At 36.0% G+C, this 144,179-nt stretch overlaps 5 protein-coding genes across 5 annotated transcripts in view; 3 read left to right on the forward strand and 2 right to left on the reverse strand.

Moving 5' to 3' along the window:
- Nucleotides 1–17,404: 17,404 nt before the first annotated feature.
- LOC109179656 (probable 28S rRNA (cytosine-C(5))-methyltransferase) lies at nt 17,405–41,470 on the forward strand. Its single transcript, XM_019329149.1, has 13 exons — nt 17,405–17,760; nt 18,643–18,701; nt 19,225–19,275; nt 19,917–20,049; nt 20,463–20,548; nt 30,853–30,951; nt 31,138–31,191; nt 31,295–31,439; nt 31,661–31,722; nt 38,139–38,226; nt 39,318–39,398; nt 39,567–39,728; nt 41,002–41,470. Exons 1-13 carry the CDS (start codon nt 17,490–17,492, stop codon nt 41,199–41,201), a joined length of 1,491 nt encoding a protein of 496 aa, XP_019184694.1. The 5' UTR covers nt 17,405–17,489; the 3' UTR covers nt 41,202–41,470.
- Nucleotides 41,471–47,008: 5,538 nt separating this feature from the next.
- LOC109179601 (uncharacterized mitochondrial protein AtMg00810-like) lies at nt 47,009–48,283 on the forward strand. The gene is made up of 2 exons (XM_019329101.1): nt 47,009–47,556; nt 48,259–48,283. Exons 1-2 carry the CDS (start codon nt 47,009–47,011, stop codon nt 48,281–48,283), a joined length of 573 nt encoding a protein of 190 aa, XP_019184646.1.
- Nucleotides 48,284–50,961: 2,678 nt separating this feature from the next.
- Nucleotides 50,962–51,950, reverse strand: LOC109179626 (NAC domain-containing protein 83-like). The gene is made up of 3 exons (XM_019329116.1): nt 51,743–51,950; nt 51,394–51,653; nt 50,962–51,312 (listed from the first exon to the last, which is right to left on the reverse strand). Exons 1-3 carry the CDS (start codon nt 51,903–51,905, stop codon nt 51,142–51,144), a joined length of 594 nt encoding a protein of 197 aa, XP_019184661.1. The 5' UTR covers nt 51,906–51,950; the 3' UTR covers nt 50,962–51,141.
- Nucleotides 51,951–58,961: 7,011 nt separating this feature from the next.
- LOC109179602 lies at nt 58,962–61,307 on the forward strand. The gene has a single exon (XM_019329102.1). The coding sequence runs from the start codon at nt 58,962–58,964 to the stop codon at nt 61,305–61,307; it is 2,346 nt and encodes a 781-aa protein (XP_019184647.1).
- Nucleotides 61,308–126,479: 65,172 nt separating this feature from the next.
- The window catches only part of LOC109179647 (probable E3 ubiquitin-protein ligase ARI8), a 22,915-nt gene continuing 5,215 nt past the window's right edge, over nt 126,480–144,179 (reverse strand). The window contains exons 5-15 of the mRNA XM_019329138.1: nt 141,738–141,910; nt 141,121–141,225; nt 140,942–141,030; nt 140,427–140,534; nt 138,177–138,267; nt 137,949–138,038; nt 137,237–137,284; nt 128,900–128,971; nt 127,706–127,805; nt 127,497–127,623; nt 126,480–127,106 (exon numbers count right to left, since the gene is read on the reverse strand). Coding sequence (XP_019184683.1) covers nt 126,845–127,106; nt 127,497–127,623; nt 127,706–127,805; nt 128,900–128,971; nt 137,237–137,284; nt 137,949–138,038; nt 138,177–138,267; nt 140,427–140,534; nt 140,942–141,030; nt 141,121–141,225; nt 141,738–141,910 — 1,265 coding nt within the window. The 3' untranslated portion in view covers nt 126,480–126,844. The remainder of the gene's footprint in view (nt 127,107–127,496; nt 127,624–127,705; nt 127,806–128,899; nt 128,972–137,236; nt 137,285–137,948; nt 138,039–138,176; nt 138,268–140,426; nt 140,535–140,941; nt 141,031–141,120; nt 141,226–141,737; nt 141,911–144,179) is intronic.

The raw sequence follows: 144,179 nt of genomic DNA on the forward strand, positions 1-144,179 counted from the left end.
TCTGAGACTCTGGTCCTCTCCCCAACCTCTCTAAAACTAAAACTCTCTCCATCAGAGAATTAGATTAAGTGAATGTTAAAGGTCTGGAGGGAGAAATCAAGTTTCTAACTCAAGCAACCACGAAAAACAATGGAACCAGGTATGTTCCCAGAAAGCTATTTTACTGTATGTGAAAAACATGTGTTCTGAAGATGTTGTATTAAGTAGGAATGACTTACACCATCACCACCAACATAACCACAACCACCATGACTACCTGTAACAATCCAAAAAATTTTCTTCCAAATTAAACCTATTTTAAAAAATCTAGTCAAAATCTTTTTCAAATATTTTATTCCTAGATTGACTTGTCACGAGTACAACTAAATTATTTACTTAAAAATCCTTATATTGAATGATTTAATACAAAAATTTATTTATATAATTAAGTTTTCAAAACGCAATTTGGGGGAAATATTCTTTTACCCAAAAGTCAACTTGAGAGGAACCTGTGAACCTAATAGCCAAGTTTTCTTCCAAAACTTAATTTTAAAATAAATCTATCATATCCTATCCTATATATAATAAAGCTATATGGTCTTGTGAAAATTAAATGGTGATAATCAACATTTAATTTTCACAAGACCATAATAATATTGTTAATTATAATAATAATAATAATTGCAATAATAATAATGATAATAATTTCCACTGACAGTTTCTAATATATATATATATATATATATATATATATATATATATATATATATATATATATATATATATATATATATATATTTATTTATTTATTTATTTATTTATTTATTTATTTATTATATTTATTTATATTTCAATTTCTACTGGCAAATTATTGTGTGAACGATGGTCCACATAATTGTATGGATCATGAATATCAAATACATTTTTAATATATTAAAAATACATTATTTTTATATTGAAATTACCTTACATACATATATAATGTACCCTTAGTATATTTAAAATATACTTTTTATTGCATGCAACCCCAAAGTTCATAAGTTTGAAATTAATATATGGCATAGCTAGGCGGCCTAATATTTAAGATTGTTGATGTGCATATTGAGGACTACGGAGACAAAGATGCGTTATTCGTGGATTCATCGGATACTATCCAACAACACTCTCCAACTTAATTGACGTGAAGTAGGCTTAGTAACATTAAAATTATATTTTCGAATTATTAGTTCTCATCTTTTATTGATTACACACTTAATTCGATAGTATTTGGAAGAAAAAATCAATGTTCGAACTAAGATTGTGATTTTGGTTTTTAAAGGTCAATTGTATGTTGCTACATCTAGAGTTAGAAATCTCAAAGGTCTAAAAATTTTGATCTGTGGTGACTCTAAAATTGTAATTCAATTACTATTGTAGTTTACTAAGTTCTTAAAAATTTGTAATATTAAATACTATGTACTGAATTTTTAATATAGTTTAAGATTTGTAGTAATCACCCCCTTAAATATTATTTTAATTGTAAATATATTTATGTTTCATAATTTTATCACAGGAATTCACACATAATAATTATTAAATAACAAAAATTTTATATATGAATAAACCTCATATAGGGTATATTTTTATAACATATTTTTCGTGCATCGCACGGGACAAATACTAGTTTCTATAATTCCTATATTGTATTATAGTCCAAATTTAACTCAAAATTATAATCCAAGTTTAAAACCCCAAATTTCCTAAAAGGCCCTTAATAGTCATTTCCTTCCTTTGATGCAAGACCTAGAGTTTTGTGCCCTAGGTATAAAAAGTTACTATTCACCTTCTTGCCTCTCAATCCCTCCTCATTTCATTCCATCTATCTCCTGAGAAACTAAGAGAGCAAGAGGCAACACTAAGTGTAAGGATTCTTCATGTCTTCCCTTCATTTTCTAGACTCTCCATCATCTCTCATCCTCTCTATAGCTAAGGTAGACATAGTAGTGAATATTTCTTGTACATGCGAATGATACATTGTATGTATTTCTATGGTTTGCTTTGTTATAGGGGTCTAGGAGGAGGAGGAGGCAACCATCCTTGAGGCTTAGAGAGAGATTCGTGCTTTTGGAGCATCAAGCTTGAGGTATAATCCATGGACATCCAAAATGTATCATTTTTTCTCTATGTGTCTAATAAATGTATGTTTGATGTTGTTGATGGTGTGTGAGCTTTAGAAGTGATTTTCATCTTGTGTTTGATGTGTGAAATGTGTTATAAAATGTTGTATTGTTGGTATTTTGCTATGCTGGTGTGATTTGGAAGTTATATCAGGTCTGGATGTGGGCAAATATGCCCAGAGGCAAAGCAGAGGAGAAAGACGAGGCTATTGCTTCGTCTCTCCCCGAAGGCGTGCAGGACTAGCCGCGAGCCTGGGGAGGCCCGCCGGACAGCCCCGCATGCCCAGTGGCAGGGCCGGGCGGCAGACCTTTGCGGCCTGCCACCCTCCGCCAAGGGTGCGCGGTTGGCGCAGCGGAGCTTGAGTGTCCCGCTGCCCAGCCCGCGCGGCCAAGGGCCATGCAGCAAAATATGTTCTGCCGCAAGTCCGATCATTTGTGTTTTACGGGTCTATGTGGCTAGTGGGACTCGGAGATTGGATCAAAATGCTATTGTATGCTACGTGCTTCGTGTACAGAATTATTTTCCCAACAAAAATATGATTTGTATACCTATTTGAAGTTTGAACCAACCTTGGAATTATTATAAGTGTTGAGCATGATTCTTAGCTTGTATATGGATTTAGTATGTTTTAAATGAGTTGTAAGTATATCCCAAGCATGTATATATTGTTGAAGTACGAGGATAATAGCATGGAGTGATTTGCATCTACATGTTGTATTTTGTATTATTTTTGTTGTTGTTGTTGTTGTTTTTGTTGTTATTGTTGTAATCATGACTATGTGGCTATTTAAACCTAATCTATGAGTTTATGTATAGGAAACCGCAACATTTTTAAATAAACTTTACATCCCGAATATTTATCTCTTATTCCCTATTTTCTTAAAACTAAAATTACTATCTATACTTAGTATACTGTTTAGATGAAACCCGTTTTGAAATATCGTGCCACTTGTGTGCTACCCAAAAAATATCATTTTGCCCTCAACCAATCATTGGCCTTCTACCTAGGGTTTTGGACCCTATATAAACCCCATTATTCCATCTTGATTCCCTGATCTCTTTCTTTGCCTCTCCACACAAATTGTCTGCCAAAGAGAAAGGGAGAAAACAACATCACAGTAAGCTCATTTCCCTCTACAATCCTAGCCTTCATTTCTCTTCTAGTTCCTTTTAATCTTTGAGGTTCTAGGCTAAGGTTGTATGGTTTTTGGGAAGTATAGGTGGTGAAGGAGGCTCAAGCTAGATAGAGAGGAAGAAGAGATCCAAGCTAGAAGAAAGACTACAAGATGTATAACCCCATGGATTCCTCTTTAAAATTGGCTCTGTGAAGCTTTAGTTTTGAGTAGAAATGAGTAAAAACTATGAGTTTTTGATGTGTTCATGCTTAGACGTGATTTAGTATTTGTTTGTGAGTTGTTGAGTTTGTTTTGGACTTGTTTGGATTGGATTTTTGAAGATGAAAAACCTTCTGGTGCACAACACAGTGTGCACCAGATCATATGAATGGCCCTAGCCGCGGCCCATCAGGAGGGCCGCCGGCTAGAGCCGTGCTTGCACAGGACTAGGGCACGGCCCTAGAGGAGGGTCGCTGCCTAGTCCCGGTGAAGTAACGGGGTGTAAGGGGCGGACCATGAGGGGTCCCGCCCCAGGCCCCTGACTTTGACTCTGAGAAGAATCTGTGCAGTGGCCGGGCCCTTGTGGCTCAGCTACGTGTCGTTTCGGACCAAGTGTTACGGGCCCTTGTGGCTCAGCTCTTCGGGACCGTCTCGACGCACGTTTTGGCTTTGATTTCGTTGATTTTGGATTTAAAATGAGTATGTTATGAAGGAAATTGTGAAGAAATACTACACAGAGTATATATTTTGCTATGCACTGTATATGAGAAGTTGATATCTTTGTGATCTGTTTGATGTTTTATTAAGTATAGAAGCATGATCATTTGAGAATGTGATTCACTATTATAGCATGTTTAATTGCGATTATTTGATAAATGAGAATGGAAGCATATTTGTGCCTATTTGCAAATCGAGCATGACATTATATTTTGAATTCTTCATGTTACTTTATACATGACTTATAATCATGTTATAGAGCATTTTGGCATTTCACATGTGTCATATTTCAAAAATGCATAAGGGGCTAACGTGAGCCCAAGAATACTTTCAAAAACCATAAACATGTGGTATATCATTCTTTGATGCATTGAGAAGTAGTAGAGTTGTTTGCATGCATGAGATTGATGCATGAGAGATATATTTATGTATTATCTATATCGATGAGGTTTTGGAAGATACCGTTTGGACTATGTCCTCTTGGGAGATATTTTTGGACATTGCGGTCCCAGTATATGTAACGCGGCGTATTCCCACGTTACGAGGTTGGAAACTGCCCGCCAGGCTTGGAATCCTTGTTAGGGGGTGTGCACACTAATAGTTCGATACCTGATTCCACAGAGTTTGAACCACAAGATTGGTTCCGTAGACGGTAGGAGATATTGGGTCGGATTTATGTCGTTCCCGATGGGGTAATTCACGCTTCGGTGAAACCCTAAGCCGTCTACGAGTATAGAGAAAGAAAGAGAGTCAATAGAGACTCAAGAAAGAAAGTAAATAGAGACTCAAGAAAGAGAGTCAATAAAAACTCAAGAGAAAGAAAAAGAGTCAAGAGATACTAAAAAAAGTAAGAAAGAGACCTCCACAGAAAGTACTCTATTTTATAAAAGAGTGTATGAGTATTTATATATATATATATATATATATATATATATATATATATTGTTGCACGAGATTGCATATGAGTATGAGTATATTATTGCACTAGATCGCATAAGAGTATGATTACATTGTTGCACGAGATTGCATATGAGTATGATTATATTATTGCACTAGATTGCATAAGAGTATGATTATATTGTTGTACGAGATTGCATATGAGTATGAGTATATTATGGCACTAGATTGCATATGAGTATGATTATATTATTGCACTATATTGCATAAATTGCACGAGCTTGCATATGAGTATGAGTATATAGTTGCACGAGATTGCATATGAGTATGAGTATATAGTTGCACGAAATTGCATATGAGTATGTATATAGTATTGCATGAGTTTGCATAAGAAGTATGATTATAGCATTGCATGAGATTGCATATGAGAGTGATGTATAGTATTACACGAGATTGCATGTGAATAGAGTATCGTATGAGATTTTATAATGAGAAGTTTGACTTAAGATTTTCCATCGAGCATGATTATCTTGTTGTATTAGAAGCTCTATTTATCTAGTTATGTGATAAGAATGTGAAAGCATAAGAACACTTGTTACATGGTCTATTAGCATGATCCTATCTATAAGCCTGAATTGCTTGATAAGTTATTTGAGAAGCTTATATGTTGATGGAGCTATGTGAACAGTCTTATACATATATGAGCATGCCATCTGATATTATAGGGTGCAAGCATCTAGAAAGAATGTGATAAATCTAAAGATGATTTGAGACTAGCTTTTTGTTATAAAGGAATCAAATGTTTTCTAAGTAAATGCTAGAATGCTTTACAGGGTTGAGTGTGGTTATACTTAGCTTTGTGCTAACGGGTGTTTTCCTATTTGTCTATGTGTTGCTTGCAAAACCCCTTTCAGGTGGGCCCAACAGTATGAAGAAGTCGAGTTAGAGATATCTAAACTCTAGTTTGATTGATGTTTATGTTATGGATTTAGACTTATCGACTTTATGTTTTGAGGATGATGTAGACTATTTTGGGGTGATGTATTTCCCCCTTATGCTTTTAGTTTTCATGATGGATGTCATGACTTTTACTTTATTTCTAGTTTTACCCTTTAGCTTGTGCAATCACACGGAGTGGTGGTTGTGGCGGTGACACTCCCACTATTTATCTTTTAGTTTTTCCGCTGCTTAGTGACGTTAATGATTGTTTAGAGTTGTAATTAAGAGTTAAAAAAGTAGGGTGTTACAGATGAGATGATTATGATTTATGGGAAGTATGACGACCCCTCCATTACTATTATCTCTATACATATAAAAAATACTACTTTTCTTAAGAGAGAGTATATTATTAATTCCATGCCTAGTGCTAGTTTTACCATGTTGTTCCATTGTCTCATGATTATTGTCGAATTGTTTATGTCACTTGATTTCCAAGGCTATGCATGTTATAATGTTATACTTTCTTTCCCTAAATTTGATTACTCACCTGATTGCATGACATCTAAAACTTTCATTGATCTATTAAATTGAGCTTGATTCATATTGGGTTAGTGAGTAGTAAATGTATATGTTTGAGTATGAATTGCATAAGTGTTTGTATATGAATTACACTTACCACCTTAATGCCTATACTTATATGCATGTGAACCTAGTTGTTTTCTATCTATAATCTTGATTGACTTTACATGTTATAAGTGTAAAAACCATCTATTTTCCAAATCTATATTTATATGTATTTTTACAGGATAGAGTGGCTTATACTTAGTATTCGTGCTAACGTATTATTTTTGTATGTATTTACTTAACCCCTTTCAGGATTGACTGATGATTGTTGAGTGCGCTTAGACGGAGCTAGATATAGTATAGCATTTTATTCTAGTTCCTAGCCCCTTGTCAATCCTCTCTTTCAATTCCTTGATGCTAGACTCGTGTAGCTTTGACTACCTTCCTTATGTTTTGTTAGTGCATTAACACTTCGGCCCGTGAGCCTTATTTCCTAGTTTTGAGTTTGGGCTCCAGATATTTGGGTCTGTGTATCCCTTGCTTATGTATTTTGATGATTATCATTTAGTTAGCTTTCCGGGTAGTTGCTCTGTTGAGAGTGGCTACGGAGTAGCATCCCCTTAATTACTATTCTTGTTGGGTATTTAGAATCTACTTTACCCTTACTCTTATTCCGCATTTCTACCTTTAAATATATGATTTATACTAGGCTCAAGTGTATGAAAATTGGGGGTGTTTGTAATGACCCAAAATTTCATTTTATAAATCCAGTATTAAGAAATTCCAAAAGAGCTTTTTCACTCCATTAAAAATTTTTGTGATCAATCGGTGTTTAAATAAAAAAAAAAAATTGAAATCCATAAGTCACAATATATGCTTTAATAGTTTAACATTCAAATATTCACAGTACATTCAACATTCAAATATTCACAATACACAGTAGTATTATTGTTGTTATTCACAGTACATAGTATTATTGTTGTTATACACAATATTCCACAGATTCACACTACACAGTAATACAGTATATGCTTTAATACAAATTAACATTCAATACAAATCAAGTTAATCAACATTTAAATTGCAGCACAGTATATGCTTTAATACTTTAATACAAACCAACAACTCAACATTCAATATTCAATAATATATTCGAATATATACACAGTATATGCTTTATGCTTAAATGAAAATTTTAAAAGTCTCTTAGACACTTATGGCTTGTTTAGTTGGGCGTAATTTGGCTGTAGTTGAATTGCAATTCAGTGGAAGCCACAATTACACCGTTTGGTTGGAGGGAATTGCAATTCCACGGAATTGCAATTCCCTCCTTTTGCTGAATTGCAATTCATGGGCACCCCCTATGAATTGCAATTCGGTGGTTGTGGGAAAAGGAAAAGGGATGAAATGACAAAAGTACCCTTAATTATTACTACTATTATTATTACACAAGAATATTTTAGTTTTTATATCACTTCTTTCCTTCCCTAGCCAATAACTCTATTCATCCCTACCAAACAATGTAATTTGAATTCTTACTTTATTCCCACTTTATTCTTTTCCCACCAAATTGCAATTCCTTTCCACCCTAATTCCTTACTCCCAACCAAACGCCCTGTTACTTTTGAAGGCTGTGACAAAGACGTATGACTGCCACTGGGATGCTTGGAGTGGCGATCGATGAAGACCAACTACGACGGACTAAGCCTGCTGCCTGCGACTGCAACTGGAAACCGAAAAAGGAGGCGGCTGGAGTAGTGGAGCCTAGTTTCCTTCACTTGGGATCGGCGATGGAGGATTGGAGGCGGCTGAGCGGGCTGGAGCAGTCGACCAGGGAAAGGGCAATGGTCAATGGAAGAGGCTGGACGCTTGGAGTGTGGCCGGCGATGGTGATGGAGGCGGCTACCGACTGGAGCGTGACAGGCGAGGCGGCGATGGATGATTGGAGGGAATATAGGGCGGAGAGACGAGAGTCAAATTATTAGGGATTTAGGGTTGAGTGACTGAAAACTGAGCGACAAGCCTTCTAAATTCTAATATACTAATAAGCTAACGGGACGTTTGGTTAGAGGGAAGGAATTATGTTGGAAAGGAATTGCAATTTCAGATGAATTATGGGAAATAAAGTGAGAATTTAAATTACAGTGTTTGATTTACCAGAATATAAATAGAATAAGTAGTATAAAGTCCAAAATGCTTATTGTTGTTGTGGGCATCAATTTTAAGTTAAAAAAATGAAGAAGTAATTTTGTCTCATGATTATCTTTTTTTCTTCCTAACATCATCTATGGAATTAAAATCCCAAGGGAGATGATCAGATGTGACTACTCACATCACACAAAAACGCTCTCTAGTCCTAAGTCCTTTTTCTCCCCCTAGCTCTTTCCTTTTCATTTTTTGGTAAATTTCCGATAGATCCACCGGTTGTGGACCTTCCTTTCATGGGTTCAACGGCTAGTGAGCTGTTGTTGAACCCCTCTCCCGCGGCAGAAGAAGAGTTCAACGCCACGGGTTTCCCCTCCAATTTTTCAAAAAAATTTCTTCTTTTACTCTTAATTTTAATTTTTTTATGTACTTAGATGGTTTCAACAATATTTTGAACAATTTTATAACCACTCACGTAAATAGTTTGTAAGAAAAAACTAGAGGAACCTTTTGTTTTATTAGTAAATTTTTACAACTCTTAGTTAAAAATTTTATTTTAGATTAAAAATAAATAAATAAATCATTGTAAAGAAAAGTGCGTGTAAGTTTTAGAGTCTTGCTTGATTTTGAGATAGCAAATAGAGCATTTAAAGCTTCCTTCCTTGTGCGGTCATCTTTAGCAGCCACCAACATTTTCAGAAGTTCTTGAGCTCCACCCATCTCAATAATTTTCATCAGTCTTTCATCTGGAAAGCCGAAGAACATACTAGAAATGAGAGTTTAACTAGAGCATCATCAAGTTCACTTCAATTAATGATCCAAAATTGAACATAAACAAATCCATGGTCAGCACATTTCCAAATTTTATTATTAATTACCTAAACGAATAAACTTCATCGTCTTAACATCATAGCTAAGCAAACACAAATATTTATGCTTGCCAATTTTCTAGCTTTGGCAAGCCTACCAATGGTAATAGCCAATGGGAGAAGTCAAACTCCATAGAATTCTTCAAAAATTATAATTTAGAAGTCCATCAGGTTGTAGGTTCAACTGCATACAAAAAGCCTAATGACGGGGTGATTGAGATACACAACAAAAATATTACTATTGTTGAGATTAATAAGAACAAGAAACAATAATAATGGCAAAAAGTATAAAGAAGATAAGATTTACGTGGTATGACAATGTGCCTACGTTCACTCCGGAGTGAAAGTATTCTTTTATTCATAGTGATGGTGATAGTGATGGTGATGGTGATGACTACAACACCTAGGGATACAACCAATGTATTTATAGACATCTAATTCCTATACAATGAGTTTAACCCAAACCTCGCTCCCTAGTATAAGACAAACTTATATTCATAATCCCTATATGAGATAAACTCAACAACTATAATAAGGTTCTCCTATGAAAACAGCCTCATTTTGATCTCTTGTTCATGTATCATGTTCATATACAGTAACCACCTCAGCAAATTCAAAACTCATTCTTTTAGGGAATACAAGATGTAGCCACTTGGCACCATCTAAGGCCATCTTGGTTTGTTATGACTGTTATGCAGATTAGTTTTTCCTTCCATTCCTTTCAGTTGGTGTATCTCTGTATATAAAGCTCCCCTCTTGACTTTTCAGTTGAATAATGAAAAAGTTAGTTACTTGCTCCTCTACTCTCTTTCATACATTTCAGTTCGTTTTCTTCATCCGCAACATGGTATCAGAGCGGGAAGATTAGAAGACCTACTACTCTACATCAATGGCTTCCACATCGATGAATGCATGGCCTCCGATCGGGAATCACAACAGTCCGGCGGACAATCCAACAGGAAATCCGATCGGAAATCCGGCGACTGGAAACACAGCGCCGCCCTCCTCCACACCGGCGACTGGATCGAACACTTCTGAGGTAACATTCGATCCACAAACTCAGTCGAATCCCTATTTCCTGCATATCAATGAAAATCCGGCCTTGGAGCTGGTTTCTGTTCCATTAGACGGTACAAACTACCATCCATGGGCCCGAGCTATGACTATGGCGCTCTCATGTAAGAACAAGGTAGCTTTTGTCGATGGAACTATCACCAAGCCCACTAGAGATAACCTGGAAAGGTATCTCGCCTAGGAGAGATGCAATAATATAGTAGTTTTCTGGATTGTGCGAACTTTGACTCCAACTGTTGGACAAAGTGTCTTGTGGATTGACACTGCTTATGGTATATGGAGTGATTTGAAAAGAAGATTTAGCCAACAAGATTTGTTCAGAATTGCTGAAATCAACTGTGAGATATATCAAACCAAACAGGGAGATAACTCATTAAATGAGTATTTTACCAGACAGAAACTTTTGTGGGATGAATTGACCATCCTCAGACCCTTTATGAACTGTGTTTGTAATGTCAAGTGTGAATGTGGAAAGAAGATTGATGAGATGAATGAACACTTTGAGAATGATAAGTTTTCCATTTTTTTGATTGGGTTTCATGAGAAGTACTCAGGGGCTAGAAACCAAATTATGTTAATGAGGCCCCTACCTAATGTGAATGAGGCATACTCGATGATTGCTCAACAAGAGAGACAGTTCAAAATGGCCAGCACTGGTTTTGGAAGTCAGTTGTACCAAACAGGTGAAAGTAATACAGCAAATGTGATGATGGCCAGAACAGATGGACATTTTCAGTGAGGTTTCAAGAAGAATTCTCCTGCTAATAAGAAACCAGTGTGCACTTATTGTGGTTACACATGTCATACTCATGACAAATGCTTTAAGAAGCATGGTTATCCACCAGGATGGAAACCAAGATCAAGGAACCAGGGCTTTGCTAATCAGACACAAGGTCCATCTGCAACTCAGACCATTTCTAACAATGATAGTGGGATGTCTTTTACTCAGGATGATGTTAAGAAATTCATGGAGTTTATGCAGACAAACAGAGCAGCTAGTGGGAGCTTGAGTTCACCTCTTGATCAGGCTTCACAAGTTAATGCCATCATATCCACTGATTTCCAGAATGAAGGTATGATCCCTTCAACTAACTCAGTAAAAATTGATAAGAGTGAATGGATAGTGGTAGTGGTGCCACACATCATATTGTATGTGATCTAGGACTGTTGAGTAACCATAGGAAGGTCCACAATCTGCATGTTAGCTTACCTAATGGACAACAAGCTGATATTGCCTTTGTTGGTTCAGTCCATCTATATGATGAATTTATGCTGCATAATGTCCTTCATGTTCCTGGTTTTTGCTACAACTTAATCTTAGTGGGTGCTTTTATTAAAGACTCCAGTTATGAAATGAAAATACATTCTGATCAGTGTGTGATACAGGATGTTATCCTTGGCAAGGTGATTGGAAGGGCTGAGCTGATAAATGGGTTGTATCATTTAGTTTTTCCTGCCAAAACTCCATCTGTATGCAATTCTGTTTCAACTTTCAATAAATGTAGTTTGTGGCATGCAAAACTGGGACATGCCTCACATTCCAAAATTCAGTTTCTAAAGGTGTTGGAACCTACAATTCAAATAAATAAAGATTTGATTTGTGACAGCTGTCATTTTGCCAAACAAAAAAGGTTTCCCTTTCAACCTAGTGCCTCTTTATCTGCAAATTGTTTTGACTTGTTGCATATGGATATATGGGGGCCTTATAAAGTTGCTACAACACAGGGTCACCATTATTTCTTAACTATATTGGATGATCACAGCAGGGCAGTTTGGATTTATCTGATGAGAATGAAATCTGAGGTTAGAGACCTAATTAGAGGTTTTTGCAGTATGGTTGAAACTTAATTTGAATCTAAAGTCAAGTGTATCAGGTCAGACAATGGGGTGGAATTCAATATGGTTGAATTCTTCTCTCAGAAGGGAATCATGCACCAAACTTCATGTGTTCATACACCTCAACAAAATAGCAGAGTTGAGAGAAAACATGGCCATCTATTGGCAACTGCAAGAGCCATCAGGTTTCAAGCCAACCTTCCAGAGCAATTTGGGGGTGAATGTGTACTACATGCTGCTTACATAATAAATAGGTTGCCTTCTGCTGCAATCAATAATCAAGTTCCTTATCATGTTCTACTCAAAAAGGCACCACAGTATCAACATTTGAAGGTTTTTGGTTGCTTAGCTTATGCCACAACAGTTGGTCCCAAGACAAAGTTAGATGCAAGGGCCAAGAAGTGCATATTTCTTGGATATGTCAGTGGTACAAAGGGTTTTAAAGTCTATGATCTTATGACTAAGGAACTTTATATAACTAGAGATGTGATATTTTATGAGCACATCTTCCCTTTCCAATAGATTAGAAAGACAGAAAAGGACAATGCTCAACTTATATTACCCACAATGTGGTCTCTTCCTGTTGAGATTTCAGAAAGAATCCAGGAGCAAGATCAAGTAAATGATGAGCAGACACCTCAATGCCCTGAGAATGTAGTTCCAGAATCTGATGAAGAACATATTCATGATCCAGCCAGCAGTAACAGTGATGAGCAGGTTGAACCCTCCTTCCCAGATGAAATTGCTAGTCACTCACCTAATCTGGTTCAGTCCCACCAACAGAATACCAGAAGATCAACCAGACAAAGAAGCACTCCAAATTATCTACATGATTATATCTGTCATAATGCAACTTTAAAAACATCTCCCCACTCCATCTGCAAGGTCATGAACTATAGCAGACTTACAGCACCTTTCCAGTCCTTTGTCTTTAATATTACATGTCAATCTGAGCCCAAGAATTATCAAGAAGCAGCTGGGCATGAATGTTAGAGACAAGCCATGCAGGAGGAAATCAAGGCCTTACAGAAAAATGATACATGGACCTTGGTGAGGCTGCCTCCCTTAAAGAAACCAATTGGTTGCAAATGGGTATATAGGATTAAATACAAAGCTGATGGCAGTATAGAAAGATACAAGGCAAGACTTGTGGCAAAAGGCTATAATCAAACATTTGGCATTGACTACCTAGACACATTCAGTCCAGTGGCCAAAATGACCACTATTAGAACCCTATTGGCTATAGCAGCAGCAAAGGACTGGCATATTCATCAAATGGATGTCAATAATGCCTTCTTGCATGGGGATTTAAAAGAAGAAGTGTATATGCAGCTACCACTTGGTGTTACAGAAACAGAAACTGGACAAGTTTGCAAATTAAATAAGTCCCTCTATGGCTTGAAGCAGGCTAGTAGGCAATGGAATACAAAGTTGAGCATTGCTTTACAGAATATGGGATTCAAGCAGTCCTTGTCTGATAGTTCCTTGTTCACCAGAGGAGATGAGCAATCTTATGTTGCAATGTTGGTCTATGTTGATGACATAGTTGTTGCAAGTCCAGATTTGAGTATCATTCAAGAGGTAAAACTGATGATCAATAAAAGCTTTCAGACTAAGGACTTAGGTCCATTAAAGTACTTTCTTGGTTTGGAAGTGGCTAGACAGAAAAAAGGCATTGTGGTTAACCAAAGAAAGTATGCAAGTGAATTACTTCAAGACACAGGCTTTACAGATTCAAGACCTGCTTATAGTCCCACAGTGCCATCTCAGAAGTTGAGCAAAGATGAAGGAGAGATCATTCAGGACAATACACAGTACAGAAGGATAGTTGGAAAGTTATTATACTTGACAATTACCAAACCTGACATAAGCTTTGCCACACGACAACTATCCCAATTTCTTGACAAGCCTACTCACCTACATCTACAGGCTGCACATAGGGTACTCAGGTACATAAAGGCTGCCCCTGGACAAAGATTGTTTTTCCCTTCATCATCCAATTTACAGCTGAGAGTTTTTTCTGACTCTGATTGGGGGGCTTGCATTGATACAAGGAAGTCTGTCACAGGATTTTGCACCTTCCTTGGGGATGCTTTGATATCTTGGAAATCCAAGAAACAAGCCACTATTTCAAAGTCCTCATCCAAAGCTGAATATAGAGCATTGGCAGCCACAACATGTGAAGTCCAGTGGATATCATACTTGCTAGCAGATTTTGGAGTGAAGCTCACTGAACCTGCAGCAGTGTATTGTGATAGCAAGTCTGCAATTGCCATTGCAGAGAATCCCATTTTCCACGAACGCACCAAGCACATAGAACTGGATTGTCATTTAGTCCGGGAGAAGCTACACACTGGTCTCATTAAACTGTTTCATGTTTCCTCTGAAAACCAACTGGCAGATACTTTTACCAAGATTCACTGTCCAAACTCCTTCAATGCTTACATTTCCAAGCTTGGATTGATGAACTTGTACAATCCAGCTTTGGGTGGGGGGGGGGGGGGGGGGGGTTAGGGAATACAAGATGTAGCCACTTGGCACCATCTAAGGCCATCTTGGTTTGTTATGACTGTTATGTAGATTAGTTTTTCCTTCCATTCCTTTCAGTTGGTGTATCTCTGTATATAAAGCTTCCCTCTTGACTTTTCAATTGAATAATGAAAAAGTTAGTTACTTGCTCCTCTACTCTCTTTCATACATTTCAGTTCGTTTTCTTCATCCGCAACACATTCCTTTTGACAATACCTTAATCTAGATTCTCTAATTACTAGGAATATTCTAGACACATAATTTCAACACCTCTTGAAGCTTGATTCTATCCACCAGTTAGCGATTACCCAATTTGATGGAGATAATAATTAGTAACTAACAAATGTTTAACTTTGAAAATTATCTAAAAACATAATAAGTCTCCATCAAAGTTATACCCCTCATTTATGTCCATGTTTTTAATGCTAAACATTTTGTACATTGTGCTTTTAGAGTTATATTATATAATTTTTTGGACAAAAATATCCTTACCCCGTTATAACTTCCGTTATCTTTTACATTACTTTTACCATACACTTGCATCTACCACATCTTTTCTTATATTCTTTAATTATAACAATATTTGTAAAACATTATTCATTATATATTAAATTAATATAATAAATAAATTTTATTTCACTTAGATTATAATTAGTAAAAATTTGTTAGCTATTTTTAAAAATATAAATATTGGGCATATATTTTTGCGCATCGCGCATAGAAAAGACTAGTTCCTTTATAAGGGTATTAAAAAGTGATTAAAAATTTTGCCTCTGTATAAACCAAATGCTGATTAAAGTTATTTAAGTAGAATGAAACAAGAATCCATATTGTAAAGAATATAGGCCCAAGCACCATGCAATTTCCATATCACCAATTTTGCTCACAGAAAAAGTTTCAAAACACACACAATATTAACCGCAGGATATTCTAGCCCGGTCCAAAGCCCCAAAACACAATCATTATTGTGTTGACCATGGTCCATACAAATTGTGTGAACCATATTTTATATACTATAAATTAATGTACATTCAGTACAAAAATAATGTACACTCAGCACAAAAATAATATATATTGTATTTAGGGGATGTACATTATTTTTGTACTGAGTATACATTATATTATATAATGTACATTCAGTACAAAAATAATGTACTTTTAATATATTAAAAATGTACTTTTTATTATGATCCACATAACACTGTGGACCATGATTCATACAATAATTTGCCCCCAAAACATGGCAAATTTATATATATATATATCCTTAACATATTTTCATATATTCTATTAAATTTAAAAATTAAAATAAATAAATAAAATAACAATATCATATATAATTACATGATTTTTAAGTATTAATTAAAATCTTGAATTTGAGAAACAAAATTATTTTATATGCTAACACAACGTAATACAAATAAAAAAAATATATAATTACAAAAATAATTATATATATATATATATATATATATATATATATATATATATATATATATATATATATATATAAAACTTTTTTTTTAAACATATAAAGGATAACCTTAAACAAACATGGGAATGATTACTAATAATAGTGCTTGAGAATGAATAAGGGAATGAAACCCTTATTTTATTTGGGTATGAGTTTTTTAATTGATGGGGTATTCGAAACCATAGTAGTGTTCTAAAAACCTATCAACCAAACAATAACAATCACTTTTATACCCATTCCTATAGGCAAAACCCACCAACCAAACACACCCTAACATTTTTTAAGGTAATCTAAGAGGGGTGTATTCAATCATGACTTTCATAGAGTTTTAAAGACTTTTATGAACTTTAAAAGTTTGGAGGTATTCAATTCAAACTTTTAGAAAGTCTTTAAAAGTCATGCGGTATTCAATCAAAATTTTTAAAGAGTCTTTAAAAGTCGTGTGGTATTCGATTAAGACTTTTAAAGAGTCTTTAAAAGTCATGTGGTATTCAAAAAGTTATGAACTTTTGTAGACTTTTTAATTTTAAGACTTTTGTAGACTTTTTCTTCTCAAATATAAATAGTTGAAATCCAACCATTAACCCCAATATTTCAAATTTCTTTCTAACAACTTTGAATGTTTTCTCTCTCTATTTAAACTCTATTTTTTCTCCATATTTAAACTCTGTAAACCTATCTAAATTCAATAAAATTATTTTTTTCTTTATTATCCTATATTTTCCTCATACCTAAATTCTACCAATTTTTCTCTCTCTAATAAACTTTAGAATCTTCATCTAAAAATTCGTAATAATATTATTTTTACTTCATTATTGCTTGTTTATATTGGTTTTTAATTTTTTCTATGAATTTTTTTATCCTTAACTTTCTCTAATTCTCCATAAATACAGGAATAAAGCAAATTTTTTATCGTCAAATTTTAGAACGACTCTATAAAAGTTAATCAAAATTTATTAAAATGTATCCTTTTAAAAGTCTTTATAAAACTATACAAAAGTCATGATTGAATACACCTCTAACCATTCCGTGAATTAAACTGCCTTAAAGTTCAATTACTTTTTTTTTTTTTTTTTTTTTGAAAAAAGTTATGATTTGCCGAAGAATTCCAGACCTAAATCATTGTCCCGACTTGCCTCACATTCTAGTGATACTACATTTTACACCCGAACCGGAAGAGCGAACCACGGAATCATGGCGCGCAAAAAGCCGCAAGCCAGAAATGCGCCGGCGGCGATGAAACAGTCGAAGAAGAGTCCGGGGACTGAAACTCTGGCCGGGAAACGGCTAACCAATGCCGAGCGGTCAGCTTATTTCTCGCGGAGAGAAGCCGCTAAGGTGTTGCACACCATACTACAAGGAGACGACCGGCGCCAGGCAGTGGGCTCCATCAAGTCGCTGGTTTACGGCCCCTCTGTCAGGAACAAGAGAGCTACTTATGCTCTTGTGTGCCAGACGCTCAAGTGTATGTTAGCGATGCCACCCCTAGACCTACGCCCTGTTCTTTGAGCGCATGAGGATTTGCTCTGGAATGATATGTGTTAAATATATTTTTGAATAAAAATGAAAATTTTGTTCCTAAGCTCACTCCGGAATGAACTTAAGTGATATTGTTGTTTTCAGAATTTTATGACTTAGTTACCTGATTTTTCTGTTGCAGAATTTTACTTTGTAAATTACCTTGAATTTTAGGACTAGGGTCAATTTCTACTCATGTCTTAGTTTGTATGCGCTATTCCTTGTATTATCATTGTTCATTCAGTTATTACATTTATGGAGTATTTTGCACTAATTATATTGGCAAGTGTCCCAATGTAAGCCTTGCACTCTAATTAAATTAAATAAATATAAACAATGTGAATTTTAATCTCCTTAGAAGAATGCTAAAAAGTCAAAGCATTTAGAAAAGGTAATAATCTTAGTGATTTTAAGTAATTAAAAGGGTAATAATGCCTTGATATGCTGACTTGAGTTATCTATATATTGATAAGTATAGTCTGCATTGATAGGAGATATAATTTCATCGGGAAAAGGTCTTGAGGGTATAAATCACTGGCAGTAGTGAATTCTACTTCTTGGCTATCAGATTTGTAGCAACTGAAATATCCATTTAGAGTTGGGGGTAATGGACTGGAAACTTAAATCATGTTTGACCCCATGGAGGGATGATTTTGTTTGCACCGGAGCTACTTTAACAACTTGGACAAACTTCAATCTGTAAGATAGGCACATGCTGTTCCGATTTGAGTTTAAATGCAGCTATCTTCATTACTAGCCTTACTAATTGCAGAAGGTTTATTTTTCTCTTTATAATTGCTGGTTAATTTCCTTATTTTTGTGGTCGCAGATCTTTCAATAATCAAGGACATCTTAGGGGCATCTAATGTGTTGAACAGCAAATGGAAGGTTAGGCAGCAATTTTATGGTTTTGAATTTGATTTCTAAGGAGTTTCTGTTACCTTTCTCTCCTACCTCCTTGGAAGAGGGAAAAGGAGAATAAAAAAATAGATGGGACTGTGTTCATAGTCTTTTTTGCTTGCATTTTTTGAAGACTTGGAAGATGTTTCTCCTTCAGTAAATTTTTTATCTTGCTTCTTATTTCTCATTTTGCTTGAAATTATATATTGTTTAGAAATGTTCAACGTAGCCAATACATTGCTGCATCAAATTATAATCTAACAAAAAAAGCTTTGTTTACTTGCTCAAGTGTCTGTCAGTGACTACTCAAATGAATTCATTCCATTGTTTAATACCAAGGTCATGATTATCATAAATTCCTTCTGTTACACAATACTGGTGTATTGATAATTGATTACTTAGTTTTTCCAGTTTTTGTTATCTCATGGTTCATGCCTTCATGGTTTCATTCATTTATCTATTAATCAGATGTTCCATTCATTTAGTGACTTCACCCCTATTGATTATGCAGAGACGAGAAGAGTTAATATACATAGTGACATATGACATTCTGTTTGGACAGGTAACTTCTTCATCTATATTTCATATGAGGTACTTGCCTGCTAGTTTTGAAAATTTTGGGTTTACTTTGTTGCCAGCAAAACAGGATTTGCAATATTGACTGTTGAATATTAACTGAAATGGTTTTACTTTCAATGTGATAGTATCACAAATTCACAATTCACAAATCACAGTAGCTGCAGTATCAAAAATTATATTTGCTACAGTTATTTCCTCTATTTGGCAGGTGAAGAATACCAACATTTCAACACATATGAGAAACTAAATATGCAGTTGGGCACTGCCTGTGCGTCAAAGAATCTATAGTGCAAGTAGTCTACATATGAACTAATGTATGCACTCTGAAATACCAAACAATATCACAATAAGTGGTGAAGGATGAGGTTTAGACTTCTAACTTGAAAGAGTTTCATGGTCATCATTTCAAAATAACCTCTTTAGTCAATTGATTTGAATTCAGTAGCCTTAAATAAATGTTTCTTTCAGTCACTTGAGATGTCTGCCCTCTATTTGTTTTCAAAACTGAAATGTGGATTGCTGTCCTCTCCTTAGAGTTTTGTTTCCCAAACCTGCCTGATACATCTGTAAATTTTGGAATCAATCTGCTTCCATATTTTTACATGTCATTTCACTTCTCAATAGGAAGACTCATTAGTTGGTGATGCTGAAAAGTTTCTCCTGCTCAGAAAGGATGCATTGCAGTTGGCTCTTGCTCAGCTCTTAATAAGAAGGGGAGTCAAAAAAGTGAATGAGCTGATAACTCCTTATAAATCTGGTGAGCATTCTGATCTCCAATGCTGGCATAGTATGAATGATTAGTACTTAGTTGAATCTTTGGATGCACATGGGAAGAACTGAGAATTGAATTGAGAAAAGCTTCTCTCACTTGGGAACAACTTTAGTTCCTGATACTATCCACTCATTTTTTATCATAAGAGAATGAATCCATATCTTACTAATTCTCACTCTTAATGCTGTTAATCCTTTGCCTTTTCATCTTAAATTTTAGCCTCGAATACTAGTCGTGTCCTACATATTAAATTGACTTCACTTGGTGTGTACACACACACGCATGTCTGTGGGTGTATGTATAAGTTTTGAATAGAGTGTAGGTATATATCAGCCGATGTAGAGATTGTTATTGACAAATATCATGGGGCGCCGTTGCTTTGTTTTGTTTTGCTGCAGATGCTCAAAAACCTCGTTATGTCCGTGTAAATACCCTGAAAATGGATGTTGAGTCTGCCTTACTTGAGTTGAGGAAACAATATGTGGTATGCTATAGTCTCTATTCTAAATCTAGTACAATTTCATTTGAATATCTTGATACATTTGGGGGGGGGGGGGGGGGGGGGGGTTATTTAGGAAGTTGTTTTGGAGAAGTCTTTATTTTATTACGATTACATAATTTAGTTATTTGGGAACTACTAAATAGTTATTTAACTTATTACTTAGTTTAGTTATTTAGAAACTAGTAAATAGTTTTTTATCTTATTACATTTAGTCTTTGAATTAATTTAGATAATTTAGTTGTTTGGAAACTATCAAATAATTGACCATTCTTAGTAGGAATTCGTTGTATTGCCCTATTATAAAAAGGGACAATTATTTACAATTAATGGGAGGCTGGAGGCCTATATTAAATCCTAGTCTAGGAGACAAGGGAGTGTTAGGATCTCAAGCAAATCCAGCTGTTCCTATTGTGCAATATCTGACTATTTGTTCTCTTCTTGTTTCTAGAACCCATAACATTGGTTCTGTTACTACTTACTAGCGTCATAGGAGTGTCATTTCTAGAGATTTGGAATTCAAAGCTCTCAAAGAATCAGTGAATGAGTTGAAGGCTTGAAGCAATTAATAAAACTATAAAAGAGTGTGCATACAACACTTTGGAGAAGGAAAATGCTATTTTCCCCTCTTGAATTTCCTTTCCAGTCTTTTCCTCTTGATGTGACTTCCATTCATTGGGTGTCCATGAATTGGCTAACACCATCACTGATTAAAAAAAGAAGAAGTTAATAATTAAATATTGAAAAGTCCAATTAGATGATGCCACATTTGGAGAGAGTTTTTAGGGGAAATATAGGAGGGGTATGTAGCATTGCTCTTTGAAGAATTGGATGAAGCAGACAATGAACTAAAGTAGTTGATAACTAAATTGCTCAAAGACTGGCAAAACAACAGAGGGTGGTGTTACTTCACTCAATGCGGATGATTCATCGTAAACAATCATTATTAATCACCCATATTTTGAGATATTGTCAATGGAAGGCAATGTCTCGGCTGATCAACCGCATGTTGGTGATAATTTAACATGGAGGGCTGCTAGTTTTCCAGAAATTGAGGATTTATCCTTTATAGAATGAGAATCTATCTAACGCATGAGAGGTTTATTTCGCCACTCTACAATCCATCTCATTTTGTGATTGTGACATGTAATACTAGTTAATCTTCATCTACAAGATTCCCCTCATCCTTTGACTATGTGGTTCCAAAATAACTTACCCAAAGGATGGCCAGGATTGGCGTCCGTCTCCTCACCATTATTGGCTCATTAGATGATCCTTTGAAACTCAATTGTGGCTCATTATATGATCCTTTTGGTGATGCTATTTGATTGTAGGAAGTGTTAGTTACATAATGCACGAGGTTACGTGCCTTCAAGTTTGTGGACAAGCTTGATGTCCTGGAGGGGAGTAATGATTCATTCTGGGGGCATGGTTATTTAAGAAGTTGTGATTGGAGAAGTCTTGTTTTATTACAATTATTACATAGTTTAATTATTTGAAGCTACTAAATAATTTTTTAGCTTATTACTTAGTTTGGTTATTGGAAATTACTAAGTAGTTATTTAGCTTACTACTCATAGTCTTCGAATTAGTTTAGATAGTTTAGTTATCTTGAAACTACAAAATAATTAAATATTCTTAGTCAGGGATTGTACATTTGTACTGCCCTATGCCCCTATTATAAAAGTGCCAATTATTTATAATTTATGGGAGGAAGAAATTAAATGCGAATCGAATGGACAAGGGTGTTTTGGGATCTCAAGCATATCCAACTGTTCCTATCATGCAATATCCATTCTTTTCTTGTTCTCGGCAATGGAACCAATGTGATTGGTTCTTCGTCACAAACAATAGGATTTTATTTAAATCCTAGTTTTTTTTTTTTTTTTTTTTTTTTTTTTTTTTTTTATGTGTTCGTCTGGTAAATGCCTCAATGGTGCACACCGGGGCATGCACCCATGGGAGGAAGATAATAGAATTGGTTGGGCTAGATTGATGACAGAAATTACCAGTACGATGCACCATTTTGCTGTTTGCTAGTGTTTATTAGGAATGAGAGAGCTTGCTAGTTGCTGAATAGATCTGAGAAGTACATTTATCTTGTAATTTAAACTAGGAAAATATTGATGTCGTAGTTAAATTGCAATATACATCATCTTTTTGAAAATTTTCCATTTGCTAATTGTTACGAAAGTGAAGAGAGAGAGAGTTTCTAATGTGATAGGAATAGAAAATACAAAGCCCTATAAATAGGTACTAGAAAACTACGAATAGGAAACAAGTTTTCATATGTCCTACCTACCTAAAACCCTAAACTGCCTAATATATAGAGATTCTATATATCAAATATATATTCCTTAACACTCCCCCTCAAGTTGGAGCATATATTTTAATAATGCCCAACTTGTTACACAAATGAGTGATAACCCAAAATAACTAAATAACAAATAACTCAAGTCCATTTAGGACACTCCTTTGACCGAACAAGCTTGAGATTGGATGCTCATACTCCCCCTCCAACGAAAGCTTCGAACACCACGAATCCCACGAACAATGGGTGAACACAAAGTGACCGAACAAGCTTGAAATTGGATACTCCCCCTGAAACGAAAGTTTGAACGCCACCAATGCCTACGGACAATTGGGTGAACTCAACGTGGTGGACCGAACAAGCTTGGGATTGGACCCTCCCCTGAACCGGAAGCTTGGACTCCACCAATACCGCAACTCCGGGTGAACACAAAGTGGACCGAACAAGCTTGAACACACAAGGTAAAGAAGACAAACTCCAAACTGGAGGACACAAATTCTTTACTTGCAAAAGGGAGTATCTTGACTAACAAAAGGGAAGTATGCTCCAAACAACGAGCATCAAAAAAGGAGAGACAACACCAAAACAAGACAGAACCAAAACAAGATAGCACCAAAATAGAAAACGAGACAAAACACAAAACGAGACAGTACTAAAACACGAAACGAGACAACACTAAAGCACGAAACGAGACTCCATCCTTCTAGAGGTCAAGAACATAAAGACCCCTAGACGCAAGCCCTTCACTAATAACCCTCTCCGTCACAAGATTCCAAGGCGGCAGCAGCAGCACAACTATACTCAGCCATACCCACAAAAAACTAAGCCCAAACAGTTCAGAAAACACACAAAAAAGGAAGCCCGAAGGGGTACGAAACAACCTGACCGTAGAACAAAAATCACGGAAGCCAAATGGTCCAAACTAAGTCCAGAACTGAGAAGAGGGGACTTAGGCGACCCAGGAACAAGTGACGGAAAAATTTTCCGGTGGCCGGAAAGCCCTCACGCGCCAGCGCGTGGGGCACGTGGTGGAAGATTGCGGCGGCGTGTGAGGCTCACGCGCCGCCCAGAAGGGCGCCGAAAGTTGCAGTCAAGGTCACTGGTCGCCGGCGAACCTTTCTGTGTGGGTGGTGAGGGCAGCGGAGCGAAAAAAAAAAAATCCCTTTATCGTAAAGGCTCTGATACCATGTTACGAAAGTGAAGAGAGAGAGTTTCTAATGTGCTGTCGTATATTATCTCAAACTGTCATAGGAATAGAAAATACAAAGCCCTATAAATAGGTACTAGAAAACTACGAATAGGAAACAAGTTTCCATATGTCCTACCTACCTAAAACCCTAAACTGCCTAATATATAGAGATTCTATATATCAAATATATATTCCTTAACACTAATATTTATGAGGAAGGAATGAGGTTGCCAGGTGTTGAATACTTGAATAGATCTCAGAAGTAAATTGGTTTTGCTTGTAATTTAAACTATGGTTTTACCACATTGTTTCCCCTTCTTTCACTGCTGTGATGGCCAAATCCCTTTATTTTTGGCCACCTTTAGTCCCTTGAGTTTACTGAAGTAACCACTGTTTATCCTTTCTGTAAAGATTTGACAGAAACTTATCTTTTTGGGTCCTTTGCAACTAAAGTCTTCAATGGCAAGTACATCCTTTTGAATGTGTTTATTCAACAAATCTACAGTCTGTTTACTAAATTCACACACACACAAATTTAAGAGCTAGTATATGCTACAAAAACTTGCACCACAGAGAAATGGGCAAGATATGCATAGTTAGGGATGAGAATTTACATCTGCCCATTTTACCTGTGTGGTTTGGGTATTTTTGTGCAACATTGAATGGTGGGTCGAGAGTGGATGCTAAGAATAGCACCTGCAACAGGTATGAGTCGGGGGTGGGCTTTAAGAACACTATCTGCCTATCACCTGACTCGCCCCACTATTAGTAACTAAATTTTGTATTTGTAAAATATTATATTTTGGGAAAATGGTCAAATATGACATGTTAAAGGGTGTTGTTAGTAGGTTGTTAGAGGAAGTCTCCTAACTACCCATTTGAATTTTGAAATAAGTGGTTAGGAGTTCCCCTTTAGCTTGTATATAAGCATAGGCTTCCTGTACTCTGTTCATTTGAGTTTTACGATTGCAATACATATATACACTTCCTTCTTTAGAGTTCAACATGGTATCAGAGCAGTAGATGTGGGTGGTGGGCTTTGGTCGGAACGAGGAGGCGCCGCCGCCGGGAGGATCGGAGCAGTCATCGGAAGGTCCACGCGCCGCCGCACTCCCGGAGCTCCGACGCCACGCGCCGGCGCGTGCGGTGTTCTCCGACCTCGCCTCCGGTCGCCGCCGACGCGGCTGGGATCGTCTCCGTGTGCCCGACACTCCTATATGAATATCTCCGTCCGGTGTTAAGGGGATTTTGAGTGGACTGGTTTCCAGACCTGCGTTGCTGCCAGAGAGTTGAAGCTGTTTTTTCCAGATCTGCTTTGCTGCGTGAGAAGTGAAGCTGGGTTGTGTTTTGTCATCTGCATAGACGTAAAAGCTGCGTTTCCAGGTTGGTCTTTTGTGTGTTTATTATGGCAGAAAATAGGACTATTACAGTGGTGTCAACACAATCTAAATTGGTTGATTTGGTGTTGGCACCTGATGGGTCCAATTTTGGGGAATGGAAGTTCCTAGTTGAAGTGAACTTGAAGGGTATGGGTAAAGCTGGACATTTAGTTGAGACATGTCCGGATGACCCTACCGAAGCCCAAGCGTGGCAGAAAGATGATGACGCATTGTTTTCGCGTATAATAAATTGTATTGATAGGAAGATAATCCTATCTTTACAGCACTGTAAGAGTGCGAAGGAAGTGTGGGAGTTAGTGAATCAGTCGTTTAGCGGGGCAAATAATTTAAGGAAGTTATATCAGTTATCCCAGGATGTTCATCGACCGTCTCAAAAAGGGCGGGACATCAGGGATTACTATTATGACTTCAAGAATGTGAGTGAGGCATTATGTGCTGCTATGCCAATTACTGATAAAGTGGATAAAATGAAGAAACAACGTGATCAATTGCATATTTTTAGTTGGATTTCTGGATTGGATAAGGAGTATGATGTTTTGAAATCACAATTATTGGGGAATAAGGAGTTATACTCGCTCGGCCAAGTTTTTTCTATGGTTCAAAATGCGTCAGTGAATCTTGGTACTGAGAGCACGTTGGAGAAACAAGTCTTTTTCTCACAGGGAGATAGTGGGACTGATAGTCGAGGAGGTCGGTCCAGGGGACGAGGTAGAGGGCGCGGAGGAGGTCGGGGGCAAAGGGCTTGTTATAATTGTGGTGATCCCGGTTATCTGCGTAACCAATGCCCATAACTCTCCGACCATAGGAGGTTTGCTAATTCTGCCTCTAAACCAGAAGGGACGGTTATGATAACTGAGGAAGAGATGGCTTTGTTTAATCAGTTAAAGTTGTTTTCCTCGCAGTCTCCCGCTAGTCCAGGGTCATTGCCGTCTCCGTCAGCTACCTTTGTTCAAACAGGTAATCCTATTGCTTGTGTTTCCTCCTCGTCTCGACAGTGGATCATTGATTTTGGAGCCAGTGACCACATGTCAGGTAATCTAAGTATGTTTTCCGAATATTGTTCCCTTAAATATGGTCCTACCGTTACCTTAGCAGATGGTTCATCTACCTCTGTTTTAGGTAAAGGTAGTGTGAGTGTTAGTTCGTCGTTACCTCTCAATTCTGTGTTATATCTCCCAAAATTCCCGTTCAATTTATTGTCAATTAGTCAAATTACCCGGGACCTAAATTGTTGTGTCATGTTCTTCCCTGGATATTGTCTGTTTCAGGATCTGTTGACGAAGACGATTATTGGTAAAGGGAAGGAGGTCGGTGGGCTGTACGTGTTAGAGCGGCTGTCCAAAGATTCTGGAGGTGTTCCGGTTGGTTTGTTGGGAAATATGTCCCCGTTGCAGTTGCACTCCCGGTATGGTCATCCGCCTTTGTCTGTCTTAAAGAAGTTGTGTCCGGGGTTAGAATCTCTATCTAGCTTGCAATGTGAGTCATGCGAGCTTGCTAAGCATTGTCGGGTGCCATACCCTCCTAGAGTCAATAATAGAGTCGAGTCTTTATTTCAGTTGGTTCACTCAGATATATGGGGGCCATGTCGAGTAGTATCAAAATCTGGGTTTAAATATTTTGTAACTTTTGTAGACGATTTCTCTAGACACACTTGGCTATACCTCATGAAATCTAGAGATGAGTTGTTTGGGATCTTTTGTAATTTCTGTGCGATGGTCAAAACTCAGTTCAATAAAATGATACAGGTGTTGCGGAGTGATAATGGGACTGAGTATTTTTCTCGTTCCTTCTCAAGTTATATGAGTCAGAATGGGATGGTACATCAGTCGTCTTGTGTCAGCACTCCCCAACAGAATGGTGTGGCAGAACGCAAGAACCGCCATCTGTTGGAGGTTGCTAGGGCGTTGTTGTTTCAAATGAAAGTCCCTAGGGTTTACTGGGCAGATGCAGTTCATACAGCGTGTTTCTTAATAAACCGCCTACCTACAAGGGTCCTTGGGGGTCAGAGTCCTTGTCATTTCGTCTATCCATCCAAACCGTTGTTCTGCCTCCCTCCTAAAGTGTTTGGGTGTACGTGTTTTGTCCAGGATGTTCGTCCTCAAAGAGGGAAACTCGACCCTAAGTCATTAAAATGTATTTTCTTGGGATATTCAAGTACTCAAAAAGGGTACCGGTGTTACTCCCCGGATTTGGGGCGATACTTGGTTTCTGCAGATGTCTCATTCTTCGAGAATACTCTATTCAGAGAGGAGTTCTCCAGTTCGTCTGATTGTAGTTCCGAGACAGATGATTTTCTAACATATATTGTTACTATTCCTGACTCCGTAGGAGTGGATTCTAGGCCTCCTGTTACGCAGGTCTATCACAGGCGGCCCAGAGAAGGTGATACGCGTGCAGCCCCACCGGTTCCACCAGTAAATCCTCCCTTACCAGAATCTTCGTCGACAGACCAGGATGTTCCTATCGCTGTTCGGAAAGGTACGCGTCGTTGTGTTCGTCCCGTTCCGTCCTTTATGTCATATACCAATTTATCGGCGTCTTCACGTGCTTTTGTGTCCCAGTTAGAGTCTGTTCCTGTTCCGAAATCTTTGAGTCAGGCAATGTCCCATGATGGTTGGAGGCGTGCGATGGTAGAGGAGGTAGACGCCCTTGAGGAGAACCAGACCTGGGATCTGGTACAACTTCCCCCTGGTAAGGTTGCTATTGGGTGTAAATGGGTGTATGTGGTGAAAATGAACCCGGATGGTTCTGTGGCTAGACTCAAAGCGCGCTTGGTGGCAAAGGGGTACGCCTAGACGTATGGTATAGATTATACCGAGACGTTCTCTCCAGTGGCCAAGTTAACTTTTGTGCGGATATTTATCTCTTTGGCAGCTTCGAGTCATTGGCCCTTGCATCAGCTTGATGTGAAGAACGCTTTCCTACATGACTACTTGCGTGAGGAGGTTTATATGGAGCAACCACCGGGGTTTGTTGCTCAGGGGGAGTCTGGGAAAGTGTGCAAGCTGAAGAGGTCCTTGTATGGGCTGAAGCAGTCTCCGCGTGCGTGGTTTGGGCGGTTTAGCAATGCAGTTGTTGAGTTTGAAATGCAGAGAAGTGCATATGATCATACTGTCTTTTACAAACATACTAACTATGGGTGTGTTTTGTTGATAGTATATGTAGATGATATTGTTATTACAGGCAGTGATGCAAGTGGGATTGAGGCGCTCAAGTCCTTTCTCGGATCTGAGTTCCATACTAAGGATCTGGGAGTGTTGGAGTACTTTCTGGGAATTGAAGTTGCACGCTCTAAGAAAGGCATATTTCTCTCACAGAGGAAATATGTGTTGGACTTGCTCGGGGACACGGGGCTGCTTGGGTCAAAACCGTGTGATACGCCCATGGATCAAGGCGTGAAGTTACTGGCAGGAGAAGGGGAGCCGTTTGAAGATCCGGAGAGGTACAGGAGGTTAGTGGGAAAACTAAATTATCTCACAATTACCCGTCCAGATATTGCATTTCCAGTGAGTGTGGTTAGTCAATTCATGAGTGCACCGACCCAGACTCACTGGGAAGTGGCGGTTCGGATTGTGAAATATTTGAAAGGTGCTCCTGGAAAAGGGATCCTTTATGCTGACCACGGGTATATGCGTGTTGAGGCGTTCTCCGATGCAGACTGGGCTGGTTCACTAGGTGACAGGAAGTCTATGACAGGTTATTGTGTGTTTGTAGGAGGCAATTTGGTCTCGTGGAAGAGTAAGAAGCAGAATATGGTGTCACGCTCGAGTGCTGAATCGGAATACCGAGCTATGGCTCATGTGGCGAGCGAAATAGTCTGGGTGCGTAACATTCTAAAAGAAGTGGGTGTTGAAGTGAAGTTACCGGTAGATTTGTGGTGTGATAACTGTGCTGCCATACACATCGCGAATAATCCGGTCTTTCACGAGCGGACGAAGCATATTGAAGTTGACTGCCATTTTGTACGGGAAAAAGTGGAGCAAGGACTCATATCACTTACACATGTTCGGAGCGGTGATCAACTGGCTGACATATTTACGAAAGGATTGTGTAAAAGTCGGGTTTCATATATATGTAACAAGTTGGGCATGTTTGATATCTATGCTCCAACTTGAGGGGAAGTGTTAGTAGGTTGTTAGAGGAAGTCTCCTAACTACCCATTTGAATTTTGAAATAAGTGGTTAGGAGTTCCCCTTTAGCTTGTATATAAGCATAGGCTTCCTGTACTCTGTTCATTTGAGTTTTACGATTGCAATACATATATACACTTCCTTCTTTAGAGTTCAACAGGTGTAATTGCACTTTTTTAAAGTTTAGGGACCTAATTGACTTTTCAGGTAATGTTTAGGGGCTTATTTGACCCTTTTCCCTTATATTTTTAAAATATTAACTTAAGATTTTAAAATAGTTAACCTTTGTACTTGCATTATAAAATACCAAGTCTCATCTTATATAGAGGAGTTAGGACTGCCAATTTACATCTCCATCCAATGCAGGACAAAGGCACATCTAAAGGCTTTTTTGCATCTTGTGTGACTTGTGAGAAAAAAAACAGTAGAATTTTGAAGCCAAGTCGCTAAGGATTAAGGCACATAATCTGGTGTCCTTTTTTTATCTTATTTTATTTTTAATTTAAATAGAATTCATGTTTTGATATGCTAAAGTAGAATATTTAGCTACTGAATAATATACAACAGACTAGTACATGGTTAATTTTAGTCTGTGATGCAGGAGAATTAGTTGTCCTCTCTTATTCCCATAGCTACTTCTTTACTGTTGACTTAAGAGGCATACATATGTCAATACTGTTTTTTTCTTATTTTTGGGTGGTCGTCTCTACATACAAGATGTATAAATAGAATATTCCATTAAAATACATCCTAATTTAATAGAAGGGACAAAAAACAGTTACTTTTGAAACTGAAATATCTCTGGGTGGTAAAAGATAAATGTAAGGGGTTTGAGTGTTTGACTGACTGGGTTATGAAGGAAGGGGGATCAGTACTTTTAAACCCTTTAAACTAGTTAAATACCAATCTTGCAGTTAAAATACAGAATATACATCATATTTCGAAAAAACTTTTTGAAGCTATTTCATATTGCTGGTTTTGTCCTACAGGGGGTAAACAATGATAGTGTAATGAAATTGGAATTTGATTTTTACTGGACAGACACATGAACTTGTTTGTGGATTATGATGGCATTTTGCCCACCTTTCAATACTGAAACATGAATAGGATATGCTATTTCTCTTTGAACTGAATGCTTCTGTATTGTAGAAGTTAGTGAAATTCTGTAATTATTTTGATTTCATTCCCCAATGCATTGTATTATCAGCTATCAAACTTTATTTCCTCTTAAGTCTCTTTCTCATGCTTACATCAAACAGGTTCAAAAGGATGACATGATCCCTGAATTGTTGGTATGCCCACCTGGTACTGACTTGCATAATCATCCTTTTGTACAAACTGGAAGTATCCTTTTGCAGGTACCAAATCCCATTTCTGTTTCAGTTTTCATAGTTCTGAAGTTTCTTTAGGACAGACAATTATAATGAAAAAGGGTTCATAGTATATTAACTTATAAATAACAAATGATTTTCGTAATGTATTCATGAAAGAGGATACAAGTTTTTTTATGCAGACAGCTGATATTACATGTCTGTCTGTCCTAGGGAAAGGCAAGTTCCATGGTGGCTGCATCACTGGGACCTAAACCAGGATGGGAGGTAATTAGATAAAGAGAAAAGAAAGCTGTGATACATATTGCAGTCACTGTCTCACTTACATTCTAAACCTGATTAACCCACAAGTTTGGTCATTCTTGTGAAGGTCATTGATGCGTGTGCTGCACCTGGTAACAAAACTGTCCACCTTGCTGCTCTTATGAAGGGACAGGGAAAGGTTATTGCTTGTGAACTTGATGAAGAAAGGTTTAAACGTTTAAAAAACACTGTTAAATTGGCTGGGGCAGCTAGTATCCTTTTATATTGTTACATTCTTTACCTTCATAGACTTCCTTTGTTTACTTTTGCGCAAATTACTTTTATCTTGAAATCTCTCTGCCTTGTTGATTAGAGATAACAATTGGCCATACATTTTACTGATGTGCAATTGTATATTTATAGGTCGCTCTTTGTTCTTTGTTACTTCACCCATAACAAATTCATTATGATATGTAAACTTAACTCGCTCTAGATGTGCAAGTTATGCATGAGGACTTCCTTAACTTGAATCCGGAAGATCCATCATATTCAAAGGTAATTCAATTGGCAAGTAATTTTTCTACGTATTATTATTATTATTTTTTTTTTTTTGTGTTTATTACTTTATTAAGTAGAGAGATATAATTAATTATTTCTTTAAACTAACTATTTAGATGGCATGTAAAGTAGCTTGTTAGATGGGGTGGTGGTTTCTATGCATACGTCATGCATTACAACCTATTAAGGACTGGAAAAGCTAAGCCTTTGCAACCAATTACAATTTTAGCCAATTCTCAAATTTGGTCAAAATTGACCTGAACTAGCTTTGTGGTCATCTTATTTTTTATCCTTATATTTCTAAAATCTTCCTTCTCTTTGAAAAAATTTCTTCAATTGCTACCACCTAGACAACCATAGGTTGGGCCATGATGGGTTGCCTTTTGCTGATTCTTTCTATGATGAATGTAATTGGCAATTGTTATATCGTGGACCCCGGTCGTCTTGCAAAATGGACCCTGATACAGGTTCATTTTTAGTATACAGTGGGTTTATTTTTAGTGTACTACAAGTTCATTTTTAATATACTATGGGTTCATTAGGTTCATGAACTTTGTTGCAGGTTCACTTTTAGTGTACCACAAGTTCATTTATAGTAAACTGTAAGTTCAGTTTTTGGACTGGGGTCCACGATATATTTTGCATGTAATTGAGGTATGGTTAGGGATGTTGAATTGCTTGCCTGTGGTTAATCTGTTCCATTAAGTAATCTTTACTTTTCTTCCTACCACTACCACAGTTGTGCTGCCTAACCACTTTGCTGCCTTCCCTACCCAGAGCTTCTGAAGTCTTTTTCAACTGTACTAATAGCAAGCCTGTCAATGAAAATTTCTCTCCACTGATGTCTAAGAATTGATTAGTAGCATCTCTTTCAGAAGAGAAAGGGTTTTCACTGAGCCGCTATTTGAAATGAATCTTGAAATCATCTTGTTATTTAATATCAAAGTTTGCATCTACGGTGGCAGATGAAAGAATAAAATAAGCCTTAAGGTCAGAGCTGTGGTGGCAGCAAAGCATGGTTATGCTCCACACCTGAACAAATTTACTGTTCTGTTTATTATAACAAAATTCCATTAGGTTCTTATTGTTTGGGTTAAGGGGCCCAGAAAACTACTTCTAGTGTTCCAGGGTTAAAAAAAAAGTTATGTCAATGTATAGTGGAGGTGTGAACATTTGTTGAAATCTCAAGTGAAGTGTATATATGTATTGCGATAATGAAACACTCAATGAATGTTGAGAACAGGCAGCCTACGCTTAAATACAAGCTAAAGGGAACTCCTAACCAGTTATTTCAAAATTCAAATGAGTGGTTAGGAGATTTCCTCTAACAACCTACTAACACTCCCCCTCAAGTTGGAGCATAGATATCAAACATGCCCAACTTGTTACATATATATGAAACCCGATTTTTACACAATCCTTTCGTGAATATGTCAGCCAGTTGATCACCGCTCCGAACGTGTGTAAGTGATATGAGTCCTTGCTCCACTTTTTCCCGTATAAAATGGCAGTCCACTTCAATATGCTTCGTCCGCTCGTGAAAGACCGGATTATTCGCGATGTGTATGGCAGCACAGTTATCACACCACAAATCTATCGGTAACTTCACTTCAACACCCACTTCTTTTAGAATGTTACGCACCCAGACTATTTCGCTTGCCACATGAGCCATGGCTCGGTATTCTGATTCAGCACTTGAGCGTGACACCACATTCTGCTTCTTACTCTTCAAGGAGACCAAGTTGCCTCCTACAAACACACAATAACCTGTCATAGACTTCCTGTCGCCTGGTGAACCAGCCCAGTCTGCATCGGAGAAAGTCTCAACACGCATATACCCGTGGTCAGCATAAAGAATCCCTTTTCCAGGAGCACCTTTCAAATATTTCACAATCCGAACCGCCGCTTCCCAGTGAGTTTGGGTCGGTGCACTCATGAATTGACTAACCACACTCACTGGAAATGCAATATCTGGACGGGTAATTGTGAGATAATTTAGTTTTCCCACTAACCTCCTGTACCTCTCCGGATCTTCAAACGGCTCCCCTTCTCCTGCCAATAACTTCACACCTTGATCCATGGGTGTATCACACGGTTTTGACCCAAGCAGCCCCGTGTCCCCGAGCAAGTCCAACTCATATTTCCTCTGTGAGAGGAATATGCCTTTCTTAGAGCGTGCAACTTCAATTCCCAGAAAGTACTTCAACACTCCCAGATCCTTAGTATGGAACTCAGATCCGAGAAAGGACTTGAGCGCCTCAATCCCACTTGCATCACTGCCTGTAATAACAATATCATCTACATATACTATCAACAAAACACACCCATAGTTAGTATGTTTGTAAAAGACAGTATGATCATATGCACTTCTCTGCATTCCAAACTCAACAACTGCATTGCTAAACCGCCCAAACCACGCACGCGGAGACTGCTTCAGCCCATATAAGGACCTCTTCAGCTTGCACACTTTCCCAGACTCCCCCTGATCAACAAACCCCGGTGGTTGCTCCATATAAACCTCCTCACGCAAGTAGCCATGTAGGAAAGCATTCTTCACATCAAGCTGATGCAAGGGCCAATGTCTCGAAGCTGCCAAAGAAATAAATATCCGCACAGAAGTTAACTTGGCCACTGGGGAGAACGTCTCGGTATAATCTATACCATACGTCTGGGCGTACCCCTTTGCCACCAAGCGCGCTTTGAGTCTAGCCATAGACCCATCCGGGTTCATTTTCACCACATACACCCACTTACAGCCAATAGCAACCTTACCAGGGGGAAGTTGTACCAGATCCCAGGTCTGGTTCTCCTCAAGGGCGTCTACCTCCTCTACCATCGCACGCCTCCAACCATCATGGGACATTGCCTGACTCAAAGATTTCGGAACAGGAATAGACTCTAACTGGGACACAAAAGCACGCGAAGACGCCGATAAATTGGTATATGACACAAAAGACGGAATGGGACGAACACAACGACGCGTACCTTTCCGAACAGCGATAGGAACATCCTGGTCTGTCGACGAAGATTCTGGTAAGGGAGGATTTACTGGTGGAACCGGTGGGGCTGCACGCGTATCACCTTCTCTGGGCCGCCTGTGATAAACCTGCGTAACAGGAGGCCTAGACTCTACTCCTACGGAGTCAGGAATAGTAACAATATATGTCAGAAAATCATCTGTCTCGGAACTACAACCAGACGAACCAGGGAACTCTTCACTGAATAGAGTATTCTCGAAGAACGAGACATCTGCAGAAACCAAGTATCGCCCCAAATCCGGGGAGTAACACCGATACCCTTTTTGAGTACTTGAATATCCTAGGAAAATACATTTTAATGACTTAGGATCAAGTTTCCCTCTTTGAGGACGAACATCCTGGATAAAACACGTACACCCAAACACTTTAGGAGGAAGGCAGAACAACGGTTTGGACGGATAGACGAAATGACAAGGACTCTGACCCCCAAGGACCCTTGTAGGTAGGCGGTTTATTAAGAAACACGCTGTATGAACTGCATCTGCCCAGTAAACCCTAGGGACTTTCATTTGAAACAACAACGCCCTAGCAACCTCCAACAGATGGCGGTTCTTGCGTTCTGCCACACCATTCTGTTGGGGAGTGCTGACACAAGACGACTGATGTACCATCCCATTCTGACTCATATAACTCGAGAAGGAACGAGAAAAATACTCAGTCCCATTATCACTCCGCAAAACCTGTATCATTTTATTGAACTGAGTTTTGACCATCGCACAGAAATTACAAAAGATCCCAAACAACTCATCTCTAGACTTCATGAGGTATAGCCAAGTGTGTCTAGAGAAATCATCTACAAAAGTTACAAAATATTTAAACCCAGACTTTGATACTACTCGACATGGCCCCCATATATCTGAGTGAACTAACTGAAATAAAGACTCAACTCTATTATTGACTCTAGGAGGGTATGGCACCCGACAATGCTTAGCAAGCTCGCATGACTTACATTGCAAGCCAGATAGAGATTCTAACCCCGGACACAACTTCTTTAAGACAGACAAAGGCGGATGACCATACCGGGAGTGCAACTGCAACGGGGACATATTTCCCAATAAACCAACCGGAACACCTCCAGAATCTTTGGACAGCCGTTCTAACACGTACAGCCCACCGACCTCCTTCCCTTTACCAATAATCGTCTTCGTCAACAGATCCTGAAACAGACAATATCCAGGGAAGAACATAACACAACAATTTAGGTCCCGGGTAATTTGACTAATTGACAATAAATTGAACGGGAATTTTGGGAGATATAACACAGACGTGAGAGGCAACGACGAACTAGCATTCACACTACCTTTACCTAAAACAGAGGTGGATGAACCATCTGCCAAGGTAACCGTAGGACCATATTTAAGGGAACAATATTCGGAAAACATACTTAGATTACCTGACATGTGGTCACTGGCTCCAGAATCAATGACCCACTGTCGAGACGAGGAGGAAACACAAGCAATAGGATTACCTGTTTGAACAAAGGTAGCTGACGGAGACGGCAATGACCCTGGACCAGCGGGAGGCTGCGAGGATGACAACTTTAACTGATTAAACAAAGCCATCTCTTCTTCAGTTATCATAACCGTCCCTTCTGGTTTAGAAGCAGAATTAGCAAATCTCCTATGGTCGGAGAGTTGTGGGCATTGGTTACGCAGATGACCGGGATCACCACAATTATAGCAAGCCCTTTGCCCCCGACCTCCTCCGCGCCCTCTACCTCGTCCCCTGGACCGACCTCCTCGACTATCAGTCCCACTATCTCCTTGTGAGAAAAACACTTGTTTCTCCAACGTACTATCAGTACCAAGATTCACTGACGCATTTTGAACCATAGAGAAAACTTGGTCGAGCGAGTCTAACTCCTTATTCCCCAATAATTGTGATTTCAAAACATCATACTCTTTATCTAACCCAGAAATCCAACTAAAAATATGCAACTGATCACGTTGTTTTTTTCATTTTATCCACTTTATCAGTAATTGGCATAGCAACACACAACGCCTCACTTACATTCTTGAAGTCATAATAGTAATCCCTGATGTCCCGCCCTTTTTGAGACGGTCGATGAACATCCTGGGATAACTGATATAACTTCCTTAAATTACTCGCCCCGCTAAACCACTGATTCACTAACTCCCACACTTCCTTCGCACTCTTACAGTGCTGTAAAGATAGGATTATCTTCCTATCAATACAATTTATTATACGCGAAAACAAGGCGTCATCATCTTTCTGCCACGCTTGGGCTTCGGTAGGGTCATCCGGACATGTCTCAACTAAATGTCCAGCTTTACCCATACCCTTCAAATTTACTTCAACTAAAAATTTCCATTCCCCAAAATTGGACCCATCCGGTGCCAACACCAAATCAACCAATTTGGATTGGGTTGACACCACAGTAATAGTCCTATTTTCTACCATAATAAACACACAAAACCAACCTGGAGATGTAGACTTCAATTTTATGCCAAAACCCAGTCCACGCAGCACCCTGGCAGCACACCCACACGCAGAACCAGTTCTGGAAACACAGCCCACGCAGAACCCCTCAACACCGGACGGAGGTATTGACACAGACGCGTCGGGCAGACTGAGGCGGAGCTAGCCGCGTCGGCGGCGACCGGAGCGGAGGTCGGGAAACACCGCACGCGCCGGCGCGTGGCGTCGGAGCTCCGAGAGTGCGGCGGCGCGTGGCGGCGCGTGGACCCTCCGATGACTGCTCCGTTCCTCCCGGCGGCGGCGCCTCCTCGTTCCGATCAAAGCCCACCACCCACATCTACCGCTCTGATACCATGTTGAACTCTCAAGTGAAGTGTATATATGTATTGCGATAATGAAACACTCAATGAATGTTGAGAACAGGCAGCCTACGCTTAAATACAAGCTAAAGGGAACTCCTAACCAGTTATTTCAAAATTCAAATGAGTGGTTAGGAGATTTCCTCTAACAACCTACTAACAACATTTAAGCTAAAAGTTTCGGCTAAAATTACAACTGGGTTGCAGAGGTTTTTCTTTTTTTGGTAAATAGATCTTAGGTTAATATTCCAAGGTTTGATTTTTAAATTGATTTAGAATCACAGAAATTTCTATATTTTGAGAAGGAGATTTCTGTAATATGTCAGATTTTTAAAATTAGACCCAGAGCTTAAAAGGTTAAGTGCCTCAAAATTTATCATCTTTATATCAATAGAAAATTAGCGAACTATCAGTATTAATTTGCACTGAAGTACTAGTTTATACCCTTTTTAAGTAAGCTGTCTCTTTCAGATTAATGATCATTCATTTTCTTTTGCCTGTGGTCATATTATGCTTGTATGCTTCTCCCATGATGCTCTTATATACTTCTCTTTTCTTTGAAACTAACTTGTTACAGGTTCGTGCTATACTTTTGGATCCATCTTGCTCTGGTTCTGGGACTGCTTTTGATAGGTTGGACCACCTTCTCCCATCAGCCAATGCAGGTAACAAAGAAAGTGATGAAATACAAAATAAAAATATAGCATGAATATGATCCATCGAGAATTACAAATGTACAAATAGCTCATAAAGTTGCTGCATCAATTTATGAATTTGACCTTAAACTTGATAAAAATTAAATATAGTGTCTATTGTCTGAATAAGAGTATAACATTACTTGAACTGCTCACACTTTTACCACAAAAGTTAACGCTAACAAACTAGGACATGAAATTTGGAGTGTATGAGAGGTGTTGTAAACACTTGTGGCCTTAAAATTTGGTTTCTAGTTTGTAAACCATGCTCCCAACATTTTTGTCGTCATGGAAATACATAATATTAATATCTCAGTTTCATCAACAATTAACATAAATGGATATGGCATGATTTGTATGCCAGATTTCAAAGGAATGATCATGAGTTATGTCTTTTTGGAGATAAGTTGATAGCGGTTTGCATTAGTTGTTGGGCTAGTGCATATATGTTTTTTAAAAGGAAAATGCTTCTTACGTCTCCTAAATTTCCCCTCCCATATTTCCCCTCCTGATGTGGCTCATAATCATTGGGTGCCCATGAATAGGCTAACCAACCACTAATTAGAAAAAGAAATTTAAACCAATCAAATGATACCAAGTCAGGAAGGAAAAAATGGGTAGGGAAAATAAATTAGGGGTGTATAGCATTGCTCTTTTTAAAATTAGCTAACATTTTTTAGCTGTTAGCTATTTGACTCCTTAAAATGACATATAAGGAAATCATTGTTATTAAGGCATCGTCTAGGCAATGCCTAGGCGTCCGGTCGGTGGAGACCGGACGCCTAAAACACTCCCAAGCCCTAGACAAATGCTTTTGCCTTGTTCGACTTCAAAGCTCCAACGATTTGCTTGCCCTCACAAACTCACAAAATAAAATGCAATTGGTGTTGACATGGACTCACAAAAGAAAGTCACTTGTTAAAACATATGGAGTATCTACCAAACACCTATATAACTATATTAGCTTTTTGGTGGTAAATATTTTGATCATATAATTTTCTTATCCTTTGGTGATTTTCTTAAAACTTCTATTTATCCAAATTATTCTTTTCCCCTCAAAGGTGCTCATGATGGTTTTGACATGGATAGACTACAAAAGCTTGCAAATTTCCAAAAGAGAGTTTTGGAACATGCACTGCGTTGTGAGTTTCTAATTTGTTTGTAATAATCTTCATTCCTACTTATTCGTTTATTATCATTGGGGAATGACTTGTATCCTTGCTTTTCTGCAGCATAATTTCTAGAATGATTATGCTAAATTTATTCCCACGATAGGATAGACAAGTGAAGTGTTTTTGTTCTTGTTGCAGTTCCAGCAGTCGAGAGAATTGTTTACAGTACCTGCTCTATTCACCAAATTGAGAATGAAGATGTTATCAATTCTCTCCTACCCTTTGCCACGTCTCATGGATTTCAACTGGAAACAGTTTTTCCCCAATGGCCTCGTCGTGGTTTTCCAGTTATGGTTGGATGTAAGTGTTCTAATCTAATATTATCATGGAACTTGAAAGCAAAAAGGTTTGGTTTTTTTTTTTTTGTTTTTTTGTTTTTTGTTTTGTTTTGTTTTGTTTTGTTTTTTTTTTTTTTAAAAAATTCACATCTATTAGTAGAGATTATTAGAAAATGAATAAGGGTCAAATAGGCCATCGAACCGCACACAATAATGCAATTAGGCCACTGAACTCAAAAAAGCTACAATTGAGTCCATAAACTAACCTATTTCAAGCAAATTTGTCCAATTTGCAAGTTTCCCCCCTTTTTAACGGGTCACCCAATTTAAAATATAATTTTAAAAAAAAATTAATTAAAATAAACTAAAATTATTCTTTTTAAAAAAAACCTTGTCTCCCGCCGGAGACGAAGAACGTAGGCCGGAGACGAGAAAACCTTCTTCGTCTGGCCGGAGACGAAGAAGGTATCTTCGTCTCCGACCATGGTCCGGCCAGAGACGAAGAAGGGATCTTCGTCTCTGGCGGAGACGAAGTTTTTTGTTTTATTTATTTTTTATTTCTTTTTTTTTTTTTATAAATAGTTTATTTTAAATATTTTTTTTTAAAATTATTTTTAAAAAATATTTTAAATTGGGTGACCTGTTAGAAAGGGGAAAAACCTGCAAATTGGACAAATTGTTTGAAATGGGTTAGTTTAGGGACTCAATTGTAGCTTTTTTGAGTTCAATGACCTAATTGCATTATCGTGTGTGGTTTGATGGCCTATTTGACCCTTATTCCATTAGAAAATTACTTGTGTTTTTGCCTAGTTACAGTATGCATTGAAGCAGGTGCTGCAGTTTGGTGCTTTATCTTTCTGTTAATTGTTGTATTTACACTTGGGCAAAAAGTCCCTTTCGCTGCATCTGATAATCAACTTGACCTAATGTGGTGCTCCCTTCTGCAAATATATTCCATGTAGGCAGGGTCTATCTTTAGGGTGAATTTGTTGCACGTTGATACAAACTAATGAGTTACCATATCCCTATAATGCTGCCATATTTAAGTGACTTCAGAGACCGGAGCTGAAAAGGGATAATAATTAGCATCACTTCTTTTTTGCGAAATAGATGCTTAACTCTGTTTCTCTCATGCACAGACTCCAATATATTAATGTTTTTCTCATCTTACAAAATTCTTTATATCAGGATACTCTGCATAACAAACACGGCCTTTTTTGTTTTGTTTTGTTTTTAATTTAATCTACTACGTTGAAAGTGCACTTGCAATCTACTGAAACCTTGTCTATTTTCAGCTGAAAATTTGCTGCGAACTGACCTGGTCACGGACAAAGAAGGCTTCTTCATTGCTTTATTTTCAAGGGAGGGAAAATATCATTCTGTAAAGTCCATGCAGATGGAACGAAATGCTTCTCTTCGGAATAGACCGAGGGCACGGAGACATTTGAATTTGTTCTTCCTCAAAATGTTTAGAACGATGTGGTATGCAACTTAACAGTACTAGTACTAACAGCTAATTGCATGTTGTTGAAGTTATAGCGTTGTATGCAGAGTAATTGTTTCACATTTACTTGTTTAGTACTCTTTTAGTACTTTCAAAAGTAAACTTTCTAGGAATCAAATTTTGTTGGTCAAGCTTTAGTTCTTAGGTGAATTTGTTGCACGATTTTCTTTATTTTTCTACTTCTAACTACTAAACATAGATTGACCACCCTGACTGTTGAAGCATGAGAATTTAATTGCCAGGTATAGCTATTTCATTTATGATGAACATTTAGTTTGCTATGATAGCCAGTTTGAAACAGGTTCTATCCAGATTTGTTTTCACGTTAAAATGTGTTTAGTACTGTTCTTGTTTCCGAGTTCTGATTGAGCTATGATTGTATGTTTTCCAAGGTCTTTGTTGTTATGTCGTGAATTTTTGTATTCAAAATTAAAAATAAAAATAAAAATAAAAATTGTTAATTGAACTGTGTTCTCGATGGTTGTGGAAACAAGGTTACCAAAAAAAAAAAAAAAATTGTAATCTTGCAATCAAATTGATTATTGTTGTCAGCATTGTCACCAACGTATGAATGTGCAAGAATTTTGTTGATCGATTTATCTCATTCACCAATTTTATAAGGGAAAATAACACTTTTTCTTCCGAATTATATATTTATAGCACTTTTTCTCTTGAATTATTTAAGTGACAGTTTTTTCCATTGAAATGTTAAATAGATATATTTACCCTTAAATCTTTCATTTATTTTTCTTCTCTAACAAATATTGACCACGATCCGATTCAAACCGAACAGACACTATAGCAACCAAATGGAAATATTCAGATTACAATTTAGAATTGAAACTCAATATTTAGAGTTTTTTAAAATCGTGAATCGGAACGGCCGGTTCATGTTTCGAACTGAAAAAAAAAAGTACATTTATTTTTGAATTTAGACTATTTTAAAAATAAAAAATAAAATTTTAAAATAAAGTTTGAATCAACAGTTCAAACTGGATGTGGAACCGTGAACCGGCGGTTCAAAGTCAAAACCAAATCGCGGTCATATATACTTGTATGTGAGAATAAGAATAAATGTAAAAAAAAAGAACGTACACTATTTGTAAGTATTATAATTCTAATTTTAAACTAATGCTAGTAGTTGTTCCAATTCGAACCGTCGCTTCACGGTTCAGGATCTAATTTTTTCAATTCATGATTTTAATAAACTGAAATCCAAATATTGTGTTCTGGATCTGAATCATAACCTGAAACTTTCAATTCGATTGCTATAGTGTCCTGTTCAGTTCGAATCGAACCTTGGTCATCCCTACGCATAAGTAATAATTTGTTGGAGAAGAAAGATAAATAACATGTTTACTTTTAAGGATAGAGATGTTAATTTAATATATCATAGGAGAAAACCACCACTTTTAGAATAATTGAAGGGGTTAATATACTTACATGAATAATTCAGAAAAAAAAAATGTTATAAACATATAATTCAGGGAGAAAAAGTACTATTTTAGCATCTTATAAAAATGGATGTACTTTTGATATTGTGGGACCTTTGGAATAATGGATTTCACATTGTGTGGACCTTTTGATATTTTGATATGGTGAGTTATTCTAAAGTGATGTATTTTATTTTATTTTTTTATTTGCATGTTTGATGCGTGTATGCCGTATGGAGGCAATTTATATCATGGATTAGAGTTCACATAGAATTATGAATCATGGATTGAAACGAGATACATAATTTATACTCGTAAGGTGCAAAATTTCATAACATAACAAAAAAATCATAGCCAAGTCATATAATATAGCATTATCGATCCAACTGTTGGATTGAGAAGACGAGATACAAAATTGATACTCGTAAGTTACAGAATTTCGTAACACAAGACACAAAACATCATAACACAAGATACATACATATGTTATATATTTACTTATTTTCCAAATCTGATTTAAATATATAATTTGTGTTCGTAGGCACAAAATTTCATAATACAAGACACAATTACTAATTTTCAGGTACATGATTCATATTCATAAGGTACAAAATTTCATAACGCAAGACACAAAAAGTCATAACACAAAACACAAACACATGACCCAAGATTCATAGTGCAGTGTGAACCCCGATCTATGGCATATCGATTGACGTATGGATGCGTAGGAAATTGACAAAAATAAAATAAAATTGTCTTAAACAGTTTTCAAGTGTAAGACTATTTTGGTTGCTTAATTATTAACGTGAATGTTTTTGAGCAGTTGAGCATAGCTAACAGGGAATCTCAATCTATATTTAGAGTCTGTTTGGCAGAGCTTATACCTTATTTTAAACTACTAATAAACTATAAATTCTTTTTGATAATGTTTTCAAAATAAGCTCGTAGCTTAAAATAAGAGCTTATTTGGTCTAAGATAATAGATCGAATGCTGATGATCAAACACCAACCGGGGATAGAGCTGGACTTGGCTATAACCTAGCTCTCAACCACATGTCCTTCTGACTAAACTATTGGGCCCTTTAACTAGTGGAGAATTAAAGTCTGTATTTGTTCAAGGTCAGACCCTGCAACCCGAGCCCATGAAAGTTGTTGAGAAGGGAAAGGAACCACAACTAACGAGCCAACCGAAAGGAAAGGTTGTACAACGAGTTGTGGAACCTTTGAAAAGTAATTCCTCGCTAGGTAACCCGAGGAGTGTTCAATACACGAATCGGCATAGACCCAGTGGTGATAGGCTGAGCCTTCATCCCACGAATGGTCAATCAAGAAGGAATAACCAACCGAAGGGTAAACCCAACAACATATTGAGGCGAAACCATTCATAGAGACGACGTAATGGTCACTCTAAGAATAAGCTAAGACATTACCCGAATGGTCAATTAAATAACCGGTATGCCAAACCTCAAAGACCATCTAGAAGGTCAATGAGAAGTGCCGGAAGACTTTTTCCTTCCGATGAAGATTGGCTTATGATCCATGAACTTATGCCGAAGCGCAATTCTAGAGGTATCATCGACATAAGCTAGCATTATATTCTAGGGTGTATTACAACTTGCCAAGACCCCAATTTCAAAAACAGTATACACCGAAAAGGCCCCGAACCTTTCAAAGCATCCCCTATGATTATCGTGTCTTTAATGGCTATAGAGGAACGAGGATGGGCGTAACGAGCTCTAGGTTCATGTGGATGCCTAAGTTCATCGTTAACCCAGAAGGACCCAAGAAGGTACGGGTACTTAAGACAAACTAATCTTTGATTTCAAGTGAGCAGGACCATTTGGTATGCAGATGGTGGTTACTCGAGGCATATGACTGGAGATAAATCAAATTTGAGCAACTTCCATGAGGTCAATGGTCCAAAGGTGATTTTTGGTGGCGAATAAAGTGGACAAACCAAAGGTGTTGGTGATATTTAGAGGAATGGACTGACGATTCGTGATGTATCATTCGTAGAAGGACTAAAGTTAAATTTGCGCTCAGTACAAGTTAGTTCTGCGACAAAGATTATAAAGTCAAATTCTCCAAGGATAAATGCAACATAATCAGTGAAAACGATTCTTTCAGCAATGAGGCGAAAGAATATGTACGTGGTAGCACGGCCAAGCCGAATGTGTGACTAGTAGCTAAAGGTAATAATGACTTGAGTTGTGAATGACACAACAAACTTAACCATTTCAACTTCAAGGCCATTAACAAGCTAGCTAGACGAGAATTTGTAGAGGGACTACAAAATATGACTTTTAACATGGATAAGATTTGTGAAACCTGTCAAAAGGGCTAACAAATCAAGTCCTTGTTTAAGTCCAAATCTGTAACACCCCGTGTTACGCTCTTTAAACTCGGATTAATTATTTAATTAATTCCGTTAAAGAATAGCTGGAAAGGATTTAATTTAGTCAGAGTCTGTGATACCCCGGAAAATTCAATCCTTAAATAGAACTAATTATGAAATTAATTCTAAGCCTTCTCATGAATTTCCCCTTCCAATTCTTCAATTAAAAGTCGAAAGACCTAGATTGACCAATTCCTTGGTCAATTGGTTTAGTCAATAAAAAGGACTTTGAGCTTTATAAGTTGTACATGGCCTTTTTGTCTTCCTAGCCTTTTAGTAAGAGCATGCTTGTCTTTTCACACTTGCTTGGCATTCAAGCCTTTCCCTAGCAAGATCACATTTCATTTCCCTCATTTGGCAAGACACTCTAAACTCTTCATCCTCTCACTAGAATAGTAGCTTTCTTCCCAAACTAAGAAAAGACCACCTTCTTCCTTGTAAGGGATCTCTCCAAGATTTCACCTTTCCAACATTAAAGCACTAGGAAGGGTAAGATCTTAGCTTAGTTGGTGTTTTTGAATAGTTTTGCATAGTCTTTATCTAAGTTGTGGTTCTTCTTTGTGTGGTTTTGGTTTTGTTGAGAAGATTTGGGTGAGGAGGAACCTCAAGAAGGAGTCTAGGAGTCTAAGGAAGAGATTTGTGGTCTACAAAGGTAACCCATACTTTACAAAAACTATTTTACACTTGTTAAGATGATTTCTTGACATTCTATGATTGTTCTTGATGTTGTGAGTGATTTGATGCACAATCTTGTGTTTATGCATGTTAGAGCTTGTATCTATGATTCTTTAATGCTATCGCTGTTTGGACGCTAGCACTAACAAGGTTTTTATCTGTCGCCACGTGCGATTCGATGAGACTGTGTTTCCCTTTGTTTCTCTTGTTGCCTCGTTCGCAGGTTGCTAGACCATGTTCCGAACCTTGGGCTACTGCACCGATTGTGACGTACCGAGGTGGTGGTGTCTCGGCCACGGATTTTGATGACGCTCGACAGTCTGATGAGCCCGTCTCGGCTCCTGGCGATGGTGACGATAATGGTCCCGAGCAGTCCGCATCGAGTGAGCGGACTGTCTCGGAGCAGCAGGTTGAGCAGCGCAGCAGGCCGCGCGGACGTCCTTGGCGAGTCACTCCTCCTCCTCGGTCGCATGTTATGAACACTCGTAGCTCGGGTCCGCATCAACATGTCGCCTTAACCACTATTTCTACCATAGTGCCTGAGCTCACCTGTTACACTCAGGCGGTCAAATTTCCTGAGTGGCATGATGCGATGGACGCAGATTTCAATGCCTTGGTCCATAATCATATGTGGCGTCTTGTTCCGTTTCAACCAGGTATGAATGTTGTTGGTTGCAAGTGGGTTTTTAGAACCAAACGGAAGGTCGATGGTTCAATAGAACGTCATAAAGCTAGGTTGGTGGCCAAGGGTTTTAATCAGGTTGCTGGAGAAGACTTTTTTTAGACCTTTAGTCCTGTGGTTAAGTCCACTACGGTACGCATTCTCTTATCTTTAGCCGTATCGCGTGGGTGGACTATTCACCAGTTGGATATTCAGAACGCCTTTTTAAAGGGCGAGCTAGCTGAGACTGTTTATATGCGACAGCCGTGTGGTTATGAGGACAAGTCATTAACTGATCACGTGTGATTGCTTAAAAAAATCTCTATACAGGCTCAAACAGGCTCCTCGTGCTTGTTCACAATATTGCATGATTTTCTTGTCTCTGTGGGCTTCTCGCCTTCAAAGACAGATGTGTCTCTTTTTATCTATTATCGTAACAATATTTGTCTTTATTTCTTGGTGTATGTTGATGACATTTTGATTATAGGTTCTGACTCACACCGTGTTATTGCTCTAGCTTATTGATAAATTAGCACTTGAGTTTAAGGTTCGTGATATGGGTGTGCCTTCTTTCTTTTTGGGTATTGAAATTGTCCCGTTATCTGGCAGTATGCTTTTATCATAAGAATGGTACATGAAGGATATTCTCAAACGTGTTGGCATGGTGGACTGCAAACCAGTAGTCACGCCCGTCTCTTCGGCGAAAATCACTTACGAAGTCGTTGTTTCCTATGCCGATCCTACACAGTACAGGAGTCTTGCAGGTGCTCTTCAGTATCTTACGGTAACTCGCCCTGATTTATCTTATGCTGTTAATCTCTTGTGTCAACACATGCATGCGCCCACTGCTACGGACTGGGCCTCTTTGAAAAGAGTCCTGCGGTATGTCAAGGGCACCCTGAATCTTGGTCTGCGGATTTCTCGGTCTACATCTATGGATATTCACGCCTATTCTGACTCAGATTGGGCTGGCGATCCGAATGATCGCAAGTCTACTAGTGGCTTTGCTGTGCTCTTGGGCAATAATCTTATATCTTGGGTATGTCGGAAGCAACAGACTATGACACGTTCTTCAACTGAAGCAGAAAACAAGGGACTAGCTGATGTATCTGCAGAGGTTACATGGCTTGTTTCCCTGTTAAATGAAATCGGCATCCCTCCTGCGTCTCCTCCTCGACTATGGTGTGATAATTTGGGAGCTACTTACTTATGTGCCAATCCAATGTTTCATGCCCGCACGAAGCACATTGAGATTGACTACCATTTTGTTTGCGATAAAGTAGCTAAAAAAGAGTTAGAAGTGCACTTTATTTCAACCAAGGATCAACTAGCGGATATCTTTACAAAGTCTCTTTCGTCTCTTCATTTTAATTCTCTCCGTGACAAGCTCAATGTTTTGGCTAGCCAACCTTGTGCTTGAGGGGGAGTATTAGGACTATATTATTCGTGTTAAACTAGGACTCTATCTAGTATCTATATATTCGCTCTCTGTACTCTCGACACCATTACTGAATACAACACTTTTACATACACTCTCATGAATATTATAAATTATCAAACTATTACTATATAAATTACATGAATATTATTATAAATTATCAAACTATTACTATATAAAATCTAATAACTATTATCCTTATTAAGCTAATAATCACATGAATATTAGTATAATTACAATTAAACATGGTATAAAAGTATAATTACACAATATTAGTATAATTACCTAATAATTATTATGGTAATTAAGAAATTAATTACACATATATTAGTATAATTGATTAATAATTATTATGTTAATTAAACTAATAATTACACGGATATTAGTGTAATTACAATTAAACATGGATTGTTGGATTTTTATAATAATTACAATTAATTATTCAGGTATGGTGGACGAGGAAAAAACTAAATGTGATATGGTGAAAATGAAGATGTACTTAATGTATAAAAGTATAATTGCACATATCTACAAATCTAATAAGAGCCAATAATGTTAGGCCCTTAACTGGAATAAAAAAAGATGTCGGTAGTAGTTATTTCTTAAAATGAATGGTTCATATTATTTTAATTTCAGTATCTTTTAATGATTTTCCTTATTTACCCCTCTATTATATTCTTTTCTTCCCTTAAATAACCATAAATTCCGTTAGTATAAACTTTCATAACGGAATATTCCGTTAACTATTTATTATTCTTAACATACTAATTAATTTATATAAGAAAGGTCTTAGGTTCGAACATCATCCCAATTATAGTTGGCATAATTGTTAAACATATATTATGAATATGTTAAAATGTATTAAATATATATATATATATATATATATATATATATATATATATATATATATATATATATATATATATATATATATATATATATATATATATATATATATAATATAAAATTTAAACATAAACTTTGGTCAAATAATTACTACGACTAAATACATAGCATTCAAAGTTGAGCACCAAAGATTATAAATCAGGAACTACTTTTAAATCATTTGATTTTCTTGAATTTTTTATTTTTTTATTTTTTAAAAAAACCAAATTTATGTTAAGTTTTTTTTTTTTTTTTTTTAGATGTTTAATTAATCTTCTTTTGATTATTTAGAACAAAACTTAATATTTCAATTATGTTTTTGCATTATTAGAATGATTTAGGTCATTATGGTATTAATTTTTTTTGTATTTTTTTATAATGGTACAATTGTACATTACTTTACAAATATTATACTATTATTTTTATCAGACAAAATTGTTCTTACATCATTGTCAAACCTACGCGGCCTAACTACAAAGTTGTTGATCATAAATACGATTACACGTGAACTCTAAAACGGTAGGATCATTTTCCAAATAATTGACAATGTTAACATCATACTAGCTCCAATTGAACAAGTTTACACATCAAAATTTTATCAATGTATGAAAACTTTTAAAGAAATTTGTAAGTTAATTTTTACTATGTCATTATATTAATATCTATTATAACCATGTATTTTGAATTATTTATTATCATCCTCTATTGACAGCAATTGTAGCAATTGTCATGGACAAACTCTCAAAACAATTTGTCTCAACAAGGAATGGAAATTAAAAAAAAAATTATTGATTTCATTATTGTTGATGAAAAGTATGTACGACACTTTATTACTCTAATTAAATTAAATAAATTAGTAGCTACAACAAAAAATAATACATATGCATTTAATTAATTTAGAATTAGATGTCTATAATGCTTTATTTTAAAAAAATTATTCATTATAAAACAATTTAAAAGAAGAAATTAGTTATATTATCTTTATTTTCTACAATTCAAAGATTCCTTACCTTCAAATTTATTAATTTATTATATTCACTACATTGTTCATTGTTTTCTTTTTACATTATCTTGTAATTAAATATCAAAGTTATAATACAAAACATGTTATATATATTTATTTACCAAGTATTTTATACAAGTATAATAAATATTAATATTTTGTTCAATACTTTCACATGATAACCTACTACACACATCTCACAACACATGAAACATGTAGGGAAAAACTACCACTACTAAATATCAATAGGTGTCTGTAAGATAAAGAGTTCATATTACAACTAAAATCTTAATCATATACACAGCAAAGGCAAATCTAAAGCTTCCTACACCATAATCTCATTGCAGGATGAGTCCCTCTATGCTGCCACCAGTAACCTAATTGCATATGACACACTACCAATAAAAAAATTAAAAAAAAAAAAAAAAAGAGAAGACATGTACTGAAGATGAAAACAATGACAATGCTACCCAAAAGAAAATTTAGAAGAATTATATTAGAGAAATTTAAACCAAAAGTAGTATTTATTTGGACTATCGCTTTAAGACTAAGTATTTAGACTAGCGTTATTACAAAGTTGCAAACATATATTTATTTTAGTGACAATTATAATCAATCTCTCATATATTATCTTGCATTTATATACTTTAAATTACCGATTTAAATAAACAAATTCAACATTTATTTACCTATGCATGAACATCTCCTATATAATATTGCATTGATATACTATGAAATACTTATTTAAAAATAATTATTAGGCATTATCACATTCGCGCAAAGCGCGTAAACAAACTAGTATTAGTATAATTGTAGACAAACGAGTCATATATTATTCAATTAATTGAGTGATATTTGACACTAATCTTATATAATCAATAAATGTACACGATTGATATTAGATTTTTTATAATTTGATTTTTAATTTTATTATCTAAGTATATAATTAAAAAAAATTATCCGTACATCGCATGGGTATTAGGTAATTATTTGCTAGGATTCAAGTAAAGATAACATCGAAAAACATAATCGATCGTCCAACCAATTTCATCAATTGCATTATATATAATATTTGATGTTATAATTTACATAATTATATTATAATAAAATTATATTCTGTGCAACATACGTGCGAAAATACTAGTTGCCTTGATACAAAGTTTTCAAGTGTAAGACTATTTTGGTTACTTAATTATTAACGTTAAAGTTTTTGAGCGGTTAAGCTTAGCTAGCAGGTGATTGTTGTGTTGATTTGTCGGTTGTGATAAACACACAGAATTGAAGGAAGAAAGTTGGAATTGACAGCTAAAAAAGTACATCTCCGAATTAAAGGACTAGAAAGCATGAAATTAGTTGAAAGAAACTAAAGGATCGGACATGCAGCTTCTTGAAAACTTGAGCAGCTGGGATGGTGGCTTCCTGGTAATACTCTCTCGCTCTAAGACTCGGTAACAGAACTGGAGCGAGAGGACGATGAGGAAACCGGAGCCAGATTCAAATCGGCTCTCTCTGCGCCGAAGAAATCACGGAATGCTGGTATTAGACTTGTAGCTCGGCTCCTCTCGCGGCCTCTCTTCTTCAGGAAGATTCGGCACAGCACCAAATTTGCCTGAGATGAAAGGAAGGTTTCATTTGGGGGAAACTAACTAATTTAACGGAGTAGAATTGAAAAGATGGCGTCAAATTAAACCTGGGGCTGAGGGGCATCGCCCAGGCGATAATCATGCATAATCCAATCAGTTTTGGAATCATTGGAAGGCTTCCCTTCATAAAACACTAGAGTTTTTTTCATTCCAACAACGCCGCCTTGCGCCTCACCGGAAACCGTGATTTTCTTGTCCTTACCGGTGGCTTTCCAATACCCAGACAAGGTAGCTCTGCTGCACCGATTCCCGCTCCCATTCTTCACCTCTCTTGTGCTGAAGAAGTACATCTCTCCATCTAAACCACCTGAATACAATAAACACGTACCCAAATTAAATTATTACTATACGTTTTTGTTTACATCAGAAACCAAACATCGAGTGTATATATAGTACCAGGCAAATCCCAAGGATCAACTTTGCAGACATTATCAATCTCAAGGATGACATCAGCGGGCAAAGGCAAGTTAAGAACTTTGGGGTTTAGGTAATGCAGGATCAGTTCTTCGCCAGTGGGACGGAAGCGAAATCCAGGAAGCAACAGACTCAAATTATCCATCTCAGAAATAGGGAGAGAGACTTGAGAAGGAGTAAGAGAAGAGGTGCTGAGTGAATAGTCTCACCCTCAGCTCTCTATTTATAGAGCTTTAACAGCTTTCAAAAAATGCTTCTCACCCTTAAAACAATTCACGCAATTATTTATAAACTCCATCATGTGCCTTACTAAAACACTATCAACTTTTCAAAACGAGTGTGTGCGTTACTAATTGATTATGCTTGTGCCTTACTAAAAAAGTATATATGCGTTACAAAACGAGTGTGTGCGTTACTAATTGACTACGTGTCTTACTAAAAAACTATGTGCTTTTCAAAACGAGTGTGTGCGTTACTAATTGACTATATGCCTTACTAAAAAACTATGTGCTTTTCAAAACAAGTGTGTGCTTGAAAGTTAGGGATGACAATGGGTCGGGTGTGGGTCGGGGAGAGCTACATCCATCACCCAACCCACCTTATATTTTCTCCACCCACCCCCCACCTCCAACCCGCATCGGATGGACTTTTTCAAAACCCACCCCACCTCCACCGGGTGCGGATGCCCACTACGAGTACCTACCAATTATCATCTTATTATTTTTTCAAAAAATAATATTTTAATTACTTACACATAATAAAATAATAAAATTCATTAGTGATAATAAAATATAAAATAATAGAAATATTTAAATATAATAACTAAATTGTTAATTTTTAAAAATAAACTTAGTAGTTTAGATATAAAAATAGTAAAAAGATACACGAAGTTATATAAACTTTTATAGATAACTACATACTAGTACTTATTTTACTATTATACATACATACATATATATATATATATACATACATATATATATATATATATATATATATATATATATATATATATATATATATATATATATATATATATATATATATATATACACACACACACACACATGGTGGGTCGGGTGGGATTCTAGGCGGGTTTTGTACATAGAACCTGAATCCAACCCGACCCACCGCGGATTTATTTTTTAAAGACCCACCCCGACCCACTGTGACAACCCAAAATTTAATTTTATAAATCCAATTTTAAGAAATTTCAAAATAGTCATTTTCACTCCATTAAAAATTTTTGCGATCAATTGGTGTTTGAATAAATTATTTTGAACACATTTTAAATTAATTCAACACCAAAACTTATTCTAAATCCAAAATCCTAAATTTTCGGATACTTCGCATACCAAGTTTTAAATTAAGAAACCAATCTGAGTGAGACCGGGAGAATTCTGAACCAAGTGTTTGTTTAGAAATCATCTTTGAAAAAATCTATTTTGACCCCAAGTTATTCAAAAATAATCTTTCTAGCCTTGGTTCATGATATAAGGTGAACCTTGACTATTCTTACAAGACAAAGCATTTGATGAGATATTTTAAAGCAAGCAATTACATTTTTACCCCTCAACCCTAGCAACAAAAGAACACAATTCTACCCTAACTCTTGTTCATTTTCTTCATCTCCCTTGGCAGCCATTTTCCCCTCTCACGTGAATCTCTCTCTCTCATTTATCCTCCTTCATCTTTGAAGCTTCATTTTCCAAAAACCTAGGTCCAAAACTTCGTAAGATTGCATCTCTTCCTCTCCATTTTCCTTTGATTAGCTTGTCTTTGAGATAGATTATCTAAGCTAGATGTGTTTTTGGGTATTGTGTTGGTGGTTGCTTGAGAAATGGAGATGGTGAAGATGAAGACCTAGCTTGAGGTTGGAGATGGAGGGATTCTTGAAGTTGAATCTTGAGGTATAACCCATGGATTCCCAAATCTAGTATTTTTCCTTAATTTACATGATTAGTTGTTCAAGTGTGTTTATATATGTATTTTAGGTGTTTAGAATGATGAAATGTAAGCTATTTGTTGTTGATATGCTGTGTAATTTTGTGGGGTTTGAGTATCTGATCTGTGTTGTTTAAGCGAAGAGAAGTAGAGAGTAGCAGAAACCAGCCAGGAGAAGTAGAGAGTAGCAGAAACCAGCCAGGAGAAGTAGAGAGTAGCAGAAACCAGCCAGCCCACGGGGCTTAGTAACGGATATTTGTTGCTGATATGCTGTGTAACGGATATTTGTTGCTGATATGCTGTGTAATTTTGTGGGGTTTGAGTATCCGATCTGTGTTGTTTAAGCGAAGAGAAGTAGAGAGTAGCAGAAACCAGCTTAGTAACGGATCTCGTGGACATCTATTACTAAGGGTCGCCATATATAGCACACTACATTTTATGCTATGTTATACTTTGGAAAATTATTTAAAGTGGGATTTGAACCCCTAACATAATGATTATTAATTAGAATCCCTTCCACTTAAGCTACTTCAACATTTTAGAAATTATCTTGGAGTATATATTATATTATTTGTTCTTGAAGGGTTATTTATATATAAAAGTATTTTTTATAAAAATCATAAATATGTTTGAGAAGGGTTTAAACTACCAAAAGCTATGATTTGCCAAGAAAACTCTATTTCTAGAATTATATACTTATGAGCATATATGTTTTGATAAATGTTAAACTAAATTTTGAGAATATGTACATATATAATTATGTATGAGGCATAAATGTATATATTTGATCATGTAGATACTTGAAGCTTATTCTATCTTTTCCCTAAAATTACTTAGCTATTAATATCGTATATTTTGGAAAATACTATGTATCCATAGAAAGATTTTATTAAGAACTTTTGATCTATAAAGTGTATAACCCCATGATCCGTGAGTTCCTCCTGTGTTGTGGCCGGCCCTTGTGACTCAGCTACGTGTCGTTTCGGACCGGGTGTCACGGGCCCTTGGGGCCGTCATGACGCACGTTTTGGTTTTGATTTCGTTGAATTTGGATTAAATTTGAGCATGTTATGATAGAAATTGTATTGAAATTGTTTACAGTAATGTGCAAGTGAGTTGTGTCAGACTTATACTGCCTATTTGATCTTCCTGATGTTATTTGAGTGTTAAATAGAGAAGCTTGATCATTAAGTGATTAAGTTTGTTAGAAAAGCATGATTCAAGTGCGTTTTATGTCTCAAAGAGATTATAGTCTGTAAATTGTGGAAGTATGCAAAGTATGTTGTTTTGCAACCCAAGTATGAATGTGTGATCATTGAGAGTTCACATGATATATAGAATTGAAGCATGTTGTACAGTAAATTGCATTACAAGTAAATCATGTTTTAAAAGTGCATAAGTGGCCAACGTGAGCCTAAGTATTATTTTCCAAAAGTCTCATTTCACGTAGAGCATCTTTATCTTGTCTTTGAGAATGAATTGAGAAGTATGTGCATGTATTTTCATAAGTTAAGTGTTGCATATAAGTTAACTTTTCTTTATCAGTTTTTTAAGGGAGATTAAGGGAGTGTTTGAGTTGGTGGAAATTATTTAAAAAAAAAATACTTACTAATAAAAAATAATTTTAAAATATTTTTTTAACGCCTCATAACATGTGTAAATACAATTTGATAAATATCACAAATTAATTAGTACAATATTATTTCTGTTTATAAATTATAATAATTAAAAACAAATTGAAATATGTGAACCAATGATTTCAAAATGAAATTAATATACAGTTACAAATAAATATAGCATGATTAGATCTACTTTAATTAGTTTTAATTTCCTTAATGAAATGCCTTTTCTTTATCAATTTTTTATGGGAGGCTAAGGAAGTGTTTGGATTAGTGCAAAATATTTTAAAATAAAATGCATACTAATAAAAATAATTTAAAATATTTTTTAACCCTCATAACATGTGTAAATGTTATATTAAAAAAAAAATACACTTTGATAAATATCATAATTTTTGTTTATAATAGTTAAAGAAAAAAAATAAATAATTCAAATATGTGAACCAATTATTTCAAAATAAAATTAATATAGAGTTACAAATAAATATAGCATGATTAGATTTATTTTAATTAGTTTTAATTTTTTTAAGAAATGACTTTTCTTTATCCGTTTTTTATGGGAGGCTAAGGAAGTATTTGGATTGCTGGAAAATATTTCAAAATAAAAACGCATACTAATAAAAAATAATTTAAAATATTTTTTAATCCCTCATAACATGTGTAAATGTTATATTTTTTTTTTAAAATACAATTTGATAAATATCATAATTTTTTTTTTATAATAGTTGAAGAAAAAAATAAATAATTCAAAGATGTGAACCACTGATTTCAAAATGAAATTAATATACAGTTACAAATAAATATAGCATGATTAGATTTACTTTAATTAGTTTCAATTTTCTTAATGATTTTTCATTTTTTTTATTATAGACTAATGGAGTGTTTGGGTTGCTGAAAAATATTTTAAAAATAAAATTACTTACTAATAAAAAATAATTCTAAAATATTTTTTAATCCCTAAACATGAGAAAATTTTATATTTAAAAAATACAATTTGATAAATATCATAAATTAATTATTGCATTATCATTTATGTTTACAACGAGAATAATTAAAGAAAAAAATAAATAAATCAAGTATGTGAACCAATGATCATAAATAAATTAATTATTGCAATATCATTTATGCTTTGACCCGGAGATTTAAAGTTGCTCACCTTTGGTTAATAAGGATGGATGAGTTCCTTCCACTCAACCACAAGCTCCAGGTTCTTAGTGAAATGACTTTAATAAAAGTAAAATCCTCATTTACAACATTTCAGCCCAAATTAACATGAATATTAATTAAGTAGTAAAAAAATAATAAAGCTTAATTGGTAACAAAATTTTATATGAAAATTAACTAATATCTAATGAATTGTTATCACAAATTAAAGTCAATATGTACATAAAAATAGAAAATGGTTACCAAATTCTGAGAATAATCAAATTATTATAATTGTGAAAATAATGGATACAAATTCTGCGTAACAAATGAGAAAATTCGTTAGAAATTTTGCGTAATTTTATAAAGAAATAATAATTTATTAATTTTTATTTACTTTATACTATTAATAAAAGTAAAATTATCATCTTCAACATTCCCGTCCAAATTAATATGAATATTAATTAATTGATAAAAAAAATTTAATAAAGTTTAATTGGTAACAAAATTTTATATGAAAATTGACCAATATCTAATGAATTTTTATCACAAATTAAAGTCAACTTAAAAATAAAAAATGATTATCAAATTCTGAGAATAATTAAACCATTATAATTGTAAGAATAACGGAAACAAATTCTGCGTAATAAATGAGAAAATCCATTTGAAATTTTATGTAATTTTATAAGGAAATAATAATTTATTAATTATTATTGACACCAATCTATATTTATACTATTAATAAAAGTAAAATCTTCAATTAAAATGTCTTTCACCCTTCTGATACGAGATTGTCCTTCAAGTTCTAACGAAAACAACTCATGTTTGATGCTCGCATATGCCACGACTATCAACAAAAGTCAGGGTCAAACACTAACTCACGTTGAGTTATTACTGAAAAAACCAGTCTTTAATCACGGTTAATTGTATGTGACTTTTTCCCGAGTCACCCATCCTGATGGTTTGGTGATTTTAACTCTAGACGAGGATGGATAAAATTGTGTTACTACTACCAATGTTCTCTACAAAGAGATTTTCAATAATGTATAATTCAAGCCATTGATATTATGGTTTATATATATAAAGATGACAAAATTGTTATATATCTACATAGAAAATATATCTTTCGTATAAATAATTTCTTTAACTGAATTGCTAGATAACGAGTTAATTAGCCCAATTAATACAAGTTCTAAACACTGATATATAAAATCTCTAAAGTTGCAGCGCCGAATGCGTATATCTACACGTTATCTATTAATTGGACAATTATTTACTCAAATTCAAGCATTGATAACATCATAAAACATAATCGGTGCAACTCAATTCTTCAATTATATTATATAATATTTGATGTTATAATTTATACAATTGTATATCGATCTAAATATTTATAAAATATTATAACAAATTCATTCCGTGCAACGCACGGGCGCAAATACTATTAAATCAAAATGAGAATTAAAAAATAGTAAAAAATTGAGGGAAAGGGTAAGATTATATACGGAAGGAAAAAAAAAAGTATTTGATTGGATTATAAAAAGGCTAGTGTAGTCCGACTTAAGTGGGACACAACATACAAATCTTTTCAAAATCTACCCATCTAATAAGAGTTAATAATGTTGACTCTTAACTCGAACAAAAAAAAAAAAATAGTGGTGTAATTGTTTCTTAAAATGAATGGTTCATATTATTTTAATTTTAGTATTTTATCCATGATTTTCATTATTTACCCTCTATTATATTATTGTCTTTCCTTAAATAACTGATACGACACTACCACATCCAGAGGACATGGGAAAAGAGGCCATGCATCCAGACCACATGGGAAAAGAGGCCATGCAGGCAAGAACAGATCATAGAAGAATTGGTATTGACAGGCCGAGAAGAATGCGCAAGTTACTGAGTCGCTATGCGGATTATAGGATGGACTAAGCATCATTAGTGATCCTATAAATAAGCTTAGTTTGTTATTTCCTTTTTCTTATTTAAAGCTATGTAATATTCAGTACTAGCAGACAAGAATTACAGTACTCATCTTTCTTCTTAATTTTCCTAGAGCTTTGTTCTTTGCTCGAAAAAGAACTCTCGATACATTCGCAGGCGAACGTATCAATTTGGTGCTCTCGTTGAGAGACAATCAAAACAAAAAAAAAAAAAAAAACAAACAAAAAAACAACAAAAAAAAAACCCACAGCAGCAAGCTACCATCCATGGCCGATTCTCCCGATACACCATTAACCATGCAGAACCTTAAGCAACTGCTAGACGGAGTAATGACCACCCAAGAGGCCTGGCTGCAAAGTTAGTGGAAAGACCAATTCCAAACTTTCATGGCTTCCATGGAAGCAAAATGGCAAACCAATGAGAAGGCTAAGACGATACAACAGTCAGAGATGGCAACCACAACACCCCCCACCAATCAGCAAGCTCTATTCCAAGCTAATCCTGGCCTCACCATAGCTACGGATGAAGGTTAATCTGAAGGAGCACCCATGGTGCAGAAACACAGTAGTATGAGATTAGACATTCCAAAATTTGGAGGAGCAGATCCGCAGCAATGGATTTTCAACATCCAAGAATATTTTGACTTCCAACAAACCCCCGAACCGCAACGCTTGCAAACTACTGGTTTTTGCTTGGAGGGAGACGCGTCTGAATGGTTCCGTTTGATGAAACGGAACCGCCTAATTTTTGGGTGGCATGATTTCTTGGAAAAGGTTGAACAACGGTTTGGCACTACACACTTTGAGGATCCCTTGGCGGAGTTGGCTAAGCTTACACAAGTCGGGACCGTAGCTGACTTCCAAGCAGCATTTGAGAAATTGCTTAATCGGGTGACCGGAGTAAACGAGACTCAGCTATTTTCCTATGTCATAGGTGGGTTGAAATCCCACATACGCCGTGAATTGCTTATGGTCAGGCCCCGAACGATTTTGGCAGCCTTTGAGATGGCCAAAGCTCATGAAGCTCGTTATAATGAGCTTATGCTAGAGTGTCGTACTGCATACAACGAAAAACCACGTCCTCTGGTGATACATGAAGACAATAGGTGGCAGCCTAGAAGTTCAAATTTTTCACAGCTTTCGATACGGTCGAGTCCTAATTTACAGCCCAATATCTTACCTTCAGGGAAAACTAATGCCAGAGGATTATTGCCAGCACCAATGGCGCATCCCACCCAAGCACTGCCCATACTGAGATACACCTCCGCTGAAATACGTGAAAAGCGTGACAAGGGCCTGTGTTTTCGTTGTGACGAGAAATACACCCCGGGTCACCGTTGCAAGGGGCGGTTCCTCGTGCTTATTGGCGATGAGGATGACGAGCCGTTAGAAGATGAACCTATGGTAGTCAATCAATATCATACTGACGAGGAAGTAATATCTGGTGATGTCTCTGTGCTTAATACAATGACAGGACCTGGCAGCCCCCGGTCCCTACGACTCATCGGCAACATAAAAGGATCCTCATGCATGGTGCTGATTGATAGCAGAAGCACCCACAATTTTATAACTTCGGCTATCGCAGAGAGATTACACCTGCCCACCAAAGCTATCAAGCCATTCCAGGTCTATATTGAGAACGGCGATACATTGGGGTGCCAGCATGTTTGTTCGGCTGTGGAGGTTTGCATGCAGGGGGTTACTTTTGCTATGGATTTACATGTGTTAATAATCGTTGGCCCGGACGTAGTCTTAGGCGTCCAGTGGCTCCAGAGCTTAGGCAGTGTTACACATGATTATTCTAAAATGACTATGGAGTTCCAGATGGGCTCAACAAATGTCAAACTTAAAGGTGACTCTGGCCTACATAATCAACCTATTTCCTTCAACCAGTTACAGGCAATGGTGACCAATGGTGCCATACAGACACTTCATGAGATTCACCACATCAATACTACCGACGTTGCAGAGCCTACTCAAATGCAACCCACTCCTCCAACCTTACCAGAACCTTTTCGGGACTTACTACTCGAATTTTCACTAATTTTTGAGCAACCTAAATCCTTACCTCCTCATAGAGTCTTTGATCACAATATTCATTTATTACCTAATTCTAAACCCGTAAATGTGCGCCCATACCATTACCCTTATTTTCAAAAATCTGAAATTGAGAAGTTAGTTCGGGAAATGTTGGAGCAGGGAATCGTACGTCCAAGCCGGAGTCCTTTTTCTTCACCTATTTTGTTAGTCCAAAAAGAAGATGGCACTTACCGATTTTGTGTGGATTACCGAACACTAAACGCCATTACATTCCGGGAAAAATTTCCGATCTCGACTGCTGATGAGTTATTTGATGAATTGGGAGGTGCAACCATTTTTTCTAAGTTGGATTTGCGAGCAGGATATCGTCAAATCCGTGTTGCAGATGAGGATATCTTTAAAACTGCTTTTCGGACCCATGAAGGGCATTACGAATTTTTGGTTATGTCATTCGGGCTAACAAATGCGCCCTCCACCTTTCAAGCTGCCATGAATACGATCTTAAGGCCATTTTTGCAAAGATATGTGATCGTTTTCTTTGACGACATATTGATCTACAGCTCCTCTATGGAGGAGCATTTAAAGCATGTGCGCGAGGTATTGCTCATCCTACAAACTAATCACTTCTATTTGAAATTCAATAAATGTGATTTTGGACGTCTCTCCATTGAATATCTTGGGCATATCGTCCATAATGGGCAGCTTGAAATGGATCCCAAAAAAATTGATGCGGTTCTCACTTGGCCTCTATCCATGAACACTAAGCAATTACGAGGCTTCCTGGGATTGGCGGGATACTACCGTCGATTTATTAAAGGATTTGCAGAAATAGCAGCACCTCTTACTGATTTTTAAAAAACAACGCTCCTAAATGGGGGGCCCGAGACTGATCGTGCTTTACATAGGCTGAAGGAAGCATTGGCTTCAGCCCATGTTCTTCGCTTACCGAATTTTTCGGAACCCTTTGAGGTTGAAGTTGATGCGTCAGGCACTGGGGTAGGAGCAGTTCTCATGCAACAGGGCCACCCAATTTCTTATTTCAGCAAGAAAATGGAAGGCAAATGGAGAACGACTTCCACATATTTGAAGGAATTACAGGCGCTAACGACTGCCGTCCAGAAATGGAGTCATTACTTGCTAGGGAGTTCCTTTACTATTAAAACAGATCATTTCAGCCTCAAAGAGCTTCTTTCCTAGACGATCCACACTCCAGAGCAGCAAAAATTTATTCACAAGCTAATGGGTTATGATTTTTCGTATTGAATATAAGCCAGGCAAGGCGAACGTTGCAGCAGATGCGTTATCACAACGGCATGAGGTCGCATGTACTATATTGGCGACGAGTTGGCCTGTGCCAGAGTTCTTGAATATTCTATGTCGTGAAAACTTGGAGTTGCAAGATTTACAGGTCCTTCACCAGTGCATGGAGGCAAATAAATTGCCAGTGGAATTCTCACGGCGGAACGGTATATTACTCTACCGGCAACGCTATTATATCAGCACATCCTCCTCTTTAAAAATAATGTTGCTTAGAGAGTTCCATGAGACTAAGATGGCGGGGCATTCTGGTGTGAAACAGACGTTAGTGCGGTTGTCCGCATTATTCTTTTGGCAAAACATGCGACGCGACGCTGAAAATTTTGTTGCCTCTTGTTCCACGTGTCAACAAACCAAATTTTTGACTAGCACTCCCGCAGGGTTACTACAGCCGCTTCCTATTCCTGATGCTGCTTGGGATAAGCTCACTATGGATTTTATTGTTGGACTACCACCCTCGCAAGGTTATACTGTTATTATGGTGGTGGTTGACCGGCTAACGAAGTATGCCCATTTTGGGGTTTTACCTTCCCATTTTACAGCCAGGAAAGCTGCACATTTGTTTGTTGATTTTTTCGTTGTCAAACACCATGGCTTCCCGACCTCAATTATTTCAGATCGTGATCCAGTTTTCACTAGTGCATTTTGGAAGTCTCTATTTGAATTTAGTGGCACGGGTCTCCGGCATAGTACTGCGTATCATCCTCAAACATATGGCCAAACAGAGGTAGTGAATCGGGGCATCGAATAGTATCTCCGTGCGTTTGTGAGTGATAGGCCGACAACATGGGTTTCGTTGATGAGTTGGTCTGAATTCTGTTAACACCAGCTACAACCAAAGCATTATAATGTGTCCATTTCAGGCCCTATATGGTCGACTGCCACCAGTTATTCCACATTATGTTCCAAATGCTACTACTATATGTGTTTTGGATGACCTTTTGAAGGATCGTAATGTGCTCCTATCACAGGATTCACAGCTCAAAGAAAATTTATCTGCCGCTCAACATTGAATGGTGCAAATGGCTAATCGTAAACGACGTGATGTCAAATACGACGTTGGAGCTAATGTTTGGGTGAAACTCCAACCTTTTCGTCAAGTCTCGGTGGTGCGCCATCCGTTTCGCAAACTAAGCGCACGATACTTTGGGCCATTTGAAATTGTGGAACGTGTTGGCCCTGTCGCATATCGTCTACAACTTCCGGCCACGTCCAAAATTCACCCCGTCTTTCATGTTTTCCTGCTCAAACCGTACCGGGGCGATGCAAGTGAATCACCACAACCTACTCTTCCATTGGATTTCATGGGGCATTTGTCGTCTGCTCCAATGACCGTTCTGGCCACTCGTTCTATTTTGCATGAAGGGTTGTTAGAGCGGCAGGCTCTTGTTCATTGGGTTGATTTACCACCAGAGGATGCTATTTGGGTTCCTGTGGATACACTTGCTGAATTTTTTCCGAGCCTTCACCTTGAGGACAAGGTGTTTTCTGAAACGGGGGGTACTGATATGACACTACCACATCCAGAGGACATGGGAAAAGAGGCCATGCATCCAGACCACATGGGAAAAGAGGCCATGCAAGCAAGAACAGATCATAGAGGAATTGGTATTGACAGGCCGAGAAGAATGCGCAAGTTACCGAGTCGCTATGCGGATTATAGGATGGACTAAGCATCACTAGTGATCCTAAAAATAAGCTTAGTTTGTTATTTCCTTTTTCTTATTTAAAGCTATGTATTATTCAGTACTAGCAGACAAGAATTACAGTACTCATCTTTCTTCTTAATCTTCCTGGAGCTTTGTTCTTTGCTCGAAAAAGAAGTCTCGATACATTCGCAGGAGAACGTATCAATAACCCTAGATTTCGATAGTATAAACTTTAGTAACGGAATATTCCGTTAACTATTTATTATTCTTAACTTACTCATTAGTTTCTATAAGAAATGTCTTAGGTCCGAACTCCATCCCAATCAAAATTGGCATAATTGTTAAACATATACTACGAATTTGTTAAAATATACAGAGTATTAAAAAAATAAATACAATATAAAATTTAACATAAACTTTGGTCGAATAATTAGCCCGATTAAATACAAAGCATTCAAAGTTGAGCGTCAATGATTAAAAATCATGAATTTTGAAAATCATTTTCTTGCATTTAAAAAAAAAATTAGGTTAAGGTTTTTTTTTTCTTTTAATTAATACTATTTTGATTATTTAGAACAAAACCCAATATTTCAATTATGTTTTGACATTATTGGAATGATTTAGTCCATTATGATATTAATATTTTTTGTATGTATTTTTATAACGGTACAATTGTAAACTACATTACAAATATTATACTATTATTTTTTTTATCGGACAAAATTGTCTTACATCATTGTCAGGTCTGCGCAACCTAATTACAAAGTTGCTGATCAGATATACAATTACACCTGGACTCTAATACGATAAGACCATTTTCTAAAGAATTGACAATGTTTCATCACACTGGCTCAAATTGAACAAGTTTAGACATCATTCTCAGAATTAAATCAATGTATGGAAACTTCTAAAGAAATTTGTAAGTTAATTTTTACTATATCATTATAACAATATCTATTGTAAACATATATTTCAAATTATTTATAATCATCCTCTATTGACAATTGTCATTGAGAAACTCCCAAAATAATTTGTCTCAACAACGGGAAATTAAAAAAATCAATGACTTCAATGTTGTGGATGAAAAGTATGTACGCCACTTTAATTTAATACTCTTATTAAATTAAATAAATTAGTAGCTACAACAAAAAATAGTACATATGCATTTAATTAATTTAGAATTAGATGTCTATAATGTTTTTATTCAAAAAATAATAAATTTTATTCATTATAAAAAATTAAAAAGAGGGTATAATTTTATTAGTTATGTTATCTTTATTTTCTACCATTCAAATATTCCTTACCCTCAAATTCATTAATTAATTATATTCACTACATTGTCCATTGTCTTCTTTTATATTATATTGCAATTAAATATCAAAGAATATGTTACGTAGTACTTATATATTTATTTACCAAGTATTTTATAGAAATATAATAAATATTAATATTTTGTTCAAAACTTTCACAGGATAATCTATGATACACATCTCGCAACACATGAAACATGTAGGGGAAAAACTATCACTATTAAATATCAATATGCGCTTGTAAGATAAAGAGTTCATAGTACAACTAAGATCTCAGTCATATACACAACAATACCAATTTAAAACTTCCTACATCGTAATCTCATTGCATGATGATGCCCTCTATGCTATGTTGAAATTTTTAGCATAAAATGACATTTTGAGTGATTATTTTGTGGTACAAATATATGTGGGGTCCACTTCCGGTTTGGGTCGGGTCGAAGTGGATTCGGGTTCTTCGTAGAATTTAATATAATGTACGCTCAAAATGGATAATAGGTGAATGAGAAATTGATTCTCAAAGTGGACCTATTTGAGAAAAGTCAAAATTCTTAAGCTAGTTGCTAATTAAAATTAGCAAAATGGTTTTAAGCTTTCGTTGCGTTACAAAACGAGTGTGTGTGTTACTAATTGTCTATGTGTCTTACTAAAAACTATATATGCGTTTTAAAACGAGTGTGTGTGTTACTAATTGACCATGTGCTTTTCAAAACGAGTGTGTGTGTTACTAATTGACTATGTGCTTTACAAAACGAGTGTGTGTGTTACTAATTGACTATGTGTTTTTCAAAACGAGTGTGTGCGTTACTAATTGTCTATGTGCCTAACTAAAAACTATATATGCGTTTTGAAACGAGTGTGTGCGTTACTAATTGACTATATGCCGTACTAAAACACTATGTGTTTTTCAAAACGAGTGTGTGCATTACTAATTGTCTATGTGCCTTACTAAAAACTATATATGGGTTTTAAAATGAGTGTGCGTTACTAATTGACTACGTGACTTACTAAAAAACTATGTGCTTTTCAAAATGAGTATGTGCATTACTAATTGACTATATGCCTTACTAAAAAACTGTGTGCATTACTAATTAATTTGAAATTTTGAATTTCTAACAAAAATTTGTGAAAAACGATGAACAACATTAAATGCTCAATCGTAAGATAAAAATTTCTAGAAGACAAAATTTTAAGACCATGTACTAGGTGCATTACTCAAATAAGTTAAAAGGTTTGATTTTCTTAATCAAGCTTTCTAAATTATATTAAACTTTCAACAACATTGAAGACTCAATTATAGGATAAATATTTCTAGACTAGAAAATTAAACTCCTATGTGTATTACTAAATGACTATGGTGGCTACTAATTAAATTAATTGATGAAAAAGTAATATTTCATTAAGTAATCCATTAATTATTATTGAAAATTTTAATAACTAATACGTTTTGTATTTGTACTTGTATAAAATCTAGTTAAAATTAAAATATTGTATCGAATCTTTATTTATTTTTAAAATGGGCCTATAAAAAACGGAAAAAAATGTTAAGGAACTGTTAGGTGGCATGGAGAGCACTCTCATACGAACGGTCGCCCGGAGAAAACTGAGAACCATCCAGCGCGCGTCGCGTGTCCTTTGATGCATGTAAATGTGTTATATGTGCAAGTAGTTGATGCACCTTTGCAGGTAAAAAGTGCTGGTAAAATTACTTACAAGTGCACTTACTTTCACCTACAATTGCATGTAATTTTGTCTTGTTAAAATTCATTGATCTGAGTTCGTTCTATTTCGCATCGCTTTTGTTCTTGTGGAGGAGTTCAGTGCGTAGTTAGTACCCGTGAAAACTACCCACAAACATTAATGCACCTAGGTGCACCTAGTTATAACGTCAGGTGCACTTAGATCTGTACACGTGACGCGCGCTGGATGATTCTCAGTTCTCTCTTGAGCGAGCAGTTCGCATCTGAACGTGATCCTAGGCAGCATATGTATGCTTTGCATATATACATCAGAACAACTTATAACTTTAACACCAAGGACCTTATATTCTAATGGTACCACGTTGCTTCCTTATGTGGGAGATGATAGGTTCAAGCCTGCATTTGATGTAATAGCGTATTCCCTTCCTATAAATAAAAAATAAAATAAAAAAAATAAAAACTTATAACTTTAACGGTAGTGTAATAATCATCCAAAAAGAAATGAAAATCCCAAGGAAAATATATTTACTTCAATCTACGAAAGGCGTGTCCTATGTACTCCGTATTAGCCAACAACTCATTGATTGGGTCTCCAATTTGGCAATGGGAGAATGCGACACCTCCAACTTGCTTAGCTCATCACATATCAATACTTTACTTCTAAATTTATCATACAAATTATTAGTTATTTTTACCACATTACATTAGCATGATATATTTAGCATGCATAGGAAATCGATGACCTTTGGATATTAAATTAATGAAACGTTCAAACTTTTTACTATAAAGGAAAGGGAATACCCAACCTTAAACCTTCCACATAAGAGAGCAATCGAATATCAATGAACCACAAGTCACTTGGTTGAAACGTTCAAACTTGCTAAAATAACTTTGGATACGAAATTGGCTACCTTTTATGCGTGTCTCTCTTATTATTTAATATATTAAATTTGAGTTAAATTAATGTTTATACTTTCTAAAATAAGCTAAGTTTGCATTCGAAATTGATGAGCTTTAGTTTTATGCTTATCTCTAGTATTTAAAATTAAAATTAAGTTAAAGTTAATACTTTCTAATACAAATTAAAATTATCTATCTCAGAAATAGGGAGAGATAAACATAAGAATGAGTAAGAGAAGAGGTGCTGAGTCAATAGTCTCAGCCTCTCTATTTATAGAGCTTTAACAGCTTACAAAAAATGCTTCTCACCCTTAAAAAAATTCACACAATTACTTATAAACTCCCTCATGTGAAAATTTTTGTTTTGTTAGTTGCATGTTTTTTTTTTTTTAATTATTTTTTATATCAATTCACTGTAAAATGTCACATCAAGGAGTGAGTTTGTGTTAGTGGTAAATGTAGATGGTGTAACAACACTTCAAAAATTATATAAAAATAGATAACTTAATTTATTAATTAAAAATATTATTAAATTAAACTATATTAATAGAAACTACATATATTTGTATTTTACATAATGAGGGTAGAACTAACAATAGAAAAAAATATATGGTTACAATAGATATTGTTATAATGATATAGTAAAAATTAACTTACAAATTTCTTTAGAAGCTTTGATAAAATTATGATGTGCAAAGTTGTTCAATTAGAGCCAGTGAGATATCAACATTGTCAATTCTTTGAAAAATGGTCCTACCGTTTTAGAATTCAAGTGTGTAATTGTATTTATGATCAACAACTTTGTAGTTAGGTCGCACGGGTCAGACAATGATGTAAGAACAATTTTGTTTCGATAAAAAAATAATAGTATAATATTTGTAAAGTAATGTACAATTGTATAATTATAAAAATACATACAAAAAATATTAATATCATAATGACCTAAATCATTCCAATAATGTAAAAGCATAATTGAAATATTATGTTTTGTTCTAAATAATCAAAAGAAGATTAATTAAATGAAAAAAAAAATTAACCTAAATTTGTTTTTTTTTTTAAAGCAAGAAATCAAATAATTTTTGAAGTTCCTGATTTATAATCTTTGATGTCAAGTTTGAATGCTATGTATTTAGTCGGGCTAAGTATTTAACCAAAGTTTATGTTTTGTTCTAAATAATCAAAAGAAGATTAATTAAATGAAAAAAAAAATTAACCTAAATTTGTTTTTTTTTTTAAAAAAAAAAAACAAGAAAATCAAATGATTTTTAAAGTTCCTGATTTGTAATCTTTGATGCTCAACTTTGAGTGCTATGTATTTAGTCGGGCTAAGTATTTAACCAAAAGTTTATTATATATATATATATATATATATATATATATATATATATATATATATATATATATATATATATATATATATATATATATATATATATATATATATATATATATATATATATATATATATATATATATATATATATATATAAATACATTTTGACATATTCGTAGTATATGTTTAACAATTAGGCCAACTCTAATTGCGATGAGGTTCGAACCTAAGATTTTTCTTATATAAATTAATAAGTAAGTTAAGAATGATAAACAGTTAACGGAATATTCCGTTACTAAAGTTTATACTAACGGAATTTAGGGTTATTTAAGGGAAGAAAATGATATAATAGAGGGTAAATAAGAAAAATCATTAAAAAAAAACTAAAATTAAAATAATATGAACCACATAAGGCAAATAACACATAAGGCAAATAACACTTTGGTAATTTCAACTCTAAGTAACAAGCATCAACAAGATAAACAACTTAGAGTGTGCAGCGGAATAGGTAGCGGTAAAGTGTTATGCTTAATAGTACGGTGCTCAAAGAGAGATTCTAAACATGCAACACGTTAGAAACACTTGATATGGTTCAAGGATGATGTACGCAAAGTTTGACTTGCATGCAAACGTGGGAACTATCAAACCCAGACAGATAAAGATATGCGATAAATCGTAATCGGGTTTGTTCACAGTTAGAGTAAGCATGCATAAAATATATGAGCAGTAAGTAAATCGAGAGAGAGATTTATAGTGGTTCAGAGGTGGTGTAATCCTCCTAGTCCACTCTTCTCCTTTCACTTCAAGGAGGAAATTCACTATTCTTCGATCACCTAGATACAATCACTACAAGAAAAATGCACATAGACAACACTAGAAAGACAACAGTTTTTAAGAAAAGTGTTGTCTTTTGTATAAAAGACAACAGTTTGGTCCAAAACCGTTGTCTTTGATGCAACACTTTTGTCAAAGACAACGGTTTTTACTTAACCGTTGTTATAAGTGTGTTGTCTTTGTGCATTTTGTGAAAAGACAACACCACAACGACAACGGTTTTTTAAAACCGTTGTCTATGTGCGTTTTTTTAAAAAAAAAGACAACGGTTTTTTTAACCGTTGTCGTTGGTGTGTTGTCTTTAAGAGCATTAGAATACACAACACTAGAAAGACAACGGTTGTTTAAAACCGTTGTCTTTGTGCGCTCTTTTTTTTTTTTTTTAAAGACAACGGTTTTATTTAACCGTTGTCGTTGGTGTGTTGTCTTTAAGCGCACTAGAATACACAACACTACAATGACAACGGTTTTATATAACCGTTGTCGTTGCGCGTTCTTTATTTGTTTAAGACAATGGTTTTATTTAACCATTGTCTTTGGTATGTTGTCTTTAAGCGTATTTGAATACACAACACTACAAAGACAACGATTATAAAAACCGTTGTCTTTGCGCATCATTATTTAACAGTTGTATAAAACAAAAACAAGGATGTTAATAACAAGAGTTGAACCTTTGACCTCAAACTTAATAAATAAAGTCTAACCAACTAAGCAACATAAACTCTTGTGTTTGAATGTGCAACATTTCGTATATAAATTGGGTTGCTTCTGTGTTGTTTGTGAAAACCAAGAAAACAATTTTAGAAAATAGTTGAAAGATCACCTAGGAAGAATAGAACTTAAGACCTCTAAGATAATAAACTAAGCTAAACCCACTAAGCCAAACCAACACTTATGTATTCAAGTAAACTAGTATACTTGATATAACCAATTTGCTTATGTGTTGTCTTTGAAAACCAAGATAATCATTGTATAAAATAGGTTAAGGATGTCACCACAAAGAATAGAACCTAAGACCTTTAACATAACAAACAAAGCTAAATCCACCAAGCCACACCAACTCTTGTATACTAAATTGTTACACCTTATCTTTTAACTATTATACCCTGAGTGTTAACAAGAATAAAAATGTAATTAAAATTTTTTGTCCAAATATATTGCATAAAAATTTAACAAAGAAAGAATACAATTCAAAAGTTAATTTAATAATTCTATTTTCGTTCATATTTAAATATAAAATTATTCACCAAAATTTCAAAGTCAATTTATTAAAGTTTTATTTTCAATTATATTACAATTAAGACCAATCTATGAATTCAAAAAAAATAAAAATAAAAATATCAAGTATAAAAAACAATAGATTATATCTATAATATTTTTTTTAAAAAAATTGGGCACCCAAAATTGAGACACGTGGAGAATGAATATGAAAGAGTAGTTGATCGATGCCGTACAGTTAGCTATCGCAAATTATGTCGTACAGTGATCAAAGTCCACTAACGGTACCGTTACCGTGTCCACACTACATTGTGGACACGGGTCCATAGCATAACGATTGGTTAGCTATATCCCATTTCTTTTGCCATGATCTCTTTGTAATATAATTGGGCCGCGAGTTGTCGGTAATAAACCTCGGGGTACTAAAAGGCAAATTATGCTGTGCAACCATGTGCACCATGCATGGTACACACTCTTCTATGTTCATAATAGCTGAATTATATATTCATAAATTTTGAATTGAAATTCATATTCATAATGATTGAACTCTGATCTATATTCACAATTACAGAACTTTATGTTCATAATTTGCGTTGTTCATATTCCCAATTATGAATCTATACAATTGTATTTAAATTAGAAATATACTGTATAGAAATTATGAATCTACATTAAAGAAATCTATGAATCTCGTGTTATGTACCTATATACCCGGTATTATTTTAATCGCAAATTATGCCTCGGATCCGTGTCCACAATGTATTGTGGACACGAATCCAAAACGTACGACGTCGTTTTCAGGGAACTTTGATTTTGTCTCGCCGTTAACAGCGTTATTCGTTTGTGGGATTATGAATGTACAATTATGACTTTATGAATGTACAGTTATGGAATTATATATGAATGTACAAATATGGAATTATGAATGTACAGTTATGGAATTATGAACACAGAGCTCTGACATTATGAACTTACAATTATGAACATATAGTGATAAAATTATGAACATAGAGCTATAAAATTGTGAATATATAGAGCTTCGAAAATTATGACTTTACAGTTATTGAATTATGAATGTACAGTTACGGATTATGTATGCTCCTATAATAAGCGGTCTGAATTTTATTTTTTATTTTTTTTAAAAAAGTGAAAGATAACGGTGCCACTAACGGCACCGTTACGGTGTCCACACTGTTGGCTGGACACAGGTCCAGGACATAACAATTGTATTTTAATTGACCAGATCTAACGACCAGGATAATAAAACTAATATTTTCTTACCAAATTTTCCTCTAAAACAAAATTTCCCTCTAAGACAAAATTGGTAACCAAAATTTTCTCTTCCCTCTAAGACATCATTGGCAAGTTTGTGGACGAAATTCAATTTCATTGACTAAGACAAAATTCTGCTTTTAGACATCACCGAACCAACTCCGCTGACCCGCCATTGTCGTCGATCAGTGAGCTTCAATTCCCTCTCCGCGGACCGCCACTCTCGTTAGTTTAGGTTCCTCTCCACAGTCAGAGTGCTCTCCGCCGACCGCTACTAGCCATCTCCGCAGTCAGAGTGGTCGCCGCCCACCGCCGTTCTCCTCAGACGCCGCCGCCGCATCCGACCTCCAACGCCGTCGCCTCGTCCAACCTCTGCCGCCATCGCCGCCTCCATCCTCTGTCGCCGTCGGTCCAACCGCCGCCACCGTGGTTAGCTTTCAAATTCATCCAAAAACTTTAAGGTTAGCTTTCAAATTATCCAAAAATTAATAAGTTGTCAAATTCATCCAAAAATTATCTGATTGTATCAATGTGTGTGTTTATGCTAAACAATTTTGGATTTAAGCTAGGGTTAGGGAATTAGCGTTTGAATTTCTGCAAATTTTCTATGAAGAACAGATATGTAAAACAATTTGTTGGTTGTTGTAAGTAATGGGGGTGGCAACCTATATACATGTATGTGCAAGATTGTACGTAATTTTTTATTATTTATTTTTGTCTAAGGGAATTTAAGCATTACATATCTCCATGAATGCTGTGATTATTTCCAGTGACTTGAATAATTTAAACAGAGATACAGAGAGAAAAAAAATTTCCCTTTTTAGTATACTTTCTTTTATGCATTTTAGTTTTCTTGAGCTCTTAGTTAGGAATTTCACACATTGAACTCTGAAGTCTGAACTGAGCTGTTCTTTGTACTTAAAATTTCTTGAATTTTGTGGGTATATATTACTGAGAAGTGAGAATTTATTAAATGATTTCTTCTGATATATAAGCTATTATTGTATGAACAAGAGGTAAGGTATTCAGAGCTGCAAAAGTCAAAACCCTAGAGGAAATCTTAAATTACTTTGACTGTTTAAACTTTGGACTGTAAAAAATGTGGAATGTTGTAGAGAAAGAGAGAATCTTTTTTCATTGGTATTCTTCTATGCTCTTTTCAAAGCATTGGGTGTCTTTCTCATAAGTTCTTCTTTCTATGTTGAAACCGACTAATTGGCCACCAAGTTTCTCTCAAGATGTGGTACAGCTCATGTGCCTTCTTTTCTAATTATTGGTATATAAAATGCAGTCACAACATTGTTTAATAGGGGTGAGTGGACTCATGGAATCTGGGGCATGCACTTGCAGGGTAGTTCTGTCTTTTTCATAAAGTTAGAGGTTTACATTCTAACACATAAAGTAATTTAAGCTTAATTAATCTTATATATGCAGCACTAACAGCCATAATTTAGAGTAATAATGCTAAGTACAGTACTTGTCAATTGTTGCATTCATAGTTCCTTCATCTTCTTTTTTTTTTTTTTTTTAGAACCTCATAGTTTGGATAAATTAATGCTTTAGGAATGAGCAATTTGTTTAAAGAAAATTATGCATCACACAGGCCTTGATTATCTTTTCGATTCACATTATTTTTTGTGATCATGTTTCAATCTTGTATACATACACGTACCACCAAAAACTGTACTTTCACCTTCCAACCTTCCTAACTACCTCTTTCTTAGGATCCTTTACGTAGAATGCCATCCAAGCCAACTACACATATATATGTATATGTCTTTCCATTATTTTTGCCACATTATATTAATGATTTTGTAGTTGTAGTGTTTATATTATTTGTCTTGTTACTTGAATATTTTTAAGCAAATGGAAAATAGATGGTTTAATGGTCAACTAGGGATGCAACCTGACAATCAGCAGCATGACAATGAGGTATGTGTACACACTTCTCTTGGTTTGTCAAACTTTTTTTTATTTATTTGGCATTTTATTTTGAGAGATAACACTGTATTTCTGTTTGTTTTTCTGTACTTAACAAAATATTAGATAAATACGGAGTATAAAATTATTGTTTGTATGTTTTTTGGTGCTGGTGAAACTGTCTGCACTCTAAAATGTGTCATGCTTGAACTCAACAGATATATTATGGTTAGGCAACCTCATATATTAAACCTTTGCAGTGATCTGTGTATGTTTACGTTGCCTATACAGAGATCTGTTCTAGTTTTTGACTTTACATTGCATTACTCTTTGGCCTGATCTGTTTTTGAGTATTTCTTATTTTCATTTTCTGTTGAGTGTTTTTAGTACATGAAAACACTGCATACTCCCTCCCAACCTGACTTTGTTTCTGCAAGAATAAACTGTTTGCACTGAATTCTATCAATTCTGGAAGGCTAACCATGCAATGTTTCATCAGTGCGGACTGAAAAATATGAAATTCAGTTTTCTGCTAACCATTGTATCTATAATTGTTTCCCCCTCTTTCCTGACTTCTAATTGTTGGTCTAAAATTGAAATAAGGTTCCAACTTGGGATTTTGGAGTGAGATGCAGAAATTCCATTACCCAGTATAATTCCTACTAAATTGCACACAAAACTTGTGTGCATTGGTCCTTTTTTTTTTTTTTTTTTTTTTTGTGGTCTCATTTTGGTATATCAGTGGGCATGAGATTTGACCTGAGCCAAATGTCTAGAAAAGGAAGTTTCGCCAACAATGTTAAAACTCAAAGCTCTGTATTTGGATGCTATTGTTAACAACCTAATAGTTGAGCAAACTTTTACCAGAGGATAATATTTGTTTACAACTTAGCATTAGTTTCAAATTTCAAAATGCCATTTGTGCATGATTTTCTTGATTTCTTGTCCACTTTGCATCTAACTCTTATGGATGAGGAGAACCATATTTGGTAATGCTTTTGTCTCTTTCTTAATTCTTTACAATCTGTTTGTTTCAAGGCATCATCGAGCCAATAAAGTCCGGGATACGAGATGCAAAATTAGGGCTTGGAAAGCAAGATGAAGATGATTATTTTACATAAGAAGAAAACATCCAGCGAAAAAAGCTTGATATTGAGTTTGAGGAGACTGAAGAACTTGCAAAGAAACGGGAGGTATGGATTTACATCTTTAAGGGTAACTATGTTGCATGGTAGAAAATCCGAGTTTGATACTTTACTTTTTCTGATACATACATCTAATAACAGAAGGGAGCACATAGTATTTTCTATAATGTATTGGTCACTTGGTATTTCTCATGAGTGCTCAATTTTCTCTCCACCAACAGCTACAAGAACAATTTTGAACATTTGGAACTCCTTAAGCTTTTGGCAGATTGTTTTGAAGGCAACTGATTTTGGCCTCTCTGTGTTCATTGAGCAAGGTAAATTGCTCTCAATGATTATTGTTTGTTATTTCTTATAATAATATTTTGCATGTTTTTTAAGTATCTGTTAATTTTGTTGTTGTTGTCATGGTCTTGTCAAAAATCATATATTTATTTTACAAATTTATTATATCTATACTAATTTATTTACTCACTATTTACATGTAGTTCCAACAAGTTGATTATGACAAAGCGGTTATTGATCTGGTGCGTTCAGAATGGGCTGATATTCTATCAAGTTATATAGAGTAGGTATGATTTGACGTTGTGATCATTTAGACTTGGTGTGTGGATCGGAATTGTTTTTTGTAGTATTATGACTTGGATGATGATTTGATTAGAATTGGTCATGTTCAGTATTTTGACTTGTTATTATGAACCTTGCTTAGCTTGTGCAATGTAACTGCACTTGGCCATGGTGAATGGATAAATGCTTCTATATTTTTTATATGATTAAAATTTAAGCAGGTTAAAAACGAGTTGAGACAACGGTTAAACGTTGTCTATTTTACAATAGACAACAGTTTGAAACTGTTGTCTTTTCTACAAAAGACAACAGTTTATGGGTGCGACTTTTAACAACAGCGATTTCAACAACACACAATAGACAACATTTTATAACTGTTGTCTTTTAAAGAAAAAGACAACAGTTAAAAACCGTTGTCTATGTGCATCACTTTTAACAACACCAGTTTCAACAACATTGAATTAACAACGGGTCAAAAACCGTTGTCTTTGAAGGAAAAGACAACGGTTTAAAATCGTTGTCTATGTTCGTGACTTTTAACAACACCGGTTTCAACAACACTTAATAGACAACGGTTAAAAAACCGTTGTCGTTTCTAGAAAAGACAACGGTTATTAACCGTTGTCTATGTGCGTGACATACAACAACACCGGTTTCAACAACACTTAATAGACAACGGTTAAAAAACCGTTGTCGTTTCTAGAAAAGACAACGGTTATTAACCGTTGTCTATGTGCGTGACATACAACAACACCGGCTTCAACAACACTTAATAGACAACGGTTAAAAAACCGTTGTTGTTTCTAGAAAAGACAACGGTTATTAACCGTTGTCTATGTGCGTGACTTACAACAACACCGGCTTCAACAACACTTAATAGATAATGGTTAAAAAACTGTTGTTGTTTCTAGAAAAGACAACGGTTAAAAAACCGTTGTTTATGCGCGGGACTTACAACAACACCGGCTTCAACAACAGAAATTATACCCCTACGACAACGGTTATTAACCGTTGTCTATGTGCATTTTTCTTGTTGTGAATAGTGAATAAGTGTCCACCGACACTTCTCCGAGTGCTTCGCACAAAGCTACACTCCTCCAAGGTTTTTCGCAAGCTCCTCTTGTTACTTCGCCTTCCCGAGTACTTCGCACCAAGATGTACTCCTATACCATGAGAACTACGCACAAAGCTACGTCCTCACAGGGTTTTCACAAGCTCCTCTTGTTACTGTGCCCTTTACAACGAGTGCTAGGCACAAAGCTACACTCAACCAGGGTTTTTCACTCTCTCTAGTTACTCCGCCCTCTTTCTACACTCAGTAGAGAAATCTACAAAGAGATAAAATTTTTCTCTCACTCAGACTTGAATTCTTTCGTATATAGCTCAATATATCACTTGATGATTGATTGGATTTTCTTCGTATTCAGCTGTTGTTCAAGTGCTTATTCAAGTGTATCTTTTCTTTTTGTATTTATTCAAGTCTGCTTGGGCAATTTATAGCCAATGAAAGCTATTTGCCCGTTGATCAACTCTCGATCTCGATCGTCCATTTTGAATTGTAGTTGATCAAAAGATATTGTCAACTTGATCTGAAAATATTAGGTAGATGTCACTTCTCCTTTTGTCAGATGATTTGAATAATTTGCCCGTTGCCGTGTCTTGAATTTTGTAGCCTCCAAAATTTGAAAAGTTCGGCGCGGCAAGCTTGATATTTCTTGTCCTTCATAAATGCTCTGACATGTCAAGTTCATCAAATAATTTATCTGCTGATTCTTGCTTGAGTATAAAACAATTTCTCCACGAATCAGCCTTCTTCGAGCGTCTCCGGTTCCACCGTAAAAACTTGATGTTCAGATGAAAATATATCAGATATTTTCTCCTTCATGATCCTTGTAAAATAATATACTGGAACCTCTGTAAAAACTTCATAGTTGTTCATGGTGAGATGCTCTGTTTCGATTTTAAGCTTGGTCCACCATACTTGGTGTGTTTCTCCATCTGGTGCATGGCTCTTGAGAGACTTGTGCATTCATTTTGGTTAGTCTCCGCTAGTTTCCAATACACTTTAGCTAGTCTCCCAAGTCTCCAATACACTTTAGCTAGTCTCCCATACGGTGGAGGTTAGTCTCCCCATACGGTGGAGCTAGTCTCCCAAGCAAGGTAAAAATATTTCACTTGAGATTCAAACTTAGGATCATTTGACATAGCTCACATGCATTTCATCCAACTCCTCTAGCATGGTTCTTGGTGATTTATCCGCATCATAATTGTGTTAAACTATAATCCCGCTTAACTTCTTCAAATAAATTATGATTTTCCAGACTTGTACATGGGTTGCATGATATGGGTGCACCATACTCCGTAGACTTAAACTGACTCAAATAGAATAAAAAATGAGGACTACTTGATTTTTCAAAAATACATTCGGCTCATCAAAATTTACAATATATTCCTAACAATTTCCCCCTTTTTTATGATGTCGACACTTATACCCAAGTCATTTTGGCTTGGTCAATTTTAAAAAATAATTTCTTTTTAATTGCTTTTATTTCCACTAGCCAATTGACGGGTTTAACAAAAATTGTGACTTAGAGATTTTAAAATTTGGACATCCTAAACGTATATATGAGACTTTGATCGTGGGGTGTTCATTTTTCTTTTTAGCTTGAATTTTTCTTCCCCCTAAATTTTATATCCTCATTTTTATACGTGTTACATTAATTCTAAGTCCAAATTAAAATCTTATGACATACTAAATAAATAAAATAGCTAAGACACACTAGTTTGGTATGAAATGTTGTCATGCATTTTCAACCCATTTTAGCTTAGCATAGATATAATATCAAGGGATAATGTGCTAGCTAAAATAAATTATACACCAAAAAATTTGAATTTGTCAAACGAATTTTTTTACCTTTCTTTCAACTTGGCATTGATGTATTCTCTTAATTTCTTGAAATCCTTCTCGAGGCCCTTGTGTTGATAAGGTGCGGTTACTTGTCCGGTGACATAGTTGCCATAAGCTTCTCTTATATTGTTTCCTTTCAACACTCCAGCTTCGTGCCAAAAGATGCACTCATCAAATGTTCAGCCATCGCTCATTTGCTCACTTCGGTGTCCGAACTCCGTTTGAAGCTCTTGCAATTTTTGTATCCTTGTGGCAATTGGCTTCGGCATAGGTGCAATCAGCGTAGGTGGCAACACACCATGAGAGGTTGAACTCGAGCTAGGACATGTTCCTCTAAGATAGTCTATCATGCTCCCTCGGCGTTGTCCACTTTGACCTCTTGGTATTGATGTCGGTCGAACAAGTTCAACTAATGGTCATCTTGGAGCTCTCGGCTGTGCATATGCATAAGCTTGCGGTACAAAATGACGTGCTAATCCTTCCCCCTTTTCGGCAGCATTCATGAACTTTTGAAAACTTTCGGTGGAAGAATTTTGCTTGTCACGAACTCCTTCAAGTAGATCCAAGTTGATGCGTGATTGTTGTAGAAGACCATTCACTTGTTGCTCCAAAAGTTTGAGCCTTGAAGTTGTTTCGGACCCAAATCTTCCCATTTCATTAAACAACTTCAGCACATCATTCTTTAATTCGTTCTTTGCGTATCAATCTCATTCTTCAATAGGCCTTGCCTATTAAACAATTGTAGAGCACGGTCCACCATCTCCTTGTGATAGCCATCAAGTTTGTTATCCATTGCATCCATCTTAGTGTTCAATCCTCCCGTAGACTCTTGAAGAATTACCTTGACATCCCCAACAATTTCTTCCCTTAAGATTTGAACATTGAACAATGTTTCACTTTGTATTGGTGGTGTTGGATTCGGCAATGGATGAGCAAAATCATCTTGAGGAGTAGTGATCATTGTCTCGGCAAGATTGGGTTCGGCTTCCTCATTATTGTAACAAAGCAACAATGTAGAACGGTTTCTCGGGTGGTCTTGATCATAGATCTCACAAGTAGGTGGCAAGATAGGCAAGTTCCTTGCCTCATCCAAATTCAAAGAAATCTGTTGACTCGGTGCACTCTCATCATCATGAATAGACCCCGTAACCTCCGTTGCGGGATGTGGAAAACAAGACTCATAACTTAAATTCTCATCCCCAACAGTGGCAGGATACGGATCAATCTCCGGGAGCCCTACATCATCAATCCGTGCCAAAGATCCCTCTCCGGGTCCCCTTCGGCTATCCTCCAAAGATACAATGGCTGCTCGGCGAATTTCATTAGGATCAAATTCACCTATTGGCACTTCGGATGCGGCTTCAACCATGACACTTTTCTCGGTCCTCTTCTTCTTTGTAAGTTTAGTAAAAAAACATGAATTGATTACCGAAAGACGAGTAGCTCGGGCAAGGTCACGTGTGCCTAGCCAACTCAAGACTAGTTCCTCTCTTTCCAAGGTTTGTGGCCCAATTGTCTCGACCAACTTATTGTGATCTCCTAGCTTCCAAGCTCTCCAATCAAGTGCACGCTTATATTCCTCCAAAAGTACACTATCCGCCCCAATTGTTGGTATGTTTTCAACACTCCCAACTTCAACTTAGTCACTCACAACAACATCAACTTCCATTCTCTTTCCTCCTTCAACTAACCCGTGACTTTCTAGGACAAGTGGGTTTGGGTTTGGGAAGGGTAAGGGTCTTGTTATTGGGTGGCTTGATTGTTCTTCATTGGATCGAACGGCATGGGTGTTTGATCCTTCATTGCTTGGCTCTCGAATAAACTGTCTAAGGTCTTGGAAAGGGTTTGGTAATTTCCTATTTCGGGTTGGTTTTGGTAGGCTTGTGGATAAGGTGGGATTTTTTGGTTCGGTTGTGTTTGGTGGCCGAAAGAGGTAACTATGGTTTGTGATGTGTTTGGCTTTGGAAAGGGTAACATTCTTAGTCCTCAAAATTTCACCAATTGCAAACCCGTAACCGATTTCCTGTTGAAACCATCCATCTACCAAAGGCTTTGCTTTCTTCAGGGACTCACATAATCTCCCAAACATAAATGCACCCCAATCAACACAAACATTGTTCAAGATAATATCCATAATCAACAATTTATCCCCCGACAACTTGTCACGGCAATGATACCGGGACTCTACACATTTGTGTACAATATCCAACAAGAGTCCGTAGTCCTTCTTCAAATCTCTTTTGTTTCCGTTTATTCTAGGAGTTAGCGGTGCGTTTTCATCGCGTATCTCGGCCCAAATGGCATTAACATCATACACATGATTTTCTACCCTTAAGTTTGTTTCAACAAGATTGAAAATTCTCTGAAAATCATCGATTTTTATTTCTACATCAACTCCTTTGATCGTAGAAACAATTGAACCATTTTCAACTCTAGCATGCATGTATAATTTGGTCACCTCATCTTTATAAAATCCAACATATCTAAAGGTGCAAAAATTTAACAACCCACAAGATTCAAGAGAGTTGATAATTTTTACCCCTAAAGCTTTGTCCTCCACTTGTTTGTTGAAGTCGGTGACGTCAAGAATCATTCCACTAAGCACACGGCTAGACTTCCTTGTTCCTCCGGTAGTGATTGTCTCCATCTCCACTTGATCAACCTCCATTGAGTTGGGTTTGATTTTTGGAATTTTGGTGAATTATTTTGGGCTATTTCGGCGGTGATGTCCGAAAAAGGGTGATGGGAATGGGTATTTGGATTTAGAGGATATTTGGGTGAGATTTTGGGTTAAGGTGATGGATTTTTGTGTGTAGAAGAGTTTTATGTAGAAGGTTTAGGATGAGTATCTAAGCATTGGAGGATTTGTGGCTTCTTCTTGTTCGAAAATTCCGGCCGGCGAGAGGAAGAAGGAGAAGAATTTTATCTTCTTTGGGTCTCCACTTCTACCCATTAGGATTGAGGAGAAATATGTGCGAAATTACTCCTTTGCCCTCTAGTGGGTAGAGAGAGAGTATTGATCTCCTTGAGGATAAATTCGACCTTCCACATGATTTAAATTTGCCAGCTTAGATTTATATACTCCATTTGTGAGTACATGGCGCCAAAAATTGTGCTTCAAATAACTACCAACCTGGAGCAAATCAGATAAAAAAACTCAAAAATAATCTGTTAGATCAATAAATATATTCCAGATAAATACTATAATCTCAATTTCATATTTCAATAAAGCTGATATTTTACTAAAAAGAAACCTGATAAAAATAAATTGAACAGACAGATACCTAATATCTGAAAAGTGCTTCAAGTACCCAAAACATTAAAAACCTTTGACTTTCTAAATATGGGCTTTACCTTTTTGACATTTGATTCTCCAAAAATAAGGCTAGCTTGCATCAGAAAGTAACACAATATATGTAAACCCACCTAATCATGCAAAATTTCTAAATTCCCCCTAAATATATGCCTTTTCTACCAAACTAACCCAGCATAGATTTGTTCCCCCTAAAATGCATACTCAGCTCTAAATTGAACAAAGTAAACACATTTAGCAAACAAATTATTTAGAACAATTATACTAAAACGTGGCAAATAAATAGACATACGTATCATATAAATAAATTACAAACACAGGTACGCAAATTTCGTAAGATAAAATTATAACATATTTAGGCACATATAAATTTTACGAATACATGTACACAACTAAACACATATTTTACGTACATACAAAAATAAAATTAAAAGCACATAGGTCACATATATAACATGCACAGTGCGAACATATTAAAATAAATTAAGAGTTTAGAAATTGCTTAGCTCATTTCGATCATTCCCATTTCGTGCCTTAGAGTAGCAAAACGAGATTCACACAATGGCTTTGTGAGAATATCGGCAATTTGATTCTCCGTGGGAACATGATCGATTTTTAAATCTTTCTTTTCGACGTGGTCTCGGATAAAATGGTGTCGAACATCAATATGCTTGGTTCGCGAATGAAGCACCGGATTTTGGGTTATGGCGATTGCACTAGTATTATCGCATAAAATGCTAACATTTTCGCACTTAATCCCATAGTCCAATAATTGTTGCTTCATCCACAAGATTTGTGCACAACAACTCCCAACTGCAATATATTCGGCTTCGGCAGTGCTCGTAGCTATGGAGTTTTGCTTTTTGCTGAACCAAGAGACCAATTTTCCCCCTAAGAACTGGCATGTCCCTGAGGTACTTTTTTGGTCTATTTTACATCCTACAAAATCTGCATCTGAATAACCAGTTAGAGTAAAATCTCCTTCTTTGGGATACCATAATCCCACATTGATTGTTCCTTTGAGATATCGAATTATCTTCTTGGTTGCAATCAGATGACTTTCTTTGGGCTTTGATTGGAATCTTGCACATACGCCAACCGAGTAGGAAATGTCCGGTCTGCTTGCGGTTAAGTATAGTAACGATCCAATCATCCCTCGATACATCGTTTGATCGACGTCTTTTCCTTCATCATCTTTATCCAAATTTTGAGATGTACTCATAGGAATTTTGACTGAGGATTTTCCATCTATGCCAAATTTCTTGATAAGATCTCTTGTGTACTTGGCTTGGTTTATGAAAATTCATTCTTCAAGTTGCTTGACTTGCAGTCCCAAAAAGTAATTTAATTCTCCCATCATACTCATCTCAAACCTGTTCTGCATGAGCTTAGAAAATTTCTCACATAAAGATTTATCAGTACTTCCAAAGATAATATCATCAACATAAATTTGTACTAATAAAATGAGATTATTTTCTTGAATTCTAAAGAGGGTTTTATCGACTAGACCTTTGGTGAATCCACAACTAATTAAGAACATTGACAAGGTGTCGTACCAAGCTCGCGGAGCTTGTTTTAACCCATACAATACCTTCTTTAATTTGTAGACTTGATCACCAACGTCTTTTACCTCAAAACCGGGTGGTTGTTCGACGTAAACTTCTTCTTCAAGTAAGCCATTAAGAAATGCGCTCTTTACGTCCATTTGATATACGATGAAATTCTTGTGCGCTGCGTCTGCTAGGAATATCCGGATTGCTTCGAGTCGTGCGACAGGGGCGAATGTCTCATCAAAATCAATGCCTTCTTCTTGTGAATACCCCTTCGCAACTAATCTTGCTTTATTCCTAACAATGACGCCGTCTTTGTTTGCTTTGTTCCTAAAGACCCATTTAGTGCCAATTACATTTTGGTGCGTTGGTCTTGGAATAAGTTTCCATACGTCGTTGCGCTTGAATTGATCTAATTCCTCTTGCATGGCATCTATCCAACTTGGATCGGCTAAAGCTTCATCAATTTCTTTTGGCTCCAGTTGTGATAGAAAGCATGGGAACATTGCATCTTGTTGTAGGTTCCTAGTAGATGATCGCGTTTTCACTCCGTCCCTCGGATCTCCAATGACTAAGTCATGTGTGTGGCTTCTTAGACATTTTCGATTCGGTTGAAAGCTCATTGGATTCTCAGAGTTTCCTTCTTGTTGCAAAGTCACTTGGTGTGAATCCATTTGTTGCGAATTGTTGACGGGTACATCTTCTTGTTCATCTACTGGAATTTCTTTTTCTTGAATTCTAGGTGTAATTTCGGTTATAGGTGTACGTGATATTTCGGGTATCACATTGGATATTGCCTCAATTTGGTGAACACCCATATCACTTGATTCTTCTACTTCCTGCACCACATTATCTCCGAAATTGTCATTAGAAATAATTAAATCACGATTACCTTCACTATCTTTGTTATTTATGTCGTGATTTTCATCGAACACAACGTGAATCGATTCTTCTACCACCATGGTTGATTTGTTGAATATTCTATACGCCTTGCTGGTGGATGAATATCCCAAGAATATTCATTCGTTCGCTCGCTCGTCAAAAGTCTTTAATTGAGACTTTCCATTAACAAGTACAAAACATTTACAACCAAATGTATGAAAATAGGTGAGATTGGGTTTTCTCCCTTTCCATAATTCATATGGTGTTTTGTTATGAGACTTGTGGATTAGACTGCGATTTTGAGTATAGCACGCCGTATTGATTGCTTCGGCCCAAAATCTTTTTGGTAGACCGGCGGCTGATATCATGACTCGTGCGGCTTCCTTGAGTGTTCGATTTCTTCTTTCAGCTACACCATTTTGTTGCGGCGTTCGTGCGGCAGATAATTGATGTAAGCTTCCTTGTGAATTGCAATAAGATTGAATCACTCTGTTCACGAACTCTGTTCCTCGATCGGTTCGTATTGTTGCAATCTTCATGTCTTTTTCGACTTGCAGTAGCTTCAATAGCTCTGGCAACTTTGATAAGACTTCATCCTTTTTCTTGATGAATATTGTCCATGTGTACCTGGAAAAATCATCAACAACAACCAAAGTATATTTCTTACCACTTATACTTACTGGGTCTACTGGACCAAATAAATCCATGTGCAGTAGACTTAAGGGTCTTGATGTTGACTCTTGAGCTTTGGCTTTGAATGATGCTTTGATTTGTTTTCCTTTCTGGCATGCGTCACATATTTGATCTTTCTTGAACACAATATTGGGTAGTCCTTCGACTAACTTCTTTTTGGCAAGCTTGTTGATGGTTTTGAAATTCAAATGATTTAGCCTTCTGTGCCATTCCCAACTAGCTTCATTCGAATTATTTGCCATCAAGCATACAGAATCTTTTGTTGTGCTCCAATCTACAACATACATGTTTTTCTTTCTTGATCCGGCGAGTACGACGACTTCATTCGTGGATTCGTCTTTGACTTGACATTTGCCTTTGTAAAATTCTACAAGATATCCTTTGTCGCAAAATTGACTTGTACTAAACAAGTTAAATTTTAATCCTTCGACATAAGATACGTCATCAATTCGTAGACCATATTTCACAATTGCGCCGGTTCCTTTTGTCATTCCATATCGATCGTTTCCACCAAAAACTACTTTTGGTCCTTCGACACTTTTGAACTCAACTAGACTAGCTTTATTGCCGGTCATATGTCGAGAGCAACCGCTATCGAAATACCAAACTTCCTCTTCGTCGGTTTCACGCGCCATATAGCATTCCTCATGTTCGGATGTCTTGCTTACTAAACATAGTAGCACCGTATCTTCTTGTGATGAATCACTCTCGTCGCTAGATGATTCTTCGGATTCACTTGCTTCTAGCGGATCGCTTATTAGTGCCTTCCGTTTGCCCTTTTTGAATTTCTTCTCTTTGGATTTGTATTCCACCTGTGGAGAAGTATTCGAATTTTTGTCCGCCTTGGGGTGTGGACATTCGGCCATAAAATGTCCAGGCTTTCTACAATTGTAACACACATTTGTGTTATCTTCGACTGGTTCCCTTCTTGATCTTCTATTCTCTCGAAAAGAATTTCCTTGTGGTGATCCTTTGTTCTTTCGCATGAACTTCTTTAATTTCCTAACAAATAAGGAAAATTGTTCGTCAGATAAAAAATCATTATTACGACTGACCTTGATGAGGAAGGTTGTTCGGCCATCAGTGCGGATGTTCGTTCATCACGTTCTTCTTCGACTCGTGTCTTCATTTCGAACTCATATGCCTTAAGATCACTAAAGAGTTTATCCGTAGATAATGTCCTTAGATCTCTATGATCGCGCATTGCGGTCACCTTCATATCCCAATTTGTAGGTAGTCCGCGTAACACTTTGAGCGATATTTCCTTCTGGGTAATGGTCTTTCCCAGATCCGTGATTTCTCCAAGGATTTTGATCAATCGAGCTTCCATGTCGGTGATGCTTTCGTTCGGTAGCATTTTGAAATCTTCGAACCTCTTCATGGCAATGGTTAGTTTGTTGTCTTTTTCTTGCTCATCGCCTTCACCGATACCGATAAGTGTATCCCATATTTCTTTTGCTGTGGTGCACTTTCGAATCTTTGGGAATATGGTGTCATCTACGGCCTTGAACAAAATATCTTTGGCAATGTTGTCCAAATTATTTCGTCCTCTATCTTCACTTGTCCACTCCATTTTTGGCTTTGGAATATATTTTGGAGCATCTGGATTTAGTGCGGCGGAAGTGTTAACCTCCATGATTTGGATAGGACCGTTTGTGATGACTTTCCACATTTCATCATTTAGAGCAGATAAGTGCACCTGCATTCGAATTTTTCAATCATCAAATTTGTTAAGTGAGAAAAGCAGATTTTGAGCGAAAACCATATCTCTCTTCATCTTGAAGATTTTGAGATCTATCTAGCAGTCAAAATTGACTCAAATTGACAACCGCTCTGATACCACTTGTTGGTCCCGAAAGGGTGGCGAGAAGTCTAGAGGGGGGCGGGGGTGAATAGACTTCACTAACTTTTCAAACTTTCTTCGAAAACACATAAGGCAAATAACACTTTGGTAATTTCAACTCTAAGTAACAAGCATCAACAAGATAAACAACTTAGAGTGTGCAGCGGAATAGGTAGCGGTAAAGTGTTATGCTTAATAGTGTGGTGCTCAAAGAGAGATTCTAAACATGCAACACGTTAGAAACACTTGATATGGTTCAAGGATGATGTACGTAAAGTTTGACTTGCATGCAAACGTGGGAACTATCAAACCCAGACAGATAAAGATATGCGATAAATCGTAATCGGGTTTGTTCACAGTTAGAATAAGCATGCATAAAATATATGAGCAGTAAGTAAATAGAGAGAGAGATTTATAGTGGTTCAGAGGTGGTGTAATCCTCCTAGTCCACTCTTCTCCTTTCACTTCAAGGAGGAAATTCACTATTCTTCGATCACCCAGATACAATAGTGAATAAGTATCCACCGACACTTCTCCGAGTGCTTCGCACAAAGCTACACTCCTCCAAGGTTTTTCGCAAGCTCCTCTTGTTACTTCGCCTTCCTGAGTACTTCGCACCAAGCTGTACTCCTACACCATGAGAACTACGCACAAAGCTACGTCCTCACAGGGTTTTCACAAGCTCCTCTTGTTACTGTGCCCTTTACAACGAGTGCTAGGCACAAAGCTACACTCAACCAGGGTTTTTCACTCTCTCTAGTTACTCCGCCCTCTTTCTACACTCAGTAGAGAAATCTACAAAGAGATAAAATTTTTCTCTCACTCAGACTTGAATTCTTTCGTATATAGCTCAATATATCACTTGATGATTGATTGGATTTTCTTCGTATTCAGCTGTTGTTCAAGTGCTTATTCAAGTGTATCTTTTCTTTTTGTATTTATTCAAGTCTACTTGGGCAATTTATAGCCAATGAAAGCTATTTGCCCGTTGATCAACTATCGATCTCGATCGTCCATTTTGAATTGTAGTTGATCAAAAGATATTGTCAACTTGATCTGAAAATATTAGGTAGATGTCACTTCTCCTTTTGTCAGATGATTTGAATAATTTGCCCGTTGCCGTGTCTTGAATTTTGTAGCCTCCAAAATTTGAAAAGTTCGGCGCGGCAAGCTTGATATTTCTTGTCCTTCATAAATGCTCTGACATGTCAAGTTGATCAAATAATTTATCTACTGATTCTTGCTTGAGTATAAAACAATTTCTCCGCGAATCAGCCTTCTTCGAGCGACTCCGGTTCCACCGTAAAAACTTGATGTTCAGATGAAAATATATCAGATATTTTCTCCTTCATGATCCTTGTAAAATAATATACTGGAACCTCTGTAAAGACTTCATAGTTGTTCATGGTGAGATGCTCTGTTTCGATTTTAAGCTTGGTCCACCATACTTGGTGTGTTTCTCCATCTGGTGCATGGCTCTTGTGAGACTTGTGCATTCATTTTGGATAGTCTCCAATACACTTTAGCTAGTCTCCCAAGTCTCCCATACGACATTAGCTAGTCTCCCATACGGTGGAGGTTAGTCTCCCATACGGTGGAGCTAGTCTCCCAAGCAAGGTAAAAATGCTTCACTTGAGATTCAAACTTAGGATCATTTGACATAACTCACATGCATTTCTTCTAACTCCTCTAGCATGGTTCTTAGTGACTTATCCGCATCATAATTGTGTTAAACTATAATCCCGCTTAACTTCTTCAAATAAATTATGATCTTCTAGACTTGTACATGGGTTTCATGATATGGGTGCACCATACTCCGTAGACTTAAACTGACTCAAATAGAATAAAAAAATGGGGACTACTTGATTTTTCAAAAATACATTCGGCTCATCAAAATTTACAATATATTCCTAACACAAACTAAAGAGCATTAATATTCCAAAACAAGCAATTACCATACATTTATCATTTGCAAAAATAATATACAATATTAATTAAGATAATAAAAATATGGCAACTTAAACTAAATAATTACCATGTACCATAATTAATATGTAATATTAACTAAAAGAGTTAATACCTTCAATGGTCCTCTGAGTATTAGCGATTTACTAGTTGTGGTCATCTGAGTTTTAAATGACCTCCAATGGTCCTCCATATTTTAAAAAATAGCCACCCGTGCTCCTTTTAGGACGTCTTTGGTCATTTTAAACTTGAGATTCTTTAAGAATTAGGACCACGGGTGGTTATTTTTTAAAACATAGAGGACCATTGGAGGTCATTTAAAACTCGGATGACCACAGGTGGTAAATTGCTAATACTCGGAGTACCATTGGAGGTATTAACTGTTAACTAAAACAAATAAATATGGTAAAAATAATAAAGGTAAATTGCTCTTTAATAAGGAATGTACAAATCGACTTCCTCAAGGCATCGCCGGTGAGCAAGGTTGCAAAACTCGGCCGCCTAGCTGCCTAGGCGCTAGGCGGCCCCGAGCCTTGGAGTTTTGGCCAAAACTCGGCCGGCCGCCTAGGCGGCCTGGGCGGCCGCTAGGCGGCCTGGGCGGCTGCTAGGCGGCCTGGGCGGCCAAACTCGGCCAACTCGGCCGAGTCAGTCAACTCGGCCAACTCGGTCGAGTCGACCGATTTTGACCGTTTTTGGCCGATTTTGACCGATTTTGTTCGATTTTGACCGATGTCGTTTTTCATTAATTATTGATTTTAATATTATTATGACATTATGACTTATAAATTATCATTATTTCATTTATTTAGATGTGTTATTTGAGTGAACGTTGAAAACAACCTCATTAAAATTGTCGAACTACAAATCTGTTACTATTTTTTTAAATTTTTTTGGTGGCCGCCAAGCGCCGCCTAGAATCCGCCTAGGCGCCGCCTAGACCGCCTAGGCGCTAGGCGCTGCCCGGCCGCCCGACTAGCGCCTAGCGCCTACTGCAACCATGCCGGTGAGACTACCAGCCGTCCGTCTACGCACCATCGTCACCAGAAAACCAGCACAACTGCCGACAACCTTACGGAGAGGAGAACGCGAAGAAGGAGAGAGAGAAGACGCGGAGCCTGAAGAAGGAGAGGGAGCAGTGACGGTTCGTCGGAAAGCCCATCCGGTCTCCACCATCTCATCTCGCTGCAACGCCACTTCGCCGCCGTCGATCTCCACCCGCAACATCTCGCCGTCGTCTAAAACCAGACCTAGCGCTGCCCAAAGCTTGAGCGGCAGCAACTGGCGCCGGCGTCGCCTGAAGTAGAAGACGAAGCAGAACGTCGCGGCAACCCAACTTCACCCCGCCGTTTTCTCACCGCGACGCCGCCCAGGCCTGCTACTGGAAAATCGCCAACGCCATCACCGCACCGCTCACCGTCGTCAACAGAAAACCAGCTACCTCAGCAACGAAAAACCAAAACCCAGCTCCGAGGTGCGCTCAGACTCCTTTTGTCGTCGCTCGGAAGGCATAGACGAAACCTTAGCCTCCCACGCAGCGCCCAATGGCGTTGGTTGCAACCACCGTCGCCTCCCCTCGTCGTCAACAGCGGAGACCATAACAGGCACCCAACTGTCGCCGGCAGGAAAAAAATGATAATTTTGAGATTAAAAAAAACGAAATTAAATTGCTTAATGCCAAAAAAAAAAAAAAAAAACAACAATAATAATAATAATAATAATTTTCAGCAGTCCACAAATCATATACAAAATAAAAAATTAATATTGATTTTAGGCAAAACAATCAACCAGGCAGAGATTATAGAGGCTCTTGATACCAAATGTGAGATCTGAATATGATCTAACTATATAGAGTATAATCTATGTGAAACTTAACTCGTAATCGCGGAAGCGGAAGCACGGTAGATCTCCCGCCATAGTTGATATCATGTTGTATTGCCTCATGAGCGGTAGATTTGCAGAATAGGGTTAGCCGTTTTGTCTCATACTTGACTTAGAACCCTAGATGGTGTACTGGTATTTTCTTAGCAGTATGAGTACCTTAACTTATGTGCTATATAATGAATGTGTCATGTATCCCATCAATACAGGCTTTATATAGGCACTAGTTCTTTTACGCGCTTTGCGCGAATGGAATAATGCCCAATGAATATTTTTAAATAAGTATTTCAAAGCATATCAATGCAATATTATATTGGAGATGTTCATGCATAGGTAAATAAATATTAAATTTGTTTATTTAAATTGGTAATTTAAAGTATATAAATACAAGATAATATATGAGAGGTTGATTATATTGTCACTAAAATAAATGTTTGCAACTTTGTAATAACGCTAGTCTAAATACTAAGTCTCAAAATGATAGTCTAAATAAATACTACTTTTGGTTTAAATTTCTCTAATTCCTCTTAATTCTCTTTTGGGTAGCATTGTCATCACTGTCTTCATCTTCAATACATGTCCTCTTTTTATTTTTATTTTATTTTATTTTTTATTGGTAGTGTGTCATGTGCAATTGGGTTACTGGTGGTAGCATAGATGGATTCGTCGTGCAATGAGATTATGATGTAGGAAGCTTTAGATTTGCCTTGTTGTGTATATAATGAGCTCTTAGTTGCACTATTAACTCTTTATCGTACAAGCACCTATTGATATTTGATAGTGGTAGTTTTTCCCCTACATGTTTCATGCGTTGTGAGATGTGTGTCGTATGTTATAATGTGAAAGTATTGAACAAAATATTAATATTTATTATATTTATATAAAATACTTGGTAAATAAATATATATAACATATTTTGTATTATAACGTTGATATTTAATTACAAGATAATGTAAAAAGAAGACAATGGACAATATAGTGAATATAATAAATTAATAAATTTGAAGGTAATGAATCTTTGAATTATAGAAAATAAAGATAATATAACTAATGAAATTATATCTCTTTTTAAAATTTTTTATAACGAATAGTTTTTCAAATAAAGGCATTATAGACATCTAATTCAATTTCTTTGTTTGAAGTATCTGTTCATATACTTTCTCAACCTACTGAAACACAAAGAACCAATAACACCTCCACTGAGGCTTGAACTCACAACCTTCTAAATGGAAGTCTAACCCGGATACTATACCATTAGACCACATAGTCTTGGTAATTCTAAATTAATTAAATGCATATGTATTATTTTTTGTTGTAGCTACTGATTTATTTTTAATTTAATAAGTGTAATAAATTGACATACATACTTTTCATCAACAATAATGAAATCATTGATTTTTTTAAAAAAAAAAAATTTACATTCGTTGTTGAGACAAATTGTTTTGAGAGTTTGTCAATGACAATTGTTACAATTACTGTCAATAGAGGATGATAATAAATAATTCAAAATATATACTTACAATAGATATTGTTATAATGATATAGTAAAAATTAACTTACAAATTTCGTTTCAAGTTTTCATGCATTGATAAAATTTTTATGTGTAAACTTGTTCAATTGGAGCCAGTGGAATGTCAATATTGTCAATTCTTTGAAAAACGGTCCTACCATTTTAGAGTTCATGTGTAATTGTATTTATGATAACAACTTTGTAGTTAGGTCACGCGGGTCTGACAATGATGTAAGAACAATTTTAATTTGTTTGATAAAAAAAATAATAGTATAATATTTGTAAAGTAATGTACAATTGTACCATTATAAAAATACATACAAAAAATATCAATACCATAACGACCTAAATCATACCAATAATGCAAAAATATAATTGAAATATTAAGTTTAGTTCTAATCTAAATAATCAAAAGAAGATTAATTAAAGGAAAAAAAAAAAACTTAACCTAAAAATCAAATGCGTAAAAATCAAATGATTTTTAAAGTTCTTGATTTATAATATTTTATGCTTAACTTTGAATGTTATGTATTTAGCCGGACTAATTATTTGGCCAAAGTTTATGTTAAATTTTATATTATATATATATTTTTGATATATATTAACATATTCGTAGTATATGTTTAACAATTATTCCAACTCTAACTGTGATGGGGTTCGAACCTAAGACCTTTCTTATAGAAATTAATGAGTAGGTTAAAAATATTAAATAGTTAACAGAATATTCCGTTACTAAAGTTTGTACTAACGAAATTTACGTTATTTAAGTGAAGAAAATAATATAATAGAGGGTAATTAAGGAAAATCATTAAAAAAATACTAAAATCAAAATAATATGAACCATTCATTTTAAGAAACAATAGTACCGACATTTTTTTTTGTTCCAGTTAAGGGCGTAACATTATTGGCTCTTATTAGAATTGTAGATGTAGATTGTAGATATTGGTAGAATACAGACTTAACCTAATGTCCACTTCAAACAATTACTTAATAAGCCTAGTCCACTTGCACCACATAATTAAGGCCCGTATGCAAAATTCTTACATATTCTGCTATGCTGAAAGTGAAATGGCAATTTCTAATTAGGTTTAGAGAAAACATGATTTCATTCTGCCAAACAGGGTGCAGCCATACAAAATTATAAACAATATTAAGAAAACATGCTTGCTTAATAACACATATAGCATCATTATGCTGGTTCATGATCGAATTGTTGGTGATAATGAACCAAAATCGATTTAATATCTCTTAAAATAATATTTATATATATACACACGAAATATATATAAAATATTATTGGATATATATATCCGAAATATATATATACACACAAATATATATAAAACGGATCCAAAGGTTATATATACGTATATATCTACGAGAAAGATATAACAATATATATCAACCAAAAGGAACTTATAATCCTCAGATTATAACTCCAAGTCAACAAGAAAGAACGGATTTTTGCTCAGAGCATAATCCAAAAACAAGAAAGAAGGAGAAGGAAGAAAGAAATGTTCAAGTTAGGCAAGCTGCCTTTCTTTCCTTAAAACCTTATTTGCCACCTCCCAAAAGTGCTAGGAGCGTTGTGACCTAGGTTTCCCAGGATAAAACGTACAACGGTTCGACGTTTGAGCACCCAAACTAGCGAACCCGGCAAACAAGAGCACGGGCAAAACACAGCTACAAGAATGGAGTAGGAGCAGAGATTTTGGAGCTGGGAAAGCAATATTTTCTGTGTTGTGTGTGTTGTTCTCGTTTTCACATTGTGCCAAAAAGGTTGCTCCCACAACATGTTTATATAGGAGATTGGTACTAAATAGCGTCATCATGACACATTAACCAACATAAATTCAATTTAAAAATTGAATTATAACGTTTGAAACGGTCGTACTTATTATCGAAATAATATCAACTGTCACGAACTTAATATCCGATTAATTCGTACCGACCATAACGACCTGGTTCAAAATATCTGAGTGACCGAGAAGTTCGTACAAACCCGAAAGTTTAACGAATTGGGACCGAAAACCACACCCGAATGGTCCGCAAGCAGCAAAACGGTGCAGCACGAATCAATGCATAAAGCATTGACTCGTGCTCACCAAATCCATTGCACGAAAGGAGCTCACACGAAAGGAGCTCAAAAGCTTAATTCACGAATTAAGCTTTCAATGTTTAAGTTACATTTGCAACTTTCGTCCATGCAATGCCACTTCAAAAGCTAATTGGAACTTTCGTCCATTTTCATTCAATGCTTAATTACATTTGTAACTTTCGTGCAGTGCATATTAGAATGCTAATTTTAATTAGCATCTAAACTTAAGTTGACTTCTCTCAAATAGGTTAACTTTGAGAATCAATTTCTCATTCACCTATTACCCATTTTGAGCATACATTATATCAAATTCTTCGTCTCACTACGAAGAACCCGAATCCACATTAACCCGACCCAAATCGGAAGTGGATTCCACATATATTTGTACCACAAAATAATAACTCAAAATGCCATTTTAATGCTATTTTTCCAACACGAATTAACATGTATTGTTTCAAACTTGACAATATATATGTTGTATTTTGGTGCAGTAGTCGTGCAAATGAGGCATTACAAGAGCTTTTCAAGAAATGGTTGTCAGAACAACTCCCTGGTATGATATTTTCTTTAGGTTATCATCCTATAGATAGTGCATGTGGAGACAATGTTTCACCATCATCATCAAGTGGTGATATTCCAAACACTTCACAAAATGACAGTCAAGAAACCGAAAGTACGTAATAGGGATGGTGATTGACATGATGATAAGGATGAGGATGGACATGATGAATTGGAAGCACCATATACAATAATTTAGTATGTTGCTAATCTGCTGCAGCACATAGTATTTTGTGATTATGCATGTACAAAGCTAATCTCCCGCGAATTGAGGACACAGCACCATGCATCGACCACAGTTCTGTTCACACTTGTGACCTCTCTTAACGTCTGGAATTGTGCTCACTTTACCGTTCGCTGAGGGTGTTAGAACAGCACTTGTAACACCCCCTAATTTTCCAAGCAATTTAAAGCCTTAAATATGCAGATATCTAATCAAACATCAAACACAGCGGAAGACTGAAAGAGGAATATATAAACTGGAAGTAAAAGGGGTTCTATGCCACGCTCATCTAGAGATGAACGCACAGGCTAACATCTGCATAATTCAACATCTAAAACCATACATGTTCAACATACTAAGTCTAAACTGGGCTCACAGGCCACAAAACATGAGAAAGGAGCTACACTAGCTGGCACAAAACCGCGCTCTCGTCTAAACATCACCTGAAAGAAACACATAAAAGATGGGACGACGCCCGGTCAGCGAATAATGCTGGTAACCCACCAATACATGTGAAATATCATACATAGATAAGATATACGTTGTAAAGTCATTTGCGAAACGGAATACATATATATAAGTTCAAAACCAAGAGCAAAGGTCAACACAAGACTCAAAGCACTCACAACAAGATAAGGGAACACATCCCAAGACCACAAAGGACAACAACAACTCACAAGGGCGGCTCAAGGTATAATCTATCATCACACAATAGATTAACACCCGACATACACAACTCAAAAGAATAAGGACACAACCAATGGCAACACATGCCAAGGCAACACATGCCTTTGTGACTACACATGTCACAAGAAGAGAACTCACAACAACGGCTACACAAGCCCTCGTGACATCACCCATCACGATTTGATATGCCTTCCTTATGCCCAGTTCCAACCTTATGGCTACCCCCAACCTTATGTCTAGTTCCAACCTTTATCTCTAGGACCCCTTACACCAAGTCCAACCTTTTACCTCCGAGGACCATCGTCCCCATCCGCCAACGACCGCCAACAAAACCACCAATTTCATAGTACATGAGGGTAACGATCACACATGGCAACACATGCCCTGGATAACACATGTTATCCCAGAAATAAATACGTGAATCTTACACAAAGGACACAAACTCCATAATCACGTCATGGCCACCACGAGGACCACTGCAATACCTTGGTGACTAGTGTCCCATACCTCTAATCGTGCAATCCAGGTAAAGCCACACACACATCACGCCTCAACAGGAATCAATCAACGGATCACAACGAAGATATGAAACCATACTCAATCAAGGAATGGATCACAGTCCAACCACAACGATGAATAACACAAGTTATCATCAACCAATAAGAAGGTACAAACAACACACATGCTAGCATTTAAACACCGAACTAGCATGCTTATCAAACGGGTAAACCAAACTTAGTTCCGAAGAACACACAAGACTCATCACGGTTCAACGAAACACAATGTTGAACACTTAGCACGATTCAAGACACCAAAACCTACATGGAATCCTACCATATAGTTCTAGACATACGAAACATCAAGAAGGCACTCAAATAGTTCCACAAAAGAACATCGGGAAGTCAAAAGACCAAATACCGAGTCAAAAGAATCACGGGGAACAAATCCCCGCCAAGCCACATCATGTTCCCCGCGGGTAGACCCAAGGGTAGGCCCCTACCCGCGGTTCCGCCCGCAGGTACAATACCCACCGACCATTTGTTCCCCGCGGGTGGGCGGCTAGGCCACTGCCCTCCATTCTGCCCGCGGGTACACACGTGTGCCCAAAATAATCCCTTCGGGGATTTTCAACTCCAAGCTCAAATTCAAGTCCAAAACATGCCAAATCTCACCAAATACAACAAAATGACTTGAATCAAAGGAATACCCAAGCAATGGCATACATGAACCCTAAACACAAGCTCTAGATATGCATTTTCACAAGACAATGCATAAACACTCACATTTCATAGCAAAATCACATGTAGAATCCAAGAAATCATCATATAGGTAAGCAAAATAGATTTTGTAGAGCATGGGTTACCTCTTGTAGACAAAAACCTTCCCTTAACACTTCACCAAGCTTCTAATCAGGCTCACCTTCCAAACCCACTTCAAGAACACACCAAAAGATCATAAAGATTCTATCTTTAAGAAAAGACACCTAAGAAAACACTAAAAACACAAGATGAACATAGATCTTACCCTCCTAGATGCCCAAATGTATGAAAGGTAGAATCTTGGAGACAACTCTTGAAGATTTGACAAAGCTTCAACTTGGCTTGGAAGAAAAGCTATCTACCCTTTTAGAGAGAAGATAGAGCTAATGTTTGGAAAGTGTAAGGAGAGAAATGTGGATTGTCTACTAGGTTAACTTACATTACTAACACAAGGTGAAAAGTCATGAATTCCCTTACTAACATAAAGGGGTGTAAGGGAACAAGGGAACTCCTTACAAAGCTTAAGGTACAATCTTGACTTTGGGGTTGACTAGTCAATTACTAGTCCCCGACTACTGAATTTTCAGGATTTTTAGGAATTAAAATACCATAATTGAATTTGGATTACGTGGTGTCACAACACTTCATTCCTAGAGATAAGAAACCATATCGTGCAAATGTTTATTTCTGGAATGATCCATAAGGTCACAGGGTAGATATTACACAACAAGCGAGTATCTACGCTTACCGGTCTCCCTGATGGCATGTAAACACTCACAACCACACAACATACACATGCGACAGTGAGGTCGCCGGGTAGCCATAAGTGGTGCTGAAAAAATGCCCGCAGAGCGGTCCCGTTGAATGAGTGGTTCATTCCCTTTGAGCCAAGGAACATCCACCCTCCGTGGCACAGTGCATGGTGCAATAACTGGTTCCTGTAACCAGTTTACCAATGAGCATATTAAATTACTGTAACATGGCCATACACAAGAGTTTACCTGAGGAAGCAGGGCGTGTCGTCCGGAGCGTTGCCCTGCTTGTCCGCCTATTTCATGTTTGCAAACTCCTGAGTTAACCCTAGGCTAAAACTTGGCACATCAGACACGCCTAAAGTCTCATTTTGGGCTACCTCAGCTTGGTCACGCAGCTGCAATAGTAGGCGGGATAAGCATTTGAAACTCCACTAACATTGCAATACACAAAGAAGTTACCTGAAGAGACAATGTTGTGGTATCCCTTTGGTTTGGCTGGTTGTCCGCGGACCATCAGGCATGCCAACATCCCCCGAGGCGGCTATCACAGCCTGGTCCACCTCCCTAATAAAGTCTGCATCGTGCCACAGGGGTTCATCATCGCGAGTGGGCGGCGGGACTGGCGGCTGCTGTGATGGCTTCACTGCCTTAGGTTGGTTTAGAATACACCTTTCTAGTAGTTGAGCCGACTCCACCACCCTCTGGAAATTACAGTCTTCTCTAGCTGTCTGGGAGTGCTGGGAAACCAAGTTAACAACTCGTGTCATGAGCGACAGCAAGTCCCCGGTGATTACTGCAAACTCATGGCTAAACACCTGCACCGCACCACACCCAAATCAGTGTTTGAAAACATAGCAAAGTAGGAGATTTTTCTCGTTGTGGCACTTTTTTATTGTGTGGGTACCATAATGCACAAGTGCATTAAGAATTACATTAAAAGCTGAAATCAAAGCTGAACTAAAACAACGAGACTTCACCCAACCGTGTGACAAAATAGAATTCTTAACACACAGTAGCACAGGTAGTTCAAAAAGCACTTAGATTTGCAAGCGAGAAAGCACACCCGAACTGTGTTTTAATGAGTTGTGCATTCTTGGGATACCTGTGATTAAAGCTTTCCAGTGCAACCAATTAGTAATGTAAACGAAGAGAACTCTTTTATAACCACACACCAGATACTGTTTTGTGTTTTCAGCCTTGATTAATTATACAACACCACAACCAGGTTAACTATCACTGGTTTAATCACCACTAAATATGTTAGAATTCAATGTTTTAAGGCTGGTCTGCCCTTCTGTTCCTGCGTACTAATAGTTTTCGGGAGTTCCAAGTGTGATTGGAATCCCCTGTACTACAAGTGCTCTGGAATTCATACAAACCTGCTTTTTTAGGGAGTCATGACTCTCTAGGCTGATGCAATCAAAAACCAACAGAGTACACACATTCAAAAGATCACAGTATGCAATTAATTCCAAGAATATAATGCATTCATAGTGCTACCATCAGTAGGTACACAACTAAAACTCAGTTTTTTTATTATGTTTTAAGGTTGGTTTAATTACAAAAAACAACACCAAAGGCCATTTAAAATGAACACAAATTGCAATTGCTAAACAAGGTGCAGGTTTTAGTACTGCAGGTAGCAGAAACTGTAAATAAACCCAGCCTTAAATCACTAAAAAGAGATAGGTTTTGCGGAGGGTCCACCAGCCTACACACCACTAACACATACCGTGTTTTGACATGTTTCATGACTAGGAGGCTCGTGTACCGCGCATTCGCTTGGTATCTGTGCACCGAGCTCGCTGCGACCGACTGCTCAGCAACTTGACCCTGCCAACAATAAGGATGTAAGAGGATAACCAAGGTGCCTACTTAATTAGGCCAGTTGCACTATTATAATATCTATACTTCTCATTTGTACCGTATTTGATATGGAATATATGCATCATTGGCTTATTGTCAGTAAAATATTTTCATTCCATTTATTATGGTGTAGTTGTTAAAATCTAATTATAATAATAAACAGGGAACCTACTTAATTAGGCCAGTTGCACTATTATTTTCCATAGTTTGTATTAACACCGTATTAAATTTAAGACCGTATTATACCTGACAAATTACCGTGTGTTCTCTCATTGGTTTGGTCGAATGCACAACGTGCCGCGGGGGAGAGCTGGGATGGCAGCGTGGCCCTCCTTCACCCGTCGAGGGCAAAGCCTGCAGAATGTATGCGCGTAGAGGAGCATCGACCCGCCTCATACCAAAGGCCCCCAAATCAACCTCAGCCCGCTCCCGAGCCTTTATGTACTCCGTGGTCCATCCATCGATCAAGGGGGTCGTCCTTGGAACCTCCCGGGCGCCGACCTGAACCCTGTCCAAATATAATAGCTGGTACAGAGACATATGCAGCTTCATTAGCAATAAAAAACCAGTAGAAACAGACATCAACATACCCACTACCATACTTACAGCCAAGAACAGCAAAGGACCGTTGAATTTGCAGGATTTACCCTCAGACCAAGCCCGATGAGTACTGCCTAACAAACGAACGAGGTACCCGCACCAGTCAAGGTCCTTAATCGTGTCCACATTACTCAACATGTGGACAATTCTTTGGTTTGCATACCCATTCGGAGTGCTTGCCACTAGGGTGGTCACCACAACAACACTAAAGTGGATTTTGAACCATGGACCCCCGTCGCTCAATTCCTCCAGCCGCGCACTTAAAGCCTTAATCGTGACTCTCCCCCTCTGTTGCTTCATCTCATGCCTCCAAGCTCGCAGCTCTGGCTAACCGCCTGAGTATCCCGTTCAGAAACAGGTATCGGACCACTAGGCAGGCCAAAAACCGACCCAACATCCGCGTTGGTGACTGCAATGTAGCGACCATTACCCAGGTGTAGCCTCATTTGATCTGGATCAAAATTGCTGACCAACCAATGACCCAGCCGCAGCGGTACCTCCATAATCTTAAACCCTAGGAGCGCCCCAAGCCCAATGCTCGTAACATCTTGCCTCTGCCTCGGCGTTAGAGCCCCCACGATGTTAGCCAGGACCTTCGGCATCCCCAGCGTGTTTATTTGAGGGAACTGGAGGCCTGTAGGGGGGCGTTGCACACGCACCCCCTCCCGCACCACTAGGTCATTCAATACCGAGGGCGGGGTGTGGAAATCGTCATCGGACGACCCTTCGTCACCACTCGGAATAAGCGATTGGTGACCATGATTACCTGCACACAACAATTACAACCCATGAACAATACAGGAGTTAGACCACAAATAACAATACAAACACACACATGCCACCGGAAAACACCACCACACAAGTAGGGGACCAAACTAGCCTAAGCACAACAACGAATGCCCCCAAGAGCAGAACAATAGCTAAACCCCAAACAATGATACAAACAACCACAAATAACAAATTGACTAGCATTGCAACAAAATGGCTACGACTCTGACCATAGGTAAACCCCTAACCAATCCTGATTTTGCAAAAAAAAAACCATAGTACCCCCGGTTTTAGAGAGTAATACCAAACAGAAAACCGCTCAAGCTAGAATCGAAGACACTACACTAGGAGTTTAGCTCATGATACTGGCAAATATGCAACTGAAAATCACCCGGAACCCCTCCCCCCCCCACCCACCCACCACACAGAACTAACTTTTACGCTCCCACCGTGACGCCGCCCTACGCCGTGCAACCATCCTAGACGCTACTCCCTGACGCAGACCGGTCGAAAGCGATCCTACCACCGGAGCCATGAGACCGGCGATGCGACCGCCGCTTGAAGCCACGGGAAGAAGGCGGTGTGGACGGCGATAATTGATGTCCAGCCCGGCCACGCTGCGATTTGTATCCACCATTCGATCTCGCCAAGAGCAGACGCAATTCCAATTCGCTCGACAGATGATGCTTGGCAGAGACAAACCCTTAGTCCGGAACAAACTATTCCAACTGGAGTGGCACGAGACTCCTAAGGTACCTACACCCCCAGGCAAAGATATGGTGCTACACATGCATACCGAAAGCCCTGCACCCCCACTTACGACCCTCCATCCGCATAAGATGTACGGCAGACACCAATGCACAAGATCACATTATAAGCAAAATACACACCCAAACAACACCCTATATATATATATATATATATATATATATATATATATATATATATATATATATATATATATATATATATATACACACACACACACACACACACACACACACACACACACACACACACACACACACACACATATATATATATATATATATATATATATATATATATATATATACCAAGTATTGTATACAAATATAATAAATATTACGAGTAATATTTTGTTCAATACTTTCACATGTAACCAATGACACACATCTCACATTATAACTACCACTACCAAATATCAACAGGTGATTGTAAGATAAAGAGTTCATATTACAACTAAGATCCCACTCATATACACAACAAGACAAATCTATAGCTTCCTACACCATAATTTTATTGCATGATGAATCCCTCTATGCTACCACCAGTAACCCAATTCCACATGACACACTACTAACTAATAAAAAATAAAATAAAATAAAATAAAATAAAAAGATGACATGTACTGAAGATGAAGACAATGGCAATGCTACCCAAAAAAGAATTAAGAAGAATTAGAGAAATTTAAACCAAAAGTAATATTTATTTAGACTATCGCTTTTAGACTAAGTATTTAGACTAGCGTTATTATATAGTTGCAAACATTTATTTTAGTGACAATTATAATCAATATCTAATATATTATCTTGCATTTATATACTTTAAATTACCAATTTAAATAAACAAATTAAACATTTATTTACCTATACATGAACATTTCATATATAATATTGCATTAATATACTTTGAAATACTTATTTAAAAATAATATATCATGGGGCATTATTCCATTCGCGCAAAGCGCGTAAAAAAAAAATAGTCTTTTTATACATACTACAGTGTCATTTCAGTAAAACTAAAGTATCATTTCAATTCAACTACAGTTGTATTTGACAATATACACTCAATATGTGAGACATGTTATTCAGATTAATTTTATACATACTACAGTTTCATTTTAACCCAACTGAAGTATCATTTCAATTCAATTACATTTTCATTTGATAATATAAACACATATGCGAGAAAAATTTATTTCGTTTCATTTTAGATACACTGTAATTTCATTTTGTTATGAATATACAACAAAATCGGAATTTGTTAAAATTTAACAGCGGCTGTTTCTTTACCTAAAGAAACGGCATTGTTTTTGGATAATTGATCCATGGTATAACAACCGGACTTGAATTCTTTGGGCTAGTTTAAACTTTCTACAATTGTTATGCCATGGAACCGTGTTCACCATCGATGGTGAACACGGTTCCATACGACGCCGTTTCTTCCAATATGGAGTAACGGTGCCCGTAAGTGGCACCGTTATCTCCCACCAATCACATTTTTTTTTAAATTAAATGCGCGACTATTACTCTCCATTTTACCACTCCCGGTTTCACTTCCTCTTCACGCAACCTTCTTCCACCATTCTCTCTGTTCTCTGCTCTCTGCATTTTCGCATTCGCCATTTCCACCATTTCGATCATTCTCGCAGTCTCTCTTCAACACTCGTTCTCTCTACTCTCGTACGCCATTTCCCCCATTCTCGCATTCCTCTTCACACACATTAAACAACGCTTCGCTTCCTCCATCATTATCAAAAGAGACGAAAGCATTCTCTCCATCGCTCATTCTCAAAGTTACTTCACTTATCTTACAGGTATTATGTACCTGACGTGTTCATAATCTAGGGTTTTTGTATTCTGTATACATTTTGAAATTTATAAATAGGGTTTTGAATGTAGTGTTATGAACTTATGAATGTATATCTGTAACATTATGTATGTGTAGTTTAACCATTATGAATATGGAACTCTGCAATTGATTTTTAGTTTGTGAATATATGGTTTTAAGATTATGTATGTATAGTTATAGCTTTATGGAATTGATTCTTAGATTGTTTTTACTGCTGTTTATTCACTATCTATGCAGTTTTGAATGTCCATAATGTCACAACTGTTATTGATACTCTGTTTCTCTTTTGAACTTTCTGATATGAGATTATGAATTTTCTGATATGACATTATGAATTTTCTCATATGAGATTATGAATTTTTTGTTGTGAGGTTATGAATTTACAGTTATGAGATTATGACTTTTCTGTTATGCAATTATGAATTTTATGTATGAGATTATGAATTTTATGTTATGAGATTATGAATTATGTGTAACTGTTATTGATGGACAATATATTCTTTTCTGTAGAGCATGGCTGGATTTATTCGGCATTCCTCATCCCCTCTCTACTGAAATAAAGAATATATTTCCATCAAACTCATTTCAGCTTTATACTATATTATATGTTGTATATAAGTTAATTGCTTTCTAATGTTTTTAATATCAGTAATGGACTCTGTTCCCCGAAAAAGAACACGGGGGCAAACAACACGGGCAATCTTGAGTTCACAAGCTGCCGAGGCATCACAACCCCCCGCTGAACAGCACAACATTGTAGTGCAATCTACAGATCCTTCACAACCGCCCCGTGAGGAACAGAACCCTGCAGTCGAAGTTAAATCAAAAACCAAAAGACAAAGAACAACACGAGCCACATTGGATTCACAATCTACTGAACCATCCCAACAACAACTTGAGGAGCTACTTTGTAATGAAGTAATAAGAGAGAAGAGATCAAAGAAACTAAATGATAGGAGAAAAGGCAAAGCAGCCAATATCCCGGATCAAATACAAGAGGAGGATGAAGATGAACAAGAAGGTAATGATGAGGAGCAGAGTGGTACTCCCTACTTCAACACAAGAATGGGGCCAAAGATCATGTTTAAACTTGTACAGAAACTAACGCCAGAACAAAAAAAAAAAAAAAAAAAAAAAAAAAAAAAACCGTCAGTGATATTGGTTTTGGATCCCTATTGAATCTTCAGCTGTGTACAAACGAGTCATAGTTAGTGCAGTATCTGATTAAAAACTTTGAGCTTTACAAAACACATTTCATATTGGAGAATTATAAGCTCACTGTTGAAGAAGAGGACATAGAGTACACTCTAGGCATTCCACGGGGACAAAAGGTGGTCGTTGAGGGCCCAAAGTATGACGAACGAGGAACACCTGAGTACAGAGCTCTGTTAAAAAGTTGGAAGACAAGGTGGAATATTACAAATGGTTCCCCAATCACAACCAAAATGGGGGATGTGATTGTTAACAGAGGAGATTATGGTGATGAATTTAAAAGGGACTTCATGGTCTTGACTGTTTCATGCATGATGCGAGGGTTTCAGACACGCAGCTGCAACCATAGAATACTCAACTCCTTGGTTAATGTTCATGAAATAAAGGAATACAACTGGTGTAGCTACACCTACAAATCTCTTATCAAGTCCATTGAGAAGTATAAGAAAAAAAATAATAGCTTTTTTACTGGACCGATGACATTCATACTGGTAAATTCTAGTTATACATCAAATGTCTTTATTGAATTCATTGTCTTTGTGTGATTATCTGACCTTCAATACAATGTTATAATATTACGCATATATAATTATGAAATTGTGAATATAGGGTTATTGAGATTATGAGATTATGAATTTTCTGTTAACAGATTATGAATTTTCTATTATGAGATTATGAATTTTCATTTATGATATTATGAATATAGGGTTCATAGGGATTTATGAATTTTTTACTATGATATTATGAATTTTCATTTATGATATTATGAATATACGGTTCATATGGATTTATGAATTTTCTACTATGATATTATGAATTTTCTGTTATGTAATTATGAATTTTGTGTTATGAGATTATGAATTTACAGTTATAAAATTATGATTATAACTATTTTTTTTCTTTTTTTTTTGAAAATTGTAGCTATTCTACTTTGATCGGGTCCAATTCAAAGGGATGAGAGTTGAGAGAACATACCCAAGCATAATCGCATGGACAAGAAAGCTTGTAAAACAAAGAGTTTCTGCAGAGAGAAGGTCAGGTGGATTTGGGAAAGGGAAAGTTATACTGCGTATTGCGAAGCCTACTGCTGATCATGCCACTCACGCTACTGCTTCTACTTCAAACCAACCTACTACTCCTGTTGCTCATCAGACAGTCCCATCAGTCTCTGTGCCGCCATCCAGTGTTGACAGAGTTACGCAAGTGCTACGGCGGCTTACTGCTGATGTCTTGAAATTTGGAGAGGCGATGGCTGAAGTTGGCAAACAAAGTGCACCTGTGGAGGTTATGAAGACAACCTTTTTAGGCATTTATACCATGATTACCGTGGCTAGTACGATGGACAGACCATCAACCCCAACCTCCTCTCAACTCGATGACATCTTCTTTGGCCAGGAGTCTTTCACAGAGGCAGTTGATGCTTTGGTTGAAGCATTTCAAAAGACCAACAAGCAAATGGAGATGAAACCTCCATCATTTGATCTGGGAATTTCTTATCCCCCAACACCATTGGGTGAACAACCACAAGAGCAGTGCACATTGGATGAACAACAATTAGATGCCCTCGTTCACACCATTGTGGAAAATGCTCCTGCTGCTTCGACCTTTGAAAGCCAAGAAAGAACTCCATTGATTAGGGTTCCATTCCCCAAAGATGTCCCTGGTGCTGCTGATGCGGCTAGACCTGCTACTGACTTTGATGATGTTGATAGGTAAACTAATGCAGTTATGAAATTATGAATTTTATGTTATGATATTATGAAGTTTCTGTTATGATATTATGACTTTTCTATTAAGATATTATGAATTTAAAGTTATGAGATTATGAATTTACATTTAGCGGATTATGAATTTTCTGTTATGAATTTAGATATATGAAACTATGAATTTTGTGTTATGACATTATGAATTTACAGTTATGCAATTATGAATTTTCTGATATGAGATTATGCAATTATGATATTGTTAACTAACTTCATGCATTTTGTGTAAACACACAGCATTTCAGGATAGCGAATCCGATGTTGAAGATGTCACGATCCGAAGGAGGCCAATCAGAAAATTCAAAAACATTCTACTGAACTTGAGGTCACCTTTCTGGACAAAAAATGCACTATTTGTTCATAATGCTACTGTCAAAGAGAAGACCGTATCAAACTATGCCTTCATGGATGCTTCTCCAAATCATCCAATAGAGTATGTTTGAATCTAAATATTTAAATAAACTTTTTATTACCATGAATATTTAACATTTATAAACATGTATTAATTTGTTTATTTATTTATCTAACTTTTTTGGTGTTGTAGTGAAACACTATTTAGCTTTGATGAATTCTCTATGACACGGGGAGATTTCCACACACTGAGCAGTGGTGAAATTTTTAGCACCTTCATTGACATATGGGCGTTAAGGCTTACATTCTTCAACACACAGCGTGCATTGGGGCAGCCAAAATGCATCTATTTTAGCACATTAGTACATGTAAGTTGGAACCAAAAAATTTTAAAATCTAAAACTATGAATGTATGACTCTATAATTCTGAATATATAATTTAATCATTCTCATTACATATTGGACAACTTATCATTAATACGTATTTTTTCCCCTTAGCTACAACTTGACCCAACTGATCAATGGATGAAAGATCTTCCACTTCAAAAGCGGAAGGAAAATTTCAATGAGAGGTTACAATATGAAATTGCCAAGTTTGAGATTCTTGACATTAGTGATGCTGATTTGGTAATTTATAATTACCCACGTTCAACTTTTATTTATTAACAACACTTTTTTTTCTCTATTCTAACTTCTTCTTCTTCTGACATTAGATATTTTTCCTCGTGCTTCAACACGGACACTACTTTGTTGTCTGCATTAACAACATTGCAAAAAAAGTTGATATCATAGACAACAAATCCCTGCCTACTGGTGTTACAGAAATTGACAAATATCAAGATTGCCCCAGTCTACTGATAACTTAACAATAAACTTGAACTTCTAATCATTTGTTATACATTTGCTATAAACCATTATGACACCAGTTTGATTTTTGTCCAGATGACTGCTTTAAAGGAATACTTGACTGCAGAGAAATCACCCCTATTACGTAAGATACAAAAGCTTCATGTAGAACTATTGGCCATTCACTGGAAGGAGCTTGACAATGTCATTGACTATGGCATATATGTCATGCGACACCTGGAAACGTACAAGGGGAATATGCAAGATAGGAACAGTGGGTTCAAGAGAAACACTCGTGTAAATGTAAGAGTATAAGATATATTAGTATCAACTTACATTTACTTTTTTGTTTTTTAACATCCCATTAAACTGATTATTTAATGTTTTTTTTTTTGAAGGCTGACTTCATTTGGGAATTGAGAGCTAAATATGCATCAAACATCATCATATGGGGTATGAACACTGTAAAAACTCAGGTTATGAAGGCAGCAAAGGAGCTCTCAAAGAATAAATGAATCTATACTGTTTTTGGGGTTTGAAAATGTTGTGAACATGAAGCAGTAAATTTGTGAATACTTCATTTTGAAATTGTGACTGTTGGTACCCTAATTTCATAATCTCTCATTTTGTAATGTGAACAAATATTTTGCACCTGTGAATATAAAATCTATTACTGTTAATTCAGGTTTCAGATATTATGAATATATGGTTCATATGGATTTCTGGATTTTCTACTATCATATTATGAATTTTCTGTTATGTAATTATGAAATTTCTGTTGGCACAAGTGTCAAATATGCCCATCTACTATTGCGAAGTGCTCAATTTCCACCTCGAACTAAATTAAGTGTCAAATAGGTCCATCTACGAGTTAAATTTGTTTAATTGGCTTTTTTTACAGGTTAATAACACGTTACCTATTTAATTATTAAAATAAAATAAAATAATACAGCCATCGGATGTCCTCTGGACCTCATATTACACAGCCGTGGCTGTCCGGCTGTCCTCGCTGGACAGTCACGGCTGTCTTTGAAATGGCAGCCACCGGCTGTCCGGCGAGGACAGCCGGTGGCTGTTTTCTTTTTTTTTCTTTTCTTTTTTTCTGTTTTAATAATTTTTAAATTATTTTGAAATTATTTTTTTAATAATTGAATTAGTAACCTGCAAAAAAAATCAATTACCTGCAAAAAAAAAACTAATTGAACAAATTTAGTAGGTAAGTGTGATTAATTAGCCTTTAATTTAGTTCATTGTGGGAATTGAGCACTTGACAATAGTACATGGGCCTATTTGAAACTTCTCCCAATTTCTGTTATGTAATTATGAATTTTGTGTTATGAGATTATGAATTTACAGTTATACAATTCTGAATTTTCTGTATGACATTATGAATTTAAAGTTATATAATTATGAATATGCAGGGTATAAGCATTCAAAGTTATGTAATTATAGAAATCTGTTATTTTAATTTAAATCTATTATAATTATAGAGTCCATAAATTATGAAAATATAATCATGAATGTGCAAATGCGGATTTATGAATTTTCTGTTATGTAATTATGAACTTTCTGGTATGAGATTATGAATTTATAGTTATGGATTTTTTGGCCATACTTGTAACCTCTATATCCATAATTACATAAGTATAAATTCATAATCTCATAACAGAAAATTCATAATTATATAATTGTCAATTCATAATCTAATAGCATGAAATTCATAATTACATAAATGTAAATTCATAATCACATAAAAGAAAATTCATAATTTAACAAATGTAAATTGATAATCTGAATATAGAATGCAAAACTTGCAGATGTATACATCAAACATATTGCAAATATATAGTTCAAATCTGAATATTTTGCATAGTGTTCATCACATCACTGCTTAACATATATCAAGTTCTATTAACTCAATCTCAATCTATATCTACATTGTGATCTAAATTCTTATTAAAATGAACAAACTGTGAACCCCCAGAACTTGGATGTACGAGATATCCATCCCGAGCAATCTTTGATATATTTTCCAAAACCAATGATTGGATAGCACCCTTTGTAATTGAAGCAAGCTTGTTTGCAGCACTCTTTCTCCCCCTTGCTGCACTGTACTTCTTCTCAATAACACTACTACTCCTTTTATTTCTCACACCTTTACTCCTCTGGCTTGAAGGATCTTGTACAATACCACTTGAAGAAGACACAGCACCCTCCTCGATATCCACATCCCCAATCTCAGCTTCAACATTTTTCCTTGCATTCTCAACAGCTTCATCACAAAATTGTCTATCAACACTATTATCTTGACTAGAAACAATCAATCTTTGAAATTTCCTACTAATCTCGACAACCCAAATTGAAAGAGGGACACCAAAATTATAAAATACATATGCAATGTCCACATTTCTACCATCAACAACCTTTTTAGTCTATCTTTTTAGAATATATTTATCGGGGAATACTAGAAACACAGTGCACATGAAGTATACGTAAACAGTGGCAGCAAAGTATTCCCAATTTTGAAAACAACTTGCAACTACAGCATATATCCAAATTGATTGGCTTAAAAATTACTTCATGCCTTATAATGTCTATATCTAGTCGCCACACATGATACTTGCACTTACATCCATCATTCATAACAATTTCTTGATAACAAGAGCTACCTTTCATAAATTGTTCCTCAAACAAAAAGTATATCTCAATAGTATATACCTCTCTAGCATGTGAAAGAAGTTTCACATGATCCATAATCATGGAAGGTACTCCTTGAGAACACCGAAAATCTTCACCATTTTCCTTACTTCTCCATTCAGAAACAACACTAACAAAGGATGAATAAAAATCACATAAACCAGCAGTCTTAGATAACCTTCTAGAAATTGAATGATTTGTAGTTTCACTCCTTTGAGAAGATAAAATGCCCCCGGAAAAATAATCCTTGTTAAATGCTGGACACCACTTCTCTCCCTACAATCATAAAGCTTCTCTAGCCAAGTATTCTTATGACACTTATATTCTGTCACCATCCTGAAAGTTACAAGACACGTTTACTAAGCTTATATGAAACAGAACAACAATATCAAAAAAAAAAACATAATACTATATATTCATAATTTATATGTTGTAGATCCATAATATATAAACTGCATATTCACAATTCTTATCCTCGGCAATACAGAATAAATGAGTAAAAGTACAAACAGCATACTGTACATTCATAATATATACATAGAATATCCATAATATCTATGCTGCAGATTCATAACTTCTAACTGTATATTCATAATTCTTACCCCCTCTTGAATACACTATATAAATGACTAAAATACCAAAATATGATACTGTACCCAATGAACAAAGTAAATAATAACATACCTTGTCCAATAAAATTCAAACTCAGCTTCAGTCTCGGTGTATTTCAACACACAATTGAACATATCCAAAAAATCCTTATGATTCCTTAATGCCTTGATATGCTTCTTCGAATTCTCACCAATATGCCATATACAAAGACGGTGGCGTGATGTAGGAAATACCATAGAAATGGCAGCAGCCATAGCTGAACATTGATCCGTCATGATAGTCTGTGGACACTTGCCACCCATGGATCTTAAAAACGCTCTAAACAACCACGCAAATGATTATATTCTCTCGTTCATCAAGAACCCACATCCAAACATTACATTCATGCAATGATGGTTCATCCCTACAAAAGGACCACAAATCATATCATATTTGTTAGTGTGATATGTTGTATCTTGCACTAATAAATCCCCAAACAACTCATAATCCCGTCTCATTTGACCATCCCTCCAAAAAAAACTACACAGTCTTGCATCCAAATCAATTTCAAAATTAAAAAAAAAAAAAAAAAAAAAAAAAAAAAAAAAATCAGCCTCATTAGACTGCCTCCTCCTAAATATTTCAATCAAAGAATTGGAATCAGTTCCATCCAAACACTACAAACTCTCATAAGTCATCGAATTGTAAGCATCACGGTTGGTAAAGTCAACCAATGGAGAACCCTCTGACTGATGTTTCAAAAACCCCATACCATCCGCCAATGCAACGCCACTCTTCTTCATATCTTTTAAATATTCAAGATGATTATTTCCCACCCTTCTATGCGAACGGAGTAGATGACTCTTGCCAAAAGAACATAACTCATGATTGTGCTCTTTCACAGGTTTTGTAACTGTCCACATCCTATCCCCCCCCCCCCCCCCTCCCCCCATGTCAAACTGAACAAGTGCACCACAACCAGTCCTTATATCAATTTTTGAATAAACCTTGACACCACTATTTGGTTTCTCCTTATACCCAGCCTTAGCACAGAAGAACATCTTCATCTGAATTGACTTAGTAGATGCCTTGTAACGTTGTTGACATTTCCTCACACTAAAACCAACTCTGTATGCATATCCATTATATAACTCAAAAGCTTCATCACTATTACTTACTACAACACCAACCAAATCTTTATCAACTGCAATTGCAAAAAAAAATATAACCACAACTATACCAACTACTAACTTTTGACCAGCAATATCTACAGAACAAGTCTGATCTGCACATTATGAATGTGCAGTTCAACTATAATGAATATAATATACTACAAAATTGAAATGAGTTTGATGAAAATATATTCTTTATTTAAGTAGAGGGGGGGATGGGGAATGCTGAATAAATCCATCCATACTCTACATAAAAAGAATATATTGTCCATCAATAACAGTTACACATAATTCATAATCTCATAAAATTCATAATCTCATACATAAAATTCATAATTGCATAACACAAACAGAGTATTAATAACAATTGCGACACTAATGACATTCAAATTGCAATAGATACTGAATAAACACCAGTAAAAACAAACTAAAAATAAAGTACATTGCAAATAATCACCATGAATCAATACCTACAACTACCAGAAACCACATTCACATTAAAAGCTAAGAAAAATACCTGGATTTGAAGACGAGCCATCAATGTCAATGTTTACATCTGCTTGATCAGTGCTTAGTGAATCACCAACAAAATCTTCATTCACTGAATATATGCAAACAGAGTAACATACCAGTTAATATGTTATGAACATAGAACTATCAAATTATGAACATCCATACCACATGCATGAACAGAGTATCAAATTCATAATTGCATAACAGAAAATTCATAATCTCATATTGTAAAATTCATAACAAAAACATAATATTAATAACAATTGCGACATTATGAACATTCAAACTGCATAGGTACTGAACAAACACCAGTAAAAACAAACTAAAAATAAAAAACATTGCAAATAATCACCATGAATCACAAAAATCCTACAAACACACATTTAATAGATTATAACGCTCACACCACAATCTCGCAATAACAAACACAAATATACATTCAAATTCAAATTCAATATGCTAAAATCTCATAAATCAAATGAAATCAAACGCAGAAAATCAAACGCAAACATCACAGAAATCAAATGCAACAAACCTGGAATCGCAGAAATCGAATCACCAATTAAATCTTCTCCGCGAACCGCTGTCTCCTGCATCTACGAGTTCAAATCAAGCAATCGCGAATGGAAGAAGAAAATTGTGAATAGCGAATGGAATCAAAGAAGTGAATAGCGAATTGAAACTGCCAAAAACGATAATGGAAATTTCCTTCAAAATTGCGACTAACGCCGTTAATAGCACAGTGAATTTTTTTTTTTTTTTTAAGTTACGCCTGTAAAACGACGTCGTTTTGAAACGTGTTCATCAAGCATGGTGAACACGTTTCCACGGCATAATTTACGAACTTTCTAAAGTTAAATACTTAGTCAAAAAAATCGCACAACTATGTGCCTTACTAGATGACTATCTGCTTGCCAAATATTGTCAACTACATTCAACACTCAATCGTAGGATAAATATTTCTAGATGACAAAATTAGATGACTATGTGCATTACTAAATTATTATTTGTGCACTACTAAATAATAGAATCTTACCAAAAATTGTCAACAAGATTTAAGAACTAATTGTAGGAAAAAAGATTTTTAGATGATGAAATTTAATGACTATGTGCGTTACAAAATGACTACGTGCGTTACTAATTATGTTAAAATTCAATATTTCTTCTAAAAGCTTGTTGAAAATGGAGAACAAAATTAAATGTTGAATTGTTATATGTTTATATTTTCTAATACAAGCTTGTTAAAAATTGTCAACATTATTCAATTCAAGACTCAATCATAGAATGAAATTTTTTAACTGAGGAAATTAAATGACCATGTGTGTTACAAAATTAAGTCAAAATTTTAGACTTTCTAATACAAGTGCGTTAAAAAATTTCTACAACATTCAAGACTCAATTGTTAATTCTAATTGTCCAAATTTAATGACCATGCGTATTACTAATTAAGTTAAAGTTCATACTTTGTAATACAAGCTTGTGTAAAATTGTCAATTGATCAATAGTTGAATAAATATTTCTAGATAAGAAAAATCACTTTGTGTGTTACTAAATGACTATGTGCGTTACTAATTAAGTTAATTGATTAAAAATTAATATTTCATTAAGTAATTCATTAATTATTATACTTTTTAATAAATAATATGTTTTGCATTTGTATTTGTAAGTATATAAAAAATAGTTCATGCCAAACACTTTGTGCTTAGATGACATGTAATGATTCTTTCATATGGGAGGTTATGAGATCGAGCCCCAATGGAGACGGTATTGACTCTTTGTGCTTCAACAAGTTGAGAAGGTATTGACTTAATTAGAATTAGATAGTCCGAGGCTTAGTCTCTCTTTCTCTACCAAAAAATAATAATAATAATAATAGTTCAAATTAAATTATAGCATTGAATGTTTATTTGTTTTTAGAATGGGCATAGAAAAATATAAAATGGAAAAAGAATGTTATGGAATGGTTAGGCAGTATCTATGTGCTATGTACCTAGATTAGAAACAACTTATAACTTTAACGGTAGTGTTGTAGTTAAGGGTGGGCACTTCGGTTCGGTTTATCCGAACCGAACTAGTAATAGAAAATCGAATGGTTCGGGATTTTAAAAATTGAATGGTTCGGGATTTTATAACCCGAATGGTTTAGTACCGAACTGAACCGAAACCGAACGGTTTGACAAAAATTGAACCGAACCGAATGCTATATAATTTTTTTAATAAATAATAATAATAATAATAATAATAATAATAATAATAATAATAATAATAATAATAATAATAAGAATAATAATAATAATAATATTCCAACTGAATATTTTTATTTGATGTTTCATATTTGTACTTTTTAAACATTGGATTTGAAGTTTGAACTACGTGATTCATGTTTGTAATGTTTGAACTTTGAACTTTGGATTCTAATTTCTAAGTATGTGATGTTTTGGTAATTAGATTGCTATTAGTATGTGATGTTAGTATTTACTATTTAGTCCTATATTTAAACTTTGAATTATTATTTTGTTATATAACGTTTATATTTTAGATGTGGATTATGTAAATAGATATTACTTGGTAGTATATTTGAAAAATTATGAAATGTTGAAATTTGATGATCGTAATTCTCGTAAAGTCTTAAATCGAACCGAAACTCGAACCGAATTAAATCTGAACCGAAACCAAACCGATTGAAACCGAATCGAAGCCGAACCGAACTATAATGTTAAACCGAATGGTTCAACTTTTCTAAAATCGAAAAATCGAAACCGAAACCGAAACTGAGAAAAACCGAACCAAAGACCGAAGTGCCCAGCCCTAGTTGTAGTTATCCAAAAAGAAACGAAAATCTCACGAAAATAATATTTACCTCATCTACGAAAGTCGTGTCCTATGTATTAGCCAACAACTAGGATTTCCAATTTGGCAATGGGATAATGCAACACCCAGTGGCGGAGCCACTTGAGAGAAGGAGGGGGCCTTGGCCCCCCTCACCAATTCTTTTGTTTTTTTAATAGTTCTATAGTATTTTTTTTTTGGCCCCCTCCCCAAATATTTGCTATTTTGCCCCCCTCAAAGTAAATTTCTAAAATAAGCTTTATACTATTTGCCTTTTGACTTTCAATCTCAATTCTCAAACCATTTAAACTAGACTGCAGTAGAACAGAGCTCACGGCACAGTTCGAATTTCCGCAATTCGCACTTTAACCTTTGCATTAATCGTGTGTTCTTTTTACAACTTCAAGCTCCAAATCTACATGTATTTTCCATTTCTTGAATGCATTTACAGTTTTTAAAGCATTTGAATTTTTGTAATTCTGTACAACACTCAAACTTGATACAAATAAAGAATTAAATATAGAATTGTTAGAAAAGATAGTAATTGTTAGAATTCTGAACCCAAATAGCTATTTGGGGATGTTATTTGTCAATAAGACAACACTACATTTTACTTGCACACAAAAGATGATAAAAGTTTATTCAGTTTGCATCACAAGGCTTGCTGTGGACAGTGGATTATATTGCTAATTATGCAACTGGACAGTAGATTGCTAATTTGCTATCTAGTTAACTTTTTAATTTGCAAATAAAATACATTACAATTGTTCTTATTATAATAATAAATTATCATTTTGCTACAAGAATCTTTAAATTTCTACTACTTTAATCTTTGTCTATTTATTTATTTTGTTCGTTTTAGTTAATTGAATTGATATATCAAAAAATTAACAGGAAGATTGAGTTGAAATGAAAAAGACACAAAGGATTGATTTTTCTTTAAAAGAAAGAATTATGAAGATTTAAAATTTCAAATAAATCCATTTGCAAGTTGTGAAACTGTCAACATAATTGTGCCGATTTTGATGCTCAATATATTGCAAGAAGAGGAAGAGCTATGCATCAGCAAGATGAATTAACAATTGGATATCATTACAAAGTTGATATTTTTAATGCGATGGTTGATTCTCAGTTGCAAAAGTTGAACAATAAGTTTGAGGATAAAACAATGGAGTTAATTATTCTCAGTTCATTATTAGATCCAAAAGGGATCTAACAAATTGTGATTGGCCCCCCGCACCAACAAATCCTGCCTCCGCCCCTGGCAACACCTTTAACTTGCTTAGCTCATCACACATCAATACATTACTTCTAATTTTAGTATACAATTCATTAGTTATTTTTAGCATATTATATTTGCACAATATATTTAGCTTGCATGTAAAATCGATCACCTTTTATGTTTATATTTTATATATTTAATATTAAATTAATGTAATGATTAGAATTTCTAAAACAAGCTTCTATATGAAACTAGTATTTATCCCATGCGATGCACGAAAAATATGTTATAAAAATATACACTATATGAGGTTTATTCATATATAAAATTTTTGTTATTTAATAATTATTATGTGTGAATTCCTATGATAAAATTATGAACATAAATATATTTACAATTAAAATAATATTTAAGGTGGGTGATTACTACAAATCTTATACTATATTAAAAATTTAGTACATAGTATTTAATATTATAAATTTTTAAGAACTTAGTAAACTACAATAGTAATTGAATTACAATTTTAGAGTCACCACGGATCAAAATGTTTAGACCTTTGAGATTTCTAACTCTAGATGTAGCAACATACAATTGACCTTTAAAGACTAAAATCACAATCTTAGTTAGAACATTGATTTTTTTCTTCCAAATACTATCGAATTAAGTGTGTAATCAATAAAAGATGAGAACTAATAATTCGAGAATATAATCTTAATGTTACTAAGCATACTTCACGTCAATTAAGTTGGAGAGTGTTGTTGGATAGTATCCGATGAATCCACGAATAACGCATCTTTGTCTCCGTAGTCCTCAATATGCACATCAACAATCTTAAATATTAGGCCACATAGCTATGCTATACATTAATTTCAAACTTATGGACTTTGGGGTTGCATGCATGCTTCTTAAAGCCATATGGATTTAAGATGTGAAAATTAAATGTTGCATTTAATTTTCACATCTTAAAGTAATTTTCACATCTTAAAGTCCATTTAGTTTTCACAAGACTTTCACATCTTAAAGTCATATGGTCTTGTGAAAATTAAATGCAACATTCAATTTTCACAAGACCATATAGCTTTATTATATATAGGATAGGATAGGATTGGTGAAAATTTTATGCTTATCTCTATTATTATTTAACTAGTTTTTTACACGCATTGCGCGATTGGAATAATGTCCAATGTTTTTTTTTTAAATAAGTACTTTAAAGTATACCAAGACAAGATTATATTGAAATTGTTCATGCATAGATAATTGAATGTTGAATTTGTGTATTTAAATAGGTAATTCTAAGTTTACAAATACAAGATAATAAAGTCAAGATTGATTGTAATTAAATAAAATAATTGTATAGGTATGGTCTAACCAAATACGGGACATAAAGGATAGCAAATAAAAATTAGGGCATAAAATATTAAATATATACTAATATTGAAGAGCCAACTGCTGATTGCCAAACAAGGACATTGCGAGTTAGTTTCTCACTTCAATTTGTTGTGTGATTTGAATACTCTTTTTGTCAATAAATCCCCCATGGCTTAATTATATATTTTTATTTTTTTATTTTTAAAACTATTATTATTATTATTATTATTATTATTATTATTATTATTATTATTATTATTATTATTATTATTATTATTATTATTATTATTATTATTATTATTATTATTATTATTATTATTATTATAGGTCATTTTACATGTTAATCTAAATAGCAAATTTTTTCAAATATCTTTTTACCAACCCTTGATATAATTCGCTGGTCAAATCCGTTAATATAATCCACTAACGCTAACCGCTAACTGCTGATTGTCAAACAAGGACATTGCGAGGTAGTTCTCACTTCAATTTGTTATGTGATTTAAATAATCTCTTTGTCAACAGATCTCTCAAGTAGTTAATATGATTGACTTTATTAATTATATTTTTAAAATTTTTTCATGGTATTAATAAAATACTTGGTAAATAAATATATACATTATTTTGTATTATAACTTTGATATTTAATTAAAAAATAATGCACAAAAAAGATAGACAATGTAGTGAATATAATCAATTGATGAATTTGAATGTAAAGAATTTTTACATTGGAGAAATATGAAGACAATATAACTAATAAAATTATTTCTCTTAATTAATTTATTGATAATAAATAATTTTTTTTTTAATAAAGACATTGTAGGGACAATGTAGCGAATATAATTAATTGATGAATTTGAATGTAAAGATTTTTTATATTGGAGAAAAATAAAGACAATATAACTAATGAAATTATTTCTCTTATTTAATTTATTGATAATGTATAATTTTTTTTTTGAATAAAGACATTGTAGACACATAATTCTAAATTAAAGAAATGCATATGTGTTATTTTTTGTTGTAGCTACTAAATTATTATTTAATTTAATTTAATAAGCGTAAAATAGAGTATTAATTATGCTAACTTTGATTGTGATGGGGTTCAAACCTAAGACCTTTCTTATTAAAATCAATGACTAAGTTAACGGTGAACTAACATAAATTAACGGGAAAGATAATATTTAACGGAAAAGTTAACGGATATTCATATTCATTAAGGATAAATTAGGAAATCTTAAGAAAAAATTAAAATCTGATCAATCTGAGTCATTCATTTGATTAAAAAATTTGACCGTCATTTTTCTACTCATTATAGGCCTAACTCTTTTGGGCTCTTATTAGTATAGTAGATAGTAGATATTAAATTGTATTGAATTTTAAACTTTCAAAAAAAAAAAAAAAAATTGCATTCAAAATTGATGATCGAGGTTTTAGTTTTTTTGGTTGTCCAGGGTATCCCTCCCGTCGATAGCCAAAAGACTAATTCCTCGTCCTTACGGTCAACGCACTAAACAGTAAGGGACTGGCCAAATGGTTTGCTCCATTCACATGGGTAGGGATCAAACCCCCAACCTCATGATCGAGCTTTTATGCTATCTCTTGTGTATTGCATTATAAATTAAGTTAAAGTTAAGAGGGATGGATGTCAATTGGGTCAACCCTATTGGACGGTTCAGACTTATTGATTTTTTGGTCGAGTTAAATTTTTTTGACTCTAATCTTAAGACCTTATACTCTTGGGGCTTATAAGGCGGACTCAACTAATATTTGTGATATTTTAAAATTAACATTCTAAACTTTCAATTTTAACAAGACTAAACATTTTACATTCATAAATATAAATGAAAAAAATTACATCTTTGGTGCCTAAGTTGCATCTTTGGGAACCTTTCTATTATGAACTTGTTTGAAGGTTAATATGTGCCCTTTCTAATATTCATATTTGCTAAAAATATTCTCTTTTTCTAATATTCATATTTACTTATCAAGTGTTTTTTTTTCTCCTTTCATATTTATGTATTAAGTGATTAGGATTTTCACACTTTTAATGACCTCATTTTTGCTATATCTTGAGACAATTAAGTTGTATTTCCTAGTTTTGTCATTCTTGAGTTTTAGTTTCCAGTGGGTATATGACAAATTAAATAAACTTAATTGATAAGGGTAAGAAAACATATGGGAACTTATTTTTATTGTTACTTGATTGTTTTGTAGCATTGATGTATAAATATAAAAATTGACAAAGAATGGATGTCAAAAGATAGATTATCTTATGAATATGAGGTTGAAGTAGAATCTTTTTTGCAATTTGCAATAAAAAAAAAAATGCAATTGATCCCAATGCAATATCATGACCATGTGTAATATATGGCGACCTAAGGAGGCAACCTCTTCAATATAAGGGCACACTTGTACCGTAATGGCATGGATGGTACATATGTGTCATGGATATGGCATGGGGAAAATGCCACATTAAAAAACTTACTCAATAGATGATAATGATCGAGTTAGGGAAGAGGAGCATAAGTTTTTTTATGAAGACCCTATAGATATGGTAAATGCTGCTTATGATGAATACGCTAAGAATCCCAACAAATTCAGTAAATTACTTGAAGATGCAGAGAAACCGTTATACCCTCGAAATAATATGTTCAAAAAACTATCAGCGCTAGTGAAGTAATATAACTTGAAGGCGAAATACAGTTGGAGTAACACAAGTTTTACCGACCTTCTAAATTTGTTTGCAAAAATGCTTCAAACTGGCTATAAATTGCCTTCTTCTTTATATGAGCCAAAGAGAAGTTTGGTTGCATTAGGAATGGACTATGAGAAAATACATGCATGTCTTAATGACTGTATCTTATATACAAAGGAGAATATAAATTGTACTAATTGACCTACTTGTTGGACTTCAAGGTGGAAGATGGGCAAGAATTCTAAGATATCGGTAGGAGTTCTTGCAAAGGTGTTATGGTACTTTCCACCTACAACAAGATTTCAAAGAATGTTTCGAAACAAGGATATATCTAAGGAGTTAACTTGGCATGTTGATAACAAAGTTTTTTATGGTTACTTGCATCATCCAACTGATGCACCTTGTTGGAGAACAATAGATCATATGTGGCCAGATTTTGCTTCTGAGTCAAGAAATCTTATTGGCCATATCTGCAAATAGGATAAATCCCCATAGTGTAATGAGTTATACATATAGTTGTTGGCCAGTTGTTATGATTACATACAATCTTCCTCCTTAGATGTATATGAAGCGAAAATTCATGATGCTCACTTTGTTGATTTCTGGTCCTAAACAACCCGAGAATGACATTATTGATGTTTATTTGACACCTTTAATTGATGAATTGAAAGTTTTGTGGGAAGAAGGTATACAAGCATACAATGCATACCGACAATAAAGGTTCGTCTTAAAGTTGTTTTACTATGGATGATCAATGATTTCCCAGCATATGGGAACTTATCAGGTTGCACTGCCAAAGAATATCATGCATGTCCTATTTGTGGTGAGAATATATATGCCAAGAAGTTGAAGCATAGCAGAAAAATTTCCTTCACAAGACATAGAAGATTTTTATGTAAAACCCATCCTTATCGAAGACCAAAGAAGGCATTTGATGGGAAGCAAGAATTCAACTTAACACCAAAACCATTGAGTGGCCATGATGTTCTCAAAAGAGTCGAGGGGATCAATTGTCATTGGGGAAAAAATAGTGGCAAGCTAACAACTAATAGAAAAAAATAGTCAATCATATTGGAAAACGAAATCAATTTCCTTTGAGCTTGAGTATTCGAAACATTTGCATGTTCGACATGTTCTTGGCATCATGCACATTGAGAAAAATGTGTGTGAAAGTATTATTGGCGCATTACTTGACATCCCAGGAAAACCAAAGACGGGGTAGCTGCATGATTAGACCTTGTGGAAATTAATGTGAGAATGGAGTTGGCACCAAAGCAAGGGGAAAAAAATCTTTTTTGCCACCGAGTTGCTATACACTTAGCAAAGATGAGAAAAAGAAAGTTTGTAACTCTTTGTTACATATGAAAGTCCCAACAGACTATTCATCTAACATGAGAAACCTTGTCAATGAGAAGGAGTTGAAACTTGTTGGTCTTAAATCTCACGATTGTCACACTTTCATGCAACAGTTGCTTCTAGTTACCATTCGAGGTGTGTTGCCAAAACATGTAAGGTATGCTATCACTTGGTTGTGTTTCTTGTTGCCCAAACATGTAAGGTATGCTATCACTCGGTTGTGTTTCTTCTTTAATGTCTTATGTAGCAAAGTGATAGATGCCTCAAACTTAGATGCGCTATAAGATGAGATTGTGACAATGTTGTCTTTGCTTGAGAAGTACTTTCCTCCTTCATTTTTTTATATCATGATTCTTTTAACTATTCACCTTGTGATGGAGGTCAAATTGTGTGGATCGGTGTAGTATAGATGGATGTACCCATTTGAAAGATATATGAAAATCATGAAAGGTTATGTGTGAATCGCAATCGACCTGAAGGTTGTATAGCCAAGTGTTATATTTCTGAAGAAGCTGTGGAATTTTGCTTAGAGTATTTGTCTAATGTTCAAACAATTGAGATCCCATCAAGATATCATGAAGTGGAGCGTACTCGGCCTTTATCAGTGATGAGTGCCAAATAAGCCTTATTTTGTGGGGTGTTTTAGTGGTCTTTATTGCCTTCATTGAGCCTTTTTGGGTTGAATTGTGTGCTTAATTGCTTTATTTTCATATAAGTTGCTTTTGAGGACTAACGGTGGAACACTTGTAAGGCATTTGAGTGGTTTTAGGGCATTTGGAAGCAACAAAACAGCAAAGTGAAGAAAATCATGAAGTTTGAGAGTTGTACGAGTGGTTGTATGGTCGTACACGCCCTCATACACAAGGAGGCCGACAGCTGCATGCCTGAATCACGATCGTGGTAGCGGCCGAGTTAAATGAAGACGGATACGAGCACGCGTACGCACATACAGGGCTCGTACCAACATCCAGATCACTAGTTATAAATTGTTTTTGGCGGGATTGTTTAGGCATACATTCCATATGAGACTTTCCATTATTTGAGATTTACTTTCTCTCACTTCTAGACCAAGTTCTAAACTCTCTCCATTGAGAGAGGATATATTTCTAGGGTTCAAGAGGAATTGACAATTCTTCTTCAATCTTTGATCTTCTTCTTGCTTGATTGGGAAAATCGTGTGGATTGATTGTGAATTACTCTTGAGCTAAGTATAATACCTACATTTTCTCTCTTTAATTTCATCATCCATCTCCATTGCTTTGCTCAATTGTTGTTGCCTTTCAATCTAGACCATGTTTGGCTAGGATCATCTTGTGAATTTGATTATATTCTCTTGTGATTGTGTATGAATTGATCAAGGTAGTTGACTATGTGTAGATGTCTTATTGAAAGTGCAATTTGTATTGACTCTTGTATGATGAGTGTGCACATCATGCAAGAGGCTTAGAGATGAGTATGCTTACAAGAGATTGAGGCATATTCTAGTCTCCTTCCACTTGCAATTCTCGCCTTAGATCCAAGAAGGCAAAGTCCGGAATGAGGTTTAGACAAAGTGTTTGACAAAATGACTCATAAGTGTATCATTGTCACTTGGGTACTCTACTACACCATGATAGTACATGAAGACCGAGAATGGCCATGGCAATGGTAGTTACCTCATAGAAACATTGTTGTTCTCCTTCTATTGACAACAATGTTTCTCCTTCTTCCTATTAAGGGAGGGGCAATATATGTCACGTTTTGAAAATTGAAGGGTAACATTTACACCACTAATAATTTAGGGGATGACGCTATAACAATTGGATATCATGAATTGAAATCCCACTAACTTATTACCAAAGACTAAAAACTAAATCATCAAATAAAAAGTGTCATGTCAAGAGGAAGATTAAGATGTGTGTGTGTGTGTGTATGTGTGTGTGTGTGTGTGTGTGTGTGTATGTGTGTCTGTGTGAAACTTTAATGATGTAAGAACAATTTTGTCCAATAAAAAAATAATAATACAATATTTATAAAGTAATGTACAATTGTATCATTATAGAAATACAAAAAAATTATATATATATATATATATATATATATATATATATATATATATATATATATATATATATATATATATATATATATATATATATATATATATTAATAGCATAACGACCTAAATCAATCCAATAATGCAAAGCATAATTAAAATATTGAGTCTTGTTCAAAATAATCAAACAAGATTAATTAAGCGGAAAAAAAAAGGAAAAATAAACTTAACATAGATTTGTTTTTTTAAAAAAATGCAAGAAAATGATTTTCAAGATTCTTTATTTATAATAGAAATAATTTCACTTTTGGTCCCACGACTTTTGATGTTCTATCACTTTTGGTGCACAACTTTAAATTTTTTTAATTTTGGTGCCTAACTTTGTTATTTTTATCAGTTTTGGTCCTTCCAGCCAGACGGTAAAATATTTCTGGATTTTATATTTTAGGGGCAAAATCGTCATCCCATGGAAAGATCTTCAATATTTAAACAAAAGAAAAACCATATTAAGAGGAAAAAAAGAGTTTGCCAATGGTCGAAACTATAAATCACATAGATCTGTCTGGTTTCTGCCCGTCTTCCACATTATTCTCATCATCAAACACATATAGATATGATTTTACAGGATGATTTTGTTTAGATATTGAAGATGTTGCCTTGGGATGATGATTTTACGCCTAACAATATAAAATCCAGCAACATTTCGCTGTCAAATTCGCCAAAAGGACCAAAACTGATAAAAATAACAAAGTTAGGCACCAAAATTAAAAAAATTTAAAGTTGTGCACCAAAAGTGATAGAACATCAAAAGTCGTGGGACCAAAAGTGAAATTAATTCTTTATAATATTTGATGCTCAACTTTGAACGCTATGTATATAGTGTAGCTAATTAATTGACCAAAGTTCATGTTTAATTTTATATTGTATTTTTTTAATACAATCTAACATATATTCATAATTTATGTTCAACAAGTATGTCAACTCTGATTAGGATGTGGTTCGAACCTAAAACCTTCCTTAATGAAATTAATGAGTAGGTCAAGAATAATAAACAGTTAATGGAATATTACGTTACTAAAGTTTACACTAACGGAATGGTGGGGTATTTAGGAAAAATAATTATATAATAGAGGGTAAAGAAGGAAAATTAATAAAAATACTAAAATCAAAATTATATAAATCATTCATTTCAACAAACAATTAGACCAACATTTTTTATTTTCAGTTATAGGCCTAACTTTATTGGCTCTTATTAGATGTGTGTGTGTGTGTGTGTGTGTGTGTGTGTGTGTGTGTGTGTGTGTGTACAAATGTACAATTGTATATTACTTTACAAATATTGTACTATTATTTTTTATTAGAATATATATATATATATATATATATGTTCCTGTGCGGTTGCTGCCTCAGGTGCGGTTGTGCGGTTAAATCTGAGCCATTGATCTTGCCTAAATCAACGTCCAAGATTAACGGTGATTAAAAAAACGTGCGGTGACAATTTGCTATTTTTGCATATAGGTCAAATTTAAAGTGCGTAATTTTCCTTCTTAAGGTGCATAATTTTCCTTATTAAGGTGTTTAGTTTTCCTTCTTAAGGTGTGTGAGTTTTATGCTTAAGGTGAGTGATTTTTGTACTGTGTGGCTTAAGGTGCGCCAGTTGTTGAAACTTAAGGTGCGTCGGGCTAAAACTTTAGGTGCGTGATTTTCCTTCTTAAGGTGCGTGATTTGTATGTTTAATGTGCGTCAATTGTTGAAACTTAAAGTGCACCACTTTAAAACTTTAGGTATGTAATTTGTATTTTTAAGGTGCTTTGTTTATGTACTTAAGGTGCGTGATTTTTGTACTTAAAGTGTGCAATTTTAAAATTTTAGGTGCAATTCTAAAACTTGGTCCAAATAACAGTTTCATATAATGCACCTAAGTACAAGTAAAATGTATTACAAGTCCAGGTAAAATGTATTACAAGTGCAAATAAAATATACACTGATCATCAGGGCACTTAACGTTATCATTAGTTGCACTTAACATTAGCATTAAGTGCACAAATGTGACTTAATCATTAGGTGCACAAATAGCGTCGAAGGCTAACAAGGTAAATTACTTGCACTTGTAAGTGATTTTACTTTCACTTTTTTCTTGCAAATTTGAACCCAATTATTTACACTTTTAATACATTTTACTTGCACTGAAAAACACATTGTAAAATCCAAGGGTTCTTTCTTTGGCCTAGCTGAGTCAAACAGGCTAAAAGCAATCAGTTCTTCACTGATTTCAAGTAGCTGGCTTTTCCGGTTGAGAAATGTAATAAGCACATGTTATGCACATTTTACTCTCAAGAGATCATTTACCACATTTGCATTTCCTTACTCGAGTTATACAGCAGTCAAACAGTGCTCCACTGAACAACCAAAAATAAAATAAAATAAAAAACTATTTACAGTAAATCATGGATATCATGATGCCCCTCCAACACAAACCACATCAGCCAGATCCATTTCTGTATTTCCACTAGAGCAAATTGGATGTGCAGATCCAGAATCTTCACCTGCTAATCTTTCTTTTGGAGACCATATCTTCAAGTATTTCTTGTTTCATCCAGCCATATACACTTTATGGTCGCCGATGGTGGCACATTTGACAAGTAGATGCAGACCATGGGCTCAAGTAAGTACACTGATCACATGCCCAACCACCTGAATCATCCGAGTTTTGGCTTGACCCAGACCCCTTTCCCCGAGCACCACCTTTCACCTTGCTGCTCCCAGCTGCATTTCTTGAGCTCACCACCTTGCTACAAGCTCCATGAGAATCCACGTCTGATAGGCCATTTTCCAATGCTCTAACCAAATTCTCAAAGTAGTTGCGAGTTACGCTGTTTTAATCAAAACAATCATCAGTGTTTACTAAGTAAAAAGACTTCTTAGATTGTAGCGAGCAAATGGTAGGTTAAGGCTCGTGCTTGTTTTCAGGTTGAGTGATTTTCAACACTGGGCAAGCAAATAAAGAAGAGCTCAACATTACAACTCCATAAGGGGACACCCAAACATCAGAGAAATAAAGATAGAAATATGTTTCTCCAAGATCAAAAAAACATTATTTCCTCTATGCATGAAAATTCAAATGGCTTAGCAGTAAATGGATATTACATATAATATCAGTCCCAAAAATAAATAAATAAATCAAGTACTTATACAAGAAATAAATATTTATATGACAAGAACACATTCAACCATTTAAGGTTTTGAATATCTATTTCAGTTACCTGGTCAGACCAGCAAGTTTAGTGCGGAAATCATTAAAATCATTGGAAGGGCCTTCGGCATTGAGATAGCTCTGCAATTCCTTTTCAGCACATTGATGAAGCCTCTCAAGACCGGCCTCAGCCTCACCTGCACAAAATAGCACATGTGACATGCAGGACCTGTGAAAAGGAAAAGAGGGAAAGCTTTTACTTGGACTAAACATATATACCTTGCAAGTACTCAAAGAACTGCCTTTTTGCAAGCTCATTCTCAGGAAGATAGAATCCATATGCATAAGTCCACTTCAGCACTCTCCTACATTCTACTATCTGCAAAAAATGCAGAAGGATCAACTCTCTCCACATAACAAGAGCAAATCATCAGAACCATCTATTTTTCTGAGATGGTAGATCTGATTCGAATAGAAACTATAGGTATCCGAAAACCCACAAGTGAAATGATTCAGGTGTGAAAAGTTTTCAGTACTTATTTGGTGAGTTGGTCCCAGATTATAGTCAACACAACACATGATATTGTACACTATGCTTTCACATCTAGTGCTTTATGAGCTAATGGTGCACATTTTACATCTTAAGACTAGCAACACTGTTTCCAAAGATCCAAAAAGTATCTAACTTCAATGGCTAGCTTTCTATTTCCTCCCTCATATGGCACAGATGCAACAGGTCACACATTAAATATAGATACATTAGCTATCATACTAAGAACCTACATGGGGTACCATAACATGCATAATTTCATTTTAACTTTCACGAAATGTCTGAAAAGAAAGAGACAAGCCAATGCAGTCTTGGTGTTAAAAAATAAAAAATAATAATAAATAAATAAATAAAACAGTATGACTCACTACAAAACATTTAAATCTTATGAGAAGGTTAACAATACTTAGATGTATAATATATTAGAGCATCCCCAGTCAGTTTACCAACATCTCCAAAAGTAATTGGAGAAAGACTTCTAGAGTCTCATTTGCCAAAATACATAAATAAATAAATCAAGAGTTGAGAGCAGACACATGATCAAGAAACATGTTGCAATGCATCCTTTCTGTTCAGATCTGACAACACAAGTACTGTCCCTCAAACAATTGTCTGTAGCTTTTAATGACTAAGTGCGTCTAGCCATTGCACATCAATCATGCATTTATAGCACTTACCAACCTGCATTTCACATGATAAATTCCCCTCTGACTAGTACAAGGATAAACAATTTACCAACCTGCATTTCACATGATAAATTCCCCTCTGACTAGTACAAGGATAAACAATATTTTGAAGATATCTTCTTCAAATTATGTGATCTGAATTTTCTTTGAATGATAATAATAGAAACTAACTTTGCTAACTAATAAGATCTTGAACATGTAACATGAACTAAGTTGTCAATTGAAGGCATAGCTTACCTGTTGCCAGGCTTCAATAATAAACTTCAATTGTGATTCAGGTTGGCATTGAGTTTCACTAAGCTTTTCCAGCTGCGGAGAGAACAAAACATTTATAGGTAAAGAGCAAGAGCTTGCCACAAAATATATATATATATATATATATATATATATATATATATATATATATATATATATATATATATTACACGCAGAAATTTATTTGCATTGCTAATGTAAGAAATCAATTTAATTTGCATAATATAACTATAATTTGCATTGCGTGTAATTTCTTAATATAGTGCATAATATAACTATAATTTGCATTGCTAAGCATAAATTAATATATTGCGTGTAATTTTTTAAATTGAAATTATAGTTATATTATGCGTGTAATATGTATGTATTTTTGTGAAAGTTTTTCAGTGTATAAACTTCGATCAAGGAAAACTTCATTTTAAGAAATTACACCCATATAGTATTTTTCCTGATTCAAAAATACAGCAAACAACCGCAAAAGAAAGAAAAAACGCAAAATAAAGAAGCTATAGTTGAGGGTCAAATGCTTTTTTTTTTTTAGGGTCAAATGCTTAGTAGGATAATAATAATAAAAAAAAAAATACACATGGCATCCCAATCAGCACAAACTTGTTGTTAACCTACTAAAAGTGTTAATTGCTCTTTTTTTTTTCAGGTTCATGGATGAATTTGGAGCTTATTGGAGTTCGGTGGCTTAATTGCTATCCCCCAAATAGTTCAATGGCATATTTGTACGTTTTCCCAAAAATAAAAAAATAAAAAAAATTCTCTTGGTCTGCTGTTATCACCGCCCACCTAGGAAGATGTGCGTGTGCCTATGTCCAGGGACTGTGTCTAGAAAATTCAACGCCGATTTGGCCAGCACGAGGATCACGCACACCGTCATCCACCGCCCTTCTCCCAACGCCGGCGCGTGACGGTTTTCCGAAGACTAGAAAATTTCTCAATCGCTTCCACCTCCATTGAGTCTGACTTCCCAGGGGAACCCACTCAGGTAACAGAAATTCTCCATGTTCCTACTTTTTCAGAGGCTGTATCTCACACTATACCTAAAAAAACTATACCGATTCCTGAAAGAACTACACCAAATCCAACCATTCAAGAGGAAGGACATGTTTCACCATTTATGTACACATACAAACGACGCAGTCGTCAAAATTCCCAAAAGGATGGACGTCCGATTGATTCATGTCCTACATCAATGCTTCCCATTGACACGGCCCAAACCACAACAGAAACAGACTCTCCCATTGCCAGTCGAATAGGTAAAAGATCCACTCGAAATCATTATCCTATCTATAATTTCCTCCCACAAAAAAATTTGTCTCCATCGTATTGTGCTTTCATTACTAGTGTCTCTACTGTTTCTGTTCCAAAGAATGTCAAGGAGGCATTAACTCATCCAAGATGGAAGCAAGCAATAATTGATGAAATGGAAGCACTTGATTCTTCTGGAACTTGGGAGTTAGTATCTTTACCTCCTGGAAAAACTGTGGTTGGTTGTAAATAGGTGTATAATGTGAAGGTTGGTCCAGATGGACAAGTTGATAGAAAAGCTCGACTTATTGCTAAAGGATACACACAGGTATTTGGCATTGACTACACACACTTTTTCACCTGTAGCCAAAATCACCTCTATCCGCTTCTTCTCAATGGCAGTCAATCGCCACTGGCCATTATATCAGTTGGATATCAAAAACGCTTTCTTATATGGTGATTTGAAGGAGGAAGTATATATGGAGCAGGCCTCTCGCTTTGTGGCTAAGATGGGAGCAAATCTCGTTTGTCATCTCAAACGCTCTCTCTATGGGTTGAAGCAATCTCCACATGCCTGGTATGGGAGATTCAGTGATGTGGTCAAACAGTTTGGCATGATTCAAAGCAAGGCCGGCCATTCTATTTTCTATAAACATCTTCTTGGAAAAAGCATATATCTTGTGGTTTATGTTGACGACATTGTCATCACAGGAGATGCTACAGAAGGAATAAAACAGCTCAAGAATTATTTGTTTCAACACTTTGAGACAAAAGACCTTGGGAAATTAAAGTATTTTCTTGAAGAAACAAGTATGACAAAAACTACAAGCCAGTTTACACACCCATGGATCCAAATGTCAAACTTCTTCCAAGACAAGGGAGCCTCTATCCAATCAAAGTAGATACCGAAGATTAGTTGACAAACTACTATACTTGACGATCACCTGTCCAGATATCTCATTTGCTGAAAGTGTAGTTAGCCAATTTCTACAAGAGCCATGTCAAAGTCACTGGGATGCAGACATTAGATTCTTAAGATATTTGAAAAGATCTCCACGTACAGGATTACTTTATAAGGATCATGGACATACAAAAGTTGTTGGATATACAGATGCAGATTGGGCTGGATGCCCTTGGGATAGAAGATCAACATCAAGATATTGTGTAGGGGACCTATTTACAAAGGCCCTAAATGAGACTCGAGTTAGTTATTTGTGTAACAAGTTGGGCATGATTAACATCAATGTTCCAACTTTGAGGGGGAGTTATATTAGGTAGCATGGATTGGGGATCACTTAATTATAGAGATTTATAGGGATTTGAGTAGGTGATCATGAGGAAATAATTTATTTTGTTTCCTTCTTAGAGGTCTTCTAGATGTATATATAGGGCACTGTGTTCTCCTTTCTAATTATCATTCAAAAACCTTTTCTTCACTTTCGTACAATGTGTAAATTCTTATTGCTTAGGAAAGTGCTCTTGTCAGTTCTGTCTGATGACTCTGATCATTAGTATTTTACTCGATCACAATTTTATCCTCAAAAAGTTTGATATCACAGCTTCGAATGTGACTATACACATACCCTCATATGAAAATAATACAAATTAATAAAAAAGGGAAATAGAGGTAAGCAGTCTCCAGGCTGAAGTGGAAAAAGGAACCTAGAGAAAGATGCGCCATTGATTCTCTTCTAAAGGAACTTATTGGCATGACAACTAAGGATATTTTTCAATATACCATGTAAAGAGAACAAGGTGGAAAATTGAAAGTTAAAATCCCAAGAGAAAGAGTGTTTCCATCAAATGTGAAAGTGTGAAGGGTTTCATCTATTTCCTCACATAGAACTGTACAGATTACAATAATTTATATTGGAAAACTAGCTATAACCTAATAGGCCCACTGTAACGGGCCTAGGGTTTCAACACTCCCCCTCAAGCTGGAGAGTATAGATCATAAGCTCCAAACTTGTTACAAATATATTCAACTCTAGGAGCTCTAAGGGATTTCGTCAAGATATCAGCTAACTGATCTGCAGAATTGACGAAGCTAGTTTTAATACACCCTGACACAATCTTCTCTCTAATGACGTGGCAGTCAACCTCAATGTGTTTAGTCCTTTCATGATAAACAGAATTTGACGCGATGTGTAGAGCTGCTTGATTGTCACATATCAACGTCATTTGAGCAACATTGCCACATTGCAATTTTTGTAGTAGGTGTTTAAGCCACATAAGCTCACATGTGGCAAGCGTCATGGCTCGATATTCTGCTTCAGCACTGGACCTAGCAACCACAACCTGCTTCTTACTTTTCCAAGATATGAGATTACCTCCAATGAGAATACAATAACCTGAAGTAGAGTGTCTGTCAAACGGGCAACCAGCCCAATCTGCATCACAATACCCAACAACTTGTGAATGTCCTCTATCTTCATATAATAAGCCTTGTCCTGGTGCTCTCTTGATATATACCTTAGAACACGAACAGCAGCATCCCAATGAGAATCACAAGGTGTCTCAAGAAACTGACTCAACACACTAACTGCGAAGGAGATATCCGGTCGTGTGATCGTGAAATAATTCAGTTTTCCAATTAATCTCCTATATCGCTCTCGGTCAGGCAACGGCTCCCCCTGTCCTGGTAGGAGTTTAACATTCGGATCCATTGGATTATCAACTAGTCTACTGTCCAGCATGCCAATTTCTTCTAAGATATCCAAGGCATACTTCCTTTGAGAAATAACAACACCACTGCTAGATTGAGCCACTTCAATTCCAAGAAAGTATTTCAGCTTACCCAAATCCTTAGTCTGGAACCGACTAAAGAGATACTCCTTCAACTGAAATATGCCCTCTTGATCACTCCCTGTAATAACAATGTCATCCACATATACTACAAGGTATATGCATTTCTCATTAGAATGACAATAGAAAACAGAATGATCAACCGCACTTCTTGTCATACCAAACTCACACACCACAGAACTAAACCTTCCAAACCAAGCTCGTGGAGATTGCTTTAAATCGTATAAAGAACGGCGAAGTTTACATACCAGACCAGACTCCCCCTGAGCAACAAACCCAGGTGGTTGCTCCATATAAACCTCCTCGTGAAGATCACCATGAAGAAAAGCATTCTTGATATCCAGCTGGTGTAGGTCCCAATGATGAATGGCTGCCAAAGACAAAAGTAACCAAACTGAAGCAATTTTAGCAACCGGGGAAAAAGTATCAGTATAATCCAAACCAAAAATCTGAGTATAGCCTTTCGCCACCAGTCGAGCCTTAAGACGGTCAATTGCGCCATCAGGGCCCACTTTCACCGTATAAATCCATCTACAACCAACCACAGTTTTACCAGGAAGAAGAGGAACCAACTCCCACGTGCCACTAGACTGGAGGGCCTCCATCTCTGTTAATATGGCTTGACGCCAACCTGGATCCGAGAGAGCCTCACGAGTGGATTTGGGTATAGACACAGAAGATAGGTGAGAAAGAAATGCAAAGTAAGGGGACGAGACACGGTGATAACTCAGAAAGGTATATATAGGATGGGGGTTACGAGTAGAACGTGTACTTTTTCGAACAGCAATAGGTGCCTCAGTGAGATCAGTGTTAGATTGCAGTGGAAGTGGTGGAACCGCAGCCGGAGGATCGGACAGCACTGGCAAGTCACTAGGGACCTCAGGAACTGCAGGGCGAGGACGCCGGTGATAGACCTGAAGAGGAGGATTGTCAGTTGAGCTGGAGGAACAGTGGACTGGACAAGAGGAAGAGGACCAAGATAAAGTATGGGAAGCACATCCGAAACAGGGGTCGTGTCCCTTGAGGTGGGCTGGAAAAAGGTGTGGATTCAATAAAGGTGACATCTGCAGACACAAAGTGACGCTAGAGTGCTGGAAAATAACACCTATAACCCTTTTGGACACGGGAATAACCCAAAAAGACACACTTGACTGCTTTAGGATCTAATTTGGATCAACCTGGAGTCATGTCATGAACAAAACAAACACACCCAAAAACACGAGGATGAATAGGGAAAGGATCAACAGGACACACAATGGAATATGGGGTGTCATTGTTAAGAGCAGAAGATGGCATGCGATTGATCAGGTAACAAGCAGTAAGAATAGCATCAGCCCAGAATTGGGAATGAACATGGGAGTGTAACAACATAGTACGGGCAATTTCTACAATTTTACTAGATGTCTATTCTTACGCTCAGCCACCTCATTCTGCTGAGGTGTGTAAACACATGACCTTTGATGCAATATACCACGAGATGTCATATATGACTGAAAAGGATGAGAGAGATATTCTTTAGCATTATCACTACGTAAAACACGAATGAGTTTGTCAAATTGAGTTTGTATTTCAGCACAAAAAGTTTGAAAAATCTGAAACAATTCAGAACGATCTTTCATAAGGAAAACCCAAGTGCACCTTGAATAATCATCAATAAAGGTTACGAAATAATGAAAACCCAAAATAGAGTTGACACGACAAGGACCCCATATATCTGAATGAACTAAATCAAAGAGGGACGCAGCCCGATTATTGACTCTTCTCGGAAAAGACTTACGTGATTGCTTTCCAAGATGACACGACTCACAATCAAAAGACTCAATAGACAGACCCGGGATCATCCGTTTTAGTTTAGAGAGACTAGGATGACCCAAACGACTATGAATAAGTAAAGGAGACTCTGTAGAGGCAGAAGCAGCAACATCACCACCCCGCATGTAATAGAGGCCCTGTGACTCATTGTCAGTGCCAATCACCCTCCCCATACTGCAATCCTGCACAACAACCGAATCAGCACAAAAGGTTATGGAACAATTGAGAGTACGGGTAACTTTACTCACAGCGATAAGGTTGAAGGGACTGTTAGGGACATATAAAACAGACTCCAAAGAAAAAGACGATATAGGGGAAGCCTGACCAACACCAATTGCTGGTATTTGATGACCATTAGCTAAGGTGACCATAGGTAAAGTCTTAAATTTAGACACATTATGCAAAAGAGAAAGGTTACCGGAAATGTGATCTGAAGCACCTGAGTCCAATATCCAAGAGTTTGGAGTATTGGTGTGTGAAAGATAAACCAAAGATGAAATACCAGCATTAGGTGTGGAAGATTCAAGGCGGGATGCTGCTTTAAGCTGGAGATACTCTTCATATTCCCTAGAGGTCATCTCAATTGGAGTAGAGGTTGGTTCATGAGTCTGACTCTCGGATGCAGTGGCCTGGACCAGATTAGCAAAACGGGGAGGTCGACCATGTAACTTCCAACAACGATCTTTGGTATGACCATCTTTGTGGCAGTATTCACACCGAGGACGTCTGCCACGACGAACACCACCACCACTAGATGGTCCAGAAGGTCCTCTATCCACAGCCCGAGTAGCTAGAACTGATGATTCTCCAATAGGTTCAATCGAGGGAGCTGAGGCAACACGAAGCAATCTGGCAGCGGTGTCAGTGAAAGTAGGCACATTAGGACTAGACAGAATCTGATCACGAATTTGAACCTGATCAGGCCGAAGGGCAGCCAAGGTCAACACCATAAAGAACTTATCACACTGCTTCGCATGATTTTCTAACGTCTCCTGATACGGAAGTAAATTATTATACTCCTGTTGTAGAGCTTCAATCCGACCCAAGAAATCCTGTGTACTTATATCAGCAGTGGAACGGAAGTTAAGCATATTAGATATAAGGGAATATAGCCTTTGGATATCATTAGTATACAACGACTTAGCTTTATTCCACACATCATAACAAGTTTCATAAGACTTGTAAATAAGATATAGTTTAGGGTCAATGGATTGCCACAACATATTGCACAATAACGCATCTGACTTTTCCCAATCTGATTTCTTCGATTCTTCAATTTCCCCAACCTTTTTGGTTAGATGATCAGACATCCCCTGACCTTTGAACCAGAGTTTCACAGACGCGGCCCACGAAGTGTAGTTTTCACTCCCAACCAATTTGTCCATAGTAATGGTGGGATAAGAGGTAAAGAAAGCCATAAAGATTACCCACAAAAAAAAATAACACACTGTTTCTCTTTGACCGGCGGTGACTGGCGGCGGCGGCGGCGACGGGCGGCGGCAAGGGAAACGGTCAACACTCCCGGAAGCGCCTCGTCGAGACGAATCCAACGGCGGTGTCGGTGTCGCGATCGGAGGCCGGAGGAGAGAGATCTGGCCGAAAAAGTGAGCGGCAGTCCAGCGATGTCGGCGGCGCGTGCGGCGGAGATCGGCGACCAGATTCCTGGCTGTAGGCTCGCGACGACGGTCCGGTAACCCCTGTGGTGTTAGTTTGGAAGAAAAACCACCAGGTGGACGTCGGAACAGTAGACAGTTGCAGCGGCAGTGTGGCTCCGGTGGCGGCAGCAGTGACGACGGCGGTGGGAGGGAAGAAAGGGATTATTTAGGGTTTAGGCTCTGATACCATGTGAAAGTGTAAAGGGTTTCATCTATTTCCTCACATAGAACTGTACAGATTACAATAATTTATATTGGAAAACTAGCTATAACCTAATGGGCCCACTGTAACGGGCCTAGGGTTTCAACAGAAATGCCATTGAACATTTTAGAGAAAAAATAGCAGAGATTAATAAAAAAGACAGGGAGCAGTCGTATCAATAAATCTAACCATTACTATGCTTGTTGTTCAATAATAGCACGAATATCACAAATGAATGGGATAAAGAACAAATAATGGAGAATGGAATAAAAGAGTCCAGAAATTATAAAGTAAAACATATTAATACTGTTACCAGTCAAAGACACTCTAATTCATTATTCAAGTCTGTTCAGTTTTTGTAGCCTATAAATAACTCTTTTATGATTTCTGGGATAACTTGGAATGATTACTGATTAAAACCCCAATTTTCTGCATATTTCTCCTCTCCTCTCTATCCATTTCTTCCCTGTCACTTTGCTTCTTCTCTCCCCTTTTCTCTTTCCTTTCTCACTTTTTTCCCTCCTCTCCCTTCCTGAGATCCCAATCCACCCCCACTCATGAATTAAGCAAAATGCAATATATACTTACATGTACATTTTGCATTTGAAGTAAATCTGCCATAGCCTTTTGCCTAGACTGCAATCAAAAGAAATGGGCATATTAAGCATTGAAAGAGAACAAAGTGGAAAATTTGACTGCACTGATATTACTACATGGAAATAATTTTATACTTTCATAATTCAACACAGTTAGCCAGTCAAGAAAAGATAAGTGACAAGAACTACTGGCAAACACAAAGGATTCAAATTGTATATTGTATATAAAAATATATAGCAATCACTGAAACGGAAGAGAAAGCCAAAAAAAAAAAACATGAGTTTTCTCAATGAATAGAAATGCAATAATGCAACATAACACAAGAAGCTTCGCCATCACAAGGAAATATATGGCCAACTAACTATATGTAGCCTCCTACCAATAAATTTGGGAAACAAGAGTAACTCCTGAAAGTGGAAAATTCAGATTCCACCAAATTTACCTCAGCACTAAGACTAGTCTCCAAGATTGAGACTTTGTAGATAAGTTGTATTTAATTAGGTTTTGGCAGACAATATAAAAAAAGGTCCACTTGAGAAAATACAAGTTAACAGTCTCGTTAACTCGTTAAGACACGGCGCATCCAATTTGCACCTAAATGGGTATATCAAGATGGAAGTAATATTGACGAAAATTAAAAAAAAAATGAAAATAAAAATAAAAAAATAAAAAAACACAATAATGAACAATTACTCATACATACCGATTGGTTCGTAGCCCACCGTTCATAATAATGAGTGTATCGTTCCAGGGAATTTTTGGCCATCTCTCTCCTCCTTTCAGATTCATCATACTATAATCAATAATAGGCAAAACAAAAGTTGGTAAGTAAATTAAGCATCATCAACTAACTCAATATCAATGCATTAAACGACCCAGAAAACAAACATATGAGACATCCAGAAGTGACCAAACATAATTTTGGACATACCACTCCCTCTTGCTTTGCTGCTTCATAACCATTGCATGCATAAAAACCACCTGTCCTTTCACCATGGTCTGACCATGCACCAAGGCATAGCCTACAAGGGATTAAATCACACCGCTTAAGGGACAATAACAATTAAATTAGTTACAATAGAATTAATTATATCCTACATGCTCAAGCTTCTGAGATGGTGCATAAACTACTCTGTATTTGACATTAAAGCATATGGCCCACCAATGCATGAACACACAACTAAGGGAGAACAAGCATTGTCGAAATGCCCAAAGTTGCAACATAAGCAGTACAAGTTTATAACTCATAAGGCAATTAAAATAAAAAAATATATAATAATAAAAAAAAACCTATCTGCACACAGTTTAAATTGATATTTACAGAGTGCATAATTCACTGAATGAAAAGGTATGTACAAGGAACTATACATATACATACAAGAGGATGAGTACTTGGGCTTCCCTTCATCCTAGCTTAAGTGATTACTAGACTTGATCCTAGCTATTCAGTTGATTAACTGAATGGTAGGGAGGCAACCTAGGACACTAGACATTAAAAAAATAAATGCAAGGTAGTAGATGGGTATTTATACAAATTGGGTCAGAGCTAAGTGAACCCAACAGGGTAAATTGCGCATAGAGATGAGATGTTTATACCAACGAAATGTAGATATTATCTAAGATTCTAAGAAGGAATATATAAATAAATAAATAAGTATATATATATATAGGGGATGTTTCACGTGCGAAGCTTCTCCCAGGTAAAAAATGGGGTGAGATCTGAGCCGTTGATCTAATCTAGATCAACGGCTCAAACTGAAGGAAAATTTAACCCAAAAAAATGTGCTTTCTGGCAACATGGATGCAAATGATCAAGTGCCTCAAACTGACGCACCTTAAGCTTCGAACTTATGCACCTTAAGCTTTAAACATACGCACCTTAAGAGTTAAACTGATGCACCTTAAACTAGAAAGTGACGCACCTTAAGCTTTAAACATACGCACCTTAAGCTATAAACTTACGCACCTTAAGCTAAACTTACGCACCTTAAGCTTTAAACTTAAGCACCTTAAGCTTTAAACTTAGGCACCTAAAGCCACTGTTGCAAAAATCGGCGCCTGGGCGCTCTAGACGCCTAGCGATTTTTTCAACAGTGCCTAAAGCTATAAACTTACGCACCTTAAGCTTTAAACATACGCACCTTAAGAGTTAAACTGATGCACCTTAAACTAGAAAGTGACACACCTTAAGCTTTATTTAAACATACGCACCTTAAGCAATAAACTTACGCACCTTAAGTTTTAGACTTAAGCATCTTAAACTTCAAACTTAGGCACCTAACGCTATAAACTTACGCACCTTAAGTTTTAGACTTAAGCATCTTAAACTTTAAACTTACGCAGCTTAAGCTATAAACTTACACACCTTAAGCTTTGAACTTACGCACCTTAAGCTTTAAACTTACGCACCTTAAGTTGTGACCTTGTGCAAAATAACCATAATGCCATCGCGTTTTTTTTTTAATTTTTCTTCATTCTGGGTTGTTGATTTTGGCAAGATCAAAGGCTGTGATTAATCCGAACGTTTCACCTAGGAGAAGCTTCGCACTGGATCCCTTGTCTATATATGTATATATTAGTTCTGGCAATCATTATTAAGTGCATCAGTGAGGGGATTTCTAAAACTTCAGGATGGAATAATGAATTGAGTGCACAGTGGATAAAGACATTAACAGTCGGTTTTGTTAAAAGAAAGGGAAAAAAAGATTCTTTAAAAACTGATGCTTTCAAGGTATTACGCTTGTAAATTGACTACAAGGAAAGTCTGTTGTGTTGATTGGGTTGTTGCGGTGTCATGGACTATTCCAGAGGTATCTTGATCATCTGGAACCTGAGGGTAATGAACTTCAGAAAGAATTTAGCCTGACAATACTCTGTTTCCAGTCTAGTTAAAAATATCAACAGTAATTTCAAGTGAGCTTCTCGCGTTCTCAGGATTATATGGTCCAAAGGTTCACGGCAACAGAAGTTATTTACAGGAAGACTTAACAGCAGTTAAGCATTGGGAAGTTTGATAGTGCATGGAATGAACTGAAATTGGTCCAATATCTAGAAATATGATCAAAACACTTGCACTTCAAATTCCATTACGTAGTTGAAGGCATTTATATCTGACAGAAAATGTAGACTTCTGGGGCAGAAACTATTCTTATTCTACTAAAGATTAAGGTGAAATCCTTACCAACAAAATTCAAATTTACAAGGTGGTGTACATGTCATATGCATACAACCTTGGTACTTCTCAATTGGTCGCTTGCACTTGGGACAGGGCTTTGAATTAGCCAAAATCCTGAGATCAAGAGGAGAAACAGTATAAGCCATCAAAAGACTAAAAATATGCTTTGGAGTTTGAATTTTTTGGGCAAGGACTTCCAAAGTTTCAGAGTATTTTTAGTGTGTATATTATGTACTCACAACTTGTGAATTGCAAGTTAAAAGTCATTAAGGTACATAAATCTATACAGGGCAGATCACACATTATAAGACATTAAGACCCAATAACTTCTCAATTTTTCAGACATTGCACTTTCTTCTTTCCGAGTATCTCCCCATAATGTTAAAAACTATAAAACCCCAAATTTCCAATTATCAATCCAAAACCATGTTATAGCCTGTAACAACCAGCACCATTTGTGAAAATATATTTGCTAGCATTTAAATAATCACAGTTAAAAGTTCAGCAATTGACTGCTATACCAATTCATGTTTTCAGATTCAGCACTGTTTTTCAAAATCCACTTGGCAACAGTCTCACAGTCTACAGGCCGATGAGCTTCCTCTGTACACTGCCAGATCAGCTCAGAGTAATAAGCTCAACAATTCCAATAATGAAACAAAGCTGAGAAAACTCGGAAATCAAGAAAAAAACCACTCACATTCCAACAAAAGCTATAGGTGCAGCTGCATATAACATCATAGCTTCCACTCCCAAGAACATACTCAATAGCGGAGTCACAACCTGGGGCAGGACACCATTTTGTCTGGCATAAAGAATAATAAAACAAGGTAACAATATGGTAAGTAGTAGGTAGCGACATCTGATGAATGAAAACCCACAGCTCAAAGATTATATGCCAAGGGAAACCTACAGTTCTAGACCACCCACATTAGTAAGCACCAATTTGCTGGGGATTTCATTTTTGTTGCCTGGTCACAGCCCCAAAAAAGAATAGCATACACACATACTGCACAATAGTAACATAAACACAGTAGGAGAGAAAAGTATGGCATTTCTTATATGTAAAATAGAAAGAAGCCCTTTATAATGTAAATTGAAAATTTGAAATGATTCTATTGCATGTGACACAAATAATACTGTAATTTCAAGTCACTCAATATGAGTCTACTCTTATAATTTATTTGATATAATCATGTCAATTTTTTAAGTAACAATGTAGGACAAAAACATGGAAAGGAATAATTTGTACTGAAAAGATAAATTGCACAATAATATTTCAATTTAAATACTATGATCAATTCCAGTTCAACCTGCCTTTCTGTTATCTTCTATATAAGATCTAAGAAGGTAATGGTAATACTTCTCCCTATCTTCATTAGATGCCAGCATATCAATCATATCTTGACAAACAGCGGCACCACATGATGGATCAGGACACCTCAGCATCAAGCACCCAGGGCCATCATTGATGGATGTGCTAATATAAGCTAGAAAAGTAAAGAAATTAAAGGAGATAATTTTTACTTTTTTAGCATCAAAATGTCAAGAAACAAGAGTAGGCTAAGAAATCATCTTTCAATTTACATTATCATAATCCATCATAATATATGTAATAGTTTTGACAAGCTTAGAGTTGAAATTGCAATAGAGAATCTATTGGAAACAGTTATATTTTTGTTCCATAAGAATACATATAAATAAAATTAAATCAATGCTCAAGATATTTATATTTGCTTTTAAAATATGCATTTGAAAAATGATATTAACTTAAGAAAGGAAGTGCAATAAGATGAGGATTTTTATGGTCCAAATTCATATCCAGACTAAAATATTTAATATTGTATAATACGCTTTAAACATATATCATTTTATTTATGTTTACTGTGAAAAGAATATATCATTAAACCAATTGTATCAATCAATCTGCCTTAAAACAGTCATCAAAAAGCCAAATGGGAATCAACAAGATAACATATATGAAATATGGATAAAGTAGATACAAAACATAAGAGAATAAATTCTCACCAATTAAGGATTAACATTAATTTTTCTTTTACATGTTACATGGGCTGTACAAGTTTTCATTGTTATTACAAAAAAATAAAACTTCAATCACTTTTACGAATCAAAGGTAGGCACAGAACCTTTTACGGATCAGATGACGCACCTGTGTCAAAAGGACCTGACAAGGTTATGGGAAGTTATAACCCCTAAAAGTTCACTTATCATTTTCGGTGTGGTATTACAGTGAGGAGAAGGGTGATTTTCATCATCTATATGGGATAAATTGGCTCCCATTAATTATCAGTGCTTCCCATTTTTTTTTGAATATTTAACAAACTGCCTTGGCTCAAGAAAATTTTGTTAAGCAGGGTAGCAATTAGCAAATATTGCAACATAACCTATTACTAGAGGAGATTCAGTCTCACCCAAAGGGGTAGCTCAAGTGGCAAAGGAGCTTCATTGTAAGGACGATCCTAGGGATAACCCGGGTTCGATTCCCACAAGTGACAATTCCCCTTGGGCCAGCTCCCATGCCTCCCGGAGCTCCCGGAGCGAACGGGGATTATTCGGGTGGACCCGGACGGTAAGACGAACGGAGAAAGACCCGAAACACCTCATGGTTTACACCATTTAAACAAAAAAGGAGATTCAGTCTTAAAGGGAATAGTGATTTCGGTGCCTCTATTTGGCAACTATTCACAACACAAACTTATTAAAAGAGATTTAGTCTTAAAGGCAGTAGTGATTTGGGAGTTTGGGTGCCTCTATTTGGCAACTATTCATATTTCATTAAGCTTTAAAATTAGAGTTAATTACCGATTTGGTCCCTCGACTATGAGAATTTTACCACTTTGGTCCTCGACATTCAAAATTGACCAATTGCATCTTCAACTATGCTATATTGCTATTTCTTACCGAGTTGGTCCTCAGTCGAAACTGCCGTTTGTGAGACGTTAAAATAGAGGATAAAAATGTAGTTTCATTGTTTAAGCCTTCTCTAGTGTGTATTTCCTTCTCATTTCGACGCTTACGGAGGTGGAGGCTACGACGGTGGCGGGTACGAAGGTGGAGGCGGTGGCTACGGTGGCGGAGGTTATGGTGGAGGTGGCGGCTGCGGGGCCGTGGTGGAGACTGTTTCAAATGTGGCGAGGAGGGGCACTTTGCTAGGGAGTGCTAACAGAGCGGAGGCGAAGGTGGTGGTGGTGGCCGCAACGGAGGCGGAGGCAGAAAAGGTTGCTTCAGCTGTGGGGAGGATGGGCACTTTGCTCGCTAAACTATTTACCCAACAACCAACCCAGAGGGAAAAATGTAGACTAAGTGGCGAGCTTCCAGTATAGCATGACATGTCTTCCCAACATTTCTCGTGGCCAAAAACCCTCGTCTCTTCCAATTCGATCTCCGGCAACATGCCGTCCGACGAATGGCGTCCTGATATAGCATCACTGAGCCTCCGTGCCTCACCGGAAAATAAATCTCATTTAGACCGTGATTTTCAAGAATGCCGCTCTAGTACTCCGGATTTTCATTAAACGGACTGAATTTCATCTTCAATCGGAGGGCGCAATCAGTTTTTGGAGGTTTTCCGTGAGATCTAATGATCGGGGTATTTTGAAGTGACTGTTCCAGATCGGGTTCTCGGAGCTGGAAATGACGGCGATACACGCCACCCTGGCCCCGGCGAGGCAAATCGTGACGTACGGATCGCTGGTGATTTTTTGTTTGTGGTGACGTCGATTCCGTCGCCGGCTAGCA

The sequence above is a fragment of the Ipomoea nil genome, unplaced genomic scaffold (genome assembly GCF_001879475.1).
Source record: "Ipomoea nil cultivar Tokyo-kokei standard unplaced genomic scaffold, Asagao_1.1 scaffold0937, whole genome shotgun sequence".
Lineage (NCBI taxonomy): Eukaryota > Viridiplantae > Streptophyta > Magnoliopsida > Solanales > Convolvulaceae > Ipomoea > Ipomoea nil.

Coding starts and splice junctions, on each gene's coding strand:
- LOC109179601 (XM_019329101.1), top strand. CDS start 47,009: ATGAAGGATATTCTCAAACGTGTTGGCATGGTGGACTGCAAACCAGTA. Junction 47,557..48,258: donor GCGTCTCCTCCTCGACTATG/GTGTGATAATTT, acceptor TTAATTATTCAG/GTATGGTGGACGAGGAAAAA.
- LOC109179626 (XM_019329116.1), bottom strand. CDS start 51,905: ATGGATAATTTGAGTCTGTTGCTTCCTGGATTTCGCTTCCGTCCCACT. Junction 51,654..51,742: donor TGATCCTTGGGATTTGCCTG/GTACTATATATA, acceptor TATTGTATTCAG/GTGGTTTAGATGGAGAGATG. Junction 51,313..51,393: donor GCGATGCCCCTCAGCCCCAG/GTTTAATTTGAC, acceptor CTTTCATCTCAG/GCAAATTTGGTGCTGTGCCG.
- LOC109179602 (XM_019329102.1), top strand. CDS start 58,962: ATGGTGCAGAAACACAGTAGTATGAGATTAGACATTCCAAAATTTGGA.
- LOC109179656 (XM_019329149.1), top strand. CDS start 17,490: ATGGCGCGCAAAAAGCCGCAAGCCAGAAATGCGCCGGCGGCGATGAAA. Junction 19,276..19,916: donor ATGACATTCTGTTTGGACAG/GTAACTTCTTCA, acceptor ACTTCTCAATAG/GAAGACTCATTAGTTGGTGA. Junction 38,227..39,317: donor TCTCCCATCAGCCAATGCAG/GTAACAAAGAAA, acceptor TTCCCCTCAAAG/GTGCTCATGATGGTTTTGAC.